Raw genomic sequence first — 144179 nt, 5'->3', positions numbered from 1 at the left:
TGTCCCCCTTATCCACCCCCCCCACTACCCACACACATCACTGTCCCCCTTATCCACCCCCCCAACTACCCACACACATCACTGTCCCCCTTATCCACCCCCCAACTACCCACACACATCACTGTCCCCCTTATCCACCCCCCCCACTACCCACACACATCACTGTCCCCCTTATCCACCCCCCCAACTACCCACACACATCACTGTCCCCCTTATCCACCCCCCAACTACCCACACACATCACTGTCCCCCTTATCCACCCCCCAACTACCCACACACATCACTGTCCCCCTTATCCACCCCCCCCACTACCCACACACATCACTGTCCCCCTTATCCACCCCCCCAACTACCCACACACATCACTGTCCCCCTTATCCACTCACTCGCCCTTATCCAGACTGATCACTGCTTCTGCCCCCCTCACCCCCACCGATCGCCCGCAGTGTGGCAGTGGACCCTCCCTGCCCCCAGCACCGCCCCCACCATCTGCCCCCCCACCAGATATTCATCCAACCCCCCCCACCCCCCCCCACCAGAGATCCATCTGCTCCCCCACCCCCCAACCAAGGTCCTTCTGCCTCCCCCCCCCACCAGACAACAATCTGGGCCTCACTCACCCACCCACCTCCTCCAGACAACGATCTGTCCTTAATCACCCCTCCCCCTCTAGACAATCTGGCCTCTTTCATCCCCCCCACCGAGAGAATGGTTTGGTTCATGGCCGACGCGCCCCCCCCCCCCCACAGGAACACCTCATCCGTCTTCTCCCCCCTCCCCACCAGACAACGATCAGCCCTCCCCCCCACCACCAGACAATGATCTGGCGTCACTCCCCTCCCCACCCAACCAGAGAATGATCTGGCCCACCTCCCTCCTCCCCCCCACCACTAATCTGAGTCACAGAGCCTTTGGAAGCTCTAAATGCGCTCTTCAGCAGCTGGAGCACCCAATTCAAACTTTTATTTAGCAGGCCCATTACAGTGCGGTTCCAGTTTGGCAAATGTGGTGGTCAAGAGGGAAATGCTGATTAAGTTGGGCGGGCAGTTCATTAATTCAATTTAAATGCATGCCATTCCCAGGTTTTGGTGAAGTGGCAATCTACACAATATGGCCATACAAAAAAAATTATCAGAAATTACTTTAAAGAAGGCATTTGAAATCTCCCAGGCTCTGAAAAGTGTTGAGACAGCGGCGATGGAGCTGAAGAGCACACAGGCGGTCAAGGTCCACCAAATTTGGTGGGAAGAGTCCTGGAGTATCTTACTTGAAGGCACGGAAAGTTGTGAGCAAAGAGGCTTGGAACAAAAGAGAGTGTAGAGATACAGAGAGTATGGTCTGCAGACCAGGAGCTACAAAGAAGGCTGTGGTGCAGGTCACCCCCAGGAGAGATGTAAATTCAGGGACATTGTGTGTTTGCCTGCAACAGAAGGAACATTAGGAGAAAATGCAAAACTAAGCAAAGCCTACTGAGAGCCAATAAAAAAAAACTCCAACTTCGGTAAACAACGTTGAGAATAGCGGCAAAAGCAGATCTGAAGTATCTAAGTTGAACTACATTAAGATGGAAAGAATGCCCCAATTATGATTACGTAGATGGTTAATTCTGCTGTTATGTTTTATGGTCTTATCTTGATTAATAAGGGGTCAGAGGTTATGGGGAAAAGGCAGGAGAATGGGGATGAGAAAAATATCAGCCATGATTGAATAGCAGAATAGACTCGATGGGCCGAGTGGCCTAATTCTGCTCCTTTGTCTTATGGTCTAAGGTCTAAATGGTCAGCCACTCAGAGGTGGTCACAGGGCCTCCATTACAGTTATAGGGGAAAAAATTTATCATTATCTACAGGCTGGTGTGAATATCTTTAAGTTAAAAAGCTTGATTACCAGACTAGTCACATTTACTGGGGAACCTTTAAAGATCCTGGGAATGCCCATAAGCTACAGCCACCACTCAGCTCAGCTGCCTTTAATAGTAGTGGGGGAAAGGGATATGGGCAAGATCCAAGACTGATGGGCCAAGATTGGCTTCGCAAAATCAGATTAAATTGACTCAGAATATTCAAAATGAACAAAGAAGATTTTCATGACATTTTAAAAGAATACTAGATGTTCCAAGACAGAGTTGGCAAGGATCTAAAAGTAAAATCTACATGGATCCTGAGATCAAACCTAAGTTTTACAGATTCTGACCTATACCCTATATTTTACATGAGAAGGTTGAGTCTGAACTCAAGTGGTTAGAAGAATAGGCACCATCAAGCCTGTGCAATTTTCAGAATGGGCGGTTCCCATTGCGCCAGTGCTCAAACCTGATAGAACCGTCAGGATATGTGGGGACTGCAAATTAACCCTGAATCAGGTGGCCAAATTAGACCAATATCCAATACAAAAAATGAAGATTTATATGCCAAATTAGTACAAAGTTTAACGTACACTCAACTTGATAGGAGCCATGAGTATCAGACAAGCCGTCTAGAGAACTCATAGCTCTCAATATGCAAAAAAATCAAATACCCGGCTACCCTTTGGAATCTCATCAAACTGTGCAATTTTTCAGCATATGATGGAAAGTTTACTGCAGGACCTTGCTGAGGTGGTTGTTGACCTGGATTGTGTACTGATTACTGGAACATCCGAAGAAGAGCATCTAGCAAATCTCAAAGAACTTTTAAAACATTTAAGAAGGCTGGATTAAGGCTTAAAAGAAAAAAAAATCACATTCCAAGCTCATGAAGTAACATACTTTGGTTTAAAACTTACATCTAAGGACTGCACCCAATGGAAGAAAATATAAAAGCAATCAAGAAAGCACTGGCTTCTAAAAATGTTTCAGAATTGTAATCTGTTTTAGGAATGGTGAATTGTTACGGCATTTATTCCTAATCTTTCAGCAATGTTGGCATCTCTGCAGACACTGCTTAAGAAAACCAGAGGCGGTATTACAGAGAGCATCAGAAAGAAGCTTTTGAACAGGTTAAACTTGCTTTGAGGTCATCCACTCTCTTAGTTCATTTTGATCACTCAAAAGAGATGATTCTTACTTGCAACCTGTCTCTGTATGGAATCAGAGTGGTTTTACTACATTTGATGGAAGATGGTACAGAAAAGCTTACCACCCAACTTTAACCGATGCTAAAAAAACTTATTCCCAAATCGAAAAAGAGCGACTAGCCATAACCAATGGAGTGAAGAAATTCCATCAATACGTTATGGCTGGCCCTTTGTAGTAGTTATTGACCACAAACTCTTGTAAGGATTATTTAGAGAAACAAGGCTATTCCTCCCATAGTTTCCACTAGGGTCCAATGCTGGGCTCTATAGTTAGCAGCCTATGAGTATACCTTTTCAACAAAGGCCAGACAGATATATCAGATGTGATGCTTTAAGCCACCTTCCACAACCAGGCAGTATGCCTTCTCCGCAGTACTGCAGGAAATTGTTCCTGCTTTAACCTTTTGATACATTGCCCATATCGGCATGTCAGGTTAACCTCTGGACTCTATATTAGCTAAGGTTAAACATATGATTCTCCATGGCTGACTTTATGACAACAGGTCTGAACAGTTCAGGCCCTTTCAGATAAGAAAAGATGAGTTAATTTGTGAAGACAACATGATGTTGTTGCGGAGAGCATGGGTGGTTGTTTCCACTGCCACCCAAAGGTTATTATTACAAGACTTACACTGTGCCCATCCTGAGATGGCAAAGATAAAGATGCTCGGATGCAGTTACATGTGGTGGCCAGGGATACATACTGATACAGAAAACCTGATCAAAACAAGGTGACTGATGTCAAATGCAGCAAAAACTGCCACCTGTGGCCTTACTGCACCCTTGGGAGTGGTCAGGTCAGTTTTGGATTCAACTTCACGTTGATTTTGTGGGTCCATTCATGGGCAGCATGTTCCTGGTCATACTAAATGCATACTCCAACTACTTGGACATACACAAAATGAGGTTGATGACCTTGTTCGCAATGGAAGAGAAATAGCAGCAGACACCCGCCACCCACCGGTTGCCGGAGATGCTAGTCTTCGATAATGGGATTGTTCACTAGTGAAGAATTCCAGCAGAACATGTTCCATATATTCATACAGCTCCCTCTCAGCCTGCTTCAAATGGACTGGCTGGGAGGGCCACCCAAACATTCAAAGCTCCCATGAGAAAACAGTCATCAGCCTTTCCACAAACCAAACTGATTACTTACAGAACAACACCTCATGTCACCACAGGTGTTGCATCCGCCAAGTTACTAGTGGACAGATGTATTAAAACAAAGTTGGATCTGATATTTCCAAATTTGGCAGTGAGCATGGAGGCAAAACAAAAAGCACCAAAGAAACAACATTACTCAAACAGAACTGAGAGAGCATTTGAGATGGATGATTTGATATATGTGAAGAATTTTGGTGTTGGTCCGAATTGGAGCCCTGGAATGGTCATGCCCAGAACAGGGCCAGAGATGTATGAAGTAGATGCTTAGGGAAAAAGGGCAAAGAAACACATGGATCATTTAAGAGGAGGAGAATTGCCAACAAAACCAATGGGTGAGGCCATCCCAGTATTCCTATTAGTGATGTTGCAATGGATGAAACTGATGCTGCAGCAAACTGCCCAGATGGAAAGACAAGTAATGTTCCAATGGAATCTGGAGAGCTTATCTGCACTGACACACCTTTGCAAGTTGAGAGTCAACACATTGAGATTCAAACCAAAATTACCTCTGCTGATGAGCACCTGATCGTTCATCACAACATTCCCAAAGGATCAGGAAATCCCCAGACTAACTTAGCTTAGAAGAGATTGTGGTTGAGTTCCATCTATTGCATAATATTGGAAATAGTTCCACTGTTATTGAAATGTGTCAGTCAGGAACTTAAAGGGGGAATTGTGTGGGAGTGTGCACCTTTAAGGGGGCAAGCTCTCCAAGGGTCATGCGACCCAGTTGGCCAATTGGGCCTGAACACATGATTTCAGAGTGGGGGTTCCTCTGGTTATGGAATATGGCAGCCTTTTTACCACTCTCTGTAAATAGTTGTTTATCTTGATAAACTAGTTATCAGTTAATCTACCTGGTGGTTGCCTGCCATTAGAGATAGTACACATCTTTTTTTTCCATTGAAGGGTGAGTTATACAAATTCACTGCTGAACACAGAACTGGTAGGGGGAAGAGATACTCCGGTACCTAGATTGGTCAATGTAACCCCCTCCCCACCCCCCCCCACATCCCCATTCCCACAGGCCAGCCCATGTAATCAATGGAAGATCACATAGTGCATGAAGGCCTCCATGTCCAAATTGTGGATATGCACTCATCTGTGCCCAATGATTGAAGTCATTGAATCTCAATGCATCACATGCAGACTTAGACCACAGAGGCCCTGAGGTAATCTATTTAGAAACAGCAGATGGGTTTGACTAATTGTAGGATATATTGTTACCATGGTAACAGAATAAACAACAATAGCCTGGAGATTAAAATAGATCCAACAGCAGAGTGAATAAAACTATTTCTAATTCCACTCTCTCAACGTATTCAATTGAAGTTTAATACCAGTTTCCACTTTGAATGAGCCCTGAGTTAGTGCTGTGCAGACATAGAAAGAAAGAAAGAAGTTGTCTTTAAACATTGTTTTCCATGACCTGAAATGTCACAATCAGAGATATCGGAGATCTGACTGTAAAGCAGCCAGCACCTCAGAAATGGGAGCTATATGCAGGCTGCCACAGCAGGACATGGCAAAAGGTGTAAGATGGTTGCATTAGCTTCAGAGTGAACACTCAGGTTCCCTGATGTAGTGTTGGAGACAACCCCTGGTATGCGGAGGGAGTGGGGGTGGGTTGATTTCCTGCCTTTGGAGGGCAGAGAACCCACCAGGAAACATCTCCGCCGTCCAAGGGAATAGGTCACTGGGGAAGTCATTTCAGACAGCTCAGCTTCCAAAATATGACTGCAATGCTGAATGAAGTTTAATGACCTCACCAGTATTGTCAGTGAGAATCCTATCTGTCGTTTTAATAATGCTCTATTCACTACATCAATGTTCTCCCCACCTCCGTTCATCTCCTACACTTCATTCCTTCCATTCCAGCTGACACACTCTACCTCCTACCCTCCCTACTAATACCAGCCTATCTTTCCCACATCTTGCACATACAATTGAATCATGACAGACTGACAGACAGATTCTTGAAATATGACTATGACTAACACACTGATAAAGGTTACACATCAGTCAGCAGAACGAGAATGGAGAGCCTAAAGTCTACCTGCACACCCTCTGCTCACTTCAGGAGGGTGCAAATTTATTCAGTTTGATCCTAGGAAACAATCTTCAAAGGTTGTCACTGTGCATGCTGTAGGGGAGAAGCTAGGATTTTTACAGGGTGAATTACCCGGGCCGGAGTCAGGGCAGGGAAATAAGATGCCACAGGTGTTAGCTTGCTGGAGGTCCCAGTGGCATACTAGCCCTGCTGCAGAAGACTCATGCTGACTTTGAGGGCCCAGCTTAGTGAAGGAAGCATATCGGTCTACACCACAAAAATGGGCAACCTGACTGCAAGTTTGCAACAATGTATCAGAGCATGGAAGAGCTCTGTTTCCAAGTAATGTTGGGCTTCATGGAAATAATTCTGACCAACATGAACCAAGATCATGGGACGGGAGGGTGGCACATAGAAAGAAAGAAAGAAGTTGTCTTTAAACATTGTTTTCCATGACCTGAAGTGTCACAATCAGAGATATTGAAGATCTGACTGTAAAGCAACCAGCACCTCGGAAATAGGAGCTGTATGCAGGCTGCATAGAGGTTAGCATTGCTGCCTCAATTCTGGCCTCAAGTGCCTGTGTGTGTGGACATTCTCCCCACGTCTGCATGGGTTTCCTCCGGGTGCTCCAGTTTCCTCCCACAGTCCAAAAATGTGTAGGTTAGGTGAATTGGCCACACTAAATTGTCCCTTAGTGTCAGAGGGAATAACGGGTAAACACTTGAGGTTACGGGGATAGGGCCTGACTGGAATTGTTGTTGGTGCAGGCTTGATGGGTGGAATGGCCCCAGTCTGCACTATAGGGATTCTTTGATTCGATGAAATTGTCAGATCCATCAATGGAGCAGTCAGAGTGTCTATAATACTGACTTCCCTCAGAGAGCTTCCACAGTTTGCTCATTCAGCTCCTTTCATCATTTTCCTCATGCAAAGTCATAAAAGTGCTGAGGTGCAGTCCCAGGAGATTGTCACTATGGGAGAGGGATCTGCTATTGTTTCTGAGGAAAACATTCTTGTTCCTACATCACGTCATCTGTGCCTTTGTCATTGTCATACAGTGAACTGGGTCAGATACCTGTGACCCAGTCTTCAGCCGGCTCCTCAATGCCTAGAATGACTTCAGGTCAGTCATGTAACCAGCTGAAGTGTTCTCAATGGAGGCCCAGTAGCCTTTCACCTCCCAAAGTATAGACAGTAGGGAGATACTTTGCAGGAGCAACAGGCTGGAGAAGTAAGTCAAACTGGCACTACTGAATTGCATAAGAGTAATTCATAATTCAGCAAGTGATCTACAATCCAAACATAAATTGAGTTGTTGGAGTGAAGCTTTTTGTTTTGGGTTTAGTTTTGGTGTTAATATCTATAATCAAGGGAGTGCAAGATGCAAGAAGGTAATAAAATGATGGAACAGAAGGTGGTGGTTATGATAGTGGGGTGTTGGTATAGTGGGGCTGAAAGGGACAGTTCAGATGAAGTACTTATTGATGATTTGCTCTCTGTGAACTCTTGCAGCAAGGAGCACTGCTGGTTGATGCTGCTTCTGCTCTTCTTCCTCCATCTCCTACTACCAGGATGGTTGGAGGGAATTACATCAAAGTTATGGAGCAGGCAGCAGTGAATACAATTGTCTATTCTTGCAAAGGACTATATGCAAAGTTCCTTTTGTACGATCAAGGACGCAGATATTTCTGATGGAATAGTCAATGATATTTCTGATGGAAGCATGACTCACATTGTAGGTGTAAATTTGTACCCATACCCACCTTCCTAACAGGAGTCATGTCTAGTGGGGATAAACCTTGTCATCTAATAGCCAGACTGCGACCTGGAGACCTACTAAGGCAGCATAGAGCTCTGGGGCAGAATAAATACAGGAACACATAACGATGAGTGGAATAGAAGGATATATGGGTTGGAGGTAAGAGAGTCTGGATTAAATGGTACCTTGAGGAGAAACCCATTCTACTGGTGCTGTGGTTTTACATTAATTCTCCAGGGATATTCAATGCTGTGGGCTGCCTTCAGTAGTTTCAATAATGGTTTGTAATCATCTTCAGCCAGACATGCTGAGTAGATGATCCATCTCAAGTTCCTTCTGAGGTTCCCAGCAGCACAGTTATCAGTCTTCACTGGTTTGATTTACTCCATGATATCAAGTAACGATTGAAGATACTGCAAAGGCTATGGGCCCTGACAATATTCCAGCAATGGTACTGAAGACCTGTGCTCCAGAACTTGCCATTTGTTGTTCCACTACAGCTACAACACTGACATTCACCTGGTAATGTGAAATTTGCCTAGGTATGTCGTGAGCACAGAAAACAGAACAAATCCAACCTGGTCAATTACTGTCCTAGCTGTTTATTCTCGATCATCAGTAAAGTGATGGAAGGGGTCATAGCAGTGCTATCATGCCACACTTATTCAGCAATAAGACTGATTCTTAGCTTGGGTTCTGCCAGGACCACTCAACTCCAGATCTCAACATCACCAAAAATAGACGAGAGCTGAACTCCAGAGATGGGGTGAGAGTGACTGCCCATGACATCAAGGCAACATTTGACCAAGTGTGACATCAAGGCAAGATTTGGCCGAGTGTGACATCAAGAAGCCCTGGAAAAATTGAAGTCATTGGGAATCGGGGGAAAAACGCTCCACTGATTGGAGTCATACCTAGCACAAAGGAGGATTGGAGATCAATCAAATCAGTTTCCAGTACAGCGCTGCGGGAGTTCCTCAGGGTAGTGTCCTAGACCCAACCATCTTCAGCTGCTCCATCAATAACCTTCAGGAATGGGGATGTTCATGAATGATTGCACAATGTTCAGTACCATTTGTGACTCCTCAGATACCGAAGGAGTCCATATCCAAATGCATTATGACCTGGACAAAAGGAGGTTGATAAGTGGTAATAACATTTGCAGCAAGCGTCAGTCAAGTGCCATTTCCAATAAGTGAGAATCTAACCATCTCCTGTTGACATTTGATGGTATTACCATTGATGAATCCCCACTGTCAGAAACTGAACTGTACTAACCAAATAAATACAGTGGCTACAAGAGCAGATCAAAGGCTAGGAATTCTACAGAGACTAACTCACTTCCTGACTCCCCAAAGACTATCCACCATCTACAAGGCACAAGGCAAGAGTGTGTGATGAAATATCTCCACTTGCCTGGATGAGTGCAGTTCCAACAAAGCTCAAGAAGCTTGACACCCTCCAGGACAAAGAGTCTGCTTGATTGGCAACACATTCACCATCTTAAACATTCACTTGCTTCACCATTCACTCACTCTACCATTTACAAGATGCCCTGCAGCAACTTGCCAGGGCCCCTTTGACAGCACTGTTCAAACCCAGGATTGCTACCACCTAGGGTTAGCAGACACAGAGGAACACCACCACCCTGACCTGGAAATATATTGCTGTTCCTTCCCTGTCACTGGGTCAAAATCCTGGAACTCCCTTTCTAACTGCCAATTAGAACCACATGGCCTGAAGCAGTTCACCACCACCTTCACAAGGGCAAATAAGGACAGGCAATAAATGCTTGCCTAGCCAACATTGCCATATCCCGTGAATAAATAAATAAGTGTGTCTGTCCCCAGGAAATGTCTGTAAATCTGAAGTGCCAGTAGATCAAGTTTCTAACTCTACCTTTTTGGCAGAAGCAAGACCTTAATGGGATTTTATTTTGTGGGGAGGAAAATATTGATCTTAATCCAGACAGGGACTGGAAGCACTTACTTGTTTTTCAAGTTTCCACTTTAGGACAAGAATGAGCTTCAGGGCAGTTCACTCAAACGCTGTGTTATTGTCAACTTACACAAAGCTGCAGTGATTGGACAATGTTAAATTCTCAGGTCTGCCTTTATAAAAGGCACATATTTCTCACTCTGTACAAACTGGGACATTCACCATAGAAAACCTTCTCCAGGGACTTGTTATACAAGACACAGTGAAGGTTTGTGAGGGCTATTATTTTACTGTTACCTAATCTACATAACGTACTAGCAAGTTTTAGAGATTGATTAATCCTAACTGATTTAAAAGAAAGGAAACTATTGTGCGAATTGGAGAGAGTTTTACTTTAGTTTTTTTTACAGGAGGTTTTAATTGGTATGAAGCAGGATTTTGCAATGGGTTTTATAGAGACCTCAGTGTGTTTTTCTCTCTTGTGTTCACTTAGAATCAGCTCGCACCATGCCAGCAGCTTTCCATGACAGTTCCCAGATAGAAGTTGGCAAGCCTGTGGGGAATACCCAGGACAGTGTGACTGTGGCCTTTTGCACCTGAAATCCTGCTGGGTGTCTGCAACATGGGTGAAGACTTATGTTCTGTTATCATTTCACTGTGTCCATTAGAAAAATGAAGTCGCTGTTCCTCCTGCTGAATTGAATCTCAAATTATCTGGGCAATATTACTGATATTAAGAACGGCACAGTGGCAGAGTGGTTAGTACTGCTGCCTCACAGCTCCATGGACCTGGGTTCAGTTCCGGCTTTGGGTGACTGTCTGTGTGAGGTTTGTCCATTCTCTGCAAGTGTTTCCTTTGGGTGCTTCAGTTTCCTCTCACAGTGCAAAGATGATGCGGGTAATGTGGATTAGCCACGCTAAATTGTCCCTTAGTGTCAAAAGATGGGTAGGTCGGATGGATCAGCCATGGTAAATGTGTGGGGTTACAGGGGTAGGGCAGGGGAGAGGGCTTGGGTAAGATACTCTGTCAGAGAGTCGGTGCAGACTCAATGGGCTGAATAGCCTCTTCTGCATTGTAAGAATCCAATGGTTCTATGATATCACCTGGAATGACCCCTTGGCATAAGTTAAAGTTAGGGCAACTTTGACACCAACAATTCTGGTGTGAGATTCCAGTTGTGGCTGCAGATGACATAACTGGATGCCAATCTCTTTCATGAAGACTTAAATATTGTTGCTCTGTGAAGTTCCAGGTTTGTGAAATGTTTATCCTGAAGACGCACTGTGTGTATGGTTTATATGCAGTGCCACTATATGCTTCCATTTTCTCTAACTGAGTCTAGCTCTCTCCAGTCTTTACTGCTCCAGCTCCTCCTGCAACCCAAGAGAAAGCCTACCTGACTGCCACAAATTACTTCCACCACAGGCAAAAGCAGTCAACATGGCTCCCAGTATCACATAGGCAATGGAGAAAGTGAAAGATGAAAGGAGGGCTAAAGTTAACTAGGAGTCTAAGAAGACAAACTAGCAACTAACTTGTATGTAACAAATAAATATATAGCACTCTGAATGGATTCTTGCTAAAGTTTATTTATTAGTGTCACAAGTAGGTTTACATTAACACTGAAATGAAGTTACTGTGAATTTAACACAGTCAATGCACTTAACCAGCACATCTTTCAGACTGCGGGAGGAAACCGGAGCACCCGGAGTAAATCCATACTGGCACGGAGAAAATGTGCAGACTCTGTTCCTGACCCAAGCCAGGAATCGAACCTGGGTTCCTTGGCACTGTGAGGCAGTTAGTGCTAACCACTGTGCCGCCCTTCATTCATGTGATGAGGCAGGAGCTGGGACAGCCCAATTTTAGACATGTACTCCTGGTGGGTTAATCTAATACTGCAAATGTGTAGGGGGGGAGTGGTCATGTGCTGCCTGCGATTTTGGATCCTTAGATGTTGAGTTGACAGCTGTTGAGCAAGGTCAGTGCCATTGAATATCAAGGTCTTAGAATTTGGATAATGCACACTACTTTTTAATAAACGAAGCAACAGGAAAGGCAACAGCAACAGAAGAGGACCCAAATCATGTCATAAGTTAGTTTCTAATACAAAAACAAAATATTACAGATGCTGGAAATCTGAAATAAACACAAAATACTGGAAATACTCAGGTCAGGCAATATCAATGAGAGAAACAGAGTTAATGTTTGAAGTTGTTGGATTTTTGTCAGAACTGGAAAAAGTTAGAGATGTAATATTTTAAGCAAGTACAGGGATGGGGATGGTGGGGGGATGGAGGTGGTGGGATGAACTAAACAGGGAGGTTTGCTATGTGGTAGAGAATTAAAATGATTTATGAGTACCTCCAGTATTTTTGGTTTTTATCACCAGTCAAATGTTTACCATTCTTTATTGTTATTTGTTGAGATATGGTTTGGAAAAAAAACTTAGAAATGACCAACTGTGACTTTAGTACAGTGAATGTTTGTTCTAAGTGCTTAAAAGCAGGCAAGGGGATGTCAAGCAAAGTTATGGGAACTATCATAAATGACCATTTTCAGGCTGGAAGGCTACTTTTAAGTCTGTCGTGTTTCACCTTTCTTCAGCCTACGATCTTAGGCTGAATTTTATGAGACGGAAGAAAAGTTGGCTGATGGATTACACATCGGAAGGAAACCCACCCTGCAGCCAGACCACTCGGGGTGGGTTAAACAAGGTGATAGTGGCATATCTACCCCTCAAATTGGTCAGCAACTCCAGCCATCCCAGCAGCTCCAGAAGTCTGTGGTGGTGGCTGCTGGAACTGCAGGAAGGAACAGCCAGAAGATGGATGGCTGCTGGAATGAGGGCTTTTTGAGGGGGCTCCAAGAGCCGGGGGTAAGAGGGAGATGAGTTTTGGGAGAGCAGGCAATGAGGAGGGAAGGCAGGGGTGACATCTAAATGAGGAGGGACCCAATGCACACAGGATGCCCATGGGAGATGACCACTGGACATCCCTCTGAATGATATAGCTCCACTTCTGCCTTTTATCATCTGAGCGACAACAAAAAAAACCTACAACTAACCCTCTCCACCTTCCCATTTCAACTGTAATGTGGTGTGGGGAGCATATAATCCCAGTCAATAGACTTGCAGACTAGCATAACTGACCTTTATTTATTTATTTACATATGGTGGGTTGGGGAGGGAGAGGGGTGGGGAACTGCTGATTTTGGCATCTGCCCACCTCATGTATTATGGGGGTTAGCTTTCGGGCTGGGTGTGAGAGTGGTGAACCACCAATATATTTTACATGCCCCTCTTCACTCCCAATAAACACACCCAGCAGAGGCACATAAAATCCAGCCACTCACCTCTTTTATCATCTCCATGGGCATTGACCATCCTCTATTACTGTCCCATCGTATCATTCTTTACTCATAAACCTACGTGAATGTAGATAACTTCAGTGTCAGATTTTTCAGCTGGGAGTTGGTGCATACGGCAAAACCACCTCCCATCAAAAGCATGACAAAGATCAGAGGGGAAGGCTGATCCCTGCTTCAGTTTTATATTACAGTCCAATTCTTCCCGATGCAGCTGCTTCAAACCACTAACATCCTGCAGTCAGAATTACAGTAACCATGCTATGTGCCTGGGATATGCGTCAAGAGAGTTGTTTCCCCAGCTAACTTGTGGAGGTATTGCTGCTGCCAGAGTGGATAACCATTTAACTAGCATGTTCAGTCACTCGTCTAGATGAGGTGGCCTTGATGCGGAAAAGATAGGCATTGCTTGGCAGTTACAAAAGTCCACCAACATCCTGGCAGGACTGCTGTTTGTATCATTCATGTTAAATAACTGGAAAGAATCAGCTACATAGATAGTTGTTGAGAATCATGAAATATCTCACCACCAGTGGGCAACCCCTAAGTGTCATTCAAAGAATCTCTAGGGCCATCTTTACAACATTGCAAACAGGCAGTGACAGATGACATTCATCACTGCCAGTACATTCAAGCTTTCAGTGCAGTACTTACTTATTCTCTTTTTCTTTCCAGGTTTGTAAACTGAAAGGAAAAGATTGAATTTGTGTGCAAAGTTTGCTTCAACTAAATAGGTAGGAGAAGATTAGGAGTCAAACCTCATTCTGCAAGGAGTGAAATTAAATGTTCGGAGATGATTCTTCTCCCAAAAAATCAAGGTCATTGGAGCAGGCTGCCAGCTCATGTAGTGAACATCAGTTCATTGAATTCCCTTTAAGGGAGTACAGGACTTGATTCTGGCTGGAGCAGGCTTCACCTTGTATCAAAGGGAAATATTATATCATTAATCAGGGCTAAAGATATCTCCTAGACCAATTTAATCACTTAAAGAGGTCAGACAAAAATTTAATACCACCCCCCCCACCCCATTCCCGGTTGGCCTGTGTTTTTTATGTTTCCTCACCTCTCTCAGAAGTTACTATGATTCCTGGTGGTGTGGGGAGTGTATGTGCTCAGGTGCAGGAAATATCACAGTTATGGGGAACAGCTTGAATGGAGCAATGGATCTTTTCCTGTCTGACTGCATCCATATGCTGTCCTTCATTACAAGTCATCTTTCCTGCAAGTGTGAATAATTTTCTCTTGCTCTCCAAGAAAGATATCAAAGGAAATCCCAGCATTCACTGTGGCTATGAAAAACCTCTACTAAAACCATAAGCACTATGCTGGAAAGGTCAACAAACATTCTCTCATTGGCAAGAGAGAAACCTCTCATTGGTGAGAGAGACAAAGCAGGAGAAACATTCAGGATCACTACATCTGGACAGAATCAGGATTCTGAGGCAGGAGAGTGGCTGATTGCCAATTGACCAGAGGACTGTGCACAATTATAAGCTCTAATGTATATGTATTGTGACAATAAATGAAATAAGTGCAAATAACAACTGGGTTCTTCAGCTGTTTTATTGTCTTAGCAACATATATTAAAAAAAATCATCATTCCAAACACTCGGACAATCTCGCTTTCACTTTCACTGCTTATATATTTCACATCGAAAGCCAAGTAAAAATATCCATGATGATTGAAACAAGACGTTTCATTTGACAGTTTTTGAACAGGTTCATGTGACAATCTTTGCAGAGTGCTTGATGCTGTTAGTTGTAATTGAATGTTCAAATGCATTTGCCTTTCCGCCCAGAAAGTTCAATAGTATGGTTTCTGAATTGTGCAATTAGTGGTTCCTACATGCTTCCTTGTCCATGGAATACAATGGTTTGGGACATTTTAATATGAATGGGGCTCTGGCAAAGTGAGCAGCATTACACATTGCGGGAATATTCTTCCTGACCGTCTGTCTAAATTATATAGATGACACAAATTCATGCACACGGGTGCTATTTATAGAAAGTTGGTAATCTATGTTACTTATGTTCAGAATCCTTTTCAGTCAGAAATGGATGTATCATAAGTAGACAATGAAGAGAGGAAATTAAGAATAAAGATCAGAGGAGGCAGAGATATCGAGGGGGGAGCAATCGTTAGAGCGATTGGAATTTGAGGTGTGAGGGGACATTGATGGAAGGACCAGGGAGAATGAACAACGAGGAAGACATAGACCGGGGATGTTGGGGGAGCGGGTGTGTGGCAATTTTGTTGGGGGGAGGCGAGATCAGATCATTGGTAGTTGGGGGTGATATTGGTGAAAGGCTGCTAAACAGTTTCATCCATCAGTCCTCATAGGGTATTGGTGAGACCATATCTGCTGTAATGTGCCCAGTTTCGGTCTCCTTATTTGAGGAAGGATTTGGTGGCATTAGAAGCAGTTCAGAGGAGGTTCATCACATTGATTCCGAGGATGAAGGGTTGGATGTATGAGGAGGGCTTAAACAATTTGGGTTTATACTCGCAGGACTTCAGTAGGATGAGAGAGGATCTGATCAAGGTATATAAAATTTTAAAAGGGATTGTTTATTTATTAGTGTCACAAATTGGTTTACATTAACACTGCAATGAAGTTACTGTGAAAATCCCATAGTCGCTACACTCCGGCGCCTGTTTGAGTGCGCTGAGGGAGAATTTAGTATGGCCAATGCACCTAACCAGCATGTCTTTCAGACTGTTTGATTTGATTTATTATTGTCACATGTATTAGGATACAGTAAAAAGTATTATTTCTTCTGCGCTATACAGACAAAGCATACAGAACATCGAGAAGGAAAGGAGAGACTACAGAATGTAGTGTTACAGTCATAGCTAGGGTGTGGAGAAAGATCAAATTAATGTGAGATAGGTCCATTCAAAAATCTGATGGCAGCCGGGAAAAAGCTGTCCTTGAACCAATTGGTATGTGTCCTCCAACTTCTGTATCTTTTTCCCAACGGAAGATGGTGGAAGAAAGAATGTCCGGGGTCCGGGAGGTCCTTAATTATGCTGGCTGCTTTTCTAAGGCGGGGAAAGTGTAGACAGTGTCAATGGATGGGAGGCTGGTTTGAATGATGGATTGGGCTTTGTTCACGAACCTCTGTAGTTTCTTGAGGTCTTGGACAGAGCAGGTGCCGTACCAAGCTGTGATACAACCAGAAAGAATTCTTTCTATCGTGCGTCTGTAAAAGACTGAGGGAGGAAAGCACCCGGAGGAAACTCACGCAGACATGGAGAGAACATGGAGACTCTGCACAGACAGTGACCCAAGCTGGGAATTGAACCCAGGTCCCTGGTGCTGTGAGACAGCTAACCACTGTGCCACTGTACATGATTGATAAAGTAATTGTAGACCAAATGTTTCCTCTTATGGGGCAACCTAGAACAACAGGTTTAGGTTGAGAGGTGGTAGATTTAAAACTGGAATGAGGAGGAACTACTTCTCCAGAGGGTGGTAAACTTGTGGAACTGGCTGCTCCACAGTGCAGTGGACTCTGAATTGTTGAATAGTTTCAAGAGGGAAATAGACATATTTCTAATAAAAAATGGAACGAGGGATATGGGAACAGGTGGGGAGGTGGATTTGGACCAGAAAGAGATCAGCATTGGTACGGCACCTGCTCTGTCCAAGACCGCAAGAAACTACAAAAGGTTGTGAAAGAGATCAGCCATGATCTGACTGAATGGCAGAGCAGGCTCAAAGGTGGAATGTGTTGCCTTTGCTCCTTGATCCTCTGTTCAGCTCCCTTCAGCTGCCAGGTCTCCCAGTACCCAGGAAATCCAGGCAGCCAATACTAAAACCAGGGCACAGAACAAATCTGAGGCACACAGCTTCATTAAAATATCTCTCACACAGTCTCCTTCAGTGGGCCGCCTCCTAATTCTTCTTGACAGATGCTCATTTCCCTCAGCACGAATGTTACACTGAATAACATGAGAGCGTTCCCCCCCTTGTCTCCAGCCCGGTTACATTACTGCCTCCCTCCCCCCACATCCCCAGGGCTTTCTGAGTGGAGGGACAGACTGGACCAGGTGCAGTTACGTAGTTTTGAGTCTCTATTGCCTACTGTGTTTCCACCTGCTGTCCTTACAGATTAAGATCGTAGACTCTGATCAGCATGTCATCTTGCCACATAAACAGCAGGGTAAAGTTCTCCAAAGTTGACTCCGATATTTGTCAGCCTGTACCAGACTCTTTCTTGCCCTGGGCAGGTAAAACTACGTAACGTGGAAATAAAAAGCAAGACGGGTATCAGAGAGGCTGCCAATTCATTATAAACATTTCCCACCATTACACAGAGTCAAAATGACTCCTGTTAAAAGCAGCTGCACTATATCCAGCATTGCAGCTACTTCAGGACAATATAGACAGGGATGTTTAATATGAGTGATAGCTACAACAAAAATTGAATTTATACTTTTCAACATTAAAAGCTGTTTATAAATACGAATTGTTGCTTTTTCTCAGCCTCCAAGATGTCTGATAATTTGACAGAGCTCTACGTCTACCCCACCCCCTAGTGGCTGGTTGTGATAGGTATTCGCAGAGTCCTGGGAATGGAGTTTGGCACAGAAGGTTTCAAAAAAGAGGGAAATAATTTACAATGTGGAGGGGTGTAAATTGTTGAAGAAATACAGCATTAGTTTTTTTAATACCTTTGTTGCAGCTGAAATCAGCACTGAATGACCTGCTGATACACAAATAGGCTGATTTTTGCATTTTAATGAGACCCTCACACACTGGCCAAAGTATGCCTGTTAAAATGAGGGAGGGTGTCACACTATTGATGTTTCTCAAACCCTCACGTTACTTGCTGTCACGGCACATGAAGATGAGGTCATTCAAAATTGATGCTTAAGTGGCAGGTCATGAACCTGAGAGGCCACCTGACATTGTCATTTACAGCTCTGGATCAAAGCACAATTCTAATCATACTTTGCTAAAAAAAATCCAGACTAATTTCCCAACAGGCTATTTATTTTCTCTCCTAGCAGCTGTAATTTCAAAAAGGAATGAGATATATGGGACTAAGGGGATCAAGGGATATGGGTGGGAGGCAGGATTAGGGTATTGAATTTAATGATCAGCTATGGTCATAATGATTATGTCATAATGAATGGGGAAGCATGCTCAAAAGGGCCAAATGGCCTACTGCTTCCATTTTCTATGCATGTTTCTATGTATGTTCTTAAAACATTGCAAGTAGTCAATACTGTTAAGAAATACCCAATGATGTTACTGAGCTAGGAATGGACAGTCTGAGTGATTGCAATATATATGTAGTTGGAAGCTCATTGGAGGGTGAAGTAGACACCAAGATTACAAAAATTTGGTTCATCTTCAGACAGTAGCTTTGGAAAGAAGTGAAGTTTGTACTGGGAAACAGGGTTTGTGGGTGGACCAAAGACAACTGGCTTCAGTCATCCCAGTATTTAATTAGAGGAAATTTCTGCTCATGGATGTACTGGATGTTAGTCTAATAAAGTAGGAACAATGGAGAAATTCAGTGAGATTGTAGTGAGGAAAAGATGTTGTGGGTGTGAGGAAATTTTACCACACTTATATGGCCACCATCTCATGTTGCTGATGGATCATTGTCAACCCATGTCCATCTTTGGCTTCAGGATTCCCTCAATAATGACAAGTAGACTTCAGAGGGTGGTCCTCCACCTCTTGGTGTACTCATACGATGTCAAACACAGACTGTGGGAGTGACACACAGACACAGACGCATTGTCTGGGCTGCCCCTAGCCTCAAACAGAGGTCAATCTAATAGTGGGTTGAAGATTCTCTACTCCCAAACTGAAAATGTGCCAGTAACAGTGGCACAGGTAAAGAATGACACCAGAAATGGTCCCGTTCTGAGGCAATTGATGGACCTGGTTCTGAAAGTGAAGGCTGGTAGGAACCATTGGAGTGGAAGCCACCTACGTTCCAGTGTTTGGTTATTGTTGAAGTTGTTGATTTAGAACGGCTGCTTACTATGGGAGATATGGGTGATCATGCACCAGAGCCACAGAGGGATGTAAGGGTGAAGTAGCTCGCCAGGAGCTATTTTTGGTGGCCAAATTTGGATGCTCAGAGGAAGGAAAAAGCCAGTTTGTGCCAAGCTTATGCCAAAATCAGAAACGAACTGCTATTGTCTCTGGCAAACCCCGGGGGATGGCCCAAGATGCCATGGCAACATGTCCATATTGATTTTACTAGTCACATTGAGGGTCAAATGCTGGTGGTGATTGATGCCATTCCAAGTGGCTAAAGGTGGTGATAATGAAGTCCATTCAGCTGACCTGATCATCAAGAAACAAGATGAAATGTTCATGAGGTTCGGTAACCCTGAACAGATTGCATGGAATGGCATTTGGTGTGGCGGCACAGTGGTTAGTACTGCTGCCTCACAGTGCCAGGGACCCGGGTTCAATTCTGGCCTCGGGTCGCTGTCTGTGTGGAATTTGCATGTTCTCCCCTTGTCTATATAGGCTTCCTCCTGGTGCTCCGGTTTCCTCCCACAGTCAAAAGATATGCAGGTTAGATTGATTGGCCATGCTAAATTTCCCCTTCATGTCAGAGGGATTCATAGGATAAATACATGGGGTTATGTGGATAGGGCCTGAGTGGGATTGTTGTGCAGGTGGGTTTGTTGTGCAGACTAAGATGGGCTGAATGGCCTTCTTCTGCATTGTAGGGATTCTACAATTCTAACATTAAGTCAGCATCTTATCAGCCCTCAGCACATTGTTTTGCAGAAGATTTCTGCAATCATTGACACACTAAAGCTTCAAAGGGGGGGGGTCACTAGTTCCATGCGTCAATAGAATGATATGCTTTATCTGTATAGTGTGCATGAAACAATAATTTTCACTGTATGTTAATACATCTGACAATAATAAATCAAATCAAATCAATAACTTCCTGACCATGTACCAAAATACACTTCATGTCACTACCCAGAACTCGCTGGCACACATGATGTTAAAAATGAAGCTATGAACCATGTTTGACTCTTGCTACCGAAAGAAACTTCCGAGATTATCAAGAAGAACCAATTAGCCCAGATATTTGGAAGAGAAACAAGCTCCAGGAAGTACTCATTCCAATAGGAAGTGTGAGTACAGGCCTGGAGTTACAACATAACTGACAATTGGGTATTTGCCATGATGCTGGCCCAGACAGGAACCATATCCTCCACAATCCAGATCAGGGATTTTGGATGATGGAGAATAGGAGATAGCCAAGGATAGATTCTTGGACAACACACCGGAGTTAATGATGTGGGAGTGGAAGAGAAACCATTGCAAGTGATACGCTAGCTAAATTTATAGAGATAAGCATTAGAACCAAATGAGTCAGTCCCACAAGACATTGTGGACAAGACATTGACAAACTGTTCAACCATGTCAAAGACTGTAAACAAGCCGAGAAGTACAAAGAGGGTTAGTCTGTCCTTGTCACAGTTACATAGGATTTCAATTGTGACATTGCTCAGAATTGTTTCAGTGTGTGGCTTGGGATGGAAAGCTGACTGGAGGAATTTAAACATGGAGTTTCGGAAAGATGGACATGGATTTGGAAGGGGCAACGTTAACTCGGACTGCAAATATTTGTGCCCAACTCATAACTGCAGAATCTCCAGAGGCACTGGTATTCAAACATGTTGAGGTGTTTCTGTCATTGCTGTTGTTACTGCTGTTGCTGGTCATCTTGATCCTCATCTGATTTGATTTATTATTGTCACGTGTATTAGTATACAATAAAAAGTATTGTTTCTTGTGCATTGTACAGACAAAGTATACCATACATAGAGAAGAAAAGGAGAAAGTGCAGAATGTAGTGTTACAATCATAGCTAGGGTGTAGAGAAAGATCAACTTAATGTAAGGTAGGTCCAAACAGAGGTCTGAAGGCAGTACGGAAGAAGTTGTCCTTGATTCGATTGATAGGTGATCTCAGACGTACCAGATGTTTCTTTTTTCCCAACAGAAGGAGGTAGAAGAGAATATGTTCAGAATATGTGGGTTCCTTGATTTTGCTGGCTGCTTTTCCAAGGCAGTGGGAAGCATATGGGAGGCTTCTGTTGCTTCAGAAACCCATGTGCCTGTTGTTTCATCTAAGGCAATGTGAGTGGAATCCATGCTGATTTGTTAGGTCAGAACTCTAACCTGAAGATCAGAACTCCAACTCTCCAAAATCTGCACAGTAATTTCTCAGCACAAGTCCAGTGAACTCATCCTTTCCCACAAGCAGTTAAGTAAACAGTGTGAGTACTTACATGTCCTCAGCTCCTTATGAGCTGCTGTGCATTCATTTTCATTGGACATTTCATGAAGACTAAGAAATCCATGTTTAAAGTGACAATCCATGTCAATATCATCTGAATTAAGTAATGAATAGATTTGAGTGGGAATCCATCTGCCCTAAGTGGACTTCTTGTGGTTAGCCTGTACAACACAATGAAATGCAGGCCAGTGAGTTGGATCCAGATTCTGAGCTGCTGTCTGTTTTGCCAGTTTTAAATCTGGCCACTCCCTCCTCACTAACTCCCAAACGCATGTACCTGTTAAGATTCAACTCATCCTGTCTCTGGGCATTTTTTGTAATAAAAGTGTTTTGTGTGGGCAGGTAAAAATATGTTCACAGAGAACTGGGAATGGTGTAAAACCTATCTGACACCCCTGGTCTGTTAACAAGTACTTACACTACATTCATCTTTGCAAGTACTTCAGGACGGTATGAGGGAGGTGTTTAATATGTGAACAGATGAATGGTGACTACAACAACTTGGATTTATGTTTCTCTATGTCAAGGCCTCTTTATAAATGTAAGTTTTTGATGTTGCTGCTTCTCACCTTCCAGGAATGTCTGAAAATGCGTTTAAACAGAGCTCAGTGTCTGCTTTGCTCCACCTAGTGGTTGGTTGTAAGTAGGCATTTGCAAAGACATTCCCTCTTACTCTGACCCCACATAGTTCCTTTCCCTTGTGCATTCTATTTCTCCTGCCCTTTTTTTTTCTCTCTCCAACGTTCCCATCTCTGCCAGGTTTTTAAAATCCTCTCCAATAGCACTAACATAAAACCTATCGAGAACATTGGTCCCACCCTTAGAATTGCAACCTGTTTGAATGTACAAGTCATACCTTCCTCAGAATCAGTCCAAATGTCCCAGGAATCAAAAGCTCTCCCAGAATTCTATACAATCTCTTTAGTCACACATTCATCTGTTCTCCCCTCCAATTGCTAAACTCAAAAGTGTGTGGTACAGGGAGTAAGCTAGATATTAAAACCTTTGAGATCCTGCTTGTCTGTCTTCCTCCAAGCTCCCTTAAATCTGAGTTCAAGAATTCATACCCTTTCAACTTTGGTCATTGATCCTAATATTGACCATGACCTCAGGCTGCTCACCGTCCTTCCCCTCCTTCCCTCAGAATGCTCTGCAGCTGCTCAGTGACATTGTTGACATCGGCAACTTGAATCTCATACTGTTCTGCAATCATGTCGCCTGTCTGTTCCACTAACTAGCGAATCCCCAGTTGCTATTGGTTTCCCAATCTTTGTCCTGTTTTCTTCTACAGCTGAGCCAGTGGATTTGCTGGCCAAGAGGAACCATCACTCACAACAAAGAGAACTGGATACCTGTTAGACAACAGGATACACTCAGGGGACTACTGCACTACCTGCCTAGTGCTCCTTGACTGCTTAATGGTCGCACATTTCCTTCTGCCTGCACACTCTTAATCTGCAGGGTGACAACATCCAAGAATCTGCTACCCACAAAATTCTCAGCCTCACGATGTGCCACAGTGACTCCAACTGCTACTCAAGCTCTGAAACTCAGAGCTCAACCTGCCGTGGTTAATGACACTTCCTGCAGATGTATTTGTCCAAGATTTGAGAAACATCCCAGTGCCCCTCATGGAGAAGAATGTGCACTGCACGAGATTGAGATGCCTCTATTTCTTAGATTATTAACTGACTTAACAAAAATATACTAATGATACTAACTAGCTCCTCACTAGCAGCTGCCTCCCTTGTCTTCACTTTATTTTGTAGGGAGGTTAATTTAACTCCCATTATTTATCTGCCACAGATTTTAGTTTACTCAAAAATTCAGAATCCTTTAATGTTACAAGTCCTTGGTATTTAATTTTACACAACCCCTAGATCTGATTTATTAATCGAACGCTGACTGTAAGTATATATCCTGTTATCAAATTGGCTTTGGTTTTTATATTAATTGATCCAGCTTTACATTATAGTTGATTAATTTTAAATTAAACTTTTATCAGTATACCTGTATTATGTGACCTCGAGTTGCAATTTTTTTGCTTCCCATTATATTCAGATTCAGTCAGAGATACTGTCAGTGCCTACTTCACCTTTTACACTGCTGCACTCTACTCATGGCCTCACCTTTTACACCTTTGTTTTTTCTCCCACCTTCCCCCTTCTCACTTGCGATTACATCCCAAACATTTCCCAGTTCTGATGAAAGGTTAGCAACCTGAATCATTAACTCAGATTTTATCTCCACAGATGCTGCATGTGATATTGAGTAGTTACAACATTTTCTGTTTTTATCACTGATATATTAGGCCCTGTCTCTCCTCACTTTTATTGGGCATGAGCCTGACTAATGTTATTTGCGAAGGTGTCCCAACTTGGGACATCGGTTTGTGGTGGTGTATATTTTTTTTAACAGGAATGCTGTGGGGAGTCATGTGCGAGACCCCGTGAGAAAGTAACCAGCCCAGTCTAGTATAACATGATCTGATGGGATACATCCCAGAATACTGAGAGAAGCGAGGGAGGAAATTGCTGGGACCTTGAGAGAAATCCTTGTATCCTCACTGGCTACAGGGGAGGTCCCAATGGATAGGAGGATAGCCAATGTTGTTCCTTTGTTTAGGAAGGGTAGCAAGAATAATCCAGGTAATTAGGGGCTAGTGAGCCTTATGTCAGTGGTAGGGAAATTATTGGAGAGGATTCTTCAAGACAGGATTTATTCCCACTTCAAAATAAATGGATGTTTTAGTGAGAGGCAACATGGTTTTGTGAAGGGGGATTTTTTGAGGAAATGACGAAGATTATTGATGAGGGTTGAGCAGTGGATGTTGTCTACATGCACTTCAGTAAGCCCTTTGACAAGGTCCCTCATGGCAAACTGGTGCAGAAGGTGAAGTCACATGGGATCAAAGGTGAACTGGCAAGGTGGATACAAAACTGGCTCGGTCAAAAAAGACAGAAGGTAACAGTGGAAGGGTGCATTTCTGAATGAGAGCTGTGACAAGTGGCGTTCCTGAGAGATCAGTGCTGGGACCTTTGCTGTCTGTAATATAACTAAATGATTTGGAGGAAAATGTAACTGGTTTGATTAGTAAGTTTGCTGATGACACAAAGGTTGGTGGATTTGTGGATAGTGATGAGGACCATCAAAGAATACAGCAGGATATAGATCGGTTGGAGACTTGGGTGGACAGATGGCAGACGGAGGTTAATCCAGACAAATGTGAGGTATTGCATTTTGGAAGGTCTAATACAGTAAATGGCAAAACCCTTAAGAGTATTGCTATCTCAGAGATCTGGGTACACGGGTACATATGTCACTGAAAGTGGCAATGCAGGTGGAGAAGGTAGTCAACAAGGCACACGGCATCACTGTCTTCATTGGCTGGGGCATTGAGTTTAAAAATTGGCAAGTCACGTTGCAGCTTTATAGAACCTTAGTTAGGCTGTACTTGGAATATAGTGTTTAATTCTGGTCATCACACTACCAGAAGGATGTGGAGGCTTTGGAGAGCGTATAGAAAAGATTTACCAGGATGTTGCCTAGCATGGAGGGCATTAGCTATGAGGAAAGTTTGGAGAAACTTGGTTTGTTCTTACTGGAATGATGGAGGTTGAGGGATGACCTGATAGAAGTCTACAAGATTATGAGGGGCATGGATAGAGTGGATAGTCAGAAGTTTTTTCCTAGGTGGAAGAGGCAATTACTCTTGGGCATTGGTTTAAGATGCGAGGGGCAAGGTTTGAAGGTGATGTTTTTACACAGAGAGTGCTGGGTGCCTGGAACTTGCTGCTGGGGGAGGTAGTGGAAGCAGATATGATAGTGACTTTTAAGGGGCGTCTTGACAAATACATGAATAGGATGGGAATAGAGGAATGTGGTCCCTGGAAGGGTAGGAGGCTTTAGTTTAGTCGGGCAGCATGGTTGGTGCAGGCTTGGAGGGCTGAAGGGCCTGTTCCTGTGCTGTAACTTCTTTGTTCTTTGACCATTCATTACTATAAAGAAAAACATGTATATACAAACAGGTCTATAATGATCTAAGTTAGTTACATATAGGAACCACAAAAAACACACACACAGTTGATGCAGAAATTACCCTTTTTGATTCAAAGTATATTTAGGAGGTCTGAACTTTTTTAGGACTTCCCTAATTCCAAACAACATCCACTTCAGTAGATCTATAAATAAAGGCCATCTTATAGTTACCACACTATTACATGATTGAGTTATTCTGAGAAACATAGCTTGTTGGTTCAGTGAAAATATGTTTTTTACTGCATCCACGAAGAGTTCTGCACTCTTGCTTCTTGTCTGCTAGCTAGACCTGGCTCCCGCTAGGTGTTCCCCTGCTTCCCAAGTGTTGGCAATTATACTATTTTTTCTTTTGATTGTTCTCTGTGTGTTTTGCTGTCTGTCCCCTCAGCTTCTGTGGCTCTATAAAATTAACATAGGTATGCCTCTTTTTGGTGGTTCAATCATCTTACTGAGCTGTTCCCTGTTAACATGACAATGTATTCTTCTGGCCTGTCTGAAGCTGTTAATCTTATTACTAGGATACTCAAATCCTGTGAAGTGCCTTTTGAACTGATGGTGGCTTCTACCTGTTAGTTTCGTTACATTCTTGGTATTGCTTATTACTAGGCACAGTAAAGGCAATACCTAATGGTAACATCGCTAGATTATTAATCCAGAAACTCAACTACTGTTCTGGGGACCTGGGTTCAAACCCCACCACAGCAGATGGTAGAATTTGAAACCGATAAAAAAAATCTAGAATTAAGAATCTACTGATGACCATGAACTATTGTCGAAAAATCCACCTGGTTCACTAATGTCCCTTAAAGAAGGAAATCTGCGATCCTTACTTGGTCTGGATTACATGTGACTACAGAGCCATAGCAATTTGGTTGACTCTCAACTGTCCTCTGAATAAGGGCAAATAGGGATGGTCAATAAATGTTGGCCAGCCAGCAATGCCCAGGTCCCATGAATGAATAAAAAAACACATTAATTACAAGGTGGTTAGAAATTGGAGCTTAGGCAACAGATCCTGAACTTGTTATTGTTATTAATGGCTCAGCAAAGACCTAATGACTCTAATCATTCTTTGTTAATGGTTTCTTGACTTTTCACTTGATAGGCTACTTATTTTCTCAATAAGCACATCCTACCACTTCAAAGAATACCAGATGTTTATTTCACTATATCATATAAATAATTTTGTAATGAATGAGAAATTAGACCTCAGCCTAAAGTTATAGTTAGATTCGTACCTCTGCCTCTAACTCTCTGCTTTTCTGTATGTTTTCTTTGTGTTAATATTTACAGGGGGATGGAAGAATGGGGGGGGAGCAGTCCAGCAGCTTGGGGTGGCACGATGGCACAGTGGTTAACATGCTGCCTCACAGCGAAAGGGACTTGAGTTCAATTCCGGCCTCGGGTCACTGTCTGTGTGGAGTTTGAACATTCTCCCTGTGTCTCTGTGCATTTCCTCCGGGTGCTCCAGTTTCCTCCTACAGTCCAAAGATGTCCAAAGGTTGATTGGCCACGCTAAATTGATCCGAGTGTCAGAGGATCAGCAGTGTAAATGTGGGGGTTACAGGAAAAGGGTCTGGGTGGGATTATAGTCAGTGCAGACTTGAGGGGCCAAATGGCCTCCTTCTGCACTGTAGGGATTCTATGAATCCAAGAAGAACTGTTTTGCTCAGGCCCCTTGCTGGATGATACAGAGAAACAAAGAAGGGTGTGAAGAAGATATGGAAATGTTAGTAGGTGCAACATCAGGGATGTGTGGGGACCTGAGTGGGTGGCAGAAGGAGAAAGGACTATTTACTATTGACCCTGAATGAAGGCATAATCTTAAAATTAGAGCCAACCCATTTCAGATGAAAATCAGGGAGTTATTCAAATTACATAAGTGCAGTGATAGGGGGTGGGCTTTGAAATTGGGCTTCAGTGAAAATAGGTTTTGGCAAATCAGCCACCTACCCTGCATCATCAACTTCCTATTTTACTATCTTGTGCTGTACACTTTCACCCCCAATGTCTGACTTCTGGAAGATGCACAATGATTGCAGGCTGAATGATGAAGTTATGTAAGGCACAAAGATTCGGAGAATATTCTCAGGCACATTTCGATGGAGTAGCACACATGTCAATACATGTGAAGTATTTATTCACTGACACCCTAATGTGATGGAGGGTTAACTTCCACAGGGGATTTCCTCTGCTCATTTGGGAGAAACCTACTCTGCATGGAACTTCACCCAAGGGAGGATTCTTGGATTAGTTTTGCTCAACTAACATATTCAGAAAGGAATTTTCCACTATTTTTCCCTATTTGACATAGTTTTCATCTTCTTTTGTTAGTCTTGGGAAGCTGCAAAATAGGCTGGGGTATGGACGTATCATGGTGCACAAGACAACACAACATTGTTGGACGAGTTGAATGGAGCCATGGGTTTTTTGCTGTTGGTCATTTCTTGAATGTTTGCAATGCAATAGGGAGGAATCAGTCACATTTTCAGGGCACAGTTACCTTCTCTCAAAAGCCAGTCATAAAGATCATTGTTGCTCAGCTGAATCTTATGACATTTTCATTTCTAGCCTGTTGATTTTAGCATTTGGCATGTCAGGATGTGGCTCAGTCAGAATTGCATTAAAGTGTACTCTGTGAAGTGAATTTCGGTCAAAATTCTTGTTCTGGATCTTTAGGACTTTCATGCAAGTGTCAAGACAAACTTTGGGAATAAACCCTGGAGAAACATTTGAAGAATAATCAGACAAGGTTTAGGGGACCGGCTAGCTCAGTTGGCTGGACAACTGGTTTATGCTGCAGAGTGATGCCAATAGTTCAATTCCCATACTGGCTGAGGTTATGCATGAAGGCCCACTTTCTCAACCTTGCATCTTGCCTGATGTGTGGTGATCTTTAGGTTAAATCACTACCCCCTTCTCCTCTTTAAGAGGGAGAGCAGCCTATAGTTATCTGGGACTATGGCAACTTTACCTTTAGTAGATTTGAATGGCTGGGCCCTGTGTTCAGACTACTGAAAAGAGAATCTTCTCTTGTCTCCTGGTTATATGGTATTGTAAAGAAGACGCGATGAGCCGAAGTGCCACTTCTGCATTCTATGATTCTATGAATTATTAATTTATTTTTTGACCAAGATCAATCCAATTACTAATCTCAAACTGATGCAGCAGAGGGTGCGTTTGAGGTTGAACGAATAGCACAATGTTTAAAGAAACTATTCTGTATTTCAAAATGATACTGGGACTTAGAGAATCAAATTATGAGAACAGGTTGCATAAAATTGACTCATCATCCCTTGAATAAAGAAGATTGAGGTGAGATCTCAATGAGCTGTTTAGGATAGATGAAGAGAAATTACTTCCACTGGTGGGAGAATCAGATATGAGAGAAAATAACTTCAAATTTTGTGCTGTAAACCTCTGTGGGCGCGATCTTACTGGTTCATCCTGCTGAAAACCAGTGCCGGTGAGATAGGGCAAGAGCCGAAAAATCAGATCACACACAGTTTCTCGCCACTCACCATCTTACTGCCGATGGTATGCCAGCGAAACCAGCTTAGTGCCCAGAAAGAGTGTGAAGCCAATTTAAATATGCATGACATATTTAGCATGTTATTAGTGAGTCAATGGGACTACATATATGGCCTCACCAATGAGACCAGAGGGTCATTGAAGCCCCACAGGTGGTTGGGGAGAGAGCCATTTAGTATCCTTGGGTACTGCCAGCCTGGGGTTGGGTGATAGAACATAGAACATAGAACATTACAGCGCAGTACAGGCCCTTCGGTCCTCGATGTTGCGCTGACCAGTGGAACCAACCTAATGACCCTCTAACCTCAACTATTCCAATGTTATCCATATGCCTATCCCTGACCATTTGAATGCCCTTAAAGTTGGCGAGTCCACAACTGCTGCAGGCAGGGCATTCCATGCCCTTACTACCCTTTAGAACCTACCTCTGACATCCGTCCTATAATTACCACCCCTTAATTTAAAGCTATGTCCCCTCGTGTTAGCCATTACCATCTGAGGAAAAAGGGTCTCACTATCCACCCTATCTAACCCTCTGATCATCTTGTATACCTCAATTAGGTCACCTCTTAACCTTCTTCTTTCTAATGAAAATAACCTCAAGTCCCTCAGCCTTTCCTCATAAGACCTTCCCACCATACCAGACTGGTAAACCTGATGTCTGGGGGGTTATGGAGGGAGACCAGCACAGGGAGTGATCGGCAGTGGGTCCCGTGGGCGGTGGGGGGGGGGGTGGGGTGCGTGGATGACAGGAGATCTCCCAGTTGAATGGGAGATCAGGGCACCTGCGCAATGGTGCCCCAAGAGCTCAGCAGCTGGCTTCACCAGTGAGATTAGGCCCTGACCCCCTCCCCTCACTGGCAACAATCGCACATGAGCTTTTTTTTAACTAAGTGCCGAACGATTGCATCTGGAAACTTGCCCAGAAATCGGTGCAGTTCACTTCCGTTTTCACACTTGTTTGGCATTTAGAACTTCTTCGGAAAATCCTGCCTTGTGACTCTATGAAAGTTAGAGCTAGGCCATCCAGAGTGAAACGAGGAAGTAGTTTTCTACACAAAAGAATAATGGAAATTTGGAATTGTCTCCCTGAATGGCTCTGGATGCTGGAATAATTGAACTTTCATGAACGAGATTAATAGATTTTTGTTGGATAAACATACCAAGATATATTGAGCAAAGATAAATGAAGTTAAAATGCAGATTAGTCATGATCTAATTGAATGACAAAGCAGACATGAGTAACAAATGTTCCTTTGGTCCTGTAGTTAGATTAATACCCTAGGTGGCACTGTCTGCTAATTCATCATGCAGTCAGTCACACTTATAACACCAAGGAATCATATGGTGAGGGAAAAGGGAAGAGGATTTAAGACATCTGAGCAACACTGATTAAATGATTCCTCAGTCCTGAGTAGTGTTGAGGTTCATGAGTTGTTGCTGTGACTGGAAGCTTAATCCTGCACTGTGAGGAAAGATTTCCTGATATCAGTTCTAAATTAACTTCTGCTAATTTGTAGTTAAGCCCAATTGTTTGACATTAAGACAAAAAAGCATGCATACAGAGATCTGAATTTTACATAGGACCCATGCACATTGCATGGGACTAGAAGCGGCTGCATTTCCCAGTCCTGCGTGATGTTCAGTTATCCATTGGGATGTTATGCTATCTAGCAGCCAAAATGAAACCTGCCTGGAAGCGAAACTGACGGAGAGAGAATAGAACCTCAGGAGGTCTCATCCTTCCTAAGAACTTCAGTAAGAACTTCCTAAGAACATTGTCATTCTATAAGTAGGTTCTCCTTTTGGCTTTCTTTCTTATAGCTGTTGTTAACTGTTTCATTACATAAGCCTCAGATTATCACTGAGTCAAACAGGAAAAAAAGACTCAACCACATCCTACCCAAAGGAGCATTTGAAGTGGTATTGCCTCCCAGGTCAGTTATTCCATCCATTTTGAAAATGCTTGAATGTGCAACAATACAATCTGTGATGTGATTACTTGTTATCTTATTAATGGCTCAAAAATTTGAAATATTAATTGAAAACACAAGCTAATCCCACATGGCAACATAATGCATTGTAGCCACAAAGGTTTGGCTCTGTGTACATTTTATTTGCAGTTCGGGGTCATACTTGCAGGCACAAAGTTTAATCTACCAGGCTGCTTTTAGTCTACGGAAATTGGATTTAACAGCAAAAGATTGGGGCTGCCTCGCAGATTCCAATCAAGAAATAAATTTGTGAGATTCCCCACCTTCTCCAACAAATGTAGTAATATCTGCCTAGTTTCATGTCTGCCTTATATATTCTTTTGGCTATAAACAGAAAACGCTTAGCAGCTCGGGCAGCATCTATGGAGAGGGAAACAGAGTTAACATTTCAAGTTGTTGAATTGGGGAAAGTTAGAGATTTAAAATGCTTCAAACAAATGGAAAGGGGGAGCATGGAAGATGAACAAAAGGGAAGGTCTGTGATCAGCTAGATGACAGGAGAGGCTGAATGATGAAAGAGTTGGTGGTGCAGAGCCAAAGGGAGTGTTTACAGGACAAGTAAAGAAACAAAAAATGTGTCCAAAGGAGAATTGTGGAAGGTTGAACTGCTGCTATGCAAAAACAAAATAAGACAAATTAGTAAAATCAAAATCTGCAAAGGGGAAAAATGTGGGGGCAGAGGGTATAGTCTGAAATTGTTGAACCAGTGTTGAGTCCAGAAGGCTGTAAAGTGCCTGTTTGAAATTTGAGATGCTGTCCCTTGGATTTACATTGAACTTTACTAGAAAATTGCAAGATGCTGAGAACAGAGAGGTCAGCGTGAGAGCAAGTTGGAGAATTAAAAATGAGCAGAAACTTGGGATCAAGCTAGAAGACTAAATAGAGTATCCCACAGAACAGGCACCCAAGCCATGTTCAATCTCCCCAATGTAGAACAGCTTCAAAAGGTTAGTCATGGCACAAACCAATTCTTGCCTCTCAGACTGCCTGGATTCAACACAGTTCGCCTAACACCGCAACAGGTCCACAGCAGATGCCACCTCCCCGATCCTATTCTCAAGCCTGGAACACCTAAATAACAAAGAAACCTATGTCAGATTGCTATTCATAGACTACATCTCAGCCTTTAACACCATTATGCCTCTAAGACTCATCTCCAAACTTTATAGGCTGGGGCTCGGCTCCTCTCTCTGCAACTGGATCCTAGACTTCCTAACCCACAGACCACAGTCAGTAAAGATAGGTAACAATACATCCTCCAGGATCATCCTCAATACCAGTGCTCCTCAAGGCTGTGTCCTCAATCCCTTACTATACTCATTATAGACCTTTGACTGTATGGCCAAATTCCCCTCCAATTCGATTTTCGAGTTTGCCGATGACACCCCCATTGTGGGTTGGATCTCAAACAATGATGAGACACAGTACAGGAAAGAGATAGAGAATCTGGTGAACTGATGCAACGACAATAATCACTCTCTCAACACCAACAAAACAAAGAAGATAGTCATGCCCCTGTCGACATCAATGGGGATGAAGTGAAAATGGTTGAGAGCTTCAAGTTTTTAGGTGTCCAGATCACCAACAACTTGTCTTGTTCCCTGCATGCGGACGCTATAGTTAAGAAAGCCTACCAACACCTCTACTTTTTCATGAGGCCAAGGAAATTTGGCATCCCTTCTACAACTCTCACCAACTTCGATAGATGCAACATAAAAGGCATTCTCTCCAGTTGTATCACAGCTTGATATGACTCCTGCTCTGTCCAAGACCGCAATAAATTACTAAGAGTCATGAACGAAGCCCAGTCCATCATTCAAACCTGCCTCCCATGCGTTGACATTGTCTATTCTTCCCACTGCCTCGGAAAAGTAGCCAGCATAAACAAGGACCCCACAGTCCCCAGGCATACCCTCTTTCTGCTGGAAAAAAGATACAGAAGTCTGAGGTCACATACCATCTGACTCAAGAATAGCTTCTTCTCTGCTGCTCTCAGACTTTTGAATGACTCACTTCGCATTAAGTTGATCCTTATCTACACCCTAGCTATGACTGTAACACTACATTCTGCACCCTCTTTTCCTTCCCTATACACAGTATGCTCTGTCTAGCGTGCAAGAAACAATACTTTTCACTGTATACTTATACATGTGATAATAATAAATCAAATCAAATCAAATCACATCAGACTGCATTACCAGCAGTGAATAATACAAAGTACTAAACTGAAACAAATAAATCATTCCTTACCTGGAAAAGAGTTTGGAGCCTTGGAGATTGAGAAGGGAGGAGATAAAAATGGGTGTTGCATCTCCTGCACATATATAGATTAGTGCTGTGGAAAAAGAAGAGGGTATCAGGGGTGATTTAGAAAAGTACCAGGATGTAGCAGAGTAAAGGGAATTACAATTAAATGAAGATAGAGTTAGCTAAAGTGGATTGGGTGAATAAATTAGCAGGAAAGACAGCAAGCAGCAGGTAGGCATTTAGGGAATTAATTCATTACTCTCAGCAAAAAATATATCCCAGTAGAAGGGATAGATTTTAACTAACCAAGCATAGTTAGAGAAGCTAAGGAGAGTATTAAGTTGAAAGAAAAAGCATATCAGGAGGCAAAAGTCAGTGAAGGATGGGACAAATTCAGAATCCAGCAAAGGAAGACTGAAGAGATAATAAATAGAGAGAAAATGAACTATGAGAGCAAACTAGCAAAGAATATAAAAACTGACAATAAGAGCTTCTTTAAATATATCAAAAGAAAAAGAGAAGTCAAAGTGAAAATAGACCTTTAGAAAATGAATCTAAGGAACAGGAAAATGGCCGATGAGCTAAGCAGATATTTTGCATTAGTCATTATGATGGAAGATACTTTGAACATCCCATTGATACTAAAGAATATGGGGGGGGGGGTGGAAATAAGTACCATCACCATCATGAGAGAATTAGTATTAGACAAACTAATGGACTAAAGGCAGATAGTCCCCAGGCCCTGATGGCTTGCATCCACAAATCCTAAAATAAATAGCTAGAGATAGTGGATGCATTGCTTGTAATTTTCAAAAAATGTTTTGTTTTTGGAGAAATACCAGAGGCTTGGAAAACTGCCAATGTGACACCCCTATTCAAAAAAGGAGGGAAGCAAAAAGCTGGTTACTTCCATTTTTGAAAAAATGTTGGAATCACTTATTAAGGAAGTAATAGCAGCACATTTGGAAAATCATAGACGAATCAAACAGAGTCCACCATGGCTTCATTAAAAGGAAATTCTGTCTGACTAATTTATTGGAGATTTTCGAAAAAGTCTCAACCAGAGCGGATAGAGGAGAACTAGTAAATGTGTATTTGGACTTCCAGAAGACATTTGACAAGATACCTCAAAAAAGGTTAAATCGTAAGGTAAGAGCCCATGGTGTTGGCGGTAGTATATTGGCATTGATAGAAAATTGGCTAATAGGCAGGAAACAGCGAGTTGCAATAAAGAGTCTTTTTAAGGTTGGTGACTAGTAACCAGCGAAGTTCCACAGGGAATAGTGCTGGGACCACAACTGTTTCCAAATGTATTAATGACTTAGGGGAGGGAGCAAATGTACTGTAGCTAGATTGGCAGACAACATAAAAATAGATGGAAAGGCAAGTTGCAAGAGGGATCCAAGCAGTTTACAAAGAGATATTGATAGGTTAGGTTCATGGGCAAGAAGGTGGTAAATGGATAATAATGTGGGAAAATGTGAAGCTGTTTATTTTGGAAGGAAGAACAAAAGAAGAGTATTTTTTAAATGCTGAAAAACTGCAGAAAGTTGCAATGCAGAAAGACTTGGGGGTATTTGTGCACGAAACACAAAGCTAGCACACAAGTGCAGCAATTGATCAGGAAGGCTAACAGAATGTTGGCCTTATTTCAAGGGGGCTGGAGGATAAGAGTAAGGAAGTCTTGCTGCAACTGTACAAGGTATTGGTGAGACCACATCTGGAGCAGATCTGTGAGCAGTTTTGGTCCCCTTATTTAACAAAAGATATTATTTCATTGAAGGCAGTTCAGAGAATGTTCACTAGGATGATCCTCAGCAAGATGAGATTGACTTATGAGGAAAGGTTAAACTAGTTGGGACTCTATTCATTGGAATTTAGAAGAATGAGAGGTGATCTCATTGAAACATATAGAATTCTTAAGGGGCTTGACAGGGTAAATGCTGAGAGGATGTTTTCCCTCATGGGAGAGTCTAGGACTAAAGAGCATGGGGGCATTTTCTTGTCCTGCCCTCCATGGGAGTTATAGCAGACGGGTGGATGGACTATGAAAAGGTCCACTGACCTCGGGCAGGATTTTCTGGTTTTGGGGCAAGCATGGTAGGAAAATTCTGCCCATAGTCTCAAAACAAAGGGGCACCAAATTTAAGACTGAGATGAGGAGCAATTTCTTCTCTCAGAGGATCGTGAGTCTTTGGAACTCCTTGCCACAGAAAGCTGTGGGGCAGGATCTTTATGTGTAGTTAAGGCTCACATAGATAGATTTTTGATCAGGAAGGAAATTAAGAGATACAGGGAAAGGGCAGTAAATGAACATGAGAAATGTTGGATCAGCCATGATCCTATTGAATGGCAGAGGAGGCTTAAGGGGCTGAATGGTCTACTCTTGTTCCTATTTCTTACGGTCTTATGGTGAAGATGAGAGAAGTTTGGAAATGGGAAGCAGGAAATAGCACTGATACAATATTCAATGTGTGCTTTTATACTCTCTTGGATACAATGCTGGTCACTTCCACAAGTGATCTGAGCATGTTCCAGAGTGTACCTGTACTGTACAATACAGTTACCAACAGAACCAACTTGTGATCAAAACAAGTTATTGCATTTTTCCCCAGGTCCTCACATGTGCCTTTTTGTCCTTTCTTATCATATTACTGGTTTGAAGTCTGATGTAAACCATTAACCTGCTTAATTTCTCAAGCAGCAGTGAACATACAGAGCAACAGTTGTAATAAAACCCCACTTCATCCAATATTTACTTTTCTCCTTGAAATATGAGGGGAAAAAAATCTATACACTTTGTCACTTTTCTGAGCTTGCTTTTATGTTTTTTGACATTTTGCCAATCTTTTGAAACAACTTCCAAATACAAAAACTGGACTCTTTATCTTACCTGCCAACTCCAGGTTCAGACATGAACCTCCGCAGTCTCGTGATTAAAGCCTGACTGATTGCGTGTGTAACACTGTCACAGCTCGGTTTGGAAAGTGGCTGATGCCCAAATTAAACTGAGCACCAAAGCATTCCATTTTGGTAAAGGCAGAACAGAAACATTCATAACCTGTGTTTGAGAGAGATGTTTGGTACTTTGCAGATCCAAATCAAAGCCTAACATCTATTAAAGCTAATGCCAGGCCACCTGCATTCAGCAAAATGAGGTCTACCCGTAGTTTATGTGGAGGGGGAATGTTCCTCCAAGGCCCTAGACATTGCTGAAGATCATTGCTGGCTCCCAATTCCTTTCCCAACTCTTCCCTCCCTCTTTATCTCCACCCTCCCTCCCAATCATCTCCCAGTAATTTAACACATTTTGATAAAATCATCAATATCAAGGAAGGGTCACATAAGTAAGTAACCTGTACTCTCACTTTTAACCGACCACCATCCAATTTCTGCCAAGTAGGTCGAATTAAAATTGCACCTTAATTGTGAAATAGAGTGAGTAACTCTGAATAGTGAGATTTTAAACAAACTGCTGGGAACATGGCCTCTGCTTTTGTAGCTCACTGTGAGATCCTCAATCTGGTAAGCTAATTCTTTTGAATGCATTATTTTGCAGAATGTTTCTACCCCAGGTCAAGTATTCTTTAGGCTTTTGTGACAGAAAACAATCCTGACACACCATTCAAGTTTGGCTTTGCATTTTGCAAGAAATAAGTATGAGCGAGGACACTAAAAAAGACCCTGAGTTTGATTTTAAGAGGGCATTTTTATGGGTCCAAAATATCAATTTCACTTTCTAGATGATGAGTTATGCTATGTGAAAGACAAAATATCCTACCTCTTTGAGGCATCCAATGAGTTACTTTTTGATAAATATTGGCCATGAATTCACTGGAGGCAGGACTTCTGCTCCTCACTCAGAAGAAAGTTTCACTTAAGGCAGCTGCCACCCAAGCTCATTGGCAGATAGCAGGGTAGTGCCAGAAGTAGTAGTGGCCACTGCTGGGACTACAAGCAGACCCCAGTATCTAAGTCCTGGAATTCAAGACCAGGTAAATGCAGGTGGTCTTAGGGCAGGAAGAGGAGTTGAGACCTCCTGCAGGGAGTTGGGGGTTTGAGTGTGAATGCATTCCCCACAGACTGTTTAGGAGATGGTGCAGGAAACCCCACCACCCACAAAATCTTGGCCATGAGGAAAATCTTAAGGCAGGATCTTAGCATGAAAGAATAATATTTTAGCGTAGCAGGCTGGGAGATTGTGACATCGGCTGATTCATGGGATTCACACAAGCGTTCGCGCTCCACTTCCGTCTCCCAGTGCCAGATTTCCAGCGGCATCTGCTCTGCACTAGAAATTAGTAGGGAGGTGCAAAGACCATTTGCATGGTTATTGTAATATAATTTAAATGCATTTAGCAGGCCCAGGACTCAAGTCTCCGGGCCTGCTAGCATCTCCCGCTCTGAACAAGAACAAAGAACAAAGAACATCCCAGCATGGGAAACAGGCCCTTCGGCCCAACGAGCCCGCGCCGCCGCATCTTCCTACACCTACCCTGCCCTGTGTGTATGTGAGTGGAACCCCTAATGTAGCCAGATTCAGGGGAGAATAGTGTCAATTTGGTACACCAATCAGCCTAAGAGCACATCTTTGGGGTGTGGGAGGAAACCGGAGCGCCCGGAGGAAACCCACGCAGCCACAGGGAGAATGCGCAAACTCCCACAGACACAGGCCCAAATCCATGTATCTGCACAGCTAGCAGTGATAGTCACTGAGCTGTTGCGGTGCCCATCTGCTGGTCCAGGATCAAGCACACACAACGACACAAAGTACTAGGCCACTCCCGGAACCTCCAAGAGCAGCCCACGCACGACCCACCGTGTGCATGCCCCTCGTTTGACAACAAGGTGGATCGACCCTGTGGAATAAAAAGACAATACATTAACATATAAAACTACATTTCCGGTGTCGTCCCGAGGCTCTGACCCTATTTAATACCCTCTACTATAACCCTCCATCCTTGCTTCGCTCATGTGTCTGTCTAAGTAAACCTTAAACAAGTCCAACGTGCCTGCCTCCACCACCCTACTCGGTAGCGCGTTCCATACCCCCACGACCCTCTGCGTGAAGAACCTTCCTCTCATATCCAAATTATACTTTTCCCCCCTCACCCTTAGATCATGACCTCTCGTAATTGTACCCTATCTAGGGAGCAGCCTATCACTATTGACTCTATTCCCTTCAGTATCTTATATACCTCTATCATGTCTCCCCTTAATCTCCGTCTTTCCAAGGAGAAAAGTCCCAGTTTCTCCAACCTTTCCTCGTAACTCAGTCCTTCCATGCCAGGCAACATCTTGATAAACCTCCTCTGCACCCTCTCCAGAGTCTCCACGTCCTTCCGGTAGTAAGGTGACCAGAACTGGACGCAGTACTCCAAATGCGGTCTAACCAACGTTCTGTACAACTGAAGCATTAGACGGCAGCTCCTATACTCTATACCCCTTCCTATAAAGGCTAGCATTCCATAAGCTTTCCTCACAACCTTCTCCACCTGTGTCGACACCTTCATAGACTTGTGAACCTGCACTCCCAGGTCCCTCTGTATTTCTATACTCCTAATCGGTCTACCTTTTATCACGTAGCTCCTCTCTGCATTATTCCTTCCAAAATGCATCACCTCACATTTGTCAGGATTAAATTCCATCTGCCACCTATCTGCCCAATGTACCAACCTATCTATATCCTGCTGTATCACCTGACATTCCACCTCAGTATCCGCCAATCCTGCCATCTTGGTATCATCCGCAAACTTGCTGATCACACCACGTACACCCTCTTCCAAGTCGTTTATATATACTACAAAGAGGAGAGGTCCCAGTACTGAGCCCTGCGGCACACCACTGGTCACTGGCCTCCAGCCCGAAAAGGTCCCCTCAACAACTACCCTCTGTCTCCTATTGCCCAGCCAGTTCTCAATCCACCTAGTTACCTGTCCTTGTATCCCATGTGCCTTAACCTTTTCTACCAGCTTACCATGAGGGACTTTATCAAATGCCTTACTGAAATCCATATAGATGACATCAACGGCTCTCCCATCGTCAACTGTTTTTGTCACCTCCTCAAAGAATTCCACCAGATTCGTAAGGCAAGACCTCCCCCTAACAAAGCCATGTTGCGTATCCCTAATCAGATCGCAACACTCCAAATGCTCATACATCCTACCCCTAAGTATTTTTTCCATTAATTTTCCTACCACCGATGTCAAACTCACTGGTCTATAATTTCCAGGGTTATCCTTACTACCTTTTTCAAACAGCGGTACAACATTAGCTACCCTCCAGTCTTCTGGGACCTTACCTGTGTCCAAAGAAGAGACAAAGATTTGCGCCAGAGGCCCAGCAATTTCATCTTTCACCTCCCTAAGCAGCCTGGGATAAAAACCATCAGGCCCTGGAGCTTTATCCGTCCTTACGCTGCCTAAAAGCCTTAGCACTTCCTCCCTCGTAATGGATATTTCCTGCCATTGATCTACAGCTCCCTCCAAGACACTGCACGACACCGAACCCCTCTCCTTCGTGAATACCGACGCAAAGTATTCATTCAGGATCTCCCCCATTCCCTCCGACTCAATACATAACTCCCCTCCTTTGTCCCTAAGAGGACCAATTTTCCCTCTAACCACTCTCTTGCTCCTAATATAGGAGTAAAATGCCTTTGGATTTTCCTTAATCCTATCAGCCAAAGCCATTTCATGCCCTCTCTTTGCCCTTCTAACTCCCCTTTTTAGCTTCCTCCTACTCTCTCTATATTCCTCCAGCACACTCTCCGTACCCAGTTGTTTTGACCTAACATACACCTCCCTCTTCTTCCTAACCAAGTCTTCGATACCCCCTGCAATCCACGGCTCTCTAATCCTACCTTTTCCATCCTTCCGCTTAACCGGAACATGCCTTTCCTGCAGCATTTTCAGTTTGCCCTCAAAAGCCTCCCACTTGCCAACCGTGGACTTGCCAGCTAACAGTCCCTCCCAATCAGTGTCCTTCAGCTCCCTCCTAATCTGGCTATAGCGTGCCTTCCCCCAGTTCAGCACCCTCCCCTTCGGACGGTACTCATCCCTTTCCATTTTTATCCTAAAGTAGACGGACTTGTGGTCACTGTTAGCCACATGTTCGCCTACCTCAACCTCAACCACCTGCCCCAGCTCATTACCCAACACTAAATCCAGTATAGCCCCTTCCCTAGTCGGGCTAGTTACGTACTGCTCTAGGGACCCTTCCAAAACACATTTTACAAACTCCTCTCCCTCCGTACCCCCAGCTCTAGGCCCCCTCCAATCCACTCCAGGAAGATTAAAGTCACCCACGACAACCACCCTATTCTTCCTGCACCTGTTCAAAATGCCCCTGCAAATGCCTTCCTCCACTGACCTCGGGCTGTTGGGTGGCCTATAGTATACCCCTAGCATCGTAATCTCTCCCTTCTTATTCCTCAACTCCACCCACAGCGACTCAATCCCTAACTCCTCCATATTGTCCTCCCTCTGCACTACTGTGATGTTCTCCTTTACTAACAGGGCCACCCCTCCACCTCTCTTTAACTCTCCTCTGTCACACCTAAAACACTTATACCCAGGAACATTCAGCTGCCAGTCCTGCCCTTCACGTAATCACGTCTCTGTTACTGCCACCACATCTAACTTCCTCACAAACATCAAGGCCCTAAGCTCATCCGTTTTTCCTGTCACACTCCTTGCATTGAAACAGACACAGTTCAACCCACCAGTGTCCCTCGGAACCTCCTTCTCCCTGATAATTTTCCTTTCATCCAACTCTCTCCCAGCCCCAGTGTCTAATGAGCTATCAGCCACATCCCCACCCCCCCCCATTAGTTTAAACCATTCCTAAACACACCAGCTAACCTCCCTGCTAAGACACTAGTCCCCCTCCCATTCAAATTCTCCCCACCCCTCCTGTACAGTTGCCCTTCTCTCATAAATACCTCCCAGTGGTCTACAAAAGTAAAGCCCTCTACCCTACACCAATCCCTCAACCATGCATTCAGCTGCATGATCTCGTTATTCCTAGCCCTGCTGGTATTAGGCAGCAACCCAGAGAATGCCACCCTGGAGGTCCTGCTCCTCAGTTTGGACCCCAACTCCCTAAATTGCCTACGTACATCTACCCTATTCCTCCTTCCTACGTCCCTCTCCCCTACGTGTATTATTACCTCTGCCTGGGTGCCCTCCCCTTTCAAAATTCCCTCTACCCTTTCCGTTACGTCCTGTACCCCTGCTCCAGGGAGGCAGACCACCATCTTGGAGTCACGCCTCTGCCCACAGAACCTCCTGTCAATGCCTTGGACCCTCCCATCCCCTACCACTATCACCTTGCCAGCCCCCTTCTGTCCCTGTAAGTCATTCTGTCCCTCCTGCCTATCCTTTTGTGCCCCTGTCGATGAATCTTGGGGGGCCTGACCCCGCTGAATGAAGGTAGGCAATTGGGGCCCCCAGAAGGTAGTGTTGCAGGATGGTGCCCCTTGGGCATTGGCACCCTGGAAGTGCCAGCCTGTGCCTCCTGGGGCTGCCGAAGGGGCAAAGTGCCAATGCCCAAGGGCACATTGACTGCCCACCAAGCACGGGCAGTGTCAAGGGGGGCAAATGGAGGAACAGGGCTAAGGGGGAGTGGGGCATGATGGGAATGTGGCCTAAAGGGCAATCTGTGGAAGTGAGGGGTCCCACTGCTATTCTGCATAGGGATCAGTGGAGGAAGCAGGGAAGTCAGCAATTGAAAGGGCTGGAGGAGTGAGGGTCGGCCAGATTGGGCGGGCGGTGGTCAGCCTGCTGGGGGAGTTGGCACTGCGGGGAGTGGGAGGGGGAGCCAACACTCTATTGAGAAATTAAAATTTCTGTGGAAATGCTTAGCGCTGCTACTTCTCGGCGCCAGGGACCCTGGTTCAATTCTGGCCTTTGGTGACTGGCTGTGTGGATTTTACTTGCTCCCCCCAACCCCCCCATATCTGTGTGGATTTCCTCTGGGTGCTCTGATTTCTTCCACAGTCCAAACGTGTGCAGTAAGGTGGATTAACCATTGTAAATGTGTGGGGCTATGGGGATAAGGCGCGGGGTGTGCCTGGGTATAAGAAATAGGAGCAGGAATAGGCTATCTAACCCCTCGAGCCTGGCCCACCATTCAATAAGATCATGGCTGATCTGATAGTGGTTCAGTTCCACTTACCCACCTGCTCTCCATAACCCTTAATTCCCTTATGAGTCAAAAATCTATCTACCTGTGACTTAAACACGTTTAAACAGGTAGCCTCCATTGCTTCAATGGGCAGAGAATTCCAAAGATTCACTACCCTCTGGGAGAAGAAGTTCCTCCTCAACTCTGTTCTAAATTTACTCCCCTTTAGCTTAAGGCTGTGCCATCTAGTTCTTGTTTCCATTCTAAGTGGAAATAATCTATCTGCTTCTCCCCTGTCTAGCCCCTTAATTATCTTATATGTCTCTATAAGATCACCCCTCAGCCTTCTAAACTCAAACGAGTACAGGCCCAGTCTACTCAATCTCTCCTCATAAGCTAACCCCCTCATCTCTGGAATTAACCTGGTGAACTTTCTCTGCACTCCCTCCAAAGCTAATGTATCCTTTCGCAAATAAGGGGACCAAAATTGCACACAGTACTTCAGTTGCGGCCTCACCGGTACCTTGTACAGTTGCAGCAAGACCTCCCTGCTTTTACACTCCATCCCTCTCGCTATAAAGGCCAACATTCCATTGGCCTTCTTGATCACCTGCTGCACCTGTAGACTGAGTTTTTGTGATTCATGCACAAGGACCCCCAGGTCCCTCTGCACAGTAACATGTTGTAATTTTTCACTATTTAAATAATAGTCCATTTTACTATTATTCCTTCCAAAATGGATAACCTCACACTTGCCAACGTTATATTCCATCTGCCAGATCCTTGCCCACTCACTTAGCCTATCCAAATCTCTCTGCAGACTTTCGGTGTCCTCCACGCAATTTGTTCTCCAATTTGCAAATGATGCTGTTTTGGAGAGTTGGTGGAGATCAGATGAGCCTTCTACACTATAGAGATTCTATGGTTCTATGGTACTAAATAGGCTAATAACATGGGTGAAGGATAGCATTTGATTAAAAGAAGAGGTTTAAAATATTGCCTAGAAGAATAATAAGCCTGATAATTGGGAGAGTTTTTGAAACTCGCAAAGGATGACTAAAATTTGATAAGTCAGCTAAATTAATGGCTGGCATAGTACCTCTCCAATCTTCTACAGCATTTGAGGTTAAATGCTATCAGACCCAGCAACGTGATTAATCTTCAGTGCCTCAAGTCAAGGCAATTTGTGCATTTACATTCAAGGAGTCAACATTTAAAGCATTTACAACTACTGCTGTATCATCTTCAACAATGAAAATGAATACAAAACATATATATTTTTATTTCAGCCATGTCTTACTCCTCAAACCTCACCGTGCCAAATCTTTCAAAGCACGTACGTAATTTTTCTGATCACTAGCAAAACTTATAAAGCTTGACTATGGAAATACGACCTGAGCAGCTGTTTTTTTTCCCAATGCATTTTTGGCATTTGACTGTGGCTTTGCTTAATCTTAGCTGTATCTGATATCTATACATGCAATGTTGCCAATGTTTCATATCTGGTGATTTTTAAAATTTTTGGTGCTACTTGCTATTTATGTAAATAACTTTATTTCTCTTCTTTTCTCTTCTTTATTTCTCTTCTTCTTATTTCTATCAACCAACACAACCAATCTCCATGTTTGAAATGAGCTGGTGCTGCACTCCTGTACACCACATCCTGCTGTGATGGCTGCTGCCACTTGGACACTTCCAGCAGTGAATGGCATTACAATACGAGGAGCATCTTCTTGGATGGAAACTATGGTCAGGATTGGCTCACTCCTGAAAGAGCCTGGAGACAAATGGATCTCCCATCAGGTACACTCTCTTAACCCCAATCAGCCTTTTCTTACTGGGGGATGAATAGTGAATGATAGTGTTTGGAGCTGAAAGATGTGTGTGGGTGGGAGTTGGGCGATGTTCAACAGGAAGGATGAAGGACGGGGTTGAGGAGTGGGGGAGAGGGGATGGGATAGAGGGGGTTAATCAGTTGTGAACCTGGCTCCCACCTTTCAGGCCTGGGACTAACACATATGCATCTCTAATTGCAGCCCAGCCCATGTAACAGCCGCTGGGGCTCATGTTTTCTCAAATCCAAACTCCCAAATGCTGGGTGCCAACTGTTGCTCCACACATCAGAACTATAGCTTCAATCAGGCACTGCAAGCTGGGTCTCTGGATGCATACTTCTACTCCTCACTGCACGGACATACAAGCTGCATGGGTAACATTGTTCTGACCAGTGATTGTGTTTGGAAAGAGCAGCCCTCTCCTCTGTGATTGGCTCAACATAGTGATTGGCAGCAGTCTGGAACAAGCCTCAGAGTAGTTTTGTTCCTGATTGGCTGCAAGAGACTCCATCATAATTTTGAGGCTTCCTGTGCCTAAGTATAGTCTGTTTCATTGTAAATCCACTTCTGCATCAGCCATTTCGTACTGAGATGAGAAGATGTCTCTTCTCGTAGGAAGTGTGAATCTTTGGAATTTTCTACCCAGAGGGCTGAGTATGCTCAGTTGTTGAGTGCATTGAAAGCTAAGATTGGTAGATTTTTGGATTTGAAGGGCTTCAAGGCAAATGGGGATCAAATTAGAAAGTAGAGTTGCGATTGAAGGTCATCTGATTTTAAAGACTGGTGGAATAGGCTTGAGTGAGCCTTGTGGCCTACTCTTGCTCGTTTTTATATTCTTAAGTTCTCCAATAATTTATTTGCTTCATTTCTCCTCTCTGATGCTTATCCTCTAAGGTGCAGTGGTGCATGATTGTTTTATCTTCATTGATGGAAAGGACCCTCCCACATTATGTCATTATATTCAAATGTTGAATGTGAATGAGTCTTTTGATAATGCAGCCTTCAGGATTTTTCTTTTGTGATCTTTATCACACATGGTCAAATTTCTATTAAAAACCCATTAAAGTGCAGCCACTCTCATCCTCTTTTGTCTTTAGCCATTTGACTTTGCTTCCATGTCAGCACAGTCCCTTGGATCCTCTTTGTTGATTTCACTCCCCAGTCCCATTTTAACTTGCTCTGGGCATAATAGTAATTCAAGATAGGATTCTTCCTAAGCAACAAATTTCTTTCTCCCTCCTGTTATCACACTGAATTAACTCAAAGACCCAGAATCTTCTGCAATAGTGATCTTAGTGATAAACACTATCAGTTGTGCTTACCATTCATTCAGTGGCAAATTCATATTTCAATTTGCTGAAAAAACAATTAGAATATCTGGCAGTGAACATAAAGGTGTAACAGCATGACTAATGCCTTGCACACAATCTGAAATGACAATACTGGAAACACTCAGCACGTCTGATAGCATCTGTGGAGATTGATTCAGTATTAACATTTTGGGTTTATGATCTTTTTCAAAACTGGAGAAAAATAGAAACAAACAAGTTTTATAAACAAACTAATAATTCTTACGTGCATATTTGAGAAATTTCATAGAGTGAATCAACGGCGTGGTGGCACAATGGTTAACACTGCTGCCTCACAGTGCCTAGGACCTGAATTGATTCCCCGCTTGGATCACTGTCTGTGTGGAATTTGCATGTTCTCCCTGTGTCTGCGTGGATTTCCCCTCAGGTTCTCCAGTTTCCTTCCACAGTTAAAAAGACTTGCTGGTTAGCTGCATTGGCCGTGCTAAATTCTGCCTCAGTGTATCCAAACAGGCGCTAGAATGTGGCGACTAGGAGATTTACACAGTAACTTGATTGCAGTGCTAATGCAAGCCTACTCATGACACTAATAAATAAACTTTAAAACCTTATAAATATTTTGAAACTGTTTTTAATAAGTAATTACAGATATTTGGAGAACTTTTTCTTTATCCTTTTTAATAACAGATCTGAATGGTTTTTGTCTGACTAGTAATTTAGTTTATTATTTCAAAATAACCATCTTGAATACTACATGCAAAGCACCATATGCAGTCTTATGTCGAGAGTTGTGTTTACCCATAGAGTGGTGAGAATGTGCAATGTGCTACCACAGAAATAGTTGTGGCAAATTGCATTGATGCATTTAGGAGGAAGTTAGGTAAATACATGAGGGAGAAGTAATAGAATGGTATGCTATAGTTTGCCTTTATTACAGTCACATAGGATGTAATTTGTTTCATTGATGTGGCAGGATAGAAACTTGATTGAAATGATTCAAACATAGAGTTCCGGGTAACATAGGTATGAATTTTTAGGAGGTGACAAAACTTTCAAGGAATTTGGAGAGGGTAGGACGTTGGAGATAGGGCAGTAGTTTGGAAGGATGGTGGGGTCAGTCTTTTTTTCAGGAGAGAGTTGATAAAGGCAATATTGGAGGAGAATGAGACAGTACCTGAGGAGAGAGAATCTTTAACAATGTCAACTAACATGGCAGTCATGAAGGAAAACTACGTTGTTAGTCGTTTACTTTAGGGCTGGTAGATGTTTGGCCCGGTGGGCTTGAAAAAGAGAAGGAAGTGGCAGAGGCAAAATATTATGTGGTCTCAGTGGTTAGCATTGCTGCCTTACAGCGTCAGTGGCCCAGGTTTGATTCCAGCCTTGGGTGACTGTGTAGCGATGAGTTTGCACATTCTCTCTGTGTTTGCGTGGATTTCTGCTCACAGTCCAAAAATGTGCAGATTAAGTGAATTGGTCATGTTAAGTTGTTCCTTCATGCCCTGGGCTGTGTAGGTTAGATGGACTGGCCATGGTAAACGCATGGGGTCAAGGGATAGGGTTGGGGAGGGTTGGGGGGGGGGGTAGGTGGGCCTGAATGTGCTCCTTTGGCCTCCTTCTGCATTGTAGGGATGCTATGTCTGAGTCTTAAAAAAGTTAAAGTTTATTTATTAGTCACAAGTAGGCTTACATTAGCACTGCAATGAAGTTACTGTGAAAATCAACCAGTTGCCACACTCTGGTGCCTCTTTGGGTACACTGAGGCAGTATTTAACATGGCACAATGCAACTAAGCAGCACATCTTTCGGACTGTGGGAGGAAACCAGAGCACCCGGAGGAATCCCATGCAGACATAGAGAGAACGTGCAAATTCCACACAGACAGTGACCCAAGTCAAGAATCGAACCTGGGTTCCTGGCACTGTGAACCAGCAGTGCTAACCACTGTGCCACCATGCCACCCCAGTCTTGGTGACAAATCCATGAGCTCTTCACATCTGTCATTGTAGGAGGCAAGGGAGTGGGGTTTAAGATGATGAGGTGTCTGACAGAAAAGAAGTTCAGGATTATCTTTGCATCCCAACAACAACATCAAAAACTAACGTTTATGTAACATTTTAACACTATAAAATGGCCTAAGGTGCTTTACAAAAACATTGTGAAGACCGAATATGATAACAATAATAATTTATATTGACATAGCCTTTTATTGTAGTAAAACAACTGAAGGCACTTCAGGAAAGTCATATAAAACAAACTCTGACACAGAGAATAGACAGGGATATCGGGAGGGATCTCACTGGCTTGCCATGCTGATCAAGATAGGACGAGTGGCAAAAATCAGGTTCGTACCCAATTTCTTGCCTCTCGCGATCTTGTGTGAACCCAATTTTTTGCTTCATGTCCTATCTTTATCAGCATGGCAAGTCAGTGAGATCCCGCCCAATATCTCTGCATATGTATTCATTAATGACATGATGTCCATGGGGAGTCAATGGTGGGGGGGGGGGGGGGTGGAGACAGATCTCGCAATGCACCATGTACACTGTGCAATGGCACCCCTAGAGCTCAGCAGCCGGCCTTATGAGCGTTCTGAGACTCCAAACCACCAACAACGCACCCCCTCCCCCACCCATCCCACTGGCAACAATCAGATTGTGGCCTCTGTATTGCACAGAATGCCATAAATTACCGTTATTTACCTCACTGAAAAAAGTACAAGAAAACCCCTTGTTTTCTCACCTGTTTTACACTGAGAATTTTTTGAGAAAACTCTGTCCATTAGGTCTAATGGCAAAAAAGTTGGTCAAAAAGGTAAAGTTTATGAAACATCTGAAAGGAGGAAAGCAAGATAGTGAGGCAGGGAAGTATAGGGAAGGAATTCCAGAGCTTGGAATTTAGGCAACTGAAGGCACAGCTACTAATAGTGTAGCGATTAAGATCAGGACGTCCCAAGAGGTCACAGCTAGAAGTGTGATGGAGCTAGATTCAGTTGAGGCATTCAAGAGGGCATTACCTGAATATAAATAATATGCAGACATGATGGGCCGAATGGCTTCCTTCTACACGGTAGGGATTCTATGATTCTGGAATACAAGTATTCATATTCATGCCATCACTAAGACTGCTTATTTTCACCTCCGTAATGTCACCCAACTTCACTTTCATCTCCACTTATCTGCTGCTGAAACCATTACTTAGAGATTTACAGCATGGAAACAGGACCTTCGGCCCAACTTGTCCACGCCCTGTTTTTTTAATCCCTAAACTAATCCCAATTGCCTGCATTTGGTCTATATCCCTCTATACCCATTGTACCCATGTAACTATCTAAATGCTTTGTAAAAGACAAAATTGTACCCGCCTCTACTACTATCCCTGGCAGTGAGAGGGGAGAGACACAAAAATGTCCAGATGGGCAATTTTTTCACACGGAGAGTAGTGAGTGTCTGGAACAAGCTGCCAGAGGTAGTAGTAGAGGCGGGTACAATTTTGTCTTTTAAAAAGCATTTACATAGTTACATGGGTACAATGGATATAGAGGGATATGGGCCAAATGCAGGCAATTGGAATAAGCTTAGGGGTTTTAAACAAAAAGGGCGGCATGGACAATTTGGACCGAAAGGCCTGTTTCCATGCTGTAAATCTCTATGATGGTTTCAGCAGCAGATGAGCGGAGATGAGAGTGAAGTCAGATGACATTACAGAGATGAAAATAGGCAGTCTTAATGATGGTGTGAATATGAATACTTGTATTCCAGGATCATAGATTTCCTACAGTGTAGAAGGAGGCCATTTGGCCCATCATGTCTACATCGACCACAATCCCACCAGGCCCTATTCCTGTAGCCCCACTTATTCACCATACTAATCCTTCTGACACTAGGGTCAATTTAGCATGGCCAATCAACCTAACCCATAAATGTTTGGAACGTGGGAGGAAACCCATGCAGACACGGGGAGAATGTTCAAACTCCACACAGACAGTGACCGGAGGCCAGAATTGAACTTGGGTCCCTGGTGCTGTGAGGCAACAGTTGCTAACCCTCTGTGCCACTGTGCTCCCCACCTTGGAATAAGGAGCAATAGGCAAAAGCAGGAACCGCAAGTGCTTTATGTGGTTCAGACAGATCTGGCACTGAATGACTATATCTGTTCAAGTTGATTTTGATTTGATTTGATTTATCATTGTTGTGTGTATTAACATACAGTGAAAAGTATTGGTTCTTGCGCACTATACAAACAAAATATACCATTCATGGAGAAGGAAACAAGAGAGTACAGAATGTAGTGTTACAGTCATAGCTATGGTATAAAGATCAACTTAATGCAAGGTAAGTCCAGTCAAAAATCTGACAGCAGCAGAGAAGAAGCTATTCTTGAGTTGGTTGATATGTGACCTCAGACTTTTGTATCTTTTTCCTGAAGGAAGAAGGTGGAAGAGAGAATGTCAGGGGTGCGTGGGGTCCTTAATTATGCTGGCTGCTTTGCCAAGGCAGCTGAAAGTATAGACGGAGTCAATGGATGGGAGGCTGGTTCACGTGATAGATTGGGCTACATTCATGACCTTTTGTAGTTCCTTGCTGTCTTGGACAGAGCAGAAGCCATGCCAAGCTGTGATACAAGCAGAAAGAATGCTTTTTAAGGTGCATCTATAAAAGTTGATGAGTTATAGTTGATATGCTAAATTTCCTTAGTCTTCTGAGAAAGTAGAGGTGTTGGTGGACTTTCTTAACTATTGTGTCTGCATGGGGGAACCAGAACAGGTTGTTGGTCATCTGGACACCTAAAAACTTGAAGCTCTCGACCCTTTCTACTTTATCCCTATTGATGTAGATAGGGACATGTTCTCCTTTGTGCTTCCTGAAGTCCATAGTGTGTGGTACTTGAACTTGGGGGAGCAGAGATGAAGGCTGTGCCAGGGTAAGGGGCTAAGGTCAGAAAGAGGAGTGGTTTTAATGAGGACGGAAGGCATTGATGATGAAGGTGGAACAACAAAGGAGTAAAATGGTAATGAAGAGGATCCCCAGGCCAGCTGGGGCACCTCCCTGAGGCCGGGCCTGGACGGGGCGGCTCCTCCCCGGGGGCGGGCCGGCTCCTCCTCGGGGTCGAGCCGCTGTGCGATTGGCTGCGGCTGGGAGCCGGTGTCAGAGCCTCTGCTCACGGGGACAGTCGGCGAGAGGAGGCGGAGGGCGGCCCGTCTCTCTCTCGGTACAGGAGCCCATGCCTCCCGGTGTCAGATGGCCGGGACTCGGTACTCGGAGGCTGCAGTGGAGAGGGGGAGGGAGCGGCTGAACATGTAGCCGGCCCCGCCCGCGACATGGCCGAGAGCGCCGGCAGCCTGAAGTCGGCCAAGGTGTGGCGAGAGGCCGCGCTGCGCTGCAGGAAACTCCGGGGCAACCTGCGGCAGCTGAGCCTGTGCAGCCAGGCCGGCGGCGGGCAGCCCCTCGCCCTCCCGGATAACCTGAGCCAGGTTCACATCCTCAACCTGGCCAACAACTCGCTGCAGGAGCTGCCCGAGGGGCTGGAGCCGGCCTCGCTGCACGGCCTGCGGGCCCTCATCCTGCGGAGGAACCGCTTCTGCCGCCTGCCGGCGCCGCTGTCGGGGCTGGGCCAGCTGGACGAGCTTGACCTGGCCCACAACTGCCTGGCCCAGCTCCGGGGCGAGCTGCTGGCCTGCCTGCGCCGCCTCCGCAAGCTGGGCCTCAGCCACAACAAGCTGCGCCTGCTGCCCCCCGAGCTGGGCCTGCTGGCCAGCCTGGAGGAGCTGGACCTGAGCTTCAACGAGCTGGGCGGCCTGCCCAGCACCTTCGGGCAGCTGCAGGCCCTCCGCACCCTGGACCTGGACCACAACAAGCTGAGCCACTTCCCGCCGCAGATCCTGCAGCTCGGCCAGCTGGAGGAGCTGGACTTCTCCGGGAACCAGCTCCAAGCCCTGCCGCAGGACATCCGCCTGCTGCGCTCCGTCAAGATCCTGTGGCTCAGCAGCCTCCGGCTGCCCGCCCTGCCCGACTCCTTCTGCCGCCTGGCCGCCCTCGAGAGCCTGATGCTGGACAACAACGGCCTGCACTCGCTGCCGCCCAGCTTCGGGCACCTGGAGCGCCTCAAGATGATCAACCTGTCCTCCAACCGCTTCGAGGAGTTTCCGGCCGCGCTGCTGGAGCTGACCAACCTGGAGGAGCTGTACCTGAGTCGCAACCTGCTGTCCGTCATCCCGTCCAGCATCTCGGCCCTCAGCAAACTGGCCACCCTCTGGCTGGACAACAACCGCCTGAGGTACCTGCCCGACTCCATCGTGGAGCTGGTCAACCTGGAGGAGCTGGTGCTGCAGGGCAACCAGATCGCCATCCTCCCCGACTCCTTTGGCAAGCTCTCCAAGGTCAGCCTCTGGAAAATCAAGGACAACCCTTTGATCCAACCGCCCTACGAAGTCTGCATGAAGGGGATCCCCTACATAGCGGCCTACCAGAAAGAGCTGGCCCTATCTCAGCCTGCAGTCAAACCCAGGTTGAAACTTGTACTGATGGGCTCCAAATGTGCTGGCAAGACTTCCTTGAGGCAGTGCCTGGTCGGAAACATGACCAGTCTCCCTGCCATCCATGGCAAAGGAATCGAGGTGACTCAGTGGGTGGCCGATGCAGAGAAAAATTTAACCTTCATTGTCTATGATTTGGCTGGGGACCAGAACTATGATCTTATCCAGCCCTTCTTCCTCTCTCCTGGTGCTCTTTATGTCCTGGTAGTCAGTCTGAAAGCTTACGTCTCTGGTCGCTTTTATGAATTGGTTGGGTGGTACTTGCACCTGCTCGGGGCTAGGGTCCCTCATGGTGTTGTGTGTGTGGTGGGTGCCCATGTGGACCAGTGCAATGAGAAAGAGGTGGAGGAAAAGTGTCTGGACATCCATCATCAAATTGCCCTCCAAGAGAAGCGAGACGTTGAGGTCATGCAGGCTGTGGCCGAGAAGGTGGACGGGGCTCTGGGGCAGGAGTTTGATCTGCGAGCTACTAGTCCACATGCACCCTTTTATGGAGTTTCTGATAAGAACTTGAGGAGGAAGAAAGCTCAGGTACAGTACCTATTGAACAACCGCCTTCAGATACTGTCCCCGGTCATCACTGTGAGCTGTCAGGAAGACCACATTGGAATTAACCGGTTGAAGGATAAGTTGCTCTCTGTTGCTGAACACCGGGAGATTTTCCCCAATCTACACCGAGTCTTACCCAAATCCTGGCAAAGGTTGGAAGAGCTGCATTATAAACCTCAAGAGCTCTGGCTTTCGTGGTGGGACTCAGCCAGGCTAGGATTACAAGCTGGTCTTACTGAAGACCGACTCCAAAGCGCCCTGTCATACCTGCATGAAAGTGGTAAGCTGCTGTATTTTGAGGACAGTCTGACTCTCAAAGAGTGCGTCTTTCACAACTTGACCAAGCTCATCGACATCCTGAATGTCTTCTTCCAGCGTGATGCCTCCGTTCTGCTCCAGAAACTCTTGGCAGATGCCAATATCGATGAGCTGAGGGCAACACAACTCCATCATTATGTGGAGGGATTCCTGCTCCATGGGCTGCTCCCTCTGCACATTATTCGACTGCTTCTGAAGCCACATATCAAAACTCAGCAGGATCTCCATCTGATTCTGGAACTATTAGAGAAGATGGGACTATGTTACTGCCTCAACAAACCCAAAATTACACCTCTAAATGGTGCAACAGTTTGGTTCAAATTCCCCTGTTATGTGAAAAATGAAGTTCCCCATGCTGAAGCTTGGATCAATGGGTCTAACCTCTCTGGGCAACCATTTGCAATTGAACAACTCCAAGTGGAATACAGTTTCCCTTTTTTGTTCCCACCAGGCTTATTTGCTAGATATAGCGTCCAGATCAACTCTCACATTGTGCACCGGTCAGATGGCAAGTACCAGATCTTTGCTTACAGAGGCAAAGTTCCAGTAGTGATCAGTTATAGACCAACCCAAAGTAGTCTGCAAGCAGACACCTTATCCATTGCTAGTCATGCTTCATTGCCAAATATTTGGACAGCATGGCAAGCCATAATCCCTCTGGTGGAAGAACTAAATGTGCTTCTCCAGGAATGGCCGGGGTTATACTTCACTGTGCATGTCCTGTGCTCCAAGTGCCTTAAAAGAGGGTCCTCAAATCCTCACACTTTTCCAGGTAAGAGCTTCCAATAATTAGATGCAACTGTCTCAACACATCACATCTATATGTGATTCGTTAAGCTTTCACTTACATGTTTTTATTTGTGCTTTAAATTCATTAGGCTGTTCCATTTTATGTTCAAAGAATTGTGAAAGTTGGAGCTATGGCACTCCTCTTAGAGCCACAAAACCACATCTAATGACAGTCAATGATTCTCAAAGTGTAGCCTATGGATCACAAGGTTGCTGCAGATGTGCCACTCCAAAATGCCAGCTACTTTTGAGTGATGTCACAGTTGAAGCCGTAAGAGGGGGATAGAACCCTCATCCCCACCATCTGGGTGATGACATACAACTAGAACGACGACTGCAGAATGAGCGAAAGCAACAGCAATGTGGTTTTATAAGCAAGATTTATGGTACTGTTGACTGACCAGCTGAACATGGAGTCCAAAATGAGGCTGAGGTTCTCCAGCTTGGATGAAGGGACCAAATGTATGGTTAAATTGATAATACCATAATAGGTAGAATAATTTGTGCAGAGGGCACAAGGAACATGCAAAGCCGAACAGGTTACGTGCAAATCTTTGGCAGATGGATCATAATGTGGGGAAATATGAACTTGCCCACTCTGGCAGGAAGAAGCAGCATATTAATTAAGTGGCGAGAGATTGCAGAACTCTTGAAGTACAGAGGAATCTGGTACATGAATCGCAAGTACAGCATGCGATTAGGAAGACAATTGGAATGTTATCTGTTGAAGAGGGTGTGGGATTTAAAAGTACAAGATGTTTAGCTACAGTTGTATAGGGCATTCATGCGATTTCAGTACTGTGTAAAGTTTTGGTCTCAATTAAGAGAGGCTATAAATGGTTCAGTATCATTTCAGGGAAGGTTCATTGGACTGATAACTTGGTATTGGAGAGTTGCAAGGAGTGCGTAAAGGTTGAACTGGCTGGGCTTGTAGCCTTGAGAGTTGATCTTAGTGAATCACATTAGATTTTGAAGGCACTTTATGGTGTATTAGGGTGTCAAGAGGACTAGAATACAAGAGCAGATGTACTTCTGAGGCTGTATAAGGCTCTGGTTGACTCCATTTGGAATATTGTGAGCAGTTTTGGGCCCCGTATCTAAGGAAGGATGTACTGGCCTTAGGGTCCAGAGGAGGTTCACGAGAATGATCCCTGGAATGAAAAGCTTGTCATATGAGGGATGGTTGAGGACACTGCGTCTTCACTCGTTGGAGTTTAGAAGGATGAGAGGAGATCTTATTGAAACTTACAGAATACTGAGAGGCCTGGATCGAGTGGATATGAAGAGGATGTTTCCACTAGTTAAATGGTAGCAAATGGCATCAGGAGGGATGTGAATTACCAATTAAGCTAACTTGCTTATTAATGGGCATTTCTATATTTCTGCCAGCTGCCCATTGATGGGTAGGTCACTTGGTTCACCAAGGCAGCTTTCCAGGAGTGTCTTTCATTAATGATGGTCCTTGGTTCACGATGGGTTGCCTATTCCTGGTGCCAGTGGCCTCTCTGCAGCTCCAGTGCTAATGCTGGGTGGATCCTTCCAATGTGCCTTGGCCTAGCCATTAAAAATATCAGCCTTAGCCCTCTCTCCTCCCTGCAGCTTCAGCTGTGGCCACAGCTGTCAGTGGCACTGTTGAAGCTGCCAAGCTTGGCCTTCTGGCCCAGCAGCTCAGCCTCGGGGATTGGAAGAGCCCAGCCAACAGTAGCACTGGAGCTGCAGGGAAGCCATTAGCACCATGGATACCAGAGGTCTAAGAATTGGCTGCATCTGTAATGTTCTTTGTGCAGCTCTGTCATTCAACTGTAAATGCTCAGGCCCTCACATTTGGTCTGTACTTGGTTGACGTATTGGTAAGATCCCAGCTATCATAATTACAACACAGGATTGCACTAAGAGACTTTGCCAATAAGAGTAGCTTGGGAAGTGATAGGATATTGCTTGCATGGCATCATCTACTGTGGAAGAGTATTAAAGGTTAGGAGTGAAAAAAGATGTAGTGTTAGATATATAGGGTGAGGGGACTTGCATTGAGCTGTTTTTGACTTTCTAACTCTAGTCTGTCATACTGAAGATATTTTTGCAGGTAGAACACATTTTGAGAGGTTTGAACTGAAGAATATCTGCAGTAGTAACCCGTAGATTTCTACCATTCGGTCCATTTTGTCTGCCAGTTTGTTGTTCCAGTAATCCAAAACTAAGCCCAGTGGTCTGTTCTACCACAGCCCAGTGTCCTTTTGCATGGCAAATATTTATCCAATTTTCCTTCACGATTCAATGGACTGTAGCCATTCCATGTGGTAAAATATGCCATGCTCCAGCAGGTCTAAACAATACGCCCTAACCTCCTTCCTTACACTCGTGGCCTTTTTAAATTAATGGCTCCTCACCAATGCCACCTCAACCAACTGAAATTAATCATTTTGTCAAAACTTTTAATTTCTATCAAATCATCTCCTGCACTTTCCTACCTGAGTGGAAATAGTCCCTTTTATCTGACACACCTACTAAAGCGAAAGTGTTCTCTGGAGGAGGGAACCGAGTGTATGGTGTCGAAATTTTCTGATGACACCAAGATTGGTGGAACAGCAAATTGTGCAGAGGGTGTGGAGAGTCTGCAGAAGGATCTAGATAGGCTGGGCGAATGGGCCAGGAACTGGCAAATGGAATTTAATGTTGGCAAATGTGAGGCTGTCCACTTTGGAACGAATAATGGTAGGAAGGACTATTACTTACTTGGCGAAAAACTGCAGCAGGCGACGGTGCAGAGGGACCCCGAGTCACAAAAACCCAGCCTACAGGTGCAGCAGGTGGTCAGGAAGGCAAATGGGATGCTGGCCTTCATAGCGAGGGGGATTGAATATAAAAGTAGGGAGGTCTTGCTGCAGCTATATAGGGCACTGGTGAGGCTGCAGCTGGAGTACTGTGTGCAGTTTTGGTCGCCGCACTTACACAAGGATATTTTGGCCTTGGAGGGAGTGCAGAGGAGGTTTACTAGGCTGATACCGGAGTTGAGGGGGTTAAACTATGAGGAGAGGCTGAATAAACTAGGCTTGTACTCGTTAGAGTTTAGAAGAATGAGGGGAGATCTCATTGAGACATATAAGAAGATGGATAGGATAGAGGTGGAGAGGCTCTTCCTGCTCAGAAAGGACAGTAGGACTAGAGGGCACAGCTTCAAGATAAAGGGGGGGCTGTTTAGAACGGAGTTGAGGAGGAACTTCTTCACTCAAGGGTGGTGAATCTCTGGAATTCTCTGCCCATTGAAGTGGTGGAGGCTGCCTCGCTCAATATTTTTAAGACGCGGGTTGATAGGTTTTTGATAGGCAAGGGGATTAAGGGTTATGGGGAGAGGGCAGGAATGTGGAACTGAGCCACGACAGATTAGCCATGATCTTATTGAATGGCGGGGCAGGCTCGAGGGGCTAGATGGCCTACTCCTCCTATTTCTTATGTTCTGTGAAAGGATCATCACAACCAGAAGCATTCAGTTTTTCTCTCTCCACATAGACCGGAGTCTTTACTTCCTTAATTTCAAATCTCTGATATCTCTGCAACAACTAACCTCTAAGCTCCTTGCTTTGCACTCCTTTCTATACCTAGTATTCTCATTGTGTTGGCATAATTTGCTAATGTGTGCACTACTCTTGTACAGTACAGTAATAGTGCATTGTCCATTTCCTAATCAACCTTTTGATGAAAGTGAGTTGTGAGATTTAATTGTGTAGCTTCATTGCTCCACACATTGGATTATAAACATCAGTGGCATCACATTCTTGATTGCTCTTTTATTATTCATGGTTAAAAGGAGTTCCATATGTACAGATTGGATTGATTGGCAATAATTGGGAGCAGCTGCTCCTTTTGTGTCTTTGTACTGAAAGATAAGAAAGTGGCCACCAAGTGTATCAACTCTGTTTAGGTCGACCATACTGAAAGATTAATTAAAGTAAGCACTGCATTTATCCCAAGCCTTAGAATTTGACACGGTCCACAGTTAGTAAGTCTCCCCCAAGGCTTATTGAGTTTATGATGTGGAGGTGCTGGTGTTGGACTGGGGTAAACGCAGTAAGAAGAGATCCTCTCCATTGAGTCATTGAATTTATCTGGAGAATTGCTGAATCCTGACCAGAAAAATTGCTGATTCCATATTGGCTGAGAGCAAGGTGCTTTATAGTTTACTTCAGTCCCTGTAGAGAGAAGAACTACCTGCTCTGGTGAAAGTGCTCGATTGTGATCTGCTCTTTAGAGACAGCAAAATCCTGTATCTGACAGCCACTGCTCAACTGGCTGGCTGTGGGGAGGGGCTGAATTAAGATCAGTCCCAGTACTTTTAGGGAAAACGAGATCCGGCACTCCCCATTCTTAATCCTGATGCAGTCTCAGATAAGGAAAGGGGAGCTGGTGAAATGGTTTTAGAGTGTAGATTGGAATATTTGGAGTGGGATTGGGGATAAAACGAATGATTTCTGCGCTTCAGCTTTGTAGCACAGAATCCTTATTTTCATCTCTGCCCAATGCAGAAATTCCCCAGGCTGGTCGCAGGAAGAGGATACTTTTCCAGATCTGACTATCATCCTTATTCCAGGAAATCTGGAAGCAGCTCTGATGATTCATCTGCTTTGGGATTTTTTTCTTCTGTTTTTAAAATTTCAGCTTTCAGAATTACAAGAGTTTTGAACCATGATACAAGCTCAGACCCTACCTGCAGTGCTTGGATAGTTGTCGCAAAGCTTGGTGTACATGGGTGCTTTCCACCTGTTCCAGCAAACCCACGTGGCCTGGTGAAGAACACCTGTGCACAGTCTTCTGCTTAGTGATTTTCTTTGCAGCTCATCTGTTCTAAGTATGTTTGTGTATATGTATGCATGGGCGGCACAATGGCAGTAGTTAGCACTACTGCCTCACAGCGCCAGGGACCCAGTTCAATTCTGACCTCAGGTCACTGTGTGGAGTTTGCACGTTCTCCCTGTGTCTGCATGGTTTCCTCCGGATGCCCCGGTTTCGTTCCACAGTCCAAAGGTGTGCAGGTTAGGTGGATTGGTCGTGCTAAATTGCCCCTTAATGTCCCAAGGTGTATAGGTTAGGGATAGTAGCAGGGTTAATACATGGGGTAATGGGGATAGGGCCCGAGTCAGATGCTCTTTCGGAGAGACAGTGCAGACATAATCAGCCAAATAGCTTCCTTCTGTACTGTAATGAATCTGTGTTTGTATATATGTATGCATGTATATCTGATTATGCAATTTTACAACATCATTCTTCTCATGATGATCCCACGAACTGCAGTGAGAAGAATGATCAGTTGATCAGAGAGCAATGTTGACTCAGGAAATCCTGTGCATATACTCCTGGTAGGAAAGTTGGAACCTTGTTTCAATGTTGAACAAAAGACAGCACTTCCTGCCAGTACAGCATTATCTCAACATTTAACTGATGTGTCAGCTATGATAATGTGACTAAGCCCAAAATGGGGGCCTCAACTCGTAATTCTCTGACTTCGGTGAGTGTGTTACCAATGCAGGGGTGCTGCTCGGATCTGAAGATAACAGGCACATGGGCATACGGTCTTCTGTGTACAAGTTTAGTTGCTCCCTGCCCAATCTCTAGAAAAGAACCTGCAGTTCAATTAGAAATGCATGAAAAATAAAAGCTGTGTGGAGGATGGACAAATTTGTGTGCTGTACTGAAGGTTGAAAGAGAGTGAAGAAGACAATGTTATTTAAAAAGTAGTGGAGTTTTATTCATCAAAATTGCAGAATGACTTCATCCAAGCTACAGCCTTTCTCACCCTGATACATGTTGCAGACATCTATTTGAGCTGTAGCACATTTGTAAGTAGAATGAGTGGCAGCGCCTGTGCACACTGGGTGGATATACATTTGATATAATTAAGGAAGGCAGTAGAAAAAATCTTAAGTTTTCCATTATAGCTAGACATCCCAAAAAGCACTGCTTTTTGCTGGTCCCAGGCTGGGTGCCTGTTGCTTGGCCTGGCATGGATAGGTGCCTGTTACCTGACCCAATGTAATTGGTGTCTGCAGGAAGGGAGTTTTATTGGCTTAATGTCTCACTTTGGCAAAGCCAAAAGGATAAGCTTTTTCAGGTATTTCACCCCATGACTTCAGTTTAATGGCTAACTGATCCAGATAGAACACATCTTCTGCTGGTTGATAGTTTCTGTTATAGCCCTGCTGTGTCTCATTGTTCTGCAATGGTGTGTATTACATCCGCTCGCCCAAAACTGAGTCCTATAAACTGCAGTGTTTTTCCTTTTAATGTTTGACCGTTGCTATTGTTAATTGCAATGGGTCCAATGAGCTGTCACTGTCCAGAGGCCTTCAAGTGACCATGTTGTGAATGCCAAACTGTATTTAGCAAGTTAGCCTTGCTGCAAGCTCTGCCTGTAGTGTACTATACTCAGTATGTCATTCCTTAAACTGCCTCATTTCAAGCCTACTTTGCTCCTAGGCTGTAGAGCCAGTTTTGTTTTCCCCTCCCCCACTGCACTGCTGCCAACATCCATTAGTTTGCTACATTGTTCTTTTTGGTGTCTGGCTTTGTCTTCTACTGAGGAATTTATTAGGGAGGCATTGACTAAGCAGACATTAGTTTGGAAAATGATCAGGGGGCTTGCTGCATTCAGTTTAAGGATCAGAGTTTTCCAAATAAACGGTCTTCATTGAAAGCTTTGATCTGGGCTTTATTCTTTGTGGTCACTGAGTCAGAGCCAGGTGCAGAGTCGGAAGGCTTATAAAAAGGCTGTAAATTACAAAACAGTGACATTTCTGAAGGTCGTGTGTTCAAGCCCCACTCCAGAGACTTGAATGCATGGCTTCAGGTTTTATTGAAAAGATAAAGATGTTTGAAGGATGCACGCTGTTATTAATATGTAAATTGGGCAGCGAACTGCAGTGAGGAAAGGACACTGAAATGTGAATCACCACATCTCAGCCATCAACTTGCAGTTGCTAATAAACTGGCCATTAAACTTATGGGGCAAAGTCTTGTAATAACAGAAGAATTTTAATATTCTTGATTGACAAATTAACTTCTTGCCCAGAAAATCAGTTTTAAGTGTGCAGTCTCGTTCTTTTGAGTTGTGATTTTAGATATTTAAAAACATCAAATTTTTTTTAAAAGTTCATCCTTTTCTGCCTTTCCCTCTCTCTGTCACCTATTTTGATATCTTCACTTTTCTTCTTAGTCCTTGGTTTATTTTTCAATTTGTAAATCCCGTTAAGTAGATATAATCTTTTGTTCACCGAGATCCCAGGTGCCCTGTTTCCCTAACTGCATCATTATCAGCTCATGCTACCAACACTTTGTTAGCAAACCATAAGAGACAGGAGCAGACTTAGGCCACTCGGCACACCAAATCTGCTCTGCCATTCAATCATGGCTGATACTTTTCTCATCCCCATTCTCCTGCCTTTTCTCCATAACCCCGATCCCCTTATTAATCAAGAATCTACCTGTCTCTGCCTTAAAGACACTCAATGACCTGGCCTCCACTGGGCCTCCTCTGGCAAAGAATTCCACAGATTCACCACTCTGGTTGAAGAAATTCCCCCTCATCTCTGTTTTAAAGGCTTGTCTCTTTAGCCTGAGGTTGTGTCCTCTGGTTCTAGTTTTTCCTACAAGTGGAAACATCCTCCACACGTCCATTCTACATTCTATCCAGGTCTTGCAATATTTTATAAGTTTGAATAAGATCCCACCCCCACTCCTATCCTTCTAAGCTCCAAGTACAAACCCAGAGTCCTCAACCATTCCTCATGTGACAAGCTCTTCATTCCAGGAATCATTCTTGTGAACTTCCTCTGGACCCTTTCCAAGGCCAGCACATCCATCCTTAGACCTGGGGCCTAAAACTGCTCACAATACTCCAAATGGAGTCTGACCAGACCTTATATAGCCTCAGAAGTATATCCCTGCTCTTGTATTCTATTTTGATTTCTGAAATGTACATGAACGAGTCTAACTAGTAATGGGGCCATGTCACCTGTATAGGGTACTGGTGAGGCCGCAGCTGGAGTACTGTGTGCAGTTTTGGTCGCTGCACTTACGCAAGGATATTTTAGCCTTGGAGGGAGTGCTGAGGAGGTTTACTAGGCTGATACTGGAGTTGAGGGGGTTGAACTATGAGGAGAGGCTGAATAGACTGGGCTTGTACTCGTTAGCGTTTAGAAGAATGAGGGGAGATCTCATTGAGACATATAAGATGATGAATGGGATGGATAGGATAGAGGTGGAGAGGCTCTTCCCGCTCAAAGGACAGTAGGACTAGAGGGCACAGCCTCAAGATAAAGGAGGGGGGGTGCAGTTTAGAACGGAGTTGAGGAGGAACTTCTTCACTCAAAGGGTGGTGAATCTCTGGAATTCTCTGCCCGTAGAAGCGGTGGAGGCTGCCTCGCCCAATATTTTTAAGACGCGGGTTGATAGGTTTTTGATAGGCAAGGGGATTAAGGGTTATGGGGAGAGGGCGGGAATGTGGAACTGAGACATGACAGATCAGCAATGCAGCACTTGGCTATTGGGAGTGGTATGCAAGGCTGAAGGCAGGGAGGTGGATGATAGCTTGGTGCCAATATCACTGTTCTTGAATCCACAGAGCCAGGCATGAGCCCAGGGATTTGGGCTCAAGGATGTGGTCTTTAGGGAAAAGCCTAAAAGAGGAGAGGTAGAAAGGTTCAATGAGCAAATTTTAAGGTGTAGCTAACTGAAGGCTTGGCCACCAATGGTATTCCTAGAGAAAGTGGGCTGAACACGAGCGGAGTTGAGGCATGCGGAGTTCTCTTAGGAATGTAGGGCTGGATGAGACCATTAAGAGATTAGAACACCTGAGATTAGAATTTTTAAATCAAGGCATTGGTTGACTGGGAGCCAATGTGATGAGTCAGTGGGATTTAGAGACAGCAAAGTTTTGAGTGAGCTCAGTTTGTTAAAATAGTAACAGAGCGAGTATTCCATTGCTAATGGTGATGATGTGGTAATATCACTAGTTTAGTAATGCTAATGTTCTGGGACATGAGTTCAAATCCTAGCAAAGCAGCTGGTGGAAGTTGATTTCAATTGACACATCTGGAATTGAATGTTAGTTTCAGTAATGGTGATCATAAAACTATTAATTGCTGTAAAAACCCACCTGATTCACAAATGTCCTTTAGGGAAGGAAATCTGCCATCCTTGTGTGGTCTACATATGACTCCAACCCCACAGGAATGTGATTGACTCTTAACTGCTCTCTGAAATGGTGTGGCAAGCCACTCAATTTAAGGGCAATTATGAATGGGTAACAAATGTTGACCTTGCCAATGACGCTCACATCCCTCCAAAGAATTAAATGCATTACAGTTGCAGTGTAGATGCAGTTCACAACAGGAACCATTCTGAGCTGACACTCGTGCAGAGTTGGGGGAGAAGTGGAATGAGGCTGTAAAATTGAACTTTACAGTAGGCAGATGACGCATTCATACAAAGCTAAAAACCTGTTTAATGCGAGCACTGTTAGTACTGAAGTAAAGATCATATCTCCCCCTTACAGTGTAGTATTCCAACATTGTGCTCTCCATAAAACTATCCAGCAAAATTGTACCAAAATGACACATCTGAAGCCCAGAACAGTCCTGATACTACAGTTGAATACATTTGCAGTATATTGAATGCTAGCCAACTGCCTTTAGTGAATGGCTATATTCCAGATGTCCTCTTTTATATAACCGGATGTGGTACCACAGGTGCAAACCAGGAACTAGACTTTGAATCAACGTGTGAAAGAACTGTAGCCTGTCAGCAAAGAAAAGGCTCTGCATGAGGATGAGGAGAGGGAATGAGGCTTTGCGTGTTACCGATATCTCGGAATTATTGGAGATTAGAATAGGCCAGCAGAATTGGCTCTTTAGTGGAACATCCTATTTGCACAAGCCAGCCAAATTAGTTATATGATGTATGGGCACTTTGGGTGTTCGCAGTCTTTTTTAAAAAAGTTTGCTTTCTGTACTCCTTTACTCCCAGGTGCAAGGAAACTGAGGTCAAATGTAGTCTGGTTGAGACTAGCTAACTCAATATAGTGTGAGACTGAACCTGAGACCATACTGATGCGTGTGGCTCAGTAGCATTTGGTGCGGTTTTTGCCTAGTATACCTTCCAATCTATAAAGACAATGAAACTGTTTTCAGGGAGACTCCCTGTGAAGATCATTAATCTTTTAGGTTGAGTAATTTTCTAATTACGTTGGTCCAAATGGTTACAGGCAGTGCACTATGCCAGAACATAGAAATTGCTGGGCTAGAAAAAGACCATTTTCCATTTAGTCTTTGACCATCTTTGCAGTCACATGATACAATGATACTGGAGTTGTTGGCTAATTATGACAATCTCAATCAGTTAATCTACAGTAAGCTTAGGCATGAAGTGAAGAAAATCCTGATAGTGGCGAGCTTTTGAAATGATTTATCCAAAGTTACGTGCACCACATCATACGTCATGTCTCAAATTACTCAGATACTTGAACATAAGAAGTAGGAGCAGGAGTAGGCCATCTAGCCCTTCAAGCCTGCCCCGCCATTTAATAAGATCATGGCTGATCTGAAGCGGCTCAGTTCCACTTTCCCGCTTTCTCCCCATAACCCTTAATTCCGTTGTCTACCAAAAACCTATCTACCCGTGTCTTAAATATATTTAGCAAGGTAGCTGCCACCACTTCCACGGGCAGAGAATTCCAGAGATTCACCACCCTTTGAGTGAAGAAGTTCCTCAACTCTATTCTAAACTGCTCCCCCCCCCCCCACACACACACACACACACACACACACACACACACACACACACACAATCTTGAGGCTGTGCGCTCTAATCCTGCTGTCCTTTCTGAGCGGGAAGGATCTCTCTACCTCTACCCTATCCATCCCTTTCATTCTTATACGTCTCTATAAGATCCCCCCCTCATCCTTCTAAACTCCAAAGACTACAGACCCAGTCTATTTAGTCTCTCTTCATAGTCTAATCCCCTCATCTCCGGTATCAGCCTAGTGAACCTCCTCTGCACTCCCTCCAAGGCCAAAATATCCTTGTGTAAGTGCGGCGACCAAAACTGCACACAGTATTCCAGCTGCGGCCTCACCAGTGCCCTGTACAGTTGCAGCAAGACCTCCCTGCTTTTATATTCTATCCCCCTCGCTATAAAGGCCAGCATCCCATTTGCCTTCTTGATCACCTGCTGCACCTGCAGACTGGGTTTTTGCGACTCATGCACAAGGACCCCCAGATCCCTCTGCACCGTAGCATGCTACAGCTTTTTGCCCTTTAAATAGTAATCCCTCCTCCTATTATTTCTGCCAAAGTGGATAACCTCACATTGTACTCCATCTGCCAGGTCCTCGCCCACTCGCTCAGCCTATCCAGGTCCCTCTGCAGACTTTCCACACCCTCCGCACAATTTGCTTTTCCGCTCACCTTTGTGTCATCAGCAAATTTCGTCACCCTACACTCAGCCCCCTCCTCCAGATCAATTATATAAATGGTAAATAGCTGAGGCTCCAGCACCGATCCCTGCGGCACTTCATTAGTTACCAACCGCCAATCAGAATAGCACCCATTGATACCAACTCTCTGCCTCCTATTAGGCAACCAATCCTCTATCCACGCTAGCACCTTACCCCCAACTCCATGCCCCCTAACCTTCTGAAGCAACCCAAAGTATTATGTTTTGAAAGCAATTATCTAATTTGAATATGAATGAATTAATGCAAAATGCTTTGACCATTTCCCCCAGATGCCTGTTCTGTATGTTAACTAGCCACCCCCACCCACTAAAATGTTCTGTGCATTAGTTTTGAATTTACCCTGTTTCAAGAATGGTCCAAGCCATCTAGTTCCATTGTTCTGGACAAACTGAAACAGCTTAGTTACATTATTATTGCCCTTTAGTCTCTTTAGAATCCTAATATAGCAACCATAAAATCACCTTTCAAATGAGAACATGTCAAATTCACATAATTGTATCTCAAACCAATCCCTTCATATCCTCAATCGTTTCTGGGTAATCTTTTTAATAGCGGTTATATCCTTTCTATGCCGTGATGACTGAAAGTTCCTTACAACCATTATCCTCAATTCTTTTTGGCTTCTATTCCATTTTCTGTGTTGGAGGTGGCGCTTTTGTTTTCGAAGAATGCATTTTTCATTGGCTATGTGGCAGTGTTGTGAAGTGGTTTTCATGTACATGAGGATCTGATCTGTCTCCAGAATGAAGCTGAGTGCACTTTGGTTTAACACTGCCTGAATTATAATCAAATTCCCTGTTAAACCTGGTGTATGAAATGATCAGCTGTCCCTTAGATTTCTGGGTACTTATTTTAGTCAACCTGACCTCCATGTGAATTGTTTATGGGGTTGTTACTCCCTATCCATACTTGCTAAACATTTTGGGAGAGACCCCTGCCCATTTATGGATACAACTTTACACACACTGCTCTTCACAACAGGAAACTTGGCTCAAGTCAAGCAGGAGCTCCAGATCAACTGGAACCCATAGTATAGCTGCAGGTTTGAGGTGGATGAGTGCAGTGTGAATGCACTTTAACGTTCTTCAGTTTACCTGTGTTCAATACCTGATGACTAAAAGAAGCCACGTGACTGGCGACAGCCATACCTTTGTATGTTGAGAACACAATAGTAGTTTGACTATTTTCTCACTGTCATAACTTCCATTGACTTAGATAACTTTAAATCCTCACACGTCATGCAGAAAGCCCGGCACCTGTAGTTGCATGGAAAATGTGTAGGGAGTAGACCATAAGATACAGGAGCAGAATTAAATCGTTTGGCCCATCAGGTCTGCTCCGCTATTCAATCATGGCTAAGTTTCTCACTCCCATTCTCCTGCCTTTTCCCTGTAATCTTTGATCCCCTTACTAATCAAGAACCTATCTATCTCTGTCATAAATATTCAAAATGAAGGTTGATAGCCTTCCTAACTGCCAATTCAACCTGCAAGTTAACTTTAAGAAAATCCTGAACTAGGACTCCAAAGCCCTTTTGTGCTTTTCATTTCTGAATTCTGTCCCCCCACTTATCCATCTGCCAGCCAGCCGGTCTTCTATCCATGCTAGTACCTTGCCTCTAACAGGTGGGTTCTTGTCTTACTTAGCAACTTCCTGTGCAGCACCTTATCAAAGGCCGACTGGAAATCCAAGTGGATAACATCCACTAGCTCTCCTTTTTCAGGCCCCTGAACTCCCCTTCAATGTCATCCCTCCACCTCTGAACCTGGTGTCTTCCCCTCATTCCATTTGTTGAGAATCCCTGACTTTGCTGGATTTTTTTATGGCAGTCCCAGTTGGTGCTGCTGGGTCTATAGAGCTACTGGGCAATCGGTTGGCTGGCAGCTAATCAAGCCAGGACCTCTCCCTGAGAAAAACTCTCAATGCTGCTCCCAGTGTTAAATTGTTGTGGGTCTGCCATTGGTATTGTGGTTGGGCTCCCCTGACTTTTTTAGCCAGGAGTACAGGGGCTACAATGCCAGGCAAAATCAAGCCCTAACTCTTGTGTTGAATCTCAGTTGAGAGATTGAAGCCAGTTAATGTCATTACATTGAACTGAAATGAATTAGCCACTAAAGCAACAATGGAATCCTATCCCATGACAGTAATGCTAATCTTAAATTACATTTTAGAGTGGATTACCTAATTTGCTTAGCAATTATAATGTGGCCACACTTCCAACAGCAGCTTGTATTCATACAATATGCTGTCATGTATTAAACTTTGCATGGCACTTCACAGGAGAATTAAGAAGCAAAATAATATACTTGGGCAATCAGGATTAGAGGAGGGCAAATATTTCAGAAGCACGTGGGGTTGGAGGAGATTGCAGAGTTGGAGATAAGCAAGGCCATGGAGGGATTTGAAAACAAAATTTTAAAATCAAGACAATGCTTGAGCAGGAACTAGTGTATGTCAGCAGGCACGAGTGGGCGATGAACAGGACTCGCCACGGGTTAAGACGGACATCAGAGTTTGACAGAAGCTCAAATTTATGGAGGGTAGAATGTGGGAGATCAGCCAGCACACTTGCAACAGTCCAGTCTAGAGGTAATAAAGGCTTTTCTGAAGTTTCAGCAATGATGAACTGAGACAGAAACCGAGTCAGGAGATGTTACGGACATAGAAGTAGGTGACCTTAGTCACGATGCAGATATGTAGTCAGGAGTTTAACTCCAGGTCAAATGTGACACCAAGATTGAAAACAGTCTGTTTTAATCTTAGGCTGCTGATAGGGAGCGTGATGGAGTCAGTAGCTAGAGAATTGATTTTTGAAATGGGAACTGTAAACAATGGCTACAGTCTCTGCAATATTTAATTAGAGGGAATTTCTGCTTATCCAGTACTACAAGTTGGCTAAACAGTCTGATAACTTGGCAACAGTGAAGGAGTTGGTGGTGAGATAGAGCTGTGTCATCAGGGTACATGTGAAAACCTTTGGATGATGTCAGTGAGGGGCAGCATTTAGATGAGAAATGGCGGAAGATCAAGTATAGATGCTTGGGGACACTAGAAATATAATAGTTTGCACTGCTGTCTCAGGGCCAAGGGCTCAGGTTCGATTCTGGCCTCGGGTGACTGTGTGGAGTTTGCACAGTCTCCCCTTGTCTGCATGAGGTTCCTGCAGGTGCTCTGGTTTCCTCCCACATCTAAAGATGTCCAGGTTAGATGGATTGGCCATGGTAAATTGCCCCTTAGTACCCAAAGATGTGTAGATTTTGTGGATTAGCCCAGGTGAATGAGCAGGGTTAAGGGGACAGGGCAGAGGGGAGGGCCTAGTTAGGATGCTCTTTCAGAGAGTTCGTGCAGACTCAACGGACTGAATGGCCCCTTTCAGCACTGTCGGCCTGGGTTTCCTCCAGGTGCTCCTGTTTTCCTCAGTCTGCAAGATGTGCTGGTTAGATGTATTGGCCATGCTAAATTCTCTCTCCATGTACCCGAACAGGCTCCAGAATGTGGCGACTAGGGAATTTTCACAGTAACTTCATTACAATGTTAATGTAAGCCTACTTGTGACTAATAAATAAACTTTGCTTTACTTCATTATATTCAGGCTCTTGTTAATGTTCACACTTGCATACCAGCAGTCTCGCATATACACATGTATTTGCATATAGGTGTGTGCACACATTTATTCTCAGACATGCTCACATTGACACCTAGACTGGGATTTTCTGGTCTTGCCAATGGCAGGAATTGTCACAGATAACAATGGAAAATTTGGAGAGCAGTCAAAAAGTCTGTTGATTTTGGGTGGGAGTGGCAGAACTAGAAAATCTCACCTCAGACTCCAATACTGTGATCTCTCCAGCACACATTGGCGCACTCTCAAGCATGCGGTCTTGCACAAAGACTGACATTCTCACACAGATACACACACTCTTCCACTAACACTTGCACACAAATTGAAACACCAGAGAATTTTGAGCTGTGGGCATTAATACTACTTAAAGCTGTTGTCTTATCCATCAAAAAAGTTTTTTTTTGTCTGCCACCAGTCTTCCTGAGACTGGAATTCTGACTATCGTTTTTTATAATTCAATGAAGATAGGGCAACTTGAATGTTGATCTTGTCTGCTTTTTAAAAAAGGCGTGAAATCAAGTCATAAATCCTACCCTCGTCATGGTGGTAGTGCTGATAATCAGAAGGTACAAGTTGTGCATGAGGCTCACTAGTCCTCTGGCAACCCTACAAATGAGGAGCCAGTCACACCCCTTGCTGTAAGTGTGTCTCCTCTTTGGAGAAAATCAGAGCTCCAGTATTGTAGGTGTGGCTCCCCTGGCCAATCATAGGAAACTAATATGCACCACCAGAAAATAAATTGTGTTGATCTGGAATGCACTGCCTGAAAGGAACACATCTTATAATGGCTATCAAAATTAAATTGGATAGATGTATGTAAAGGCAACACAAGTTATGGGGAAAGGAGGAGGAAGTGGGATTAATTGGATAGGCCTTTCACAGGGCTGGCACAGACACAGTGGGCCAAATGGCCTGCTGAAATTTAAGTTTCTATTATTCCAGTAAGTATAGGTTGTCTATTTTTTAAATGTTTGACTTTACCATAATTGGTGTTTTCTTAACTGGGTAATTGCTGAACAGAATTGGACACTAATTTCTAAATTCCTGAATGCATTCTGTTAAATTGTAAAGATTGTAGGTTTTATCTTTTTTGAACCTCATGACCATAATTACTGTCTCCGAGAATGATTATTCCATGAATCTTCAAAGTAAACGTTGCTGTGAGATCTCCCTTGTCGGAAGTGTGCTGCCTTTTAGTTCTGTTCAGTATTTCTTCCCACTAAATCGCTGAAATTCCAAGAGCAAAGTGCTTATTGAATTAGTGCTGGTCATGAAAGCATTTAACAATTTTGTTCCCTGTTGCTGAGAATCTTGTTCTTGATTAATCTTTAATGGGTATGGAGTTGTTAAGTACCATTTTTTTGAGAGGATTTCATGATTAACCTTTGAAGCTGTACTTTGTTACCAAATGCGCTGCCTAAATTAAAATCGTCAGTGCTGCATGTTGCTATTGGTTTGTCAAAACAAAAAAAAAGTCTAGCATTTATATGGTGACCTCAACTTGTCCTACAACTCTTTGTAGATAATGAATTGTTTTTTCCTGCATTCCAACCACTGTTGTACTGTGGAAAGCATGGTAGCTGATTTGCACACAGCAAGATCCCACAAACAGCAATGAGATAAATGACCAGGTTTGGTTGAGTGATACAGTTGGTCAGGGCACTGGGAAGTCACAGTGCTCTGCCGTAGTGTGCCATAGGATCTTTTGCATCCCCTCGAGGAGGTAGACAATGCTTTGATTCTCAAATTGTTCAAAAAAGTGCTGCTTCTGACAAGTACCGAACTCCCCCAGTAATGTGACACGCCAACCTGGATTATGTGCTCAAATCTCTGGAGTGGGACTTAAATCCACATTCTTCTGACATGGGATGAGTGAGGCCGATCAGTATATCGACTGCAATATTAGGCAGATTGAACAGCTGTGTTATGAAATCTCATTCACCTGTCCCTGAAGACATGGTTTAAGCTGCATTTCTTGCCACGGGGATGGAGGGAAGGGGGAGCATGACTCCTTTCTCTGATGCTGCTGCACAAAGCTGAACAGATCCTCTACAGCACCTTGGATTTTAGTGGGATTTACTTTTATTGAGCATGCGCTCACCTTAAAATTGTCTATTAATCAACTGTAAAATGTTGTAATGGTATTAGTTCCAAGTCGATGTACATCCTGCTGAATCAGCAAGTGGAAACGCTTGACACCATTGGCACAAAGGCTGATCTGAAGTTAAGAAAATCTCTCACATAAATTTAAAACTGTCGCTCTGGCCCATGTCCAAGGCAACAATGTGACTGAGTGATTTTGAGAAGTTATAAACCAAAGCTTGCTCTTAGAGGCCAACATTTCAGATGATTTCCCTGTCTCAATTGCTGCTATTGTACAAAAGAAAGAAAGGTTTTCATTTATTTCTGTTATTCGCAAACCTCAGGATATCTGACAGCACCGTGGAACCAATGAAATACTTTGTGTAGTCACTGCTGTAATGTAGGAAATATGGCAGTCAGTTAGTGCACAGTAATGTCCCACAAACACCAATGAAACAAAATGATACTTTTTAATAATGCATTAGCTGCGGGATAAATAATAGCCCCTGCTCACTAAATAATATTGGCACAGGATCTTTTATAGCTGTCCAAGAATGCAGCTGGGACTCAGTTGAACATCTCATCTGGATGATAACTTAGGTTGATGTTCAAAAGTATGTTCTTTTGCCCCTGCACTAGACCTTCAGCCAACAACTTCGAATTGAGACAAGAAAGATATTACTGAGCCATGAAACTGCAATATCTGTTTGATGTCTTGCAAATGCCCCACCTCACATACCTTTGGCTGTTTCTAAATTGAGACTGTTAAGAGTCCTAATCTAGCACAAACCCTGTGCAGAGAATATGGAGAATAGATAGAAATGACCAATGTTCCACTCTTGCCATATAGCTGATTCCCTATTCAAAGTTAGAGGCACTTATTAGAAGAAAATATATGTTCATTTTTGTCGAGGTGTTACTTTGTCTATAAGTTGCTTCCCTCCTACTCCATTTTTTTATGTTCATTGAGGGATGATGGCTGTGATGTGGAGTTTTTTTTTGAAGAGGGCAAAAACCTGGCATTAGCAAAGGATTACCCTGGGTAAAAAGTGACACACTAGCCACAGGGCCAGTTAAGTAAAACTGCAAAGAAGGTTTGGTGTATCTGAACTAGATACAGATAAGTGAATGGTATGAGTGATGGGCAGGTTGCCAACTCTACTGAAAGCAAGTAAAGCTGTATGCCTTTCACAGAAATTACTACCTTACTGGGCAGTGCAGGGGACGTGGTTTTCTCAACTAGTCCATTGTTGTCATTAAATTTGTACCTAATTATTCAGCTGTTTGGTGTCATGTACACAGTGGCTAATTCCTCCCACGTATCACAGTCTCACCTTTGTGCCTGAAGATCGTGTGTTCAAATCTCACTCTAGTCAGTGACATAATCTAGGCTGACATCTCACTGCAGTACCAAGGGAAGGAAGCATGACTCTGAGAGGCACTGGCTTTTGGATGAGGCGTTAAACTAAGATCCAAATATGAATAAAGGATCCTGTGGTTAAATTTTAGAGCTGTCAGTATCAAATAATTTGACAATAGCTTTGCTTTGAGGTTTAAATCCAGAGTTTGCCCACATGAATAAAGTTTTACTAATTAGGGTTATGGCGAATCTGACAATGTTTAAGTGCATGAGTAATGTATAAATGGAGATCTCCATTTTTTTTTGGAGCCCTTAAGACTGCATCCTAACCCTTTGGTTGCACACTGCAGTTTTACTAACTTGAAGGCCACCTTGATTAGCTTCTCCGTGACAGGAATCAGTTGACACAATCTTTCTTCCTCTATCAGCACTTCATTTTACTCTCTCCCTGCTGTTCTCCCTCCCCTTCTCCTCCTCTCTTTTGCACGCTCCTCCATGTTAAAGCCTGGTTGAAGAAGAGGCTGGATTTGCAGGCCTAGCTGCAGTAAGATTCTTTGCTTCCTGGATGATTCAAAGGAATTATTGTCCTCTAGGCTGGAGGAGCTTTTCATTGGATTGGTTCAAATTTGCTTCCCAACATTGGTCAAGCCTCCTCCTTGACCTTTTTAAAATTCCTACCATTTCCTTCAATGCCTTTCAAACTTTAGTATTCAGCAGTTCCTTTTAATACCAGCAATCTTTTTACTCCTAAGTCAAACCATAATAACTCAGTCATTTCTGACCCAGTTATTTTCAACATTTCCACACCAAAGGCAGATTAATTCCTCAAGCCCAGGCTGGGATTTGATCAAGAATGCTGAGTATTCTTTCTCGCTGATGGTCAATAAGTTCAAGCCGGTGGCCATCAAATAAATCTAACTTTGGATCTTTCCTCCTTCTCCTTGACTTCCATTCTCAAAGCAGTGGCTGATTCCACAGGTTTTAAATTGGTCTGTCCTCTTGACTGGACGCACTCAGTCAGTGGCATCACTATTTTGAAGAAAAGCAAGGGAATGCTCTCTGGTGTCTTGGCCAACATTTGTCCCTCAGTCAGTATGTCAAACAGATTATCTGGTCATTGTCATATTGATGGTGGAAGTTTGTTATTTTCAAATCAGATGATACAACACTCCCAAACTGCCTTGCTGCTTGTTAAGTTCTCTGGGATGTCTTGAGGTGGTGAAAAGTACTATTTTTAATCAAATATGTCTCCCTTCTTTAAAAGGTGCAATAAATCTCTGTGCTTTTTGCATGGTGCACAGTTCCCATTCTGTTTGTACATGGGACACCAGAGATGGTACTATACAAGCACTTTGAACAACATGGAACACTGCTTGCTGCGTGCTCTGTATCAGATGTTGCCAGTTTATGATCTAGTTTCAATGACTCAATCATCAGGGAGTCATTCATGGTTTGGAACAACCTTCTGTGCACCTTTCTATGGTCCCATAAGGAAGTGGGAGTGTCAGGTTAAACACAATGGAATGTAGTTACTACAGTAATGATTTTGAGGTTTCTATGGCTGCAGACTACATTCCCTGGCGTGAGCAATTTGACATTGTGAAAGCAGCGTTAACAGGCATTTATTTATCTGTGGGGAGAGAGTGCTACAATTAGAAAACCCTTTTGGATTTGAATTTCAGCCGAGTGTCGATGAAGAGCTACTGGACAAATAGCACCTGAACAAGGTTCCTATTGAACATTGGTACACAGTCCAAAACTAAATTGCTAAATTGTTAATACTGTGAAGAAATCAAGCGGTGAATTTTACAGCCTGCTGCTGACTTATTCAAAGGAACTATGTACAATTAATCGAGGGGTCAACTCACTGTCTCCCTGCTCACCCTCGACTTGTGTCTCATGTTACAGGGATGGCTAAGGTCACAGGCAGCCTGCCAGCCCTTGGGACTATTGAGTCCTTCAAATGTTGAATTGAGGCCACTTAAGGATCTGATTCCACCTTTGCCATTTTAATTTGTGCAGTAGGGGAAGGCAGTGACCTCAGATTTCATTGAAGGAGGCGAAATGTGAGAGGAAGGGTTGGGTATGTCTTTTATGGGTGGAGTCTCCTGTGCCCACCAAGGCAGCTTTCCAAGATGGCATCCTCTGTGCCTTCCTCCCACCACCTCTCCCCTGCTGCTGGGATTAATATGTCCAATCAAAACCGTGGACTTAGTTCAGGAGACACCTTCAGATATTCTCAGGACTCCCTGTAGTCTAAGCAGTGGCTTCTGTGCTCTGGCACTGCTGGTGAGTGGGACTAATTGCCCCTGAGTGCAGAACATAAGAACAAGGAGCAGGTGTAGGCCATCTAGCCCCTCGAGCTTGCTCCGCCATTCAGTAAGATTATGGCTGATTTTTTTTTGTGTGGACTCAGCTCCACTTACCTGACTGCTCACCATAACCCTTAATTCCTTTACTGTTCAAAAATTTATCTATTGCCTTAAAAACATTGTGAGGTAGTCTCAACTGTTTCACTGGGCAGGGAGTTTCATAGATTCACATCCCTTTGTGTAAAGAAGTTCCTCCTCAACTCAATCCTAAATTTGCTTCCCCTTATTTTGAGGCTGTGTCTAGTTTTAGTTTCACCCACTAGTGGAAACAACTTCCCTGCTTCTATCTTATCTATTTCCTTCATAGTCTTATGTCTCTGTAAAATTTCCCCTCATTCTTCTGAATTCCAGTGAGTATAACCCCAGTCTACTCAGTCTCGCCTCATAAGCCAACCCCCTCAATTCTGGAATCAACCTAGTGAATCTCCTCTCCACCTGCTCCAGTGCCAGTATATCTTTTCTCAAGTAAGGAGACCAAAACTGTACACAGTACTCCAGGTGTGGCCTCACCAGCATCTTCTCCAGCTGCAACATAACCGCGCTGTTTTTAAACTCCATCCCTCTAGCAATGAAGGACAAAATTCCATTTGCCTTCTTAATTACCTGCTGCATCTGCAAACCAACTCCTTGAGATTTCTGCACGAGAAAACCAAGGTCCCTCTGCACAGCAGCATGCTGCTATTTTTTACCATTTAAATAATAGTCCATTTTGCTGTTACTCCTACCAAAATGGATGACCTCACGTTTACCAACATTGTACTCCATCTGCCAGATCCTCACCCACTTGCTTAGATTATCTGTATCCCTTTGCAGACTTTCAGCATCCTCTGCACAGTTTGCTTTTGCATCTATCTTTGTGTCATCTGTGAATTTTGACACACTACACTTGGTCTCCAACTCCAAATTATCTATGTAAATCATAAACAATTGCAATCCCAACACTGATCCCTGAGGCATGCCACTAGTCACTGATCACCAACCAGAAAAACACCCATTTACCCTGACTCTTTGCTTTCTGTTAGTTAACCAATCCTCTATCTATGCTAATACATTACTCGTAACATCATGCACCTTTATCTTGTGTCAGACCAAAGACTGCTACATCTTGTCAAATGCCTTCTGGAAATCCAGATACATCACATCCACTGGTTCCCCAATGTCCACTGCACATGTAATGTTCTCAAAGAATTCCACCAAATTAGTCAAACAAAACCTGCCCTTCATGAACCCATGCTGCATCTTACTAGTGGGGCAATTTATATCCAGATGTCTCGCTGTTTCTTACTTGATAGATTCAAGCATTTTCCCTACTACAGAAGTTAAGCTAACTGGCCTATAGTTACCTGCCTTTTGTCTACCTCGTTTAAACAGCAGCATTACATTTGCCGTTTTCTAATCTGCGGTAATCATCCCAGAGTCCAGCAAATTTTGGTAAATTACCGCTAGTGCATTTGTAATTTCTCTCGCCAACTCTTTTAGTACCCTGGGATGCATTCCATCCGGACCAGGAGACTTGTCTATCTTTAGCCCATTAACTTGGCTGACATTACCTCTTCAGTGATAATAGTTTCTAGGCTCTCACCTGCCATAGCCTTCCTGTAATCAATTTTTGGCATGTTATTTGTTTCTTCTACTGTGAGGACCGACACAAAATACCTGTTCAATGCCTCAGCAATTTTTTCATTTCCAGTTATTACATTCCCCATCTTGTCCTCTAAAGGACCAATGTTTACTTTTGCCACTCTTTTTCGTTTTATATATTTGTAGACATTTTTGCTATCTGTTTTTATATTCTGAGCTAGTTTACTCTCATAATCCATCTTACTTTATAGCTTTTTTCGTTGATTTCTACTGACCTTTAAAGATTTCCCGATCCTCTAGGTTCCCACTAATCTTTGCCACTTTGTATGCCTTTTCTTTCAATTTGATACCCTCTCTTATTTCCTTCGATATCCATGGCTGATTATCTCTTTTTCTACAGTCCTTCTTGGTGAGCATTGTGCTGAGTGTTGCTGAGCATTGTGAAAGATCACTTTGAAAGTCCTCCATTGTTCCTCAATTGTCCCACCATAAAGGTTTTGCTCCCAGTTTACCTTAGCCAACTCCTCCCTCATCCCTTTATAGTCTTCTTTGTTTAAGCACAAGACACTGGTATTGGATTTTACCTTCTCACGCTCCATCTGTATTTTAAATTCAACCAAACTGTCATCGCTTCTTCCAATAGGATCCCTAGCTGTAAGGTCATTAATTTTTCCAGTCTCATTACACAGGACCAGATCTAGGATCGCTTGCTCTCTTGTCGGTTCCATTATATACTGTTCAAGGAAGCTATCACTGATACATTCTATGATCTGCTCTTCAAGGCTGCTTTGACCGACCTGGTTTGACCAATTGATATGTAGATTAAAATCCCCCATGATAATTGCTGTACCATTTTTCCATGCATCAGTTATTTCTTTGTTTATTTCTTGCCCCACCATGATGTCATTATTTGGTGGCTTATAGACACTGCTTATGACTTTTTCTCCTTACTGTTTCTAATTTCCACCCAAATGGATTCAACCTTTTTTTCCATAGAACCTATATCATCTCTCACTAATGCCCTGACATCATCCTTAAATATCAGAGCTACATCACCTTCCTTATCTTCCTGTTGGCCCCTCTGAACAGTCTGATACTCCTGCATATTCAACTCCCAGCCGTGACCATCCTGCAACCATGTCTCTGGAATGAACACCAAATCATACTCGTTTGCAATGATTTGTGCTGTCAACAACTCATTTACCTTGTTTCGAATACTACCGAACGTTCAACAAAGTGCCCTTATACTAGTTTTTGTACCTCCTTTTTGAATTCTAACACTTCCATTAATAACATCTCCTGTGTTCTCCTTCCTTTTAACTTTTTTTTACTGATTTTTGATGTAGTTGGAACTTTCTCCCCACATTTTGTCCTTGCTCCCTCTTTCTCAGACTCCTTACATAGGTTTCCATCCCCCTGGCATATTAGCTTAAACCTTCCCCAACACTCCCCCAGGACATCAGTCCCAGTCATGCCCAGGTGTAACCTGTCCAATTTGTACAGGTCCCACCTCCTCTAGAACCTGTCCCAGTGCCCCAGGAATCTGAAACCCTCCCCTGACACTATCTCTTCAGCCATGTATTTATCCAACATATCCTCTCATTTCTACTCTGACTAGCGTGTGGCACCTGTAGTAACCCTGAGATTACTACCTTTGAGATCCGATTTCTTAACTTTTTTCCGAGCTCCCTGTATTTTGCTTTTAGGATCTCATCCCTTTTTTTTTAAACCTATGTCACTTGTACCAATGAGTACTATGACCACTGGCTGCTAGAAGACTCATTCTTGCCTCATTAAGGCTATTCCCACGCAATAATGGCGTAGGGCAGCTGGATTTATAGTTGTCATGGTGCCAACTGACTTTGAGTATGGAGGGCAAATAATATATTTTTCCCTCTCCATATCTCCGTAATGTTCGCTCCCATGTGTGGGGAACAGAAATCTTACACTGAAGTGAGGCAGTCTTCAGCGATTAACATTTAGGTACACTGAGGCACAGAAAATAGAGTTGATTCTAGTGACCCTAGTGAGCTCAGAAATCTTGATACCTGAAGTTAGTAACCACTTGATTCCTCAGTACTGCTGTTCTTCCAACTGAGTGGGAAAATTTCATCACTTGGTCCATTTTAAAAAATCAGGAAATTGGGAGAGATACAAATTGGGAGAGATACTAATTGGGGAGTTTGAAGCCAAATACTGTCGGTATTCAGGGCCTGCCTAGGAGAGTGTGTCCCCATTTTGGTTCATGGAGCAACTTGGTAAGAAAGCATTGTTCCTTGTGAATCAAGGTACAAGGTTTTATTTCTTCTACCTCTTTGATTCATTTATGGATGATGGTGCTTAGAAATGAACACATTGCAGCACACAATGTAATTGAGATATTGCTATAGTTTAATTGGTTCTTTCTCAGGAACACAGGAATAAACCATTTAATTCCTCCAGTCTTTTTCACCATTTGATTAGATCATGACTCAGCAGCTCCACCATTGCTCCATTTCACTTTATATCCTTAATTAATAAAAATCTATTGTTTTTGCTTTTAAGTTTGCTTTGCACCCATAGCCTTTTGCAGGAGAAATCTTCACATTTACACCCCCCTTTGCATGAGAGAGTGCTGACTAATTTCACTCCTAAATGGCCTGGCCTAGATTAGATTGTAAGATTGTGCCCCCTTGTTCTGGATTCCTCCATTAGGGTAAGTGGGTTCTCCATGTTACCCTATTTATACCCTTTTATAATTGTTAAAGACATTGATTCAATCATTCCACCCCCCCCCCCCCCACCACAACCTGCAGTTGTGAATTGTTAAATGAAAAGCAGTGTTACAGACTCCAGTGTGTTAACTGTAAGGAGCGTGTTTATCCTTCATTCCAAGTAAGAAACGTTTTCATTTTGTAATGAATTCTTTGAGTTCTGCTCTGATAAGCAATTCAAGCTCTAGTGTGGAGTCTAAGTAAACATGGTTGTGTTACAGCCCATATTTGGTTTTATCAGTGATGATTAATGCCTGCAGGTGGAAGTGAGAGAGTGCAAATCCTAATTTCTTGAGTGATAGTGATAATATTGGCATGCTACGCCAGGGATTGTGTTTTAACCATTTTTGGTAGTTTTGACATTTTCTGTGCAAATATTCTGGCTGCTTTGCAGGCACAGGGTGTACTGGAGACTCGGGTCTCTAATTACTCATCTTTGAATGTTGACTTGAATCTGTTCCAGATTGTAGCCAAAGATCAATAAATATATTGTAACGGTGGCAGTTTGTCCCTGCTTTCTACCCCAGGCAAATTTAGACTATTAAAGATGATCACTTTTATGTGCCTATCTCATCTTTAACTACCTCGGGTGAGGTTTTCCCGGAAATTGGCAAAGGCACTTAGTAGGCGGGAAAAGCAGTGTTGTGCCTACCAATAGCATTGGTGATTTTTGGTTTAAAGTGTGGCACTCCGCTAAAACATTTCAGCCACAGGTTCTGTGCCATACTGCTGCCAGGGCAGCCTCTGACCCGTCCCGCCATCACCTTAGTGCTGTAATTATCAGGGTGGCCAAATTTAAAGGCTGCCCCAATGAAGACCAGCTATGCTTTGGTTGCGGGAAAGTGATGGCTGCCAAGAATTCTGCCTCCAAGGTTTTGAGCGCCTCCCTGCTGCTTAATGCACAGAGGCCTGACGTGGTGTCCTCTACCCGTATGCAGGAAGAAAAGCAGCTAGCAAGGTTGCCAACCTAGCAAGGCCGATAGCAGCAGTGGTTGTGACTGGGTGGTTATTGCAGGAAATAAAAATTCATAATCTAGGGGATAACATGTTGGTATGGATTGAAGATTGGCTAGCTAACTGGAAACAGTTGGCATAAATGTGTCGTCTTCTGGTTGGCAGAATGTGACAAGCGATGTGCCATAGGTATCAGTGCTGTGGCCTCAACTTGTTATAATTTATATAAACGAATTGGATGAAGGGATTGACCTAGTCCAAGGCTGGGTCAACCCCAGTCAGAACTGGCATCTCCAAGTGAAAGGCTGGTTGCTCCCCGTCAGGACTGGTATACTGAGGTAGCCCCTTTAATATGTGGAGCCACTCTGTGAGCATGGTAATCCCCTCCAAGCTCCCCTCAGAGGTATGTTTGCCAGATGTACACCCTTTCAAGCTAGTGATGATTTGCAGCATTCTGACATTACACTGTGTTGGATGGCTTTTTGGCAGAGGGCTTTGATTCTGGTGTGTGGGTCTAATGAGATGCAAATGTATTCAAATTGGGTTTAGTGGCAAGAAATATGGTTCACCCACTGACTGGGAGGGAACAAACACGGCAAGCTTTCATGCCGACTTAATATACTATTCTGGCCTTCTCGTGATATTTCCACTCCTGTTGTCAAGCCTCCTGATGCAAACAGGAGCAGAAAATCCAAGCCCTTGTATGAACGGCTGGTTACATATGGTATGGTTGTGTTGTGCGTTGGCAATCCAGAGATGAATGAATTCAATCTCACTAAGCAAGGTGTGAAACAATTCAATAAATCTGCTTCTCATTGGGTTGGGACCAGGGAAAGCGACTGAATTGTCATATAAATCCAATTTGTTCACCGACATCCTTTAGTGCAGTTGACCCTTGATGCCCACCTGAGCAATCAAACAGCAATAAATGCATTCCAAGATCAACATTCTAAAAATGTGCATCAAGAAACTGAACATTTTGATGTATTAGTGAGCAAGCGAGGTGCTTACCTGGGGAAGCAACACATTTCTTTTTCACTTTGTGCTTGCACAGAGTGCACGCTGGGCCTTTCGAACTGGTCAACAGTGGAGTCAGCCCCACCAGAAATGAAAGGGTCATCAGCCAATGGTGTGGCAGTTGTGTCTGAAAAAGAATAGTTGCCATACACTGATCAAACAAATGTCCCCTCACCAATAGCTCCATGTCTATAGCACAATGAGTACCATACCTTATTTTTCCCTCATTGTGTTCTCTGGGCAGGGGATATTGACACTGAAGCCATAATAGGCCAGAAGTGACTAGTTGAGTAGCATGCATCCTGTCAACATTGCAGCCTACAGAGAGGGCAGTAGTGGAGACTGCACAAATCCTTTGCAGCACAGGTTGGAATATGTGAGTATGGAAAAGTCACTTTCTCCATAGAGCACATCTTTGTGCTACAAACTTGGCATAACCAAACATTGCATCCTGGGTCTCTGAGGGGATGGCTACAGGAGCGAAGTGCCTGCATGATTAACTGGTCTGGACTTCCAAGCAGACAACTCAGGAAGCTGTCAAGATCAGCTTTCTCTCTGGGAGATGGAACCATAGCAGGAATGTAGCAAGCTGTGCATTTCCTGCTGATTTAGGCCTTGGAGCTGGTCAGGCCTCTGTCTCATGTTTTATAGTGCACTGCCTGTGCTCACAATAGTCCAATTGCTTCTCCTGATCTGTGATCTATGCAGCATCACAATGACTCTGCAAGAATGGACTTCACCTAGAAAGCAATGCTTCAGTCATCTTTGGTCAGTCCTACAAGCTCACACATGGTCTCATTATCTCAGACTTTTAGTGTCACTGGTGAGTGTCCTCAGCATCGCAGACCAATCAGGCAAGGTCTTCTGATTTTTGATTGGGAAAAGCTGAGCTCAGGATGTGGGTGAAGTTCTAACTCTAGTTGACAGGTTGCCTGTGAGAGGACCATCGTGGGAGTGACTGTCTGATCTGCGGAATTAACGGTGTATAGGGCATTGGTGAGGCTGCAGCTGGAGTACTGTGTGCAGTTTTGGGCGCCGCACCTGCGCAAAGATATTTTGGCCTTGGAGGGAGTGCAGAGGAGGTTTACTAGGCTGATACCGGAGTTGAGGGGGTTGAGCTATGAGGAGAGGCTGAATAAACTAGGCTTGTACTCGTTAGAGTTTAGAAGAATGAGGGGAGATCTCATTGAGACATATAAGATGATGAATGGGATGGATAGGATAGGGGTGGAGAGACTCTTCCCGCTCAAAAAAGACAGTAGGACTAGGGGGCACAGCCTCAAGATAAAGGGGGGGCTGTTTAGAACGGAGTTGAGGAGGAACTTCTTCACTCAAAGGGTGGTGAATCTCTGGAATTCTCTGCCCGTTGAAGTGGTGGAGGCTGCCTCGCTAAATATTTTTAAGACGCAGGTTGATGGGTTTTTGATAAGAGAGGGGGATTAAGGGTTATGGGGAGAGGGCGGAAAAGTGGAACTGAGCCACGACAGATCAGCCATGACCTTATTGAATGGCGGGGCAGGCTCGAAGGGCTAGATGGCCTACTCCTGCTCCTATTTCTTATGTTCTTATTAAACCAGACAAACAGGTGCTGTGTAGGAGACGGGCTCTTATTTAACTGTGGTGTTAATGGTAAGATCCTGGCATGGATAGAGGATCAGCTGACTGGCAAAGAGTGGAGATATAGGGGTCTTTTTCAGGATGGCAGCTAGTGAATAGTGGTGTGCCTCAGGGGTCAGTACTGGGAACACAACCTTTCACAATATACGTAAATGATTTTTAAGCAGGAACTGAAGGCACTGTTGCTAAGTTTGCAGATGATACAAAGGTATGTAAAGGGACAGATAATACTGAGGAAACAGGGTGCCTGCAGAAGGACTTGGACAGGCTAGGAGAGTGGGCAAAGAAGTGGCAAATAGAATACAGTGTGGAAGTGTGGTTATGCACTTCAAAAGGAGGAATTTAGATTATTTTCTAAATGGGAAAATGCTTAGGAAATCAAACAAACAGACTCGGGAGTCCTTGCTCAAGATTCTCTTAAGATTAACATGCAGGTTCGGTCAGCAGTTAGGCAGGCAATGTTAGCATCCATATCAAGAGGGCTAGAATACAAGAGCAGGGATGTACTTCTGAGGACACTCTCCAGTTCCTCCTTAAAAATCGTTAATGTATATTGTGAAAGGTTGTGTTCCCAGCACTGACCCCTGAGGCACACCACTATTTACTGGCTGCCATCCTGAAAAAGACCCCTATATCCCCACTCTTTGCCAGTCAGCCAATCCTCTATCCATGCCAGGATCTTACCATTAACACCATGGGTTCTTATTTAACTGTCTCCTATAAAGCTCTGGTCACACCCCATTTGGAATATTGTAAACAGTTTTGGGCCCCGTATCTAAGGAAGGATGTACTGGCCTTGGAAGGAGTCCAGAACAGGTTCACAAGATGGATCCCTGGAATGAAGAGCTTGTCTTATGAGGAACGGTTGAGGACTCTGGGTTTGTACTCATTGGAGTTTAGAAGGGTGAAGGGGATCTTATCGAAATTTACAGGATACTGCGAGGCCTGGATAGAGTAAACTAGAACCAGAGAGCACAACCTCAGGCTAAAGAGATGATCCTTTAAAACAAGAGTTGAGGAGGAGTTCCTTCAGTCAGAGAGTGGTGAATCTGTGGAACTCTGCCACAGAAGGCTGTGGAGGCTAGGTCATTGAGTGAATTTAAGACAGAGATAGGTCGTTGATAAGAGGGTTAGAGGTTATTGGGAAAAGGTAGGAGAATGGGGATGAAAAAAATATCAGCCTGATTGAATGGCAGAGCAGACTTGATGGGCTGAAGCACAAGTGATAGTGGAGCAGCTTCAAATGCAAAGTGTTTTAAAAAACATTGAAATGTAGAATCTCAGAGCGGGAGTAGGCCATTTGACCCTTTGAACCTACTCCACCATTCAATATAATCATGGCTGATCCTCTCTCTGCCATATTCCCACTTTTTCCCCATATCCCTTGATGCCATTAAAATACAAAAAAAACTCTTCCATGAAAGTATTCAGTAACTTGGCCTCCACAGTTGCCTTTGGTAGAGAATTTTTCAGGTTCACAATCCTTTGAATGATGAAATCTTTCTTCATCTCAGCCCTAAATGGTCTACCCGGTATCTTGACACTGTTTACCCTGGCTCTAGATTCCCCAACCAGGGAAAACATCCTTCCTGCATCTAGTCTCTCCAGTCCTGTTAGAATTCTTTTACATTTCAATTACATTTCCTTTCATCCTTTTAAACTCCAGTGAATATTGGCCCAGTCAAACCAATTTCTCCTCATGGGAGAGTCCCATCATCAGTGTGGTGAACCTCCCCTGCACTCCCTCTATAGCAAGTAGAATCCTTCTGTAAGTAGGGAGACCAAAACTCCACACAATAGTCCAGATATGGTCTCACCAAGACCTTGATCAGCTGCAGAAAGACTATGCTTTTTTTCCCTATGCTTTGGTCAACATTTTATCCTAATAAAAATGCTAAGTTAACTTTATTGGGGCGGGGGACAGTATTTTTGTACTGTCACTGGGTCAAAATCATGAAAAACTCCACCTAACAGGATTGCGAACACAGTTTCCACAGAGACTGTAGCAGTTTAACGAGAAGATTTATCACCAACACCTCAAACTATATGAGTGAGTAATAAATGCCAGCATCACCCACATTCCAAGAATGATGTTTTTCTCTAACGATAAAGGGAGTTGCTCTGATGCTGAGTTCAGCTACTGCCTGAAGTGTGGCTAATGACCCTTTGTACAAGCTGCTGAATCTTTAATCAAGGACAGCAGCAGCTTTCTCTGATCAGTACTTCAGGAAGATTTACATAATCACTGTTGGGAGTGAAGAAGGGAGGAAGGAAGTAACTGAAAATGTTAGAAATACTCAGGTCTGGCAGCATTTGTGGAGTGAGAAACAGCGTTACAACTGGTGAAAGGTTGTTGAGCTGAAACATTAACCCTGTTTCTCTCCAGATCTGCCGAGTATTTCCAGAATCTTTTGTTTTTATTTCAAATGTCCATCATTGATCATATTTTGCTTTTGAGGAGGAAGAATGTATATTTTTATAATAATGCGTATAACTGAGAAAAGGAAATGTTATCTTTAGGAAGGGAGAAACAATAAGATGTTTGTGTCTTGAAGAAATGCTACCAAATCACTGTGGAAGGTAAAGCAAGAGAAATATTCAATGCAAATTTTTGGCAATCAGAGGAATTAAATATCACCGTTGCTTCAGTGTTCTGTTTCTTTTTACACTCTCTTTATGATTGTTTGCAACTTGATTTTATTTGTGTTGTGGGTACATTGTCAATGCAAGTTGTTTTTAAGCAACTTTTTCTGAGTTAACGGGGATGTACTGCCAGTAAGTGCTGCTTTCTCTGGGTAGTTGGTTACATCAGGACAGATCAGTGAGGGATCATTTTTGTAATTAGTATCAAATCTTTTTAGCAATGTGTTGGTGTGGGAGATCTTGTGACACTGGGTAATGTCACTGTCTCTGAGCCAGAAGCACTGGGTTCCAGTCTCATAATAAGAAGTCTCACAACACCAGTTTTCAAAGCGCTGCTCTTTCATCACTCACCTGATGAAGGAGCAATGCTTCGAAAGCTAGTGGCGTTTGCTCCCATATAAACTTGTTGGACTTTAATCTGGTGTTGTGAGACTTCTTACTGTGTTCACCCCAGTCCAACGCCGGCATCTCCATATCAGTCCTGTCCCATCCCGGGAATTCATGGCCAAGGAGGGTGTGTTCGTAGCATAGCCAAAGAGGTTAATTATTAACCTGCAAAATTATTCCAGTGCACGCAATAAGAGAATGAGACCCCGGATTGATGTGAAGTGGCACACTGCTCAAGCTATATAAATCTCTGGCAACAATTTAAAGTTTATTTGTTGCAAGTAGACTTACGTCAACACTGCAATGAAGTTACTGTGAAACAGTGACCTGTTCCAAGGGAAAAAAAAGAGGGTGCTAACAGCTGGGATGAAGCTGGCTCACAGCAGGCCCTTGCTATTTCTGTTCCTTCAGATGCTCCAGTTTCGGCTGACTGTTGCCAGCATTGCTTCATCCCTGAGGGGCTCAGAGCTGCTGCAGTTTTGAAAAGGCTGCAGTTCTGAAGAGCACTTCAGTAAAACAAGAATGGAGAGCAGGAAGGATAGGATTCCATGGTAGAGGATCAGCACCGAAAGCGAGCACAGGAGAGAAGTCTGAGGAGAGATAGCCAGATGAGACAAAGGAATCATTTTAGACAAATGGGTTGGGTCATGCATTCTAACTAGAAAAAAAATACAGCTGCTTGGGTGTCTGAGGTCATATTATTACGCAAGCAATTGCTGTGAATTTTAAAGCAGGTGACCAGAAAACAGTTGAATATAATAGAATTGCTGTATGTGCCTGTCTGAATTAGATGTGTTTCTCTCATGGGGACATGGCAGACTGTTGCAATGCAGCCATTGGCCATGTGTAATAGTTCTGTGATGTGTTACAGACCAAGTTATTTCTTCCTTTTATAGGAAATTGCAGGGCTCCTTTTTATTAACCTTTGCAAACTGATGAGACTTGCCGCTTGTAAGCATTGGCAGAATTGGGCAGCTAAATATAAATCCAATGCTGACTGTCAACAGTGCCAGCTACAAGAGTTTTTTTTATTTTGTTTTTGGATGGCCACTGTGTTTCAAATCAGTACATTTTACTTATAATAGTCTTTTGTATTTACACCTCTCTATACAATTTTCAAAAAATCTCACGTCAATATGCTCTTCCTATAGTTTCCCCCAATAAATTCCTATCTCCATTTATAATGAAAACTGTGTAAGCTGATCATGCTGTAACCCCTTCTACCAGAAAACTGGTAGGAGAGTTTAATTGCAGCATGATCAATTTACTGAGGCAGTTTATGTTGTAAATTGGGAAAAGAGGAATTTATAACAAAAGTATGACGAGGACAGTTGTAAAGCATTAAAATGGAAACTGAAGCATTAAAATGGAATCAGCAATTCTTGCTGATCTGGACTAATTTCACCCAACCTTTTGTACCCATTTCATCTGAAGATTGACATAAGAACATAAGAACATAAGAAATAGGAGCAGGAGCAGGAGTAGGCCATCTAGCCCTTTGAGCCTGCCCCGCCATTCAATAAGATCATGGCTGATCTGTCCTTGACTCCCCACCTACATTGCCAAGGCAGATTGCTAAGTATGATGTGATACCAAAACTGAAGCAAAAACAGTTTAACACCAGATTTGATAAGGCAACTTTTAGGTGTCGGTATGTTTGTGGCTCTGTGGTGGCACCCTCGCCTTTGAGTCAAAAAGTAAAATGTTCACAAGTTGCTCACCTCGGGTGATCCTCATAATGTTGTGAAATCTAATCAAATAAGGAAGTACACACTAGCATCAGTCAGCTTGGTTCAGTGATAGCACTCCTGTCTGAGTCAAAAATTTGTAATTTTAAGTCCCATGACAGGTCTTGATAGGTTGTCAACTGTAATTAAGTACATTCCTGAACTTGGCCCCATGCTCCAGCCATTAGTTCATCAACACACCCATTCTTATGACACACTGCCTTCCTATTCTGATTAGAAAGCAAGACTCTACTCAGTTGGATGATGCTTGACTGTCAGCCAGACATTCTCCCCCCCCACCCATTTTTTTAAATATTTTTGTTTCTGGTAAAGAAAAATATTCAAAGAAAATCTAATGCCGTGATAATTTCTCTCCATTGTTGCACAAAAACAATGTCCTGAAGATTGATTTTCGATTCCTGGAGACTCCAGGCCAATCCTGGAGGATTGACAACCCGAAGACTAGATCACACATTTATGCTGTTAGGGGGATGTGGTGTGGCAGTAATATTACTGGATTAAAAATTCAGAATCCCAAGCTGATACTCTGGGACATGGGTTCAATCTCCACTATGGCAGCTGGTGGTATTATAAATTCAATAAAAATTGAAAGCTTGTCTCAGCAATAGTGACCGTGAAATATCAGTGTTGTAAAAACTCTCTGATTCACTAACATCCTTTGGGGAAATAAATCTGCCTTCTAGTCTGGCAGATCCACAGCAACGTGGCTATTCAGTTTCCTCGCAGGGAGCATAAGGTTAGATATTCGCTGATAGTTCTGAGTTAATTGATGAGCACCATGTTTTAATAAAAAGGCAGCTTTATAACTGGTAGGACCACAATCATACCTAAAATTACTTTTAATGCATCTCCATTCATGGGATGTGAGCATCACTGGAGGTCAGTATTTATTGCCCACCATTAATTGCCCTTCAGAAGGTGGTGATGAGCTGCTGCCTTTTTGACCTGCTGCAGTCCATGTGTTGTAGGTACGTCCATAGTGCTGTGAGAGAGGGAGTTCCAAGATTTCGACCCAGCAACAGGAAATCAGAGGTAGGATATTTTAAAAGGTGTTTTCTCTAATATTTTTAGAATATAGTGTGAGATTTTCTATTCCCCAGCATATTTTCCGGTAGCACGCCACTGGTGGCTCGTCCATTTCCCAGCGCTGTGGGGTAGGCTGCCTTCAGCAGGACTGGAAGATCCTGCCAGCGCAAAAGGCCTGAAAACCCTGTCCATAGCCTTTGTAAAGATCTCCAGCCCATTGGTGATGAAATAAGCACTATTGAAGTTCAGAAGCCACCTCTTAAGATTGGGGAATCTGCAGCGGGGGCTTGCCAGTGGAAGATATTGATGGTGGAAATAGGTTCGAAGAGATGCAGAGGATTTATTCCTGTCCAAGTTTAACACTTTGCTAATATGGCTAGGTACAGGCTACCTGATCATTTACAATCATTGCTGATTGTGGGTCCTCGCTCTGCACAAATTGGCTATTCTGTTTCCCTACGCTACAGGGAATACTCACCAAAAACACTTAAATAGCTGTAACAACAAATGTGTTCTTTGCTTTCTAAAAATATTTATATTCTGATGACATGCCCCCCTTCCCTTATGTCCAAATTGATCCTGGAGTGTGACGGGGGCACTAACTGGCTTATAGTTGAGGGAAAAACCCCTTGGAGAATTGCAATAAATTTGAACGCCAGTTTGTTCCTTTCAGTTTAAACAATTACTTTTTGAGACATTGTTGGGTGGAAGAGTTTACAGTTTTTTGATATGATGAGTGAGCCACGTTACCAGGACAAACCCAGTTTGCAGCAGCTTTCAGAATGGGGCTATTCAGCCCCCTTGCAGGAAGAATTGAGGTTGGTTATTCGTTGATAGTTCTCCCAGCTATTTTACCAGCATCATGCTTTAAAAAAAGGCAACTTTATAACTGGATGTAACAAAAATAAGCTAGTATCAATTAGATTTCTTTTGTCACTGATATTGATAAAAGGCCTTGATGACAAGTGATTCTTTTTTTTGAAGTGTCTATCTGGCAGAACTTCCTCCATTTACCTCTTGATAGTGCTGAGATTGCTGAAAACACTGGTGGCCAGTGTCTCGTTATATTGGATGCCCTGAGTAAACTTGATTCACTAACAAGCTGTAACAACTCAAAACCTTTCCAAAGCATTTTTATTACAATGTTGTACTCTTGGAAACTTGACACAGAAAATTGCTGTCCATTTGTAGGGTTTTGTTTTTTATGTCAGGGAAATAGTAGAGCTGGGATAAGGAATAGGGCAAAAATCCCAATCGGGCTTCCTTGATTACTGAACCACAAGAATGAAGATCATCTTCAGTTCCAGCTTTAGTTGATGCTGAATGAGCTGGATGAGGAGAGAGGAGGCTTCTTTGCTGCAGTTGGTGTCAGCATCCTGAGGTCAGGGTGAGGAAGTTAGCTTGTATTCTACTTTTAGTGACTATCCAGCAACTCCTGCAAAGTGGGTAGGTGCAAAGCAATTCAACATTTCCAGTTGCTGTTGCCGAGACATTCGGCATGGGACTTAAATTTACTGCAGTGTTTCTTGCATTTACTAGAATAGTATAATTGTGTGTTTTAAAGTTTTACTTTGAAAGAACTTTTCAGGATATGGGTGGTACTGGCGAGGCTGTATTAATGCTTGTTGCTTGTTCTGAGGGCATTAAGATAAGTGTTGTATGGGAATGGGGTCATATGTCGACCCACCCTGGATACTGTGCAGATTCTCTTCCTCAAGGGACATTAATGAGCCAGTTGGGCTTCTAACAAGTCTAGTAGTTTTACAGTGCTGCACACGTGAGAGAATAAAAATAATAATTCACTGCATTCTGTTATTGTATTTTTCTCCTTAGCCAGTGAGTTCAACGAAGGCCCAATTGGGTAGAGCTGTCTCTTCTCTGAAGGTCCTCTTTGAAAAACGCTAATGAACCAATAAGGTTTTTATAACAATCTAGTAGTTAAAACGGCTGTTTTGGGGGTCCTTGTGCATGAGTCGCAAAAACCCAGCCTGCAGGTGGTCAGGAAGGCAAATGGGATGCTGGCCTTCATAGCGAGGGGGATTGAATATAAAAGTAGGGAGGTCTTGCTGCAACTGTACAGGGCACTGGTGAGGCCGCAGCTGGAGTACTGTGTGCAGTTTTGGTCGCCGCACTTGCGCAAGGATATTTTGGCCTTGGAGGGAGTGCAGAGGAGGTTCACTAGGCTGATACCGGAGTTGAGGGGGTTGAGCTATGAGGAGAGGCTGAATAGACTGGGCTTGTACTCGTTAGAGTTTAGAAGGATGAGGGGGTATCTTATTGAGACATATAAGATGATGAAAGGGATGGATAGGGTAGAGGTGGAGTGGTTCTTCCCGCTCAGAAAGGACAGCAGGACTAGAGGGCACAGCCTCAAGATAAGGGGGTGGGGCAGTTTAGAACAGAGTTGAGGAGGAACTTCTTCACTCAAAGGGTGGTGAATCTCTGGAATTCTCTGCCCGTTGAAGTGGTGGAGGCTACCTCGCTAAATATATTTAAGACGCGGGTAGATAGGTTTTTGGTAGGTATGGGGAGAAAGCGGGAAAGTGGAACTGAGCCACTTCAGATCAGCCATGATCTTATTGAATGGCAGGGCAGGCTCGAAGGGCTAGATGGCCTACTCCTGCTCCTATTTCTTATGTTCTTATGTTTCCTTTCTAGTTCGAGTCACAAATGACCACATTTATTGAGTACAGCTTCATTACTCACCTGTGGTGGGATTTGCGCTCTCACCTGGAAAACTAATCTGGTACTATAACCACAATGCTCTTGTACCCTACTTAAAATGCCATTGACAATTTAAGAATTTGACTTTTAACAATACAACACGGATGTTGAAAAGCATTTTTTATTGAAACATTAATTTGAATAACACTGGAGCATATGTTCCTGGGCTCATTTGCTATTTTTCCTCTCTCAGGGAACATCAGCAATGGAAATTTCCTCAATTCTGCATCCAATTAAATCAGAAATTGGCAGCAGTGCAGAGTTCCTTAATGCACTCGCTGGCTGCTTGCACATGTTAATTTAATATGACTTTTTACCTACATTCCCAGTTAATGGGCAATATTTGTGATTTTAGATGTCAGTTGGGAATTTCTAATTACTGTTGTCAAGACTTTGTGGATGGGATTTACGTTTACTGCAATGTTTCTTGCATTTATTATAGTGGTATCATTGTGCTTTTTCAAGTTTTGTTTTAACATTGTAAAATAACTTGCACTTATAGCACCTCTCATGACTTTGGAATGTCCAGAAGTTCTTTTAAGCCAATGATGTACATATGAAATGTTATCACAGTTGTGTTGTATGGGGAAATGGCTCTAATCTGGAGTAGTAATGATGGACTATATGGTGGCCTCCTGCACCATAATAATTCTGTGATGTAGGAAATGCAGCAGCGGTTTGGGCCACAACAGTCATCTATGTGAAACGAGGATTAATCTCAGGATATTACAGTTAGAAAGCTGAATGAAAAATCATAGACTTTACATTTTAGTAAGCACTTTTGTTTATTATTATAAGAATATTGAAGGCAATGTTGGGGATGTGTACTGATTGTAGAATAGAATCCCTGCAGTGCAGAAGACTGTTATTCAGCCCATTGAGCCTGCACCAACAATTCCATTCTTTTAACCTGCTAATTTACCATGGCCAGTCAAATTAACCTGCACATCTTTGATGTCTAATGTTTGACTGACCAGCAGCAGTCATTCAATTGAGTAACAGTGAGTGTGGGAAGGTGATGGACTGAGAGATTGATGTGATAAGCAGCCAGTGGTGGGTTACAGCTGTTGGAGGCAGAAAGTTCTGTGTTGAAATCTTCAGGGAAACATCCAATGACAGCAATTCTTCTAACACACACACAAACCCAAGACTTCTCCCAAATCCTGTCTCCAGTTGTAGCAGTGTTGTCTCTCTTTGCAGCACTTATTTTCAGCATTTTGTCTATGTGCTTATAAATCTGTTGACTGTGTTCAATCCCTGGTATTGTGATTCAAGTCATCGTGAGTTTTTGTGATTCTCAGACTACAGTGTACTGTTCTGTTCAAACTGCTTGGAAGACTAAGGAGCAGTGGTTGGATTTATTTTTCTGACTGAAAGATTCCCTCCCAATTTGCATCTTGTCCTAAATTGATAATTGCCAGAAAGTTTGTTGTTAGGAATTTTTCCTGCCAAATGTCAATCAAACATGACCTTTGCCCTCCAAGGAAGATGCTTTGGGAATGTTGATCTGTATGTTCAGTCTGAAGGAGGGTGAAGATACCTACTGCCAAACATTTTTCCAGTAACGTGGGCCCATTTTCAGGCCTTTTGGAAAGGTCTGACCTCGAATGATGGTGGCTGCAAATAATCTAATATGGCTGATGAAATATAGGTTCTCCACTGTCTTTCCCACTTGAGAACAGGATTTATTGCACTTTGAATTAGTTGCTTTTTGCTTAGACCTTGTAAAATTAACAGAACCCAATATGCAATATAAGGTTTAGAGGGTTATAGCTTCCTCTAAAAGCATCTGGTAGTTTCAAAATCCAGCCCATTCAGTATCCACAACATAAAATATCCCTAGTTTAAAACGGGCAGTTGCTTATATTGAATTATGTAAGATATGCAGTACAGAAGCAGGCCATTCAGCCCAACCACTCCATGGCAGGGTTTATGCCTCACTTTCCCATCTGAGAGTTTCTTCCCATCTATCCTCATTTAAATCTGTCATTATAATTCTCCATGTCCTTCTCCCTCATAGGCTTACTAGCTTCCCCTTTGGATAAAAAAGTTTCTTTTCAATTGCCTAAAGGATTTTTGGTGACTCTTAGAGCTTCTAGTTATGCTTTCTCCCATAAGAGGAGACATTGTCTCTGTATCCATTCTAAAACCAACCTTTTATATTTGTGAAGATTTCATTGACTCACTCCTCAGCCTTTTGTCAAAATGACAGAGACTCAACCTGTCAATCTTTTCTAATGTATAGCTACTCACTTCAGGTATAATTCTTGTAAATATACAAGAATATATTGTGTGTGTGTGTGTATATATATCTCTGCACCCTCCGTGGTGTCTTTATATCGTTTGTATAATATGATGACCAGAACTGCATGCAGTACTCTGTTGTCAACCTTCCCAAAATGGCTTATAGTTTATCAAAATTGGCACCATTTCCCAGAGACCAAAGAAAGCATTCCAGGAGATGTTAAAATGTTACGTTAAATCAATCCCAAAATTCATCAGCAACCACCCACAAGGGGAAGAAACTACAACTCCCATCATGAAGCATTGCCACTCAGTGACATCACATCCAGGACTGAACTGCCCAATCAAATGCAAACCTTAAACTGAAAGGAAAGCCAGGAGAACTCCGATTGGCTGGGTCTTTAGCAGGCTGCAATGGAATTGGTGGGATTTGAATTTCATTGAAGGATGAGGTGCAAGTTGAGAGTTAATCCAAGTGCACTGGGTGTGAGTGGAAGTTGGGATCACGTAATTTTGTTTCAAACACAGGAGACTGGCACTAGCCAGTGTTACCACAATCAAATCAATGTTTTGTTTACCCCCGCAATCAATATTAAAGCAATATTGAGCTGCATTAATAAGCAAAATTGGGGGCAGTGGCAAAGCAGTGGTAATGTTACTGGATTAGCAATCCAGAGGCCCAGACGTCAGTTCAAATCCTGGCAGCTGGGGAATTTAAATTCAGTTAAATTTAGAATATGAAGCTAGCTTCTAAAACAGTGACCATGATAACTATTAAAAAACCTATCTGGGTTTACTAATGTCCTTGAGGGAAGGAAATCTGCCACCTTTACCTGGTCTGGCCTAGATATGATTACATATCTACCAGTACTACCCACAGCAATGTGGTTGACTTTTAACTGCCTTCAAATGTTCTGGTCAAGGGCAAGTAGGAATGGGTAACAAAGCTGGCCTGGAAAACGGTGTCCACATCCCATGAAAGAATGAAGAAAAAAATAATTTCCATGACTTTCCAGAACATGTATGAAATGCAGATCTTCCAATGTCTCTGTTGTGAGATCAAAGATTATCTTGGTACAAGATTGAGAACAAATAGCCAGATTAATGCACAAACCTAATGAAATTGGAGTGTTTGTAAATTGTTCACCCTTTGGTCAAACAAATCTTCCTAGTGAAATGTTCTGCATTATTTTGAATTTTCGCTTTGTAATTTGATAGACATTCAGTATTGGGTGGTAACACACACACCATCACATGTATCAACCATCACAGATAGCAGGGAAACTCATTCACACTAACATACACACCAGAAGAGGTGGAGACCACATATGCGTGATTTTTTTTGCACCAAGTTGTTGATGTATGCAGAGCAATCCGTGGATATTTTCTGTTGTGCACAAGTGCCTGAGTAGAGCATAACACTTGCTATTTTCTAAGTGCATGCTTTGTGTGTGGTATCTCAAATTCAGTACCCGTATCTTGTACACTACGGTGTTTTTAGTACGTGGCCTCTGTGCAGTAACTGTGTTTATGGGCACAGCCCTGTGTGCACGAACACATTTGTGATTCTTTTGGATAGGAATTTGTTTGTGTGTGCGCATTTATATCTGGACAACTGTTGCATTATATGGAGAGAATCTAGGTGAGGAGACCGTACAATTATGCAGCACATCCAAGAATGAGCAGATTAGGTGGATTGGCCATGCTAAATTGTCCCATAGTGTCCCAAGATGTGTAGGATAGCGGGGTAAATATGTGGGGTTACAGGGTCTCCCAGAATGTATAAGTTAGTGGGGTAAATGTGTGTGGTTTGGGGGATAGAGTCTGGGTAAGATGCTCTGTCAGAGAGTCGGCGCAGACTCAATGAGCCGAATGGCCGCTTTCTGCACTGTCGAAATTCTCTGATCTTCTATGATTTATATGCAGACTGGCGTGGCCAGTTGAAATAAGAAAGCTGCTTAGAATGTAATGAGTAACAGTCCAATAATCAATATTTCTTTAAGAAAGCTTTTAGAGTACTTGTATGCTGGTTTTACACTGATACACGAGTGGTGTATAACTCTTGAGCTCTCCTTATTGGAGGCTATGGTGTCTGTCTACCTTTTGGTAATTTAACATGCTTCAAATGGAGGTGAACAGTGGCCATTGCAGTTATTTAGGCAAAATTAATCTCAGTTGGGTTATTTTCTCTGTACGGCAGAGAACTATTTCTCATTCACATCAATGCACCATTGTATCACAGTTCTTCTGATTTGAAAAACGATGGCTTGTTTCATTGTGAAAGTCTGTGTGTGTGTGTGTGTGTGTGTGTGTGTGTGTGTGTGTGTGTGTGTGTGTGTGCGCGCAGATATGCCAAGTGCCAATATTTTCCTGGATATTAGGCATTGCTATTATTAATGCAAATGCTTGAGGTATAATGACTGAACTATGTATTGCTTTAAAACTTCGTATTGTTCTAATGCATTGTGGCAGGTCAGTGCAGGATAGAACTTGGCAAATTGGATTGACAGGTTGAAACTGGCAGTGACTGTGGAACAGATACATGAGAGAGGGAGCTGAAGCAGCAGTGTTTGAAATTGTTTTACAACTATAAAGAGAGTATCGTCACAGGAGCTAGAAAGTATAGCTTCTCCTAACTAAGAATCGGTGTTGACAATTTAAAACTTTTCCTATATTTACAGCTTGCTTAAAGTTGCTCTATTATTTTTGGTTTATTTTAACTTGGTCTGTAGCTTGCAGCTTTTGAGAATATTGCACAGACAGAGATAAATTAAAGAGAATTGGAAAGGTTGGGATAGTTGTGATAAATCAGACAAGGACTACAAGTGACAAGTGCGACACTTTCCAAAAGTTTATTCCTAGTCATTCTCCTATAGTGCTCCACAGGGGAATGTGCACCAAGCCTTAGAGCTTGTGGGATTATAGATCTATGGAGAATGTGCAAGATTCTGCTCACAGCCTGACTTTTCTAGAATACTCTTGATTCGTGAAAGTTCACCTGTATCACTTTGAGGAGCCAAGAAGCATTATGTTGCAGCCAGAGTGAGAGGCTAAAGTGAGATGGTAGGAGTGGTTGGAACTAGCTTCATTATGTGCCATTTTTCTTCGTAAATTTCAATATAACTCGGCTTTTAGGGCTATGGTATAATACTGAGCTAGTAATTCCAAGAGGACTGGCCAAATCCATAAAAGGAGAGATCGTATCCTATTGTGACAATTTGAGAACTTGAATTTGGTTTTCTAAAACTCTGGAAATAAAAAACATCCAAAAAAGTGATCACGAAACTGTCAGATTGATATAAAAACCCAATGGGTGAGATTTTCCAGCCACACTTGCCCCAAGACCAGAAAATCCCACCTGAGGTCAATGGACCTTTGCATGGTCTGCGCCCACTCTCTATGGGTCCTGTGGCAAGTGGTATGGGGAAATTCTGCCCAATGTCTTTGGAAGAAAGAAACCTGTTCTTCTTTTCCTATTAAGTATATGACTCTAGTCCCAGGCCAACGTGATTGGTCACTTCAGAGGTAGTTCAGAGTCATTGAGTTGTATCAACTTGCTGAAGAAGGCTGTCCACCACCACGTTCTTGAGGGCAATTAGAGAAGGTAATAAATACCAGCCTTATTAAGGTATCCCTAGCATAAGACCTTTTGTTCTTCAGCTGCTGTGTATGTTGATGAAGGCCTGTCTTCTCAACCTTGCCCCTCGCCTGAGGTGTGGTGATGCTCAGGCTAAGTCGCCACTAATAATGGATTAGAGATCCATCTGTGTGGGCACAGATCTAGTGGGCCAAAGGGCCTGTTCTTATGCTGTACTGTTCTTTGTTCCCCCTTATGGGGAGAGCAGGTTATGGTCACCTGGGACTATGGTGCCTTTAATGTTGCCTAATTCTGTCTGTGACTTAGGGGTTGTGCAGTTTTTATGAAGTTTACTATTTTCAATAAACACATTCTGAAGCTGCTCTTTACTGCTTTCATGAATTTAATGCTTCAAAGAAGCAGTCCCACTGTGATAGATCACATAACCAAGCTCCCTGGCAACCCAGTCACGTACATTTACAGTAAAGCCCAAGGCGCTTCCAGAAGATTTTTGCATATTCCAAATTCTCTGGCTGAATTCCCAGGCAGGGCAGGATGTCAGTGGAGCTCATGGTTACAGTAGTGGAGCCCAGCATCTCATCTACAATCTCAAATCTGGCATCTTGAATGGAACATTCCAGTCAACTGTAAGGACAAGTTGTCTGTAATTCAAACAATGTGCCTCTTCCCCTCTTAGGGAAATTTTTCAAAAGCCATAAACTTGGCCCAAGCTTAGGATCACCTTTCTTAACTGCTCCCTCGTCTGGCGCTGCCTGGGAATTCAGATGAAGCAGGAATCTTCTGGAAGTTCTTGAGCCTTTATCGAAATTTGACAGGTTGCCACAAATTTGGGTTGACTTCGTTCCAGTTCCCTTTTCTGGCCCAATGCCGCTGCTTCCTGGTGGTATGATAAGAACATGAGAACACAGAACCTTCGGCCCACAAGTTGCGCTGATCTTATCCCTACCTACTAGGCCTACCCGTAACCCTCAATCTCACTAAATCCCATGTACTCATCCAGAAGTCTCTTAAAAGACCCCAACGAATTTGCCTCCACCACCACCGGCAATCGATTCCACTCACCCACCACCCTCAGTGAAAAACCTTACCCCTAACATCTCCTCTGTACCTACTCCCCAGCACCTTAAACCTGTGTCCTCTCGTAGCGACCATTTCAGCCCTGGGAAATAGCCTCTGAGAATCCACCCGATCTATACCTCTTAACATCTTATAAATCTCTATCAGGTCGCCTCTCATCCTTCGTCTCTCCACGGAGAAAAGACCGAGCTCCCTCAACATGTCCTCATAAGGCAAGCCACCCAATCCAGGCAACATCCTTGTAAATCTCCTCTGCAGCCTTTCAATAGCTTCTACGTCTTTCTTGTAATGAGGCGACCAGAACCGAGCACAGTACTCCAAGTGGGGTTTTACTAGGGCCTTACAAAGCTGCAACAGAAGAGGAACAGAATTAAGCCATATGGCTCCCCAACCCTTTTTTGCCATTCAGTAAGATTCTGACTGATCTTGGATCTCGATTCCACTTTACTTTTGAATTCCAGTATTCCTTGATTCCCAGTGTCCAAAAATCTTGAACACATTCAGTGGGCATCACAGCCCTCTGATAGGGAATTCCAAAGATTCACCACCCTCTTAGTGAAGAAATTCCTGTTCCTCAGCATTAAATGATTGACCTTTTGTTGTGGGACTGTGACTCCTGTTTCTAAATTCTCGAACCAGGAGAAACTGTTTCTCTGCATTTATCCTGTCAACTGCCCTCAGAACCTTCTACTTATCAATGCGATAACCTCATTTTTCTGAGCTCCAGAGTGTTCAGTTTACTCAGCCTCTCACAATTAGGCCAACCTTCTCATCTTAGGAATCAGTATGATGAGCCTTCATTACACTCCCTACAAGGTAGATACACCTTCGTTAGTTGAGATCAAAACTGTGCACAGTATACCAGGCGTCTTCTCACCAAAGACCCATACAATTGTATTAATAATTTTTTAGTCTTGTACTCCAATCCCTGACAATAAAGGCCAGTTTACCATTTGCCTTCCTAATTGCTCGCTGTGTCTGCAGGCTAATTTTGTATTACTTGTACGAGTTAATCCAGTCTGTCTCAACATCAACAAAAGGTTCCTCACCTTTTAATAAGTATTCTGATTTTTGAAATTCTTTCTATCAAAGTCAATAACCTCATGTTTTCCCACATTTTATTTTCATCTGTCTATACTCCATCTGTCACTTTCTTACCAGCTCACTATTACAAGATTGCAAGTTTCTTACAGCCTCAATGAGCTTTGTATTGTCAAAAAATGACACATTACTCCTGGCCCCATCATCTAAGCGATTAATCTGGATAATAGCTAAATCCACCTGCAGAACCTTATGCCACTCCACTACAGCCTGCAAAATAGAAAAATACCCTGACTGTTGCCTACTCTCTGCTTTCTGTTAGCTAAATCCTCTATTCATGCTTATGCATTAACTCAAGAGCCTTATCGTGTGTTTTAAGCATGTCAAAATGCTAGGAAGAAGAACAGTAAAGATTTGTATATTAACATCAGTCTGTGTTCATGTTTCCGGAGAGGGACTTGAATCACAACCTTGAATTTGTATGTGGGTGGGTTACACAATGTTAGAATGTTAGATTTCTGATTAATTATTGAACCATGTAAATATTTACATTTTACACTTTCCCAACTTGCCCATTGTTGTCCATTGCTTGGTACAAGTCCTTTTCATTTATGATTAATATTAAGATGAACATTAACATGGAGCAATGGTGATGTGCAGAGGGGGTTCTAGATTTCAAGATGGCTGCTGGGTAAACAGTTTCCTTGGGAGCTCCTCAGTGTGCACATCTATCTGCTGCCATTCACTGCCTGCTTTTCCCTCTCTCACCCAGTCTTCCCTTCCATTGTTTAATCCCCTTGACTCTAACAGTGGGTGTATTTTAGCCCACGTTCAAAGTTGAGTGCTGGTTTGAGCAGCCTGTGTCTGCTAGTTCAAAATCTTCTCCCCGATCATGCCAGTTTATTTACTTCTCTAAGTGGTGGGTGTTGACTGGAGTGCATATAAAGAAACACTGACTGGGCAGAATCTTCCAGTCCCATTCTTGTTGTTAAATTATTAAATTAAACAGACTGAAGCACAAAGTAAAAGGGACAGCCCCTTAAAGGGGAACGGCCCAAAATAAAAACAAATCACAATGAAGCACAAAACATCAAAACCAAAGGTGATTAAAAGGATTTGATAAGGCACAGTCTTCCAATCCCACCAGCAACGGGAAACCTGGCGGGTGAGGAAACGTAATTGGTCAAGAAGCCAAAGAATCAGTTTCCCGGAAGCAGGACTAACTTTAGTGATTAAGTTCTCTGGGCTTCAAAGATGGTAAAAAGTCTGACAACACCAGGTTTTAGTCCAACCTATTTATTTGATAATATACTCACAAGCTTTCGAGGGGACTGCCTCTTCGTCAGGTGACTGCCTCTTCGTCAGGTCATTCACCTGACGAAGAGGCAGTCCCCTCGAAAGCTTGTGAGTATATTATCAAATAAATAGGTTGGACTAAAACCTGGTGTTGTCAGACTTTTTACTGTGTTTACGCCAGTCCAACGCCGGCATACCCACATCATGACTTCAAAGATGGGTCACACTTCCCGATGAAGTTATTTTGTATGCATTAGCACATCATCCATGCTCATTAAAAGGCCAGCTTGATAGAATTAAGTTTCCCAATGTCAGAAATTAGAATGTTTACATTCACGCCTGCACATAAGTTGCATGTACCTGGCAAGGTGAACTACTTCTACGATTAACAGTGAGTTGCTGCTGCATTGTCCTCTTTGGGGAGTGTTTGTAAATGTCAGCCTCTGCTTGAGAAGGGGTGCTGGCAGTGCAAGTTACTTGGAGAATGATCAAGCGTGGGAGGAGATTCACCATGTGGATGTATAGGTAATGATCTAGCCAGAGCAAGGTTGCGTGTGGTCAGCTGTCCCACCCTACCCTATCCAATCACTCCAATTTCTGTTCCCGCAACTGAACTTAGATTCCAGAATGGAAGATTCTGGCCATTGAAACTGTGGTGCAATTGAGCTTGGAAGTTTTTGCTTTAATGTTTCACTCTAAATAAATGTAAGAATTTTGCAATTAAGTGGGCATCGCAAACAGCAGTGTATGCTGCTGCTGATGCATTGGCTGCTGCACTTCAGAAGATGATGAAGGAGATTATTCAGTGCCTTGCTCCTTTCTGCTGGCCAAGGTTGAGCTGAACAAATGACCTTTTTGAAGACCCTGGCTAGTTTGTACTGAAGGGCCTCCAGATGTATTCAGTACCTGAAACAGCATGCTGAGTGACATCTGGTTGTTGGATGGCTGTTACTGTATTGCTCCTGGGTTTTATTGATTGGATCCTTTATAAGTGTCAAGTGTCTCCTGATTTTAGTATTTCTTGTCTCTGAGCAGCCAGTTAAGTCTGGTTCGATATCTGACCCAATTGTTTGGGGGTTGGGAGGGGCGGCATCGCAAGGTGCGAGCATCATGGCAGCTGCCTCTCTAATCTCCTCTGTTTTCCTCCCCTCCACTGCATCTGTGCTTGCTTAAGACCTGATACTTCTCATTTCCCCCAGTTCTGGTAAAAGGTCATAGACCTGAACCTTTAATCCTGTTTCTGTCTCCAGGGATGCTCACAAACTTCCTGAGTGTGTCCAGCATTTTCTGTCTTTATTTCAGATTTCTGCTTTGACCTAAACATCTTCATGTGGCTTTGAGCCAACAGCAGACTGATGGAGTGGAAACACTTGAGGGTAATGAATACTCCTGAGTAATCTGAGGACTGTCTTAATTGCTCCATCTGTGCAGATGGTGATGCCTGCACCTGTGAGAAGCTTCACAAACCCAAGCGCCAGCTCATTCTGACTGGTATCCTCAGTGGCAAAATGCACATCATCTGCCCAGGCAAACATGGCACCAGCCACGTGTCTTTTGCATTTGTGTGCCAGTGACTCTGCTGAAATCCTGCAAATGATTCCAACAGCTCTGGAAAAAAACCAAAAGCAAAGACGTTGAGAGGTTTGGTGGGATTGACAGTTACTGGTGAAGTTATCAGATTGTCCTCCAGCAGCCTGCAAATAACTCACCAGACCTGAGTCTCCCGAGACATTACTGTGATATATCAAGGGACCGATCCTCAGTCGCTACACCTTATGTTGAATCTCCTGTGAGCTCTGTCTCTCTGCTCAGCCCCTCACTTCCTTAGAGTGGCAGGTTTCTGAGGAACAAATTGTTCCTGTTGTTGCTGGGGCTGACCGTAGTCATCTTGACCCTTGTAAGTGGTACACAGTGTGCTTTGAAAGAGCACAGCTCAGAATGAAAATCAGGTATACAAAACCCCCAAAATAACCTGTCAGCATAAGACTGTGGTCAAAACCCTTTTGCACAATTAGGAATCAAAGGCGCTGTGCTTTTTGTATAAATTGTAATATTTTCCTGTCATTTCTTTAGTGCCCTCAATTGCTGCTGCCTTGCTTTCACTGGGAGTTTCCAGGAATTCTGGAAAACAACAGGCGGGCAGCAGCAGGCATATCTAAAAATGGGGTGCCAACCTTGTGAAGCTTTAACATGTGACTACTTGTATTCCAATTAGCAGAAGCAGTTTTCAGTAGACAGGGCTAAGCGATTCCACAACCAACAACTCCCCAAATATTCTCCTCAATGATGGGGGGAGCCAGTTAGTGCATTTTCTACAATCTTCAGCCAGAAATGCTGAGTGGACAATCCACCTTGGCCTCCGCTGGAGGTCCCCAGCATCACTGATGCCAGTCTCCAGCCAATTCGATTTACTCCCTGTGATATCAAGAACTGACTAAAGGCAAAGGACACTGTAAATGCCATGGACCCTGGCAACATTCAGGCAAAAATACTGAAGATTTGAATTGCACAACTAGCGCATCCCTAGCTAAGCTGTTCCAGAACAGCGACAACACTTCCATCTACTTGGAAATGTGGAAAATTGCTCGGGCCCTGTACAGAAGAAACAGAGTTAAAAAGTCTGACAACACCAGGTTTTAGTCCAACCGATTTATTTGATAATACTCACAAGCTTTCGAGGGGACTGCCTCTTCGTCAGGTGAATGGAGAGTTCCAACGCCGGCATTCCCACATCACAAGAAACAGGACAGTACTGTGAGTAAAGGTTGTCATGATCTGTTTCTTGTTCAGAAGTAAATGATTTAGCAACTTTCAACCCCGCTAGTTTACAAGTACACACTATTGGGTACTGGAGCTCGATCATTGACACAGTAATAGCTTAATCATTGTGGACCAATGTCACCCAAATTAATCAGGACTGAGATTCTGTGACCCAAAAAGTTAGGCTGGGTAATCTAACATCAAGTTAGAAAAGGGAATCCTGATATCAAGGAAACCTTCCACAGCAACTAGCCCCACTCCCCCTCAGCAAGCTATTTTTCCATAAGTAGATTGCATTGAGCTTGTATTCTCATTTGCTATTGTAATTGTAAGTATAGAATTTCCATAGAGCTTCAGAATTCATTCAGTTTTTCTGCGGGTGACTTTCTCCCCTGCTTTTTTTGGGAGGAGTGCAGCAGAGAGGGGGCAGAGATTCCAGAAGGAGATCCAAAACTACTTTTACGTTGGCAGGATTTGCCCTTGATTGTCCTGCCCTTCCACAATGATGTAACATTTGCATCTAATTTAAAATGCGATCAGGCGTTTACTCCTGGTTGTCCCCTCCCACGTTGGACTGTCCATTCATGATGGCACCGTGGTTAGGACTGCTGCCTCACAGCGCCAGGGATTTGGGTTCAGTTCCGGTCTCGACCCTGTCTGTATGGAGTCTGCATATTCTCCTGTGTCTGCGTGGGTTTCCGCTGGATGCTCCGGTTTCCTCCCACAGTCCAAAAAAATGTGCAGATTAGGTGGATTGGCCGGGGAGATTAGCAGGATAAATGGTTAGCGGGGTTACAGGCCTGGGTGGGATTGTTGTTAGTGCAGGCTTGATGGACTGAATGGCTTCCTTCCGCACTAGGGATTCTGTAATAATGACAACACCCCCCCCCCCCCCCCACCACAGCCTGCACAGGTGAACACTGGGGGGAGTGCCAGGGTGGGGGTTCTGTGTCCATGTTGGGAGGGGTTCATGTTCATCAGGTGTTCATTTTTTACATTTTGTTTTCTTTTTAAAATGACAGCGTGATATTTCAAAAACCTATGTCTCTCCTGTCAGCATGATGTTGTGGGACTCGCCCCTTACTTTATTTTTGATTGTGTTGAAAAAAATGGTGGAAAAAGCTGACAGGCAATCGGCGAGTTACTTGCTGCTTTTCCCACCTGAGCTAATACTTAGCTAGAGATCCACCCCCTCTGTGTTTAGCTCCATTTTCACTGTCCCTTCTCCATAATCTCTCAAGTTCTCTCTCAAATATCTACCCACTTTCCTTACTAAAAATGACCAAGGATTTGCTGCAACCAATGTTTCCGCTCAGACATTGTGTTGAAACATCAGAAATCAAGAATCATCTAACTTCCCTCTTTGCAGTATCACCTTAAAAGGAAATATTTCGGAGCTGCAATTTAACTTTGTGATTAGGAAGAACAGATATTAATTGCTGTTGTGGTTTTCTATGAATCTCTCGGTTAGATTGTAGCCTTTTAATCAGTTCAGCATATCTGTGTAATTCATGGAGAGAGATGTATAATCAGTTCCCAATGCAGGCTCTGTACTTCTCATGTTCTATTTAAATCTGAAATAATAACATGCTGTTTCATCTCCAACTAGAATATTGTACAGAGAAGGCTTGTCCAATCGTTTTGTGTGGGGGCCATGTTCCAGGGACCGATGAGCATATATCATAGAAATCATAGAAACCCTACAGTGCAGAAAAGGGCCATTTGGCCCATCGAGTTTTCACTGACCACAATCCGACCCAGGCTCTACCCCCATATCCCTACATATTTACCCGCTAATCCCTCTAACCTACGCATCTCAGGACTCTAAGGGGCAATTTTTAGTGTGGCCAATGGACCTAACCTGTACATCTTTGGACTGTACTGGAAAAGTAAAATTTGGCACAACATCAAATTTTTTTAAAAGCTGACATTTGAAATGACTCGCTGAGCAAAAGAATGTCAAACAATTATAGAATCCCTACAGTGCAGAAGGAGGCCATTTTGCCCATTGTGTCTGCACTGATCACAATCCCACCCAGGCCCTATCCCTGCAACCCCATACATTTACCATGCTAATCCCTTTAACTTACACATCCCGAGACACTAAGGGGCAATTTAGCAAGGACAGTCCACCTAACCCGCGCATCTTTGGATTGTGGGAAGAAGCTGGAGCACGCGGAGGAAACCCACACAGACACATGGAGAATGTACAAACTCCACATAGACAGTGACCTGAGCCGAGACTCGAATCCAGGTCCCTAGCAGTGGTAACCACTGTGCCACCGTTCGGCCCAAATGAATTGATAATTTTTTGAAAAATAATAAATCAACGTGTGTGTTTGTTTGTGATCTAGTTCACTCCTGGTCACAGCTATGCATTCACTTCCCCTCATGCACAGAGAGTGGGCAACATGGCATGATGGTGTGTGGGGGTGATGGTGACTGCAAACCTGAAATTAGGAGTGAGATAGGCACATATACCCCATCCCCCTTCTACTCACCCCTCTGGTGCGCACACATAAACTCCCACTCCTCACACACTTGCTCCTCACTTGTACACTTGCTTCCCCCCCTCTCACTCACCCCAAATGCTGGCTCTCTCAGCACGTCCTCTCTCCCCCTCCCGCTCCCCCTGTCCCACCCTGCCCCATGGTGGCATGACTTCATGCTTCACTTTTTTTTGCCTAAGCAGCCTGGCCACTAATAATGCAGCCTGTTACTGAAGAGCAGCATTGCTTCATCTGACGCAGCTCACTCTTTTCATTACAATAATTCACAGCTAACTAATTCTGTGCTACCTTAACACCATTCAGCAACAGTTCAAAGAAAGGCATTTACCTGATCTCGAAGAGGAAGGCCTTTTGCTATTTGTCTCAGTTTCTCTCTCTCTGCCTCAGTGGACAATCCCCTGCTGCCCAAACTGTGGGGAAAATATGTCAATCAAAGGCACAACTGACAGGGGCAGTAAAGCTGTCACGAATGCAGCTGAGGCATAGAAAAGAGCAGGCCATCAGTCCAGAGGCTGGGCTAGTGTGTATTGTTATAGCAGCATGTTCAGCTGTAATAACTGATGCAGGACAGGCCCATTCTCCTGTCACTGCAGGATGTGGGAAATGGAGTTTATTTTTCCTACATTTAGTGCACAATGAGGGGAAGTGCTGTGGGCTGAAAGCCTCTTTATTTTTCACTCTGATAACCCATTAAAAAGGTGAAAGCTGTGAATAAACCTGTCTCTCTCTCAGATTCTGCGGCCTAAGTGATTAATTTGTTGATGAATGGATGTTGAGTGCAAATTGTTGAAAAGGGGGAACTGGCAGAGTTGCCTCTAATTTGGAAGTGATTGTCTAATGATTTGTAGATGTTTTGATTTGCTTCAAAGCGTGAGATTTTCCTGGAAATCGACAACAGCCCATGGTGTGCGAGGAAAGCGATATTGAAGCAGCTGACAGCAATGGCAGCTTTCCCTACTGCACAGTGCAGGAACTGGGGAAATACATGGTGGGGGGGGGTGTTCCCACAGCATATCACTAACAGAGCGGCCTCTGATTCACCTGCCCCACCAGCATGTTAGTAACTTAAGATCAGGCTGTCATTCTTAAAGGCTGCCCCAGCACAGAGAGCTTCACCCTGGAACGGACACACGTGCAACACTTTCCATAGGCATTGCCCTGGGCACTGATCTCTGGTAATGCCAGCAGATGAACCCCTCCCCCCGAGTGATTAAATGTACTTGCTCATATATTTGTCTAGTGTGCATAAATGAAGTGCTTATTATCTTCCAAAATATGAATTGCTGCAGTTTTTGACATAAAAGACATTAACTTAACAGGAATTAGGAAGTGGGGCAGTTATTTTGAGTTCGGGGTGATCTGATAGAGGTTTTTTGCGTTGATGAAGTAAACCACAGGCAATTGTTTCCACTGTTCACTGAGATGGGCATGAGAAGGAGCACACTTAAAATAATCCAAGGAAGAACATTAAAGAGAGGCTAGAAAACATTCTATATACAGTGGAATTAGACTGGGGTTAGACTGGAATTCTCTGCATCAAATTGTTGCTGAAACAGTCAATAATTCATTCCTTTTAAAAAGAAATTGGGTGGCTTGCAAATGGAATAATATTAAACAGCGCTGGGGATGAGCGGGAGAGTGAGATATAGATTGAATGGAATATTAATAGAATTGAGCGTAATCAAGAAATTGCAATTAAAGTGAGTAGCTTGCAAAAAAAATGTGGAACAGTACTATGATTGAATAGAAGAGTGGAATTAAACTGGGTGGAGTATTAAAGACTATTGTCAGTGAGGAGGAGAGTGGAATCAGACCAGCTAAGATATTTAAATCAGCATGTCTACCATTAGACTCTGGTTGACCTGGAGACCTCTCCAATTTACAATTAGTCTCATGTTGCAACTGTACAAAACTCTGGTGCGGCTGCACTTGGAGTATTGCGTACAGTTCTGGTTGCCGCATTATAAGGTGCGAGGAGTCGAGTGGTATTAGACAAGCGATCGTCTTGCTTAGGAGCTAAATTGAAAAGCAGGATTTAGCAGGTAATAATCTTGGTATGATTACTCAAGCTACAGCATGGAAACAGGCCCTTCAGCCCAACTTGTCTGTGCTAACTCTTTTTCAACCCCTAAGCTAGTCCCAGTTGCCCGCGTTTCGCCCATATCTTTCTATACCCATCTGACCCATGTAACTGTCTAAATGCTTTTTAAAAGACAAAATTGTACCCGCCTCTACTACTACCAATGGCAGCTTGTTCCAGACACTCACCACCCTCTTGTGAAAAAATTGCCCCTCTGGACCCTTTTGTATCTCTCCCCTCTCACCTTAAACCTGTGCCTTCTAGTTTTAGACTCGCCTATCTTTGGGAAAAGACATTGACTATCTAGCTGATCAATGCCCCTCGTCATTTTACAGACTCTATAAGATCACCCCGCAACCTCCTATGCTCCAGAGAAAGAAGTCCCAGAATATCCAGCCTTATAACTCAAACCATCAAGTCCCAGTAGCATCCTAGTAAATCTTTTCTGCATTCTTTCTAGTTTGATAATATTTTTTCTATAATAGGGTGACCAGAACTGTATGCAGTATTCCAAGAGTGGCCTCACCAACGTCTTGTACAACTTCAACAAGATGTCCCAACTCCTGTATTCAATGTTCTGATCAATGAAACTAAGCCGAATGCCGCCTTCACCACTCTGTCCACCTGTGACTCCATTTTCAAGAAGCTATGAACCTGTACCCGTAGATCTCTTGTTTTATAACCTGTACCCTTGGATGTCTTTGTTTTATAACTCTTCCTTAAGTTCTACCATTAACTGAGTAAGTCCTGGCCTGGTTTAATTTACCAAAATGTATCACCTTGAATTAATCCAAATTAAACTCCATCTGCCATTTTTCAGCCTACAGCCAATTGATCAAGATCCTGTTGCAGTCCCACATAACCTTCTTCATTGTCCGCTACGCCACCAATTTTGGTGTCATCTGCAAACTTACTTACCATGCTTACTAAATTCTCATCCAAATCATTAATATAAATGACAAATAACAGTGGACTCAGCATCAATCGCTGAGGCACACTGGTGGTCACAGGCCTCCAGTTTGAAAAACAACCCTCTACAACCACTCTGTCTTCCATCATCAAGCCAATTTTGTATCCATTTGGCTACCTCATCCTGGATCCCATGAGGTTTACCTTATGTAACAACCTACTATATGGTACCTTGTCAAAAGCCTTGCTAAAGTCTATGTAGACAACATCAACTGCATTGCCCTCAGCTATCTTCTTGGTTACCCCTTCAAAAAACTCAATCAAATTCACGAGACATGATTTTCCACTCACAAAGCCATGCTGACTGTCCCTAATCAGTCCTTGTCTCTAAATGCCTGTAGGTGCTGTCTGTCAAAATACCTTTAACAACTTGCCCATGACAGATGAGGCTCACTAGCTGTAATTCCCAGGCATTTCCCTGTAGCCCTTCTTAAACAAAGGCAATAAGGCACCTCACTTATTGATGATTCAAATATATCTATTAGGGGACTTTCAGTTTCCTCCGTAGCCTCCCATAATGTCCTGGGATACATTTCATCACGTCCTGGGGAATTATCTGCCTTGATGCGCTTTAAGACTTCCTTCTGTGTTATATGTTCACTCCTCAAGGCATCACTATTTATTTCCCCAAGTTCCATAACATTCGTGCTTTTCTCAATGATGAATATTGATGAGAAATATTCATTTAGGATCGCATCCATTTATTGTGCATCTGCACAGAGATGATGCTGTTGACCCTTAAGAGATCCTACTCTCTCCCTAGTTACCTTTTTGCCCTTCATGTGTTTGTAGAAGCTCTTTGGATTCTCCTTTGCCTTTTCTACCAAAACAATCTCATGATCCCCTTTTGCCCTCTTGATTTCTCTTTCAACTCTACTCCTACATCCTGTATACTCTTCAAGGGATCCATTTGATCCCAGCTGCCTAATCATGTAGTATGCCTCCTCCTCCTTGACCAGGGTCTCAATATCTCGAGTCATCCAGGGTTCCCTACTTCTACCAGCCTTGCCCTTCACTGTAAGAGGAATGTGCTTACCCTGAACCCTGGTTAATACACACTTGAAAGCCTCCCATTTACCAGACATCCCTTTGCCTTCTCACAGACTCCTTCAATTAACTGTTGAAAGTTCCTGCCTGATACCATCATATTTGGCTTTGTCCCAATTTAGAATTTTAACTTTGGGCCAGACCTATTATTCTCCATAGCTGTCTTAAAGCTAACGGAATTATGGTCACTGGTTCTGAAGTAATCCCTCTGTCACCTGCCCTTCCTTATTTCCCAAGAAGAGGTTAAGTTTTGCCTTCTTTCTAGTCAGGCCATCCACATACTGAACTTGACATAGGGATAAACTGATTTGGAAAGTCAACATGTGGCAATGAACATGGCATGTGATGGACGGATTCTACATTTACACCAGCACCAATACTGAGACAGAAATAAGCTGTACCATAGGGGCGGATTGCACCTGAATCAGGCTGGCATTAAACAAATGAGTGGGAAGGAACTACTAGAAATTACAAAAAGCTAACAAAAGAATTAAGAAGTAACAAAAAAATTAAAGGGATAAGGATTACTTTAATGACCAGAGAGCAGATTAAGTCATAGTATGTAACAATAAAATAACACATAGGAATTAAGTTTACAGAATTATATATTATATTTAGAACAAAATGGATACAGTAACTTATAGAGAGGATCAGGATATTGTGGGAATGACTGGAACATGGCTACATTGAGAAAGGGGATTGACAACTAAACATTTCTAATGTAGCATATTAACAAGGAGGGAAGGTGGAATTGTTGCACTAGTTAAAGAGAACTTTAATGTGGTAAAAAGATGTAACTATCAGTAAAATCAATATGGAATCCGTCTGGATTGAATTACTTTAGACTAAATAATGGAAGGGAAATGGAGAAATATGTCAACAAATCAACAAGGTGAATAGTAGGCATAGAATAGCAATCGTGGGAGATTTCAAGTATTTGCAAATAAATTGGTGGAGCATTGTAGCAAAAGGAGCAAAGGGAAATCAGGTTTTTACAGTGCACTTAAGACTCCTTTCTCACTTAGTATGGAAGTCCAACAATGCTGGATTCTATAATGGGTTATGAACCAGAACAAAATAGAAGGGCATCTGAGTCATTGTAATCAGTGCATTGTAAAGTTCAAGGTTAGGAATGAAAGTGACTTAAATAGAACAAAGATTAAGGTAATAGTCAGAAACAAATTATGAGGAAATAAGGCTAGAACTAAAGAAGGTACACTGGAAGAAATCTTGAAAAAGATTTTTAAAAAATGGAAATTTTTATGAAGATAATCAGCAATGTTCAAAAGAAATGAATCGCAGAATTGTTACAGCACAATAGGAAGCCATTTAGCTCATTGCATCTGTTCTGGCTCTCTGAAGGTGCAGTTTACTGATTCTGTTCCCCTATCTTCTCCCCTACAAATTCTTCCTTTTCAGAATTTATTTTACGTATTCCACTAAAAGCAAAATCAAGCAAGCTAGGACTTGTGAACAAATAAAGAACTAAATGGAACACGTTAATTTAAATGGAAAAAGCATGTATAAAAGTACTTAGATACTAAAAGGGGAAAGAAAAATGAAATACAAAGAAGATGGATAAAACCATTGGGAATTATGCAAAGAGAAAATACAAAATCAAATTAAATAATTGCAGAAAAAATTGTTCTATGGACATGAATAAGAAAATAAAGATAGGCACGTGGCTACTAAAGGATGAATAAAATAAACTGTTGGGACATCATAAATTATTTTTTAACCAGAGAAAACCAAATGGCCTTTTTTGCTAGAGGATGGACTTAAAAATATGTGAATACAGTTGAGAAAGAACTGGAGGAAATAATTCACAAACTAGCAAAATTAAAACCCCAAGCCTGAAGACAATAGAAAATATAACTAAAAATATGTGTGGATTCCAAAAAATTAAGTCATGCTTTGTTATCCTGATAGAAATCTTTAAAGAGATAACAGAAAAAAGAAGACATGGGTAATACAGCAGATGTCGCCTGCTTTAATTTTTAAAAAGCCTTTGCTAAGATAATGACATGGTACGCCTATGATAAAGGTATGTAGGGTTAGGAGGTAGATAGCTAAATGGTTAGAAAATAAGCTTTAAAAAAAAGGAAGCAGAGAAAAGGTGAAATGTAGTTACGCAGATTGGAGGAAAGTAGTACATTAGAATCAGTGTTGGGGCCACTCATTCATAATTTCTATTAATGATCTGCATTTAGGAACCAGTAACTGAATATCAAGATGTACAAATCATACCCATTTGGGAGTTACAGCTAACACTGAGGAAGGGTACAACACACTACAAGTGGTTAGAAATTTGCAGACTGCATTTAAGTGGCTAGTTAACTTTTAACATGGATGAATGTGAGGTGATGCACTTTGATAGGAAGATAGGAAAGATGCCTATACCTGAGAAAAGAAAAATCTGAATCTATTTGAAGAGTAAAGAGATCTTGGGATATGGATGAAAAAATCTTTTAAAACATAATTTCGTTCAGGAGCTGGTGTGATCTCTTGGGATTGTGGCTCCCTTTACATGGCACTCCCACCCATAAAGGCACAGTGTTACTCTTCCAAGCTTCAAAAAAATTTGAATGAGATAGTGAGTAGTGATGAAGAGTTACAGAAAAAGAACCATAGTTCTTTTACATAATGAGTAGTTATGATCAACAATGCACTGTCTGAAATGGTGGTTGAGGCACATTCATCATTACTTTCCAAAAGAAATCGGATATGCACCTAAAGGGAAAAGAACTGCAGGTCTACGGGGCAAGGGGTCAGAAGTGAGATGAAGTTAATTGCTCCAGCAGAGAGCCAGTACAGGCTAAACGGGCTAAATAGTCGTCATCTGTGCAGTAACCATTAAATGATTCTATAATGGGAATATTCTGTGGTAATGAACATGCGAAAGTGATGTTTTCAGGTCACTGAGCCAGTTTTTGATATCACGTAGTGTGAATTGAATTGATGTGTGATGGTTGACATCTCAGAAGGAAGCGGAAAATAGTGGCAAATGCTTCAGTTCTGTCCCTTGTACTGACATGTTGAGTTTCCCCAATGATGGGGATGGGGATGGGGATGGACATATCTTGTTTAATTGTCCACCATCATTCATCATTGGATGTTGCAGAACTGAAAAGCTTAGATCTGATCTGTTGGTTGTGGGATTACTTTGTTCTGTCTAACGTATATCGCTTCCCCTGTTTAGCATGCACAGAGTCCTATGTTGTTGTCTGGCTAGGTTGGCATCTTATTTCTAAGTATGCATGGTGCTAAGAAAAAGCTTATCTTCAAATTCTGAAATGGGCTGTGGAATAACTACCAAAGTTTATACACGCTTACAGCATAAGAGAAAGGTCATTTTGTCCATTGTGTACGTACCAGCTCTCTGAAAAAGTCTGCCGAGAGACAGACAGATTGACCTTCAGACAGGTCTATTTGTAGAAAGAAAAAATTGCATTTATACAGTGCTTTTTGTGACTTTTGGATGTTCCAAAGTATTTCACAAGCAATTACTAACTATAGTCACTTGTAACACAGGAAACATGGCAGCCAATTTAAACATACGATTTCACAAACAGCAATGAGACAAATGACCAAGCAAAAACAGGTCATTGGTGTTCATTGTGTGATACATATTGGCTAAGATACCAGGAAGAACTCTCCTGTTCACAGTGATTAGCATTGGTGCCTTGTAGTGCCAGGGACCCAGGTTCAATTCCAACCTTGGAATGTCTGAGTGGAGTTTGGAGGTAAGGTTGAAGGTTGGGTGAGTATCCTAACCTGCACAATGTCTCATTCACCTGCTTCCCTAGTTACTCACTGACCGACTGACTTCTGATCTAGCAACAATTTGAATTTTAAATTCTAACCTAGCATTCAAATCTTTCCAAGGCCTGGCCTCCCCCTTGTAACTTGCTTCAGTCCTTCAGCCTTTCAGAATGTTAACATTCCTCCAATTCTGGCCTTGTATCCACCAGCAGCGGTGCCTTTAGCTGCTCTGGCACCTCTCCCACCGATAACCTGGTGATAGTTTTACTGAAAACTGAACATCAGTTGTATTGAGGCACTCACTGGAACTGAATTTACGAAATTCTGCTGATCAACACAGTTGGCATTTTATTGGACTGTGGGCCAATGATCATAGCAACAAGAAGTTAATAAAACTGCTCCAGTTCATTACAGTAAAGCTGACCATGCACACACAGTAGGTTGAGCAAGCCTCAGCTTGTTTGGGTTATGTTTCATTCCAGCCAAGCTAAATGTGCTGGTAACTTGTTAATAAACAGAGGATCAAAAGACTTCAGGAGAGCCTCTTATCTGCCGCTTGAATTTGCTGGAACCTAGAGTTTAAAGCTCAGATTCAAATGATCAGCAGGTATTTAGCAAGCTTGAGAACTAGCTATAGAACAATGGCAAGCAGGTCATTGACAGTACATCTCACTAAGACACAGACATATCATCATAGAAGTTACATGCAGAGGGACGCCATTCGGCCCACCGAGTCTGCATCGACCACAGTCCCACCCAGGTCCTATTTCCATAACCCCTGATATTTACCTTGCTAATCCCCCGATACTACGGTTAATTTAGCACAGCCAATCCACCTAACCCACACATCTTTGTAGTGTGGGAGAAAACCGGAACACCCAGAGGAATCCTACACAGACACAGGGAGAATGTGCAAACTCCACACAGACAGTGACCCAAGGCTGGAATCGAACCTGGTCCCTGGCACTGTGAGGCAGCGGTGCTAACTGCTGTGCTAATGTGCCACCCAAACTAGATTACATGTTCAATGCTCTTGAGAACAGCGTTTGAACCACAGCTCCCTGCCTCACATATTGCTTATATGGCCCACTGAACCATGGCCCACACCCACATCCCATAATTGGGCAAGACATGTCTCGGTTGTAATCCCTGTAATGAAATTAGGAATGGGATGTTGGAGCAAAGGCATTTTGACCATTTTCAATGCTTCCCCTGAGCTGCACATGACCGTGACAATGTCTGGTGTCATTGGCCATGAGACCCAAATGCTTATTCTTATTTGACGAATTTATTGGATTTCTACGAGGATGTGACTAGTGCGGTAGATAAGAGGGGAACCGGTGGATGTGGTGTTTTTGGATTTCCAAAAGGCGTTTGATAAGGTGCCTAACAAAAGGTTGCTACAGAAGGTTAGGGTGCACGGAGTTGGGGGTAAGGTGTTGGTGTGGATGGAGGATTGGCTGTCTAATAGGAAGCAGAGAGTTGCTATCAATGGGTGCTGTTCTGGTTGGCAGTTGGTGACTAGTGGAGTGCTGCAGGGATCGGTGCTGGGGCCTCAACTATTTACTATTTATATAAATGATCTGGAGGAGGCTGAGTGTAGGGTGATGAAATTTGCTGATGACACGAGGATGAGTAGAAAAGCAAATTGTGTGGAGGGTGTGGAAAGTCTGCAGAGAGATCTGGATAGGCTGAGCGAGTGGGTGAGGACCTGGCAGGTGGAGTATAATGTTTCCAAGTGTGAGGTTATCCACTTTGCCAGAAATAATAGTAGGAGAGATTATTATTTAAAAGGCGAAAAGCTGCAGCATGCTACGGTGCAGAGGGATCTGGGGGTCCTTGTGCACGAGTCGCAAAAACCCAGTCTGCAGGTGATCAAGAAGGTGAATGGAATGTTGGCCTTTATAGCGAGGGAGATAGAATATAAAAGTAGGGAGGTCTTGCTGCAACTGTACAGGGCACTGTTGAGGCTGCAGCTGGAGTACTGTGTGCAGTTTTGGTCGCCGCACTTGCGGAAGGATATATTGGCCTTGGAGGGAGTGCAGAGGAGGTTCACTAGGCTGATACCGGAGATGAGGGTGTTGGACTCTGAAGAGAGACTAAATAGACTGGGTCTGTTCTCGTTGGAGTTTAGAAGGATGAGGGGGGATCTTATAGAGATGTATAAGATAATGAAGGGGATGGATAGGGTAGAGGTAGAGAGATTCTTCCCGCTTAGAAAGGATAGCAGGACTAGACGGCACAGCCTCAAGATTGGGGGGGGTGGGGCAGTTTAGATCAGAGTTGAGGAGGAACTTCTTCACTCAAAGGGTGGTGAATCTCTGGAATTCTCTGCCTGTTGGAAGTGGTGGAGGCTACCTTGCTAAATATATTTAAGTCACGGTTAGATAGGTTTTTGTTAGCCAGAGGAATTAAGGGTTATGGGGAGAAAGTGGGAAAGTGGAACTGAGCCACTTCAGATCAGCCATGATCTTATTGAATGACGGGGCAGGCTCAAAGGGCTAGATGGCCTACTCTTGGTCCTATTTCTTATGTTCTTATGAATCACTTGGAAGAACTGGCTGCTTCCATTTTAAAGATGAAGAATCCAAGTTTTCTTCAGGTTAAATGTATCTTGTGAATGCCCAGAGCTGATTGGCTGCGGTCCTCTGTTGCAGCATGCTTTGCACTGTATTTCATGCAGAGGTTTTTCAGTCGGTATTTCTGTTGCCTTGCATTGTGAATGTTGCATCAATATGAGGAGGATATTGCGAGAGTCCACTTGTACTGGAAAACTGTGCTAGCTGGGAACACAGATGAAGATGCCACTGTTACACAATGGGGTTCAGGTGCCAACTCTAGTTGGGTGTTTTCCTGGAGGTTTCATCACATGATTTCCCACCTTAAACTACCTCATCCCTGCCATCCCATTGTTACTCTCCGTCCTCCAGAGGCACTGCCTTTCCACAGCAATTTGAAAAGGCACACTTTCTTTGTTATCTAATTGTATTAATCTTGACTTGTTAGTAAAACAGTCTTTTTTTCTCTATCAGCAATGATTGTATAAGTAATAAATGGAGCTGTTCAAAAAGGAAAATACGATTGTGTTTGATATCTCAAGGGTTTTTCTCCTGGGTTGCTTGTAGCAGTATTCTGGAGGGTTTACAACCCATGGAGTGCTCAATACAGTTGTGTGTGTTACTGAGAACTAGTCATCTAAACTCTAATCTGGCTGAGGACTGGTGAGTGACTTCAGGAGTTAACTTCTGTTAAAAGGTCTGTGCTGAAGTTGTACAGACTACGGAGGAAAGATTTCTGGACTCGGGTTATATTACCCAAGCAGAATGTTGTGAAGTTTTTGATTGGTGGGGGCGGGCTAAGGCTCAGTGTTTGCACTCCTACCAAAGTCTGAAGTTTGTAGGTTCCAGCTCCATTCCAGAGATTTGCGCACATAATCTAACTACAGTTCCGCACAGAGGGTGTGCTGCACTGTCAGAAGTGCCATCTTTCTGTTAGGCAAGAAACACAAGCGTGCCCTCCTAGATGAAAAGTTTCCATGGTGCCCTTCAAAAAAGAGCTGAGAAGTTTGGTCAGCGTATTGATCAACATTGATCCCTCAACTAACTCCTAAAATGGATGACATTTTCACTTCTGCTATTTATGGGATCTTGTGTAAAAATTAACTGTGACATTTCCTACATTACAATAATGACCATGCTTCAAAGGTAATTATTTGGCTTGAGGTGCTCTGAGGTTATAAAGTGCCTAAAGAACCTGTATTAATGATATTGGTTGAAACCTTGCTCAGGAAAAATCCTGTGGTTCCAGCAATAGTGCTACATTCACCTGAAAGGGCAGATGGGCTCTCCAACAGTTCAGCACTCCCTCAATGTGGCACTGAAGTGTCAGTATGAATTGCGTGCTCAAGTTGCTGACATTCCTCATCTCAGTGCTATTCAGTTGTCAGTGATTTAGTGATTGTTTGATTATTTGGATGCCGGTCCCTTTGACTGCAGCATAATTGGTTTGGAAAAATGTCAGATCTCAGCCAGTTGGAACTTGTCCTGTCTACGTGTAACAAAGCACTTCTATTGACCTTAATCAGTGTTGATAAATCAGAAATGTTTAAAGCTTTCATGCACTGAATCCCATAATTTCTGGCTCTCTGTTTGTAGATGTGGAGATGTGATATGCTCTATGGAACACACCCATTATTAAAGGGAAATTTACTTTAAAACTAATTGTCACTGTGATGTAAGCTGTGGTTTATGATGTTGGTTAACATATAGGGAAAGAACATGGGGTGGAGGAAGTACTCACTATTTCTTCTGCTAAGTGTATGCCCTGACAAAATACTTCAGCATTTGGAGAAGTTCCACTTGGAGTAATTACACATGGCCTGCTCCAAACATTCTCCATTAGTGAGTGAGGTGGGTATGTCAGTGATTGCTGTCATTATTTGGTGGAGGATCAGGATGATTCTAATTGACATCTAATTCTCAGTAGGGCAAGCAGATTGAAGCAAAATTGATACATTACAGAGCGTTACAACTCAAGTTACCGGAAGGTTAGTAAGAGTATTTCCTGTACAGGGAATAATAAAATCAACCTGTCCTCAGCGGCAGAACTCCATTCCCAATCAGGGTGAAGATAACTTCTCTGGTTAGAACAGGACACTAGATAGATAGATTATTTCCACTTATCCCATTCATCCACTTATGGCCATCCAGTTCCGCACACATGAGGACGGCCTCAACCAGGATCTTCGGTTCATGTCGCACTATCTGTAACCTCCATGACTTGCCTGAACTTGCAACATCTCACTTACTGCCCTGTCTGGAGACAATACACATCTCTTTAACCTCTGCTAATGCTATCTCCAGTCACATTGTCTGCACCTTTAAGAATTGATTAGCTGTAAAGACTCACATTCTAATCAGTATTCTGTAAACTGTGTGTGCCTTTATATGCTCTGTGACCAGAACCCTCCACTCACCTGACGAAGGGACAAACCCCAAAAGCTAGTGGGTTTACTATCTGATAAACTTGTTGGATTTAACGTGGTGTTGTGAGACTTCTTACTGTGAACACCACTAGTCACAGCCTTCCATTCAGAAAAGCATGCCTTTACTGCTACCCGCTATCTTCTATGGCAAAGTCAGTTCTGTATCCTCTGATCCCTTGTGACTTCACCTTTCATACCAGTCTACCATGAGGTACTTTGTCAAAGGCTTTATGAAGTTCATGTATACAACATCCACTGCCTTTTCCTCATCTATCATCTTCATCACTTCCTCAAAAAACTCGATCAAGTTAGTGAGGCACGACCTCTCCTTCACAAAACCGTGCTGTCTCAGTAATAAATCCATTTGTTTCCAAATGTGAGTAAATCCTGTCCCTACGAATCTTTTCCAATTTTCCTACCACTGACATAAAGTTCACTGGCCTATAATTTCCTGGATTATCCCTGCTGCCCTTCTTAAATAATGTGATTTCCAACATGATTTCCTTCATGAATAGCCACAATCACCCAAGTTTTGCCCAATAGTGCCAAGTCTAACCTTGTCTTTTTGTCCTAACCTTTTTTCCTAGCTTTCCTGATGTCTTGTTTCCTCCCTGCTCCTAGTGACTGAGCTTCATTCCAGGCTGACGTCTTGTACCATATGTGAGAGTGCTGGCTTTTATATGCTCATTAAGCCAAGACCAACACCTCTCTGGCCAGGCTTGTGTAAAATGTGGCATCACGTTATCCTCTGAAGAAAATGCTAGTTCTCCTAATGTACTGGTCAGCATTCACTCCCAGTTCAACACTACCAAACCAAAGTATCATTCATCTTGTTTCCTATTTGTGGAACCATACTGTGCACAATTGTGACTGCACTTCTAAAGCAATTGATTGGTTGAGATGTGCTCTAGAATTTCTTGAAAATGTGGAAGATGCTATATTAATGCAGGTCTTTCTTCCCTCTGTCCATGGTGTGAAGGAGGAAAAAACCTGAATTGAATATTTAACCTGATGATCAACTTCAGAGGGATGGGGCCAGAAAAATGGTAAAATGATTGACCATTTAGTCAGAGAAGAGGTTAATTGATCCGAGTCTCTTGTATGTTCTTCGAATGCAGCACTGTTGTAGCTTACCTTCATTATCATTATCAGTTGGCCTGAGAAGGTGACGTGCCTTCTCCATGAATCCAAGTGGCGATGGTGCTCACACAATGGTGTTCATTAAAGAATTCTAGGATTATAACGTTTAACAACAAATGAATGAAGATACAGGTGCCGCAGTGTGGCGACTAGGGGATTTTCATAGTAACTTCATTGCAGTGTTAATGTAAGCCTACTTCTGACACTAATAAATAAACTTAACAACTTAAATATGCCCAGCAGAGTGTATGTGAATTGGGTGGTGATTGTTCTCATGATATCGCTGTGCTTGTCCATCCTTCTTGACGAGAGGAACAAAGTCATGGACATAGAGCAAACATATTCTTGTGTTAGAACAGTCATTGCATATAATCTGCTTAATTAAAGAGCGCTCACATGAATAAAAGCCTTTCCTTTATATAGTTGCCTTTCACGATTTCAGCAAGTCCCAAAGTGCTTTGCAATCATTGAGGCATTCAGTGTCTTAATCTGGGAAACATATACATACAAATCTTAAGTTTTATGCATTTTTATTGGATGAGGGAGAATGAAGGTTGAAGTTGATTAAAAATCAATCTTAGATAATTTCTTCTCTCTGTCCATCGTGTGAAGGGAAGAAAACTTGAGTCTTGAACCTGCTCATCAAATCCAGGCCAGTGCTACGAATTGTCAGTATGATTGCTTGACTGTTTAGAGAAGAGATTTAATGTTTGGTACTTGACATTTGCCAACCTAGAGAAACTATTTTGTTCAATCAACATCATCTGAATTCCTTTAATAATTCTGGGCTGGATCTTGGCAATGTCTATTGAAAAATTTTGCACACTCTCTCCCTTCTCCAACTGACAGCTTTTCACAGGGGATTCTCTCATTGAGATTTAAGTGCACACATATAACTATTTTGTCAGCTATGATATTTGAAAAGCCTGTTACCTGGGTTGTTCGTGCTATAATTCAATTAGTCTATTCTGTAACAAGGAAGAAATCAATTTACTACAAGATGTCTTCAGCTGTAAATACCCCATAAGACATTAATTTTCCTATTCATTGGCACTTACCTTTCCCAAAGGGTTACTTTTAACTTTCACCTTTGGCAGAAAGTAAGCAGGATATGTGAAAGGGGAAATTGAGCAGAATGTTTAGTGGTCAGCCAACCCAATAGTTCCTCTTTTATATGATCCAAAGTTACTCCCAAAATGGGAATCTCCATCCAAATTCAGAAACATTTTTTTAGCGTTTTGAAGGTTTTGCTTTCCTGAGCTGTCCATGAAAGGAGCTTGGGAATTGAGGTGTCTTGCTTATAGCTACAATGCTGTCAATCAGTAGGAGCTTCATGTATTTACTTGCCCAACTTCGAGATTACTTATTTTTTAATCTTTCAAATGAAAACTGCTAATGTGAGCCTAAAATGGAGGGATTAAATCACTTTAACTAATGAACCTCTTTCTTCCTTTCACCAACAGGGGAGCTTTTGACCCAGTCCAGGCCGGAAGGAGTGACTGAGATCATCTGTCCCAAAAACGGGAGTGAGCGAGTGGACGTGGCTCTGGTTTATCCCCCGACCCCCACTGTGATCAGTCCCTGCTGTAAGTGAGCAGTGGGCCTCCCTGCTAGCGCTCATCAGAAACAATACCTTTAAAACTCTGTTCAAATATTTGGCAGACAACAAGGTTTTGGCCAGAATAAGGTAGGGTATGTGCGCTTAAAATTATAGATTTTGTAGCGTGCTGTCCAGTCCCCCTTAAATATTCAGTGTGGTAATTCCCAAGGATCTTGAATCTAAATTACAAACAAAATTGATTTGGGGTTTTATTTAAATTGATTTTCCAATTGAAACATCAAATGATTTGATTTATCATGTACCAGATGAATTTGAGAGCAAGCAAATATTTAAAAAAGGACAACAGAACAGCTGGTCAAACCTGTCTTAGAGTACAAGCACCATCGAAGCTCCCTCCTCACCTGCTGTCATTCAGTTCAAATCCCCCTGTAGAGGCAAAAACAAAGATCGAAAAGTACCATCTTAGAAAAATAAAATTTCAGGCAAGTCCCCTTTGGACTTCCCAGATGTAATCAAACAAAATGTAAGGGTTCCTGGTGATACTAGTCCAGTTAGCTCTCACCACATCAATGACTTGCACGAATACATTCAACTACCTTATGAACATTTGCATTAAGTCACTCCATTTCAGGCCAACTAGTGGTCAGTTACTCGTATTTCTATGTTAACTTCCTGCTTTAATAACTTTTACTGATGCTTCTAGTTCCACCTGCCCACCAAGCCCAAATATCCACTCAGACAGGATATAATACCTGCATTGTTCTCAAACACTGAAACACAGACTTAATGAAAGTCTGCCTTTCCAAGGTCCAAAGCCTGATCTATAAGCATTTCTTTGTTCATTAATAGTTAAGTGTCAAGTACAAAGTTCCAAGATTTTAATTCAGTAATGATGAATGAATGGCTATATATTTCTAATTTGGGATGGAGTATGACTTAAAGGGGATCTTGCAAAAAGTGGTGTTCATGTTCGCTTGCTGCCTTGTCCTTCTAGATCATGGAGTTTATGACTTTGGGAAATTCCGTCTTGATATTAAAAGCTTTCCATCTATGTATCTATCAAACAATCTTCTTCAAGGCCTCAATATCAACAAGCATGGAGGTAATAAGAACATGGCACTATTCGAAATGTTGCAAGGAAATAATTTTATTTAGGAACCATAGGATCATACAACACAGAAGGAAATCACCACCTCATCCAACTTGTGTTTTTCTCTGGAAACATTCTCCAATTAGTCCCAATTCGTGCCCGCCCCTGCCCCCACAATATTGCTGCAAATTTTCTCTTCTCAAGTTTAAATCCTATTCTCCTTTTGAAAATTACTATTGAATGTGCTTCCACCATGCTATGCTGTCAGGCAACGTAATCTAGATCAGCACAACATACTGCAGCAAAAATTCTTACCTTCCTGCTTGCTCTTTTGCTAGTTATCTTAAATCTGTGGTTTTGAATGTTTTTTTATAATGAATCCACCAGAGAGAAGATGCTTCCAATTGATGCTTGTATTGATTTAATCTCCTTGATTTGATCACTGTTCGCTCTAAGTAATGGAGCATAAATGTCTCTGGATATACAGGTTATACCGGTCCACTGGCATCGTAAGAAAAATTAAATTGGTACTTCTCCCAACAATTGGAATCTGTTTACATTCGTAACAAGAATTGTATTATTAATTTCTGATTTTATTAATGGTTCTAGCTACCCAATTAGCTTTCAGTAGCACTGGTCATGATTCTTCAATGATTCCTGAACATGAGTTCCAGAACTCTGACTCTGGTCCTTCTCCCACTCAGCAGCCTTACATCTGTAACTTCGCATGATTTTTTAAATATATTTGTTCATGGATGTGGGTGTCACTGGCTGGCCCAGCATTTATTGGCCATCTCTAATTGCCCTTGAACTGAGTTGTTTGCTAGGGTATTTCAGCAGGTATTTAGGAGTCAACCACATGGCCATTTCACTAATTAATTAGAATTCTTTGAGGATATAACAAGCAGGATACGTAAAAAGGAACCAGTAGATATGGTGTTTCCTAAAGGTATCCAATAAGGTGCCATATGAAAGAGTTCAGCACAAGATTAGAGCTCATAGTGTTAGGGTTGATATATTAGCATAGGTAAAGGATTGGCTAGTTAACAGGAAACAGAGGTGGATAGATGGGTTATGTTTAGGTTAGCAGTATGTAATTAATGAGACTCGATAGGGATCAGTGCTGGGGCCTCAAATATTTATGAACTACGTTAATGACTTGGTGGCTTGATCACCTGAGGAAGGGGCAACACTCTGAAAGCTTGTGATTCCAAATAAACCTATTGGACTTTAATCTGGTTGTGAGACTTACTGTACCCAGTCCAACACCGACATTTCCACATCATTAATGACTTGGATGAAGGGACTGACTGACGGCATTGTAGCCAAATTTGCTGATGATGCAAAGATAGGTAGTAAAGCAGCTTCCGACAAGTATACAAAGAGTCAGCAAAGATATTTTGAAAAATTAAATGAGTGGGCAAAAATTTGGCGCAGATGGGGTATAATCTTTGAAGTGGATCACTTTGAGTAGAAAAGCAGAATTTTATTTAAATGAACATTGCAGAATATTGCATTACAGAGGGATCTGTGTGTCCTCCATGAATCATAAAGTTAGCATACAGGTGCAGCAAATAATTAGGAAGATCATTGCAATGTTGGCCTCTATTTCAGGGGGAGTAGTGTATAAAAGTAGGAAAACCTTGCTGCAAATGTATTGGGTTGCACCTAGAGTTCTTAAGAAGGGATATCTTTACCTTGGGGAAAGTTCAATGAAGGTTGACATGGCTGATTCCTGGGATGAAGGGGTTGTCGTATGAAAGGTTGAGCAATCCGGATCTATAATCACTGGAGTTTAGAAGAACAGGAGATGATTTTATTGAAATGTAAGATTCTGAGAATGTTTGACAGGATAGATGTTAGAAGCATCTTTCCCTTTGTGGGAGAATCTGGAATTAAGGGACTTAGTTTAAAAGTAAGGGACCTCCCATTCAGAACAGAGATAAGGAAGAATTTCTCTTCTCAGAGGGTTGTTAATGTTTGGAATTGTTTTCCAAAGAACTGTGGAATTTTGGTTATGGAATATATTCAAGGTTGGGTTTGATTTTTGATTGACAAGGGAGCGAAGGATCATGGGGGATAGACATGAAAGTGGAGGGAAAGTCACAATCAGATCAGCTATAAACTATTGAATGGCACTGTAGGCCCAATGGGCCAAATAGACTCTTCTGATTTCTAATTATCTTATGATCCCTTCTAACAACTTGCCGACAACTGAAGTTAAACAAATAGGACTTTGGGTTCCATGTTCTGACTTATTATCCTTTTGAAATCTAGAAGCCAGTCTGTGGGAAGATTCCTAGAACTGAGTGAGTTGTGCAATCTGAATCAATGATTCCCATAACAAAGCCCACCTTTCAGCTGGTTATTGGTTTGCAGGGTACCAAAATATAAAGTTTCTAGGTTCTGTAGAAAACAACCATAAATAGATATTGATGCAGGGGTGATGAGGTTGATTCCTTATACCCCCAGATGTCATGACCATTTTAGATTATTTCATTGGAGAATACCTTGCGTTTTCTTGATGTAGGAAAACTACTTTGTTTGCTTTCAAATGATAGGTATTTCAGTTGATTAGTTTTTATATTACAGGCTTAGGTCAGTAGAAGAAGAACAAAGAAGAATGAAGAAAAGTACAGCACAGGAACAGGCCCTTCGGTGCTCCAAGTCTGTGCTGATCATGATGCCCTAACTAAACTAAAAAAAAACCTCGGCCCTTACTCAGTCCGTGTCCCTCTGTTCCCTCCCTATTCGTGTACCCATCCAGATGTCTCTTAAATGTTACTGCCTCCTTTGACAGCACATTCCAGGCACCCACCATCTGCATGAAAAGGTCCCCCCACATCTCCCTTAAACTTGCCCCCTCTCACCTTGAACCTGTGCCCCTTGTAATTGACACTTCCACTCTTGGAAAAAGCTCCGGCTAACCTCTCTTGTAATTTTTGTCGATCTCTATCAATCTCTCCTCAGCCTCCATCTTTCCAGTGAAAACAATCCTAGTTTATTCAACCTCTTTTCATAGCCAACACACTTAAGACCAGGCAATATCTTGGTGAATCTTCTTTGTACTCTCTCCAATGTTTCCAAGTCCTTCCAGTAATATTGTGACCAGAACTGCATGCAATACTCCAAATGCGGCTAACCAAGGTTTTATATAGTTGCAGCATGATTTCTCAGCTCTTGTACTCAATGCCCTGGCTGATGAAGGCAAGCATGCAAAATGCTTTTGTAATCACTATAGCCACTTGTGTTGCCTCTTTGTGTCACCCGCAAACTTACTACTCAGACCACACACATTTTCCTCCAGATCATTTATATATACTTCAAATAACAGAGGTCCCAGCACTGGTTGTTGTGAAACACCACTAGCCAGTGCCGGATTTAGACTTGGTGAGGCCCTAAGCTATATAAAGCTTGGAGGTCCCTTGTTAAAAAGTTATGCCAAAAGGTTTTACAAAAGTGCATACCAAAACAGGACCTTGGATCCAATTTTGAGTTTCACGACTTTTGTTGTTTCAACTGTGGATGTCAGCTCTGCAATGCTCACATTTGCATCACTTTGTGTTTTCCTCAGCTGAGATTCCAGACTGTTGTCTCAGTAGCAGAGGCGCTAGGCTACGGTTGTTTTGGACTTTGCTGATCACCTTGCGTTTTTGGATCCTTATCTGTTTCTGGAGTAAAGTAACTGTCAACTTTTGGTAATTTTTTCAGTTGCTCTTCAAGCTGGTGCTTTCTTTTTCTTTTCTGGTATCCACTCTTAAATGTTCTGTTCATTGTGAACCTTCTGACATTTTGTGAGGCCCCTGTGGATTGTAAAGCCCTAAGCTATAGCTTGTTTAGCTTATGCCTAAATCCAGCACTGCCATTAGCTACAGATCTCCATTCTGAAAAACATCCTTCCACCGCTGCTCTCTGTCTTCTATAATCAAGCCAGTTCTGTATCCATCTAGCCAGCCCACCTCGAATCCCATGTGATTTTAGTTTGTGTACCAGTCTGCCATGTGGAACCGTGTCAACTGCCTTACTAAAGTCAATATAAACTACATCCACAGCCCTTACCTCATCAATTATCTTTGTCACTGCTACAAAAAATGTAATCAAGTTGGGAGACAAAACGTCCCCCGTATAAAACCGTACTATCAGTAATTAGTCCATTTTCTTCCAAATATGCATATATCCTGTCCCTCAGTATCTTCTCCAAAAGCTTCCCCCTGATGTCAGACTCAATGGCCTATAATTTCCTGGATTATCCCTGCTTCCTTTCTTTACAAGGGAACACCATTGGCTACTTTCCAGACCTCTAGAACTTTGCCAGTGGCCAAAGAGGATGTGAAGATATCTGTTAAGGCCCCAACAATTTCTTTCCTTGCATCCTGCAGTAACCTGGAATAGATCACATCTGGTCCCAGGGACTTGTCAATCTTAATACAATTTAAGATACTCAACACTTCCTCCTTCGATATATTGACGTTCTCTAGAGCATTCACACACTATCCCTGACCTCAACATTCATCAGGTTCTTCTCCTTGGTGAATACCAATACAAAGTACTTATTGATGTTATGTTCTTATGTTGAGGACCTCACCCACTTCCCTCATGCATGACTTCCCTCCATTGTCCTTGAGTGGGCCTACTCTTTCTCTTGCTATTCTCTTGCTCCTAATATATGCATAAAAAACCGTGGGATTCTCCATGACCCTGTTTGCTGAAGGCATTTTATGGCCCCTTTTAGGCCTCCTAATTCCACGTTTAAGCTCCTTCCTACTTTCACTTTATTCCTCAATGGCTTCATCAGTTTTTAGATGCTTAGACCTATTGTATGCTTCCTTTTCCCTTTTGACTAAGTTTACAATTTCCCTCACCATCCATGGTTCCTGAATCCTGCCATTTCCATTCTTCATTTTTGCTGGGACATGCCTGTTCTGCACTTATCAACTGGCTTTTAAAAGCCTCGCACTGGCCAGATGTGGATCTGCTCTCAAATTGCCGTTCCCAATCCACATTCCCCAGTTCCTATCTAATTTGGATGTAATTGGCCCTCGCCCAAAGGCTACTCCTGTCCTTACCCATGACTACGCAAAATCTTATGGAATTATGGTCACCAAGCCCAAAATGCTCCTCCACTGAAACATTCCAAACTGAAGACTCTACTCTGGGGTGAAGGTATGTTCTGCCCCATTGTATTGTACTATATTGGCATTTACTCCATAGACTGGACCTTAGCTCTGCCCCAGAGTCTTTATAGAGGCACCAGAAGAATTCATTAGTATTGGTGTAATTGTAAGACAACTTTATCACCATCCTTTATCACCATCTCATTATGTGGGTAGATAGTAATTATTCTTGGTCGGAGTGTAATTTTTAGGATCTGTTCATTTATTCAGTAAACATACTTATCACCTTTGTGACTGATTCAATAACCTAGGTTTTGTACATACTGTGAACATACTGGGTGTTGCTATAAGCTTGGACTTTGAATTTACCTTGTTAACAATACCTCAGTAACTCATAATGGTTCCACAGTGACTAAATTCCTTACTTTGACATTGTACACTCCACTGTATACAACTGTGCAAATGTATCTTGCAGGCTATCCTATCAGAAACTGTGTGCAGAGTACACAGTGACCTTGACAGGCAAATTTCACATCTGGTGCTACAAATGACCTTTTCTTAAGTTTATTTTCAATTTAAAGTGAAACAGCAAAGAAAACCTAAACAGTAAAGCTCATGTTGCATCAGTTGGTGTTTGAAGCTACAACCTTTTTCAAGTCCCCCAATCCCAAAGATCTTTGCTCGACTCAATCTCCATAGAATTGCCCAATCAATGGTTACATCTAAATCATTTGGCCAAAGTTTAATAGATGCAGTGCTTAGCTGATTGAAAATTATGCAGATTAGTGGTCCAATATGCTACACCTTGCAGTGTCCCAGATGACTATTGGCTATTCTCCCCTTTGAGGGGGAGAGCTGACTGGTGGGCGATTTAACCTGAGGATCACCACACCTCAGGCAAGGGGCAAGGTTGAGAAGACAGGTCTTCATGAATAATTCAGCTGGTGCAGAAATTGAATGTAGTAAGAAGTCTGACAACACCAGGTTTAAGTCCAACCAATTTACTATCAAATAAATTGGTTGGACTTAAACCTGGTGTTGTCGGACTTCTTACTGTGTTTACCTCAGTCTAACACTGGCATCTCCACATCATGGCAGAAATTGAACCCATGCTGTTGGCATTGCTCTGAATTATGAGCTAGGCTTCAGCAAACTGAGCTAACTACCCTTACCTTACAGTGTATCATGAACTAGAAGGGGCACAAGTTCCTTCGAAGTAGAGGTTTCTCAAGTTTCTGTCTTCAGGAACTATTTGTGCGTACAGCTTATTGAAAAGAGTTATCCAATTTGCTCCACTCACCTTTTTCCTTGAAGCCTTTCCAAATCTTTTCCTTTTCAATCTTAATTAGTTATTTTTCTCAGTGGTATCTTTTGAGTTCAATTTGCTATCACTGCCAATGGAATGTAGTGACCACATTTCAAACACTTAATTGGCTGTGAAATATTTTGAATATTCTAATGACGCAGCAGGTGCCATGTAAATGCAAGTTTATTCTTCTTGCACCTGTTTCCAGGTTGTAATGTCCCACTCACTCAGATTGGGTGGGTAGACACCCCATGGTCTCTGTCGATCATGACTGCATCAGAGAGCTTCAGCTATGAAAAGAATTTTTACTTTTAATTCATTTAAATCCCAGCCAAGTGGATGCGTTCTGGTGAGAGCAGTTACTCCTCATTTTAGCTTAGCATGAACTCAGTGTTTTAAAGATATATGAAACTTTCTATGCTTTAACTGCTGCAATGAAAATTGTGTGTGGGATAAATGAACTTCCATTAGACTGGCATGTAAATGCTATTTATCACTTTTTCTACAATATCCAATTACTTTCATGCAGAGGTTAAATGTTAGTGCAAAGTAGTTAGCAAATGTTAAAGGTTTCAGATTGTATAAATCAAAAGTTGAGGCCTGATTTGATGACATCTGAGCAAGGCTTCCTCCTGCAGCCTTGCATTGTTATCAATCGTAGCGAGTAGTAATCAAACTGTGTCACTTCTCTGATTACTTTGGACACTGCATCGAATTCTGACCACAGTGCAGAGAAGAGCTGCTTTGATTGGACCTCTAAGGAAAATAATGAAGGCAGAAACTGTGAAAAAAAACCCAACTGGATGCAGTAGTGAGGGGACTTTAACATCTTTTTGCATAAATGAACTGAGATGGCCGAATGACTTTCCTCCTCCATAATTATTTTGTGTTGGCAGTTTGTACCAATGTTACACCTGTGTTATAAGTGCAGGTTTACGTCAAGATTGTTCATTTCCTTTTTGTTCTTTTTATTAGGTTGATATTGAGCTGAAGTGTTTGTGACCAGTCGTGGAATGTTTATTTCCCTGCAAATGTGGAAGGAAAGAGCTAACCTGCGGACGCTCTTTAACTTTGGTATCAAAGCGGTTCCAGGATGGGCACAGGACAGTGGAAGTGTTGCACCTGACTGACTGAACGACTAATTGTCAAACAAAACATGGGGAGTGGTTTTCCTGTCCATTCTAAGCAACCGTCGTTTGGATGTGTGGCAAGGGATTTCATCATTTGAAAGCAAGTTAATCTGAATACACCTATTCCTGCAGCGAACAGTGTAGATGTAGGGTGTTCCACCACTCATTTTTGGAACGCGTGGCTCCTCAGGGATTTTCTTTTGCAGTGTTTTACTAAAGCCATACTTTCAGTGTTGTCTAAAGGCTATAGGAATGAAATGCCAAATATGATTGTTCTGCCCTCGAGTCTGGAACACAAGATGTCACAGAGTCTATGTAAGCACATCAACGCTATTTTGTTTTTTAAATCCACTGAAAGATTTAATTTCAAGCTTTCCAGGAACTGTATGTGCAATACTCAGTGTGACAAAGCAATCCTATTCACTTTGTTATATTCATTCTTCTTGTGAATCGCAGTTGAGCCAGATCGCCAATTGATCCTGATATATCTGCTAGATCGCCCTACGGATGAAGAATTGGGTTAGAACTGCAGGTTCCATTGTTTCTATGTATTTATCTGGGGTATTCATTAAAATAGGATCCTGGGGAGCAAGAGCTGTTTGGAAGATGCATTTTTTTTTTAACGAAAAATACATCTCAAATAAGCATACAAAATCTACATCATTCTTTCAGCCCAGCTGTACTCTTGTCGGTGTATGTTCTGCTTTTCTCTGTGGGAGCACTCTCATTCCTGAGTCAGTAGGTTGTGTGTTTGAGCCTCAATGCAGACATTGAGCATGTAATCCAGATTGACACTTCAGTGTAATGTCGAGGGAGTACTACACTGTTGGTTTGTCTTACAAATGAGATTTTAAAACTGAGATCTGATCTGCCCTCCCTGTTGAAAAGATCCAAAAGCACTATTTAAAGAAGAGCAGAAGTGTTTTCTTGTTGTTCTGGACAACATTCATTGCTGAATCAACATCATCAAAAAAAATTAACCTGTCGGGTCTTTTAATTGTGGGATCTTGCTGTGTGATAAATATTGGCTGTTTTTGCATACAAGGCAGTGACTACATTTCAGAAGGTATTCTGTTGAATGTGAACCATTTGGGACATTGAACATGATCAGACAATTTAGAAAGACGTGCTTTCTGATGCAAAGGCCATTTTGAAGTTGTGCATCTTCAAAAACATTTTAAAAAAATAAAGAATACGTCTGAAAAGGAAGAAAAGCAGCGCAGCTTACAAATATCCTTTTTTTTAACGTGTTGCAAAAAAAAGTGTATTGTGATGGAACTAAAATATTTGCACATCGACTCCTCTTGGATAAATACACTTATTAAAAGGATCATGGAAAATTTTCCTGCTTCCGTTTTGTAATCCTTGCTACACTATGTGCAACAATTGAATCAAGTTTATAAGTTTTCCAGTGCTGTGGAAATTGCTTTTGGTAAATATTGTTTTAAACATTTGTTCCCCAAATGTAGTGAGCCTCAGAAGGTAACATTTCTTACCCATGCCTAGTTGCTGCGAAACTGTTGTTTTTACAACTGAGGTACTTGTAAGTCCACTTAATAGCACCTTGAGTCATCAAAGTTATTTATCTCATATAGGCCAGACTGAGTAACGTTTGTGAGATTCTGGGTTTTTACAACAGTTTTTTGCAAGGGCATTCTTATCCTCTGATGCTAGTTCACAAATCACGGATTTATTAAATTGAATGTTGTCCCCATTTTATGATGATGTTGGCAAGACGTGAATGAAGAAGGCTATGGAATATGCTGTAGTGAGTTCTTTTACCCTCCTCCCCATATAGGAATTGGTAGTGAGAATAGAGTATAAATTGGTTCGGAACATGTATATACTCCATAACTTGGTCAAGGAAGGTGCATTCATTATGTGGGTAAACAGGCTGATTTTTCAACCAGCAAATCTTTCCAATTTACCTCTGGCAAGCGGCAAGAAGAGCAATGTTTCCCAGTCAGCTAGAACCTGCAGAATATAACAGCAAACCATTGCCGTACCTTGGCAAGCATAACCATGGCCCAACAAACAAGTCCATGGCTGCTAATGCCCTTTTGTCCATGGTGCCTGAAAACCAGTGTATTGAACAATATGCTGTTTAATCAACAGCTTTGGTCCAAATGGTGAGACATAAGTGTGCGCCAAGCACAACAACCCACTCCTGGCATCTGCACTGCCCAACATGGCCAAACAACCTATTTCTATGTTGAAATATCACTGCAATTCTATGATCCCACCTAAATCACAATATTGTCCTTGTTTTCCACCCTTTATAATGAGTTTAGTCACTAGTTGACCATTTATCAAATGATAAGTTTGTCTCCTTGAGAAATGGAAAGCAGGTTTCAACAAATCTTCATAAATGCATGATGGATACCACAAAGTATGTATGTGTAATGCCAGCATGCTCCCTGACTACAGCATGGGGCACAAAACAGTATTTCAAATAATAGTTCTACCAATTGAAGTTTCCCCACTGCAACCTAGTCATGGCTGACGCTAAACCTGATATGTTTTAATATCCAGTGGGTGGGTGTCATTAACCTGGCCAACATCTATAGTCCTTTCCTAGAGATGCCCTCAGAAGGTGTTCATAGTGTCATTTTGAAGTGCTGGTCGAGCTTTGGCTCAATGATCTGTTGGCTGGGCCACTTCAGAGGACGGTTAAGAGGTAGCTAAACTGATGAGGATCTGTGGCCCCACATCGACCAGACTGGCAAAGGCCAGTAGCTTTCTTTCCCTAAAGGACACTGGTGAGTTAGTTAAACCTTTATGATCATCTGATTTACTCATCACCAGGTACTTAACTCAGGCCTTAACATCATCAACGATATCCCTTGACAAAGTGATGCGCCTGTGATTAAGCTGACTTCCATCTTAGGTTGCTCAGTTTGTTGCTGCACCTGTTTCTCCTTTTTGCTATTTGCTCATTGTACGTATTGGTGCCCCTTTTCTCGCATGACTTTCTGCAATTAGTGGCAAACCAGAAACAATTTCTTCGCTTTTTACAGATGTTGGTAGATCTCCTGTGTATTTCTAGTGTTTGCTGTTTTAGTAGCTTTGTTGACACTGTCGATTTAATCCTGTTAATCTTTAATGAGTCCTGGACTTTACCTTTATCTCATAGAATCATAGAACCCCAACAGTGCAGAAGAAGGCCATTTGGCCCATTGAGTCTGCACCAACCACAATCCCATCCAACCCGTAGCCCCACGTATTCACCCTGCTAGTCCCCCGACTCTAGTGGGCAATTTAGCATGGCCAATCAACCGAACCTGCACATCATTGGACTGTGGAAAGAAACCCAGAAGAAACCCACACAGATACGGGGACAATGTGCAAACTCCACACAGACAGTGACCCAAACTGGGAATCAAACCCGAACTGTGAGGCAGCAGTGCTTGCTATTGTGCCACCCTAAATCTCTCTACAAATGCTTTTCAACATTTTCTGTTTTTCTTTTAGTTGTTTCTGGTTGCTCCAACTAAATCAAACGTTAAATCATCAAATCATGGACTACTTCTGCACAGAAGGAGGCCATTCAACCCATTGCGCCAGTACTGGTTTTTTGAAAGAGTGATCCAATGAGTCCCACTCCCCTGCCCTTTCTCTACTGCCCTGCAAATCATAGCTATTCAGGTATTCAGTTCTGTTTTTACTGTTCAGTGTACACATTTGTAATAAGTTTATTAGTGTTAATGAATTTAATACTAACTTTTGCCCATGCCTATTTCAGCTTACGTGGTATAAAAGCTAGTACTAATATCTCTCTGACCCTGCAAGAGCAGTGTTTTTCATTGTGAAGGAAAGACTTTTCAAGTTTCCCAAGTATAAATATAACTGGACAAAAGCAATACTGAGTGTTGTTCAGAGGAGATAGGCTGAATTTTACTGGGACTGCAGAGTTTCACCACTGGAGCTGAAAGTGGGAGGCTGCTCTGCTTTGACTGGTTGTGGAATTGTGATGGCATCTTTCAACCAAGGATGCCCATTTACAAAATGGCATTGGTAGCAAGATGGGAGCACCCCCCGCCCCCCTCCCCCCCAACATCATCCCACACCATTTTTTCAGTTTTCCTGCCTCCCAGCCTGTAAAAGAGCTGGTAAAATTCCAGCCAATGTTACAGCAATGGAAGGATCCAGAAGATGCTTAAAGTGGCCTGAAACAGGGATTGCCAGCATAGACTTGTGAAAAACAAATGATGAGGAAAACCTGTCACGACCATTCACATGTGCATGTTAATACTGACGTCGAAGCCTTTGTCATTTGCTGTGATATATGCTTGTCCTTGAGAAGAGTGAGTTGTAAAATATTAGTAGATAATTCTTTTAAAATGTGAACATTCTTGTTAATGATTATGGATTTCGAATCAGTACATTCCTAACATTCCTTCAACATTAAGCACAGCACGATTGACTTTGTTTTCCCAGCAGCACAGACACTTGAACTGAAGTCCTGAGCACCAGTCTGTTGATGTAAATGCTGGAATGCAAAAAGACCTCATTCTCAAACTGAGCAGAGGTCTCAGCTGTTACCACTTTCCATTTAAGACCACATTGTCTCATCACCTTTTAATTATTTGTGGAAAACCTGAATAGGATTTCCATATCAGGACATTAGACTGAATTTTAACTTTCAGATCCACTTGCAGTGCAAAAGGCTGGCAACAAATTGGGAAGCCAAAAGTAATGCTGTTGGTTTTGTGAGTGAGCCAGAAACCTGGAGGAGGGCCCTACTCATAGCCACCCTGATTGCAATAGAGGACAATATTAAACATGAGCAGAGGGTCAGAGTACAAGGCCACTGTAGGTGGAGAAAGGGGGGTTGGGGTGGGGTGGGGTGGGGGAAGAGAGACAGATTTAGATAACACACAGCTGCATGTAATACGTTGACCTCAGCGACCAGTGAACTACGATCATCTGCACTGTGGTGGTGTGAACCATCTTTTTAAACTTCCTATGGGAAAGGACAAAGAATTGACAAGAGTAAGAAAGAACAGATCTGGGCAAAAGTTGGCAGGAGAAATGAGCTGATCAACAGACTGCCTTCAAAGGACAGATGATTTGGGCACAGTCTAGGTATATTCCCTCAAAAGGACAGGCAAACAAATCCAGAGCTCCCTGGATGATGAAAGAGATGGAAATTAAGATGAAGAAAAAGAGTGCTTTTGACAGATGTCAGATAAAAAACACAACTGAAACCAAACAGAATACAAAGGTTCAGAGGACAGGCAAAAAAGCAAATAAGAAAAGCAAGATGGCTGATTAAGCACCAAAAAGGGAGTTTACAAATGGAGGCAGAGGACATGGCTCAAATACTAAATTAATACTTTGTATCTGTCTTAACCTTGGAAAAAGATGAGGTAATTCAGACACTTTGGACAGGATTTTACGGCCTCGCTTGGGTGAAATTTCCACCCACAGTCAACGGACATTTCTATTGTCTGCTCCTCGCCCGCTCCAATTCCATGATAGATGGGGCAGTAGAATTCCCATGTAGATCTGTTCAAAATTGGATAGGCTATCTGTATGTAAAGTTGGCAAAGCACCAGGACTTGATGTGATGCATCCAAGGATACTGAGGCGAGTGAGAATGAAAATTGTAGAGGCACTGACCATAATTTAGGGGTGATCTTGGAGGACGTGAACACTGCAAATGATGCACCCTTATTCAAAAACATGGTTTAAAGATAAGCCCAGTAACTACAGGCCAGTCGGTTTAACTTTGGTGTTGGGGAAACTTTCAGAAACAATGATTCAGGACAAAATTAATAGTCACACGGACAAATACTGATTAATTAAGGAAAGCTAGCATAGCTTTCATAAGGGAAAATCAGGTTTAATTAACTTGCTGGAATTGTTTGAATAGCTAACAGAGAGGATTGATAAGGGTAATGCTGCTGATGTGGTGTACATAAGTTCCAAAGGAAACAGAGTAGTGATTAATGATTTTTTTATGTGTTGGAAGCTGGTTTGTAATGGAGCTCTCCAGGGGTCAGTGTTGGGCCCCTTGCTTTTCCTGATATTTATTAATGATCTAGATCTTGTTGTGATGTGGACTTGATGGCTTTGGATTGGGGTAAACACAGTAAGAAGTCTCACAACACCAGGTTAAAGTCCAAAGGTTTATTTGATAGCAAAAGCCACTAGCTTTCGGACTGTTTGCTGCTCCTTTGTCAAGTGAGTGAGAGTTCTATTCACAAACAGGACATATAAAGACACAAACTCAATTTACAAAATAATGATTGGAATGCAAGTCTTTACAGGTAATAAAGTCTTAAAGGTGCAGACAATATGAATGGAGAGAGTGTTAAGCACAGGTTAAAGAGATGTGTATTGTCTCCAGACAGTAAGTTAGTAAGTCCAGGCAAGTTGTGGGGGTTACAGATAGTGTGACATGAACCCTGATCAAGAAAGAAAGGATGCAGATTTGCAGTAACTAGTAAGTGATATGTACATGCCCTTATCCTAAATAACAAGTGATATGACTTTTTTTTGAATGCAATGGTGGTTAGGTCTGGAATACACTTCCTGAGAGTGCGGTGGAGGCAGATTCAACTGAATGTTTAAAAGGGAAGTAGACCATTATCTGAAAAGGAAGAATGTGCAGAGTTATGGGGAGAAAGTGGGGGATGGCACTAAGTGAGTTGCTCAATCGGTGAATGGTGCAGACACGATGGGCCAAATGGCCTCCTTCAATCCTCGTGGTGTAGGGACATCCATGGTGCTGTTAGAGAGGGAGTTCCATGATTTTGACCCAGCAACAGTAAAGGAACAATGATATATCTGGCCACACCTCAGCATGGTGTATGACTTGGAGAGGAATTTGTAACTGGTGATAGTGTTCCCAATGTGCCATTGGTCTCTACAGCTTGTGAATTTGGAAGACACTATTAACAGACGCTTGATGAGTTCCTGTAGTGCATCTTGTAGATGGTCTACACTGCTACCAGTGTGCGCTGGTGATGGAGGGACTGAATATTTAAGGATTACAATCACCCTTCTTAAGCTGTTGCTGTACAGCCAGGAGTCTACGTTTACCCAAGAATGTGAAAAACTCCTTAGCTATACCCTAGTCCTCAATCTAACTAGCTTCCTCCAAATAACAAGCAAAGTGTTGAAAAACTGGAAAAGCTTGAATTTATAGAGCACTTTCCATGATCCACTAGATAGTGGAATGCATTTTACAGCCATATAAATAAATATTATACGTTGTTATTGCTGTAATATATGAAAGGCAACAGCCTGGTGAATAGCTACGTTCTATGAACAGCAATGAGAGTACAATCAGATAACCTGTTTCTTTAATGATGTTCACTGAGGGATAAATGTCGGCCTGGACAAGGTGAATAACTCCTGTGTTTCTCTCTGAATGGTGCCATAGGAATTTTACATACAGAGAGCAGGCAGGGTCTTGATTTAATGTCACCTCCAAAAATTAGTCCCTCAAAGTGCAACACTGTCTTAGTACTGTACTGCAAGTGTCAGCCTGGATTATGTGCTCATGTCTCAGGACTAGGACTTGAACACATTACTTTCTATCTCAGAGGTAACAGTGATGCTACTGAATTAAGGTTGACAAGAAATCTTTAAACAAACAATTAAGCAGTACCTGCTCACTAATGCTCATCTCTGCCAGAATCACTTGGATCATCACACTTCAATCTGACATGGATGCAAGAGGTTAGGTTGGAATTGCTGTCCTGAATATCAAGGATATTTTTGATCAAGTCTGGTAGTGAATTGCTAGCACAACTGAGATCAATGAAAAAAGCTTCCAGTGGCTAGTGTCCAGGTTGTCCTCAGCCTTAGTGAAGGACAGTGATGCAGTTGAAGATACTATTTGTCCCCAGTCTCACTCTTCTATTTTCTCCCTCTGACCTTCTCTGCATCTCCTCTCCCTATTGCCCCAGTAATAACACAATCTCTTGTTATCTCTCTATTTTGTTCCCTCTTCACAAATCTCATTAAAAAGCATTTTTTGGACCAGGGTTTGGTAATCTTTCCTAAATCTCACATCTTTATGGCCACAGTTTCTCTCCTTTCATCTATTTTCTCCTGGGAATGTTTTCCATTGTAAAAAGCACTATATACACAAAGTTGTCCAACCTGTGACCCATGGGCCACATGAGGCCCAGACCAGACTGAGCAAACAGACACCCAAAATCAAGTCATTTAATTCTATTTGTGCTTAAATTTCTCATTTGCTGGATGGCTGTGTAAATTCTGTGGGTTTGGAAAACCAGAAGGCTAATTCTTAATACTGTTGTCTCATTGGTAGATATAGCTCAAGTCAAAGCTCTGAGCTCTGTTAGTATCAACAACTTGAGGTATCTGCAGAAATCATAGAATCCAACAGTGCAGGAGTAGGCCATTCAGCCCATCGAGCAAGCATCAACAACAGTCTCATTCTGGCACTATCCCTGAAACCTCTTATTTACCCTGTTAGTCCCCCAGACATTAAGGGGCAATTTTGCATGGCCAATCAACCTAACCTGCACATCTTTGGAACGTGGGAGGAAATTGGAGCACACAGAAAACCCATGCAGACACAGGAAGAATGTGCTAACTCCACACAGGCAGTGACCCAAGGCTGGAATTGAACTTGGGTTCCTGACGCTGTGCAGACCATGCTGAAACTGAAACAATGAGAATGGGCTATAAACTGTATACGCAGTCCCTGCACAAAGTCTACATACAGTTAGTGTTTACATCTCTGTTTGGAAGAATTGTGGATAATGACTTTGCATAGCTGGTGGTCAGCTGTTCCCAGGGCTGTTTAGCTCAAGAAGTAATTTGTGTACTCTGTTTTATTCTATCATAGAAATCATACGATATAGAAAGAGGCCATTTGGCCCATCGAGTGCACCAACCACAATCCCACCCAGGCCCCACCTCCATATCCCTACATATTTACCCACTAATCCCTCTAACCTGGATATCTCAGGACACTAAGGACAATTTTTAGCATAGCCAATCAACCTAACCCGTACATCTTTGGACCAAGGGAGGAAACCGGAGTACCCAGGAGAAACCCATGCAGACATGAGGAGATTGTGCAAACTCCACACAGACAGTGACCCAAGCCAGGAATCGAAGAACCCAGGTCCCTGGAGCTCTGAAGCAGCAGTGCTAACCACTGTGCTACTGTGCCGCCCACTTATTGGTGATTTCCAACAAAGGGCATAGCGGGCGGCACAGGTACAATGGGCTGAATGACCCAAAAAAAGGTAAAATTGCCATAGTCCCAGATGACCATAGGCTGGTGGTGATTTGAATCTGCAGATTGCAATACCTCAGGTGAGAGGCAAAATTGGGAAGACAGGCCTTCATGAATAACCTCAGTCAGTATGGGAATTGAATTCACCCTGTTGAAATCACTCTGTGGCATGAGCCAGCTATGCAGCCAACTAAACTAACCAAGCAACTGAGCAATGTTCAAATCCAACTAATTTACAAAGGTAGACAGGAATGGAAAAGAAACTAAAACAAATCTTTGGACCTGTGGCAACTGAGACTGAATATATGGTCCTTGCACTCATTTTCATAGATCGCTCCAGAAATGCAGTAGACAAACTTGCAATCTCCCTGGAGTTTAATCTCTAATTTTTGTGGTCTAAAATGCTTCTGGAAAGGTAAAGGAGTGCACCCTTGGCCATTGCACTGAATCCATTAAATGAAACTCCTGTTTCATGTCAGACAGCACAGGAGCTATGTGAGCTGCTCTGCATGATCAGTATGATCATGATACTGCACTGAATCTTCAAGTTAGAAAAGAGAACTGTCTTGTCATGTGCACTTGCGTGTCTTTTGTTCTCCCATTCGACCGTCCCACTCTGCCCCTTGCAAGTATGGACAGAATCCCCTTCCCCAACATAAGAAACATACCTAAAATATCCCACAGTATATAAAATGTAACCTTGGTAGCTGGTAAAACAAACCTTCATTATACACTTTTAATCAAATCAATGTTTATGGAAAGGAGGGGGGCATGGAATTTTTGGCTGGAGTTGATTTGTCACATTGTAACACACTGCAGCAAGTGAGTGATTCAGAAAGCTGCTGCCATGGAGACCATAACAAACTAGAGTGAGGCTGGGCTAATCATCCCTCCTGAAAGTCCCACATTCTGTGAATGAGTGTATAGTTTGGAAGAACCCTTTGGATTCAGGCTGAACATCCAGGAAACCTGAACCCATTCTATTGGGTGCCACAGTTATGAGCTGAAATGTGAATGGGTTAGCAGTTTTATATATGAATATATTTTAATTGTCTTGAAATGCCGATCTCTTCAGGAGCAGATGGTCACATTGGAGTGGGTGTTGACACTTCTGTAAAGTGGCTGCCTGATTCAGGCAAGGCTGCGGATTACATTCCCAGAAGAAGAAATTCTTCATACCTGCAAAGGTAAGGGTAGGAAATCAGGTGTGCTGTGCCTGTTACAACAACAACTTGTATTAAAATAGCACCTTTGCTGTAATAAAATGACCCAAGGCAGTTCACAGGGGGATTATAAAACAAAATATGACATCGAGCCACAAAAGGAGACCAAAAGCTTGGTCAATGCAGTCTTAAAGGAGGAAAGCAAAGTAGAGAGGCAGAGAGGTGTAGGGAAGGATTTCCAGAGCTTAGGGTGAGACAGCTGAAGGCATGGTCACCAATGGTAGAACAAAATTGGAGATGCTGAGAGGGGCACAACTATCTTGGAGGTTGCAAGGTAGGAGGATATTATAGAGATAGGGAGTGGCCAGCCTTTGCATAAGTGCGCTGGATGAACATGATTTGGTATGAGTTAGGACACAGGCAGCAGAGTTTTAGATAACCTTAATTTATGAATGTGTTAGATTCATCAAGGCTGGGGATAACAAAGAGATGGGTGAGGATTCAGCAGCAGATAAACTGAGGCAGGCGCAAATCCGGCGATTTTATGCAGCTGGAAATAAGCAGCATGGTGCTGGTGTGGATAGGTGATGGAAAACTCATCTTGGGGTCACATGTGGCACTAAGGTTGACCCTCAGACTGTTGCCTGGGGAAGGATGGTGTCGATGATTAGGGAGCAGAGTTTTTGACCAGATTCAAGGACAATGCCCTCACTCATCCTAACATGTAATATTAGTGCTAAGATGGGCAAATCATGTCATTTATTGCTATGGAAACCATCGGTTACTCAGGGAAAATCTTTTAATTTTTTTCGTGGGATGTGGGTGTAGCTGGCTAGGCCAGCATCTGTTGTCTCTGTAACTGCTGTTATGCAGATGGTGGTGAGCTGCCATCTTGAACTGCTGCAGTCCATGTGGTGTAGATACATCCACAGTGCTATTAGGGAGGGAGTTCCAGGATTTTGATCCAGCGACAGTGAAGAAATAGTGATATTGTTCCAAGTCATGGGGAAATTGCAGGTGATGATGTTCTCATGCATCTGCTGACCCTCTTCATCTAGATGATAAATGTTGCAGATTTGGAAGGTTGTATCAAAGGAGGCTTGATGAGATGCTGCAGTGTGTTTTGTTGATGGTACTCATGACTGCCACTGCAGGAGTGTGAGGAAGTGAATGTTTAAGTTGGTAGATGGGGTACACATCATGCAAACTTCTGTCCTGGATAGCTTTGAGCTCCTTAAAGTGTTGTTGGAGCTGCATTCATCCAGGCAAGTGGAAAATATTTCATCACACTCCTGACTTTTGGGAGCTACTCGCCACAGAATTCCCAGCCTCTGCTATGCTCTTGTCACAGTAAGAAGTCTCACAATGCCAGGTTAAAGTCCAACAAGTTTATTTGGTAGTTGAGTGGGAGACCTGATAAAGGAGCAGTGCTCTGAAAGCTAGTGGCATTTGCTACCAAATAAACTGTTGGTCTTTAACCTGGTGTTGTTAGACTTCTTACTGTATTTACCCCAGTCCAATGCTGGCATCTCCACATTATGCTCTTGTCACCCAGAGTTTTTATATGGCTGGTCCAGTTCAGTTTCTGATCAATGATAACCCCCAGGATGTTGATAGTGGGGGATTCAGTAATTGTAGTGCCATTGAATGTGAAGGGGAAATGAAGATTCTCTCATGTTGGAGATGGTCATTGCCTGGCAATTGTGTGAATATTACTTGCCACTTATCAACATAATCCGGAATGTTGTCCAGGTATTGCTGCATTTGGACATAGACACTTTCTGTATTTGAGAAGTTGCAAATGATGCTGAACATTGCGAATCGTCAGTGAACATCCCCACTTCACATGATGGGAGGGAAGTCATTGATGAAGCAGCTGAAGATGTTTCGGCCGAAGACATGACCCTGAGGAACTCTTTGGAGATATCCTGGGACTGGCCTCAAACAACCACAATCACCCTTCTTTGTTCTAGGTTTGACTCCAATCAGTAGAGAGATTTTCCCTGGATTCCCTTTGACTCCAGTTTTACTAGGGCTCCTTGATGTCTCACTTGGTCAAGTGCTGCCGTGATGCCAAGGGCAGTCACTCTCACCTCACCTCTTCACTTGAACTTTCTTGTGCGTGTTTGGATTAAGGCTATAATGAGGTCTGCAGTCCAGTGGTCCTGGCAGAATCCAAAATGAGTATTAGGCAGCAGGTTATTGCTGTATAAGTGCTGCTTTGTACCACCATTGATGATACCTCCCTCTATAGCTTTGCTGATGATATAGAGGAGGATGACAAGGCACTAATTGGCTACATTAGATTGTCCTGCTTTTTATGGACAAAATAAAGATAGGTAATTTCCATATTGTCTGGTAGATGCCAGTGTTACACCTGTACTAGAGCAGCTTGGCTAGTTCTGGATCACAAGTCTTCACTACTATTGCTGGGATTTGTCAGGGACCATTGCTTTATAATGTCCAGGCCGTCAGCCAATTCTTGATAGCACATGGGAGTGAATCAAATTGGTGAAAACTGGGGACCTCGAGAAAGCTGAGATGCATTTGCTGCATTTCACAACATTACAATAGTGATTGTTCTTTAAAAATACTTCATTGGCTGTAAACTTAATACTTTTGAATGTCCTGAAGCTCTGGGAGATGCTATAGAAATGCTGGCTCTTTCCTTAAAAAAAGCATGGCAGAGATTAGAAGTGACATTTCCTGGTTGTAAATGCAGCACCAACTCTTACTCTGGATGCCTTGTGGATCAAGAATTGTTACACTCAGTATTTTAATGTTGCAAAGATATCAGAATATCTGTGTAACCAACCATTAGCTCCTAGGTATGAAACTTGACTGAACTGGCAATCTTGCCAAACATTAATACACAGCACAAAATAACGCTGACAAATTCTCACTCTATCTCAATTTAAATCAGTCTGTGAGTTCCAAAATTCTTTCGTCTTTCCTCTGACACTGAGGATTGGTATCTTTAGCTTGCTCTACACTGCAATGCCTCCAGCATCTCTGTCATTTCTTGGTGACCAGAACTGAGCACAGTTCACAAGCTGAAATCTGACCAGAGCACCATACAGTTAGAACTGTGTCTCCTCGAATTTGTATTTTACCATTTTATGATGTACTTCAGCAGTGTATTGTATTTTGCGATTGCTGCTCTGCTCTGGATTGGCTTGTTTACTTAGATCCTTGGGCATCATTCAGTTTGCAGCAGAACCAGCTGGCGCACATCTAACCAGGATCATAATGTGGAGGAGATGGTGGGGTATTGTCACTGGATTAGTGATCCAGAGTAATGCTCTGGGGACTCAGGTTCAAATCCCACCATAGCAGATAGTGAAATTTAAATCCAATAGAAATCTGGAATTGAAAGTCTAATTGTTACTGTCATAAAAACGCAGGGGAAGAAAATTGGTGTCTTTACCTGATCTGGACTACATGTGACTCCAGATCCACATCAATGTGGTAATCTCTGAAATGGCCCAGCCAGCCACTCAGGAGGATGGGAAATAAATGCTAACCCAGCCAGCAACACCCACATCTAATGATTGAATAACAGAAACATTTCAAAGAGGATGATTGTTCAAATTAGCAATTAAATGCATGAAAGGATTTAAAAAATACAATCTCAGCCTTGTCCTTAAGTCTTGCCATTGTCAACTGCAATGAGCTTTAAATTGACAGTAAATGTAGGAGATGTCCCTTCTGGCAGCAGGTGGGCGAGGTGGGTCTACAAGAAGGCACTTTAGCAATTGAAGTGGATTACATCAAGGAAGTTTATTTT

The 144179-nt window shown here is 42.9% G+C and overlaps 1 protein-coding gene across 2 annotated transcripts; it reads left to right on the top strand.

Moving 5' to 3' along the window:
* Window positions 1-50897: 50897 nt before the first annotated feature.
* mfhas1 (multifunctional ROCO family signaling regulator 1) lies at window positions 50898-131345 on the top strand. Of its 2 annotated transcripts, none has more exons than XR_013886669.1 (3): window positions 50898-53887; window positions 121266-121489; window positions 129849-131345. XR_013886669.1 is itself a non-coding variant. In XM_080188604.1 (3 exons), exons 1-3 carry the CDS (start codon window positions 51034-51036, stop codon window positions 129851-129853), a joined length of 2982 nt encoding a protein of 993 aa, XP_080044730.1. In that variant the 5' UTR covers window positions 50898-51033; the 3' UTR covers window positions 129854-131345. The 2 variants fall into 2 exon arrangements, 1 of the variants encoding a protein (XP_080044730.1); XM_080188604.1 differs by having other exon boundaries at window positions 121266-121388.
* Window positions 131346-144179: the final 12834 nt, after the last annotated feature.

Source organism: Carcharhinus amblyrhynchos, chromosome 5, assembly GCF_965287045.1.
Source record: "Carcharhinus amblyrhynchos chromosome 5, sCarAmb.v2.hapA, whole genome shotgun sequence".
Lineage (NCBI taxonomy): Eukaryota > Metazoa > Chordata > Chondrichthyes > Carcharhiniformes > Carcharhinidae > Carcharhinus > Carcharhinus amblyrhynchos.
This window is presented reverse-complemented; position numbering and strand designations above follow the sequence as displayed.

Excerpts from the sequence above, each read along its gene's own strand:
- mfhas1 (XM_080188604.1), top strand. The coding sequence starts at position 51,034 with ATGGCCGAGAGCGCCGGCAGCCTGAAGTCGGCCAAGGTGTGGCGAGAG. Across the intron at positions 53,888-121,265 it reads AAATCCTCACACTTTTCCAG|GGGAGCTTTTGACCCAGTCC; the intron begins GTAAGAGCTTCC and ends TTTCACCAACAG.